At 42.3% G+C, this 124,142-nt stretch overlaps 1 protein-coding gene across 4 annotated transcripts; it reads right to left on the reverse strand.

Moving 5' to 3' along the window:
• Positions 1 to 2,700: 2,700 nt before the first annotated feature.
• On the reverse strand, positions 2,701 to 71,366 carry IRF2 (interferon regulatory factor 2). 4 transcript variants are annotated; one of them, XM_043513584.1, is made up of 9 exons: positions 71,075 to 71,366; positions 38,353 to 38,445; positions 28,856 to 28,955; positions 28,066 to 28,242; positions 24,831 to 24,877; positions 17,075 to 17,189; positions 11,836 to 11,994; positions 6,016 to 6,062; positions 2,701 to 4,031 (listed from the first exon to the last, which is right to left on the reverse strand). In XM_043513584.1, exons 2-9 carry the CDS (start codon positions 38,437 to 38,439, stop codon positions 3,717 to 3,719), a joined length of 1,047 nt encoding a protein of 348 aa, XP_043369519.1. In that variant the 5' UTR covers positions 38,440 to 38,445; positions 71,075 to 71,366; the 3' UTR covers positions 2,701 to 3,716. The 4 variants fall into 4 exon arrangements, with proteins under 4 accessions (XP_043369519.1, XP_038255311.1, XP_043369518.1 ...); XM_038399383.2 differs by having other exon boundaries at positions 11,836 to 12,000; positions 71,075 to 71,356; XM_043513583.1 differs by lacking the exon at positions 71,075 to 71,366 and adding an exon at positions 70,675 to 70,895 and having other exon boundaries at positions 11,836 to 12,000.
• Positions 71,367 to 124,142: the final 52,776 nt, after the last annotated feature.

Here is a 124,142-nt window from a genome sequence, read left to right on the forward strand (position 1 = left end):
AATTTCTATTCCCAGATGTGGCCCTTGGGCCAAAAAGTTTGCCCACCCCTGCCCTAGGGACCAGGCCTCGGTGGTTTTGCTGTGTCTGCCTGTAGCATGGGCAGCGTGTGAAGGGGAGGCTAGCTCCCATCCCTTCTGCCCAAAGTATCGCCCCCTCCTGCCATTGCCAGAGCCCTGAGCCGCAGCTGCTGGCCTCCTCACCCCAGCCCCAGGCCCCTCTGGCTGACCTGAGCATCGCCAACCCTGCAGCACCAGGTGGCCCCAGCACCAGGCAGCCCAAGCACTGGCCCCAGCCACCCCGAGTCCTGGGCCATAGGCTGGCCCACTCTAGCCCCAGCCCCGCCTGCTTCTGGGAAGAGGAGCAGCCTGGGCTGGGGCCACAGGGGAAAGAGTGGGAAGCAGGAAGGGGCCTTGGGGCAGCACATGGGTGCGGGGGAGACACGGAGCTTTTCGGGGAGACTTAGCTTCCCTTGGCCTGCAATACCCACTGCTCATGGCCTGGAGTCTACAATCCTGTGATTGGGACCATCAAGGTCAGGCCCAGCCAGAGTGCCTAGCTTTGCCCAGCACTGGTGGCCCTCGAGCCCTTTCCTCATTCTCGGGCAGGTGGGTGCCTGTGAGGCGTGCCAGGGTGGTGGGTGGGTGACTAGGGCAGGGCTACCAGGTGCAAGGCACTCAGTGAGCTGCTGAGGTGGAGGATGTTCGCAGGGCTTGGCTGTGACACCTACCTGGCCCCTTCACCCGCTCGCTGGCTCTGATCCCTGCTGAGGTGATGGGCTGTGCATGTCCCATGGGATCCCTCTCCCTGACAGATGTGTGTTGATAGTGGGCCATGGTGCCTATTGCAGCTGCAGAGGCGGGCCTGAGGGAAAAAATTTGGGACCTTCTGGGCTAGGGATTAGTGCAAAGGGCCGGGACTCAGCAGCATCTAGAGTTTGACCTGAATGACCTATAGACACACCTGGACATAGTGACAACCAGGTGGCACTGAGCTTAGCTGCCCTGGGTGAAGGTGACATATAAAACCCTGTTTATTACTCCATCTGTGGACAGTTAGCCTCCTCTCCCTCAGCTGGTTACTCTGTGCATTAGGTTTCCATACACGTTCTGCTTATTAGGAAATGTTATTTAATTTGAGAAATAGTTTTGCTGGCTAAAGTCAAGATGTTGCCATTGTTTTTTCCCTCCCCTAGTGCTCTGTGTTTGCAACCAGAGCAGCGGGGGAGTAGCATTACTCTAACAAGCAAGATCATAATGGTCCCTTCTGACCTTAAAGTCTATGATTCTATCACATATCTACCTTTTAAAAAACAAAATCTGGTTAATTGTCCCTTTTCCCACTTGCTAAAGAAACTTGGGTTTGGTGAGAGGGGGAAGTTGCCTCTGATTCAGGGTGGGGGTTCGTTTGTTTTTTTTGGTTATTCTTAATTTTTTGCAAAAATCAAAGAAACACAATCTCAGCTGCTTCACTTCAATGGGAATTTCCCCTGAGAAGTGACTGACTAAGGCCCAGAACCACAAAGGCAGTTGGGCATGCCTACTGAATCAGGTTTCTGCAGGTGGCATGGGCATTGTGGTGCCTGGCACCCCAATTTCAGGATTGTACTGCAGCTTAGGGCGGAGACAGGCATCTGGATGCCTAGCATAAGGCAGCAGCGTTCATGTCCACAGGCAGAACCGTAGGTACCTAAGGAACTTTTACAATGAAAATTTAGGCACCTACAGGGTGAGGTAGCAGCTGAACAGAGCTTTTTCTGGAGCACATGCCTAAAACGGATGTAGGTGACTAGATCCCAGATGTAAGTTCCTAAGCAGCTTTGTGCCTCTGGGCCTTAGTAAAAATGGAGACCCATGTCCATTGTCCTAGATCCATGCATGGAGGAGCCTTCGGGATTTGGATCTCCCCCAGTATTTACAGCACCATTGCCCTCTCTTCCTGGGACTCCAAAGAGCTCTTTTTCTGTGCTGCTGAGATCATGCAAGGGGAGGTCCCACAAAGCTATCTCAGAAAAGCCTTGAGCTGCATTATCTTTTCTATAACCCTCCTCCAGCTCCTCATCTGAGTTTACTGAGGCAAAATAAGTTCTTGCCCAAGAGCACTCATTAGAACATCAGCTGTCTTGTGCCATGGATTTGTAAGCAGCACTTCACACTGACAGAAGACTAAGAACTAAGTGCTAAGAACTGCGGGTGTGACGTGGCATTGAGTTACTGATATAGCAGAATCCTACAGATCAGAACCCCCACTGTCCAAACCTCCTTTTCGTAATGACCTGGATCAGAACTCAGCATGGCGTTTACATGGCTGCCAATCCTGTTTTCAGTCCACTAATAATATTTATTATTATTACTCAGAGGACTTAAAAAAATATCACTATCCCCATTTTATAGACAGGGAAAAAAAGAGAGAGACACGCACAACAGGTCAGTAGCAGAGTTGGGGACAGAGCCCTGGTCTCCTGATTACTAGTCTGGTGCCTGACCACATTGCCTTTAAGTCCTAGTTGCTCTTTCTATCTGTGCTGTGCTGCAGTTGTCCCACAGTACTTCCCATTTCATTCACAATGTACAGGATAGTTCTTGATTCTAAAGCAAAGGCTAATCCCAGTTTTCCATTATGAGATGTGACATCCTTCACCCTCTTCACCCCAAAGCCCAAGAAGTGTGGCTAAGATTAAAAAAGGACAAATAAGAGGATTATTAAAAATTTAACTATATCATATTTATTATCAATCCACAGGATAATTTGATTGCTACATGAGCTCATAAAAGCTATTTCACCTTTACAAAATTAAAAAAATGTGCCACAAGGATGTAATAACTGCTGATAACCCACCAAGAACTGAATCTTAAAATTATAAATTTGCTGTAGAAAAGATTTAAAAAAAAACAATTATATTCACTTTAGAATTTTACTTTGAATAAAATATTCCCCTGTATAAAAAATAAAAAAGCTTGCTCTGGTTAGAATTAGAGTATTTTTTTCCTTCTTGAAATCTGGGAATTTGCATAATATCTCTGTAATATTTTTCTTCCTATTGTACCACGCGGCATTCAAGCATAGCAGATTAGAAACAAACACGAGAAAAGCAGTCTTAATGTGTGAAATCCATATAGGAAGGTTCACCTTCCTTTTCTTTCCCATACTTCTCAAGACTTGTTAGAAAGAATAGCCTTGGAAAAGAATAAAGATGGGAGGGGGCTTTGAATGTGCCATTCATTAGAGCAAGGTAATAAAAGGCCTTTTCGTAAGTGCTTTTTAATAAGGTGCAGAAGCAGACTGCAATGTTGCTAGTACTGCACTATGTACATATTCACAATAGATTTTTTTTTATTTAAAAAAAATTCCAGCTAGTTCACATTTTCTCTTCCATTCTGAGGCTTTCAGTTCCATCACAGCCTTGACTGCAAGAAGTGCCGCAACACCACTTCCCTTGTGGTTGTTGGTCCTCTTATGAAGTACTGGAACTTATATAAGTGGGCCAAAGTTCTGTTTTTCCTATGCAGTAACCTTGGAAATCCATCTGGTTTCAGGTATACATACTGATGGCTGGAGTCCTGAGTTAAAAAGCTCCAGTACTGGAGTCGGACACAGCAATGTTCTATATTGTCAAGGCTTTCCCTTAGATTTGTCTAATGTGCGTCAGAGTTGCACCTCTTCTAGAGAGACATAAAATACAAAAACAAACCAAAACTAAACAGACACAGTCAAAGGCTTAGCAGCTCTTGACTCTCGACTGGGTGATGTCTGATGTTTTCTTGATGACACTAGCCCGTGTCTCATGGTCTGGCCTGCTGCTGCTGGCAGAAGCTGAAGACACTACTTGTGGGAGAGGGATAGCTGGGAAAGGGGGCCAGGAGCTGTTGTAAGGCAGTGGGGAGCTTTCTTCTTTGATAGTGACCTGGAGGTCAGGCTTGTTGGAAGTCACAAAAGTAGCCATACTGGGAAGAATATGAGAAGTGTTCCTCATACCCAGGTTGCTCAGATACTGTTTGCCTTCAATGTTTTTCTTTTGCCAATGAATCCGACCCTGAAAAGAAAAAGACTGTCAGTGAATGTGATTTTGTAAACTACTCCTACTAATACAACTGATACAGAGGCTGCTCTCTTCTCTCTTTCAGACTTGCCCTAAATTTCATTACGGTGTTGTAGCCAAATAAAGGACCATGTACTAAGGAATGGCCACTAAAATCTGTGCTTCTAGCCTTTTGTGTGTGACTTTGTGATTTCTTCTCCCTCCAATCCCACTCTCTGAAGTCTAGGTGTTCCTCTGCATAATTTACCCTGCTGATGGAACACAAAGGCCATACTCTCCAGTTATTCTGGAAAAATGGGTAGAGGGGCAAGGAACTCCGAGCTTCAAAGTTCAAAATTTCCCCCCATTGGTCTATCAGGGGATTCCCTCCTCCTTGGAATGGGCAAGGGTTTCAGTCCCTGAATTCAGAGGAAGTTTGGTCACCCACAGAAGTCAAGTGCCTAAACATAGATGATGTCTTTCCTTAGTCAGCACAGAACAGAATCCAGTGGCTGTTAACGCTGCTAGCATTATTCTTTCATGGGCTATCCACTCGGATATCCAAGCGGCCTGTAGGCGATCATGCCACAGAGATCTGCTCCATCCCCTAATGCATGTGGAACATCAGTGCACACCCAGGAGGGGAATTCTAATGAGACTGGGGAGCAAGGTAATCTTACTATAGAACTAGTGCTAAGCCCTGCACTGAGAAGCAAGTAGAGACGTTTCTCATCCCCAGCTTGTTCAGACTGTCCTAGGGGTGTCTGCTGAGTTTTGTTCTCCTCTTCCTGCAGCAGCAGGATGGAAAATATGGCCTACAGGATCAGCAATGTTTTAGGGTCACTTTCCTTATCCATGCCCTACTAAAGCCAACCCTCCTTCTGGCAGCAAGTAGCAGCTCAACCATACTCCAGCACACTACCCTGCAAGGTGCTATTTTTACATCCTTAGAGAATTTTCACTTCTTTTTATGGTATTAAATGTCATTAGCTTGGTAAGTGCTCCCCCCAAGCTCCCCTCCCCCTTCAGGAGGATGAGAGATGAAGAGCTTATTTAACGTTAAAGTATGTACACTGAGAGCAGAGTTAATGTTGCTGCTCATTTTTGACTTCATAACAGAATTCTCCCACCGAAAGGATTCCAACTTTTTTTTTTAGTTTTTTTTTTTTAAACAGAGCAAGGAAAGGGTCTTGCAGAGAAGTATTTCATGAATATGAAGCTGGAATCCTGAAGCCAAATTTCAGCCTTGTCTCTAATATACATATGTATTTTTATGTCCAATTATGTGATCTACACATATAAAGCTGAGATTTACATGCACAAATAGATGTGCATGCATCTATTCAGCACATGCAAAATTAGGGCTGCAAATGAAAAAATGTTCCATGGGTTCTGTTAGGTCACAAGCAATAGCTCCACACAATATTTGGTGGTTATATATTATTTCCTTTGTTTTTTTTTCATTCAAAGCATGAGGACAAACTTGTCAGGAAAGCTCACATGTACCACATTTGCAAAAGTCTCTCCATCATCAAGATCGCCATTTCCTGCTATTGTGTGAGCCCAGACAACATACAAGAAAATCCAAACAAGGCTGCTCGCAACCATGATAAAATACTAAGCTACCCAGAAATACTGAGCCATAACACACACGCATGCACAAAGCCCCTCCTGTATAAAGAAATTTGTTTCCACAGTTGACATCTCTCCAAAGCACATTTTTGATTTTCCTGTACAAATTAGTTTACTTCTAATTTTGAGAGATGAGGGTTTTTTTTTTTTTGGTGTGTGTGTGTGTGTTTTTTTTTTTAAAACAGGCATCAACTTCATTCTACAAGCATCTGAACATTCGTCTCCATACAGCCCTCCCTCCACTATTAAAATTAATAGTGTCTGAGTAGAAATGTATTTTGGTGGGGACAATAGGAAAGAACCTCCACAATGTGTCACTTTAGTACTTGAAGAATTTCTGCTGAGCACTATAAAAGCAAATGCTTACCTCTGCATTTTCTTCATCACTGGGAATACTGTCCGTCGTTTCACTTTCTGTTGGATGAAATGGAAGTAAAAATGAAAGTTGGCATCATTCTACCTGAAGTATCAAAATCCATCTAAACAGACAATATCCACTGCTTAGAAACAGGTCACTATAACCTCTTCTAGAGCTAGCAAAGATTAAAAGAAACACACAAATAAATAAATAAATAAAATTAAATATGCATGGATTGACTCCAGACTTGTAACATGAGGCCTACATAAAACTGCTTGCTGAACCTGTGAGCACCTGAACAGAGTAAAATAAAAAGGTTAACATGATAAACAAGCCTGTGCACTTAAAGCAGGAAAATAGACTACACTAGATGTAGGAAATGTTAAAGAGAAGCAGATGCACAAGGGGCTTATCTCTGCTTAACCTTACGGGCAAAAGGAGAGACTTTATTTTCCTTCACCACTGTATTTGCTATCTTTTTATGGTGTAGCTAAAATGTTGCAAAGTCCTTTCCTTTGCTTTATCACTGTTCATGACTGCACCCAAAGAGATAAAGATGCTTTCACTTGATAATTTCTATCTAAACTTTCAGCCTCAAGGTCTAATCTTCTGTAACATATTTTGTTACTGCTACAATAGAATTTGTTCTCATTTACTTTTGTTTCATCCTTCTCTTGCCCTTAATATCCCACCCCGAGCCCCTCCATCACTGAATCTCCACACACATCCCTTTTATGATCCCCAAAACTGCTGTACCTTCCTTGCCCCCCCACCTATAATCATCCTCTCCATCACTGCACCTCCACATACACACTCCTGCCATCAGCTCCCCAAGCACTGTACCTCTATTCACACACATGCACACACACCCTCTCCTCACCCCCTACCCACTGCACCTCCACACACACCCCCCTCTCCTCATCCCCCCACTGCACCTCCACCTCCACCTCCACACACACACACACACACACACACACACACACACACACACACGCACACACCCCATAATCCCACCAACCACTGCACCTTCACACACATATACCCCTCCCATACTTCCCCTGAGCACTGTACTTACACATGCCTCTTATCATCCCCCCCATACACACACAATGCCTCTACCTCCACACTTCTCATCACATCTGTGTTCCTGTCTCCTAACCCAAATGCACACACTGTAACTGGGGGTGAGTGGGCCACAGACACATACAGTGCTAAGCAAATAGATGGGATCATTGCATTCTGGAAAAGTCACTTTACTGCAGCATAACCTATCCACATGAGGAAGTTATATAAAAACAGCTGTAGCGGACTAGTTATTCTGATAAGGATTCGGACTTTGTACAACTTCACATGTGCTGACCTGGATAAACAAACAGAGTTGTCACAAGATGGTTTTTGCCAATTAAACCAAACTACAAGCTAGGATGGGAAAGGGAAGGCAGGAGAACAATCTGTATAGAAGACAAGGGGCACAATTTGGGAATGACATGGATAGAAAGAATTCATATGCAGACATGAAACAGATACTCCGATGTACAGAAATGTGTGGTAATAAAGAATTTTGTAATGCAAACAAGAAGGAATCTGTCCTCAATGTTTATATATTATCAAAAGTCTGAGCAAGAGAAGGTTCCAGCACTGGCAAGGGGAGAAGATCACTGGGATGCACAAAATTCTAAAGGAAAAAGAGGCTGCAAGACTATTTGAATTATTGTCAACAAGATGAGGTAAGCAAAGAATGAGGCTAGCAAATAAGGGAAATAGGTAGGTGTTAGCTTGAACAGCTTCAAAAAGGAGGAAGATGGGTTTTTGCAAGAAAACATTTTTGTGTACCTCAGACCACTTTTTGGTAGCAGTGATAAAATAATTGTTATCGTGGTAAGTCACTGCATAATGAGTGGCCTTCTCACACATGCAATATGTACATAGGATGCATCCGGCACATCCCTTGTGCATTACTCTGCCACACCATGCTATTGCAAGGTCCAAAAATAAACCTGGGACTCTTGAATGGTTGTACCATTTGGATTTGCACAGTGCAAAGTAGAGTCAGGAGAAGTGAGATTATCCTATGAATTTCAGGATTGGTGGCAGCCCCAACATAAAACGCACAGGGATTCCTATCCTGTGAATCATTTGTATGCTTAAAAAAAATCCTGGGCCAGATCCTTGTCTTCTGCCATGAAATGCACTCATGAAGTAGAAAGGTGGCATTAAGTCACCCAAGCCTGAACTAGCTGTGCACCATCCCCAAATATGGAGTTAGAACATCCTGAAGACTCCCACGATTCCAGTACAACAGCTGAGAATCAGCAATGCATAGGGACACCACAACTGTGCCTCATTTTCCCCATGCATGCCCCGTATGCTGGGCCAGGAAGTGAGGTAGCATAAAAGCCATTACACGAATACTGGAGGATATGCCTACTCTTGGGTGATCCTCCCATGGTCAGCTATGCTGGCTATAGGGCTGCTTCATGACAATAGAGTGGTGCAAAGCAGATGCTGCACATCCCAAGATCTAGTTCCACATATTTTCTATGTACTCAAATTATTTATTCAGATTCTTTGGCAGAGGTTAAGAGAAGCATTTTTGTCATGTTCAGTTATACTGGGAGAGTAGTGCAAGAAGCATTTGACAGACAGACAAATGTTTCTAAGGCCCGATCTTCTATTAGTAATACATTTTATAACATCCTCTTCCCAAAGCCCTGCTGAAGCTCGGGCCATTACAGACTAACCACAGTGGCCATGATGATCATATATCAGCATGTGACAGAGCAATGCTCGAGGTGATTCCAAGAGAACATGATGCTATTCACCCTGACATTAAGATAAAAATATTTTCTATAAAAATGTGTCGAACTAATTTGCCTAATGGTTGAAAGATAAAGCCACAGAGAGAGTAATGAGTCACACCCAGACCAATGTAGTATTAATGACCATTTAAAAGGATAAACATTTCTGTTTCTACCTATGCCCTCTGAAGGCTTGTAAGCTATTTGATAACAGTGCAAAAATGAAGGACATGTTGTGTCTCAGACTGTTGCCACCTTTCAAGTATGTTTAGATCAGTAACAGTCCAGCTTTGCCATTCTGCAGACCTCTGCAACAGAGACAGCCTCCTCTCTGAAACTCCCAGTTCCATACTTACACAGTGACATTATCATCAGCTGAAGTGCCTAGATGCCCCAATCCCTTTGTGCTAGACACTGTACAAACATATAGCAAAGAGACAGTCCCCACCCCAAAGAGTTTAGGCCCAGACCTTTAATGGGAGTTAAGTACCCAAATACCTTTGAGGATGTGGGCCTCCGTGTCAAAGTATCTATAGTGCTCAGTTCTGTGGCCCATCTCCTAATTCTCCACCATCTCTATCTGTTCTGAGGCTCCACAAACTATAACTTTAGAACCACTGAGCAAGAGCACTAGTGGAATGTTGGCAATGTATTTCCATCCACATCCAATGAGACTATGAAATACTCAATCTAGATTTCCTTAGTCTAGTATTTGCTTTAGGCACCTTAGAAACTAAAGCTTTCAAATGTGCCTTCAGATTTAACAAACTACATTTTGTAACGATTACGATCACTACATTTCAATATTTTGGTTGATTAAAAATAAGTAATAATGAAATGTAGTTTAGACTATTCAGGGATAGATTCTGCTAGCCCTTCTCATGTTAAAAAGCACCTTTCTCCAGGAATTGTTCCGTTCAAGCCACTTGTGGAACAAGCTTCTATTCACACGAATAAGGCTAGCAGTATCTGTGTCCTTGTTCCCTGTAATTATTACATGGGACAATTAGTAAATGTGAATTACATGAAAACAGTAAATGGACAAAATATACTGTACATACGACTCTTCTTGCTTTACAGTATGATAAATGTTAAAGAAAACTGGAGTGGATAGTGGGAGATACAATATGTAAAAATAAGGCTGTGCAGGGAGAGAAGGGGAAGAGAAAACAGGTCATTATGCTTCCCGGGCCTCTTAAAATAGGATTCATCTGTAATCCAATGATAGTGACTAATCAAGAGAAATCGTGGGATGAAGAGCAAATGTGATAACTCTAAAAACAACATCAGTTCTATAAGGCAGTAATAGTAAAATAACACTGTCAACTTAAATTTGGGCCAATGTTTACATGTTATAAAAACAAGCTTTTATAAAATGTAGAAATGTTTCCATATTGAAAATATCCAATGAAAACAGTTGTTTTTAAATAAACATTCTCCATCAGAATTTAAAGCCCCAAAACTGCAGCACTAAGAATCTGAAAGCGATACTAAAATGTCAAAGTTGATTTTCAGTTCAAGCTGAGAGAAATACAAAAGAAAAAAAACCAGTATAAATAGAGTCAGAAACACTGGATTTTTAACTGTCTTTCACCTTTTATAATCAAAGGTGTTATAGAGAAAGAAACTTGATTGCAGCATTAGGAGACAAGGTGAGTGAGGTAATATCTTTTATTGGACCAACTTTTGTTGGTGAGAAAGATAAGCTTTCAATCTACATCATTTTAAGTTAACACTGTCTTTCTAATAAAAGATGTGCATCCTTAACTGATTTTGCACCTACAAAGGTTTACTTTCCATTAGTTACTTAATTGCCATTAGTTTCAGAGTAGCAGCCGTGTTAGTCTGTATTTGCAAAAAGAAAAGGAGTACTTGTGGCACCTTAGAGACTAACAAATTTATTAGAGCATAAGCTTTCGTGAGCTACAGCTCACTTCATCGGATGCATTTAAATGCATCCGATGAAGTGAGCTGTAGCTCACGAAAGCTTATGCTCTAATAAATTTGTTAGTCTCTAAGGTGCCACAAGTACTCCTTTTCTTAATTGCCATTAGTTACTTATATTTCCCTCCTAAAATAGATGTTGCTTTCTGGCTTCCCAATGTGAAACTAGGGAAGATACTTGGAAGTATTCAGAGGTAAAAGTAAGCCAGTACGCCCCGGTATGGCGTACCTGTAAGAGCCGGTGCGCCATACCGGGACTGGCTTTCCCAGAGGGCAATTTAAAGCCCTGGGGTAGCAGCAGCGAGGCTCTGGCAGGGATTTAAACAGCCCTGGAGCTCTAGCCACCGCTACCGCCCCAGACCTTTAAATCCCCGCTGGAGCCCTGCAGCGGAAACCCTGGGTAGTGGTGGCAGGGCTCCGGAGTGGATTTAAAGGGCCGGGGCAGTAGTGGCGGCTGGAGCCCCGGGGCCCTTTAAATCCCTGACGGAGCCCGGCCGCCGCTACCCTAGGACTCGGGCAGCAGGGCTCAGGCGGGGATTTAAAGGGCTCGGGGCTCCGGCAGCTACTACCACGGTGGAGCCCCAGGCCCTTTAAAGCTCTGCCAGAGCCCAGAGCCCCGGGGTAGCGGTGGCAGCCAGGAGCCCCCAGGGCTCCTCAATGATTTAAAGGGTCCGGGGCTCTGCTGCAGTAGCGGCAGCTGGAGCCCTGGGCCCTTTAAATTGCCTCTGCAGCTGGTAGCTCAGGGGTGATTTAAAGGGCCCGGGGATTTAAGGCCCTGCCTCTTTCGGTTAAGGCCACGCCTCTTCTGGTTGAGACCACGCCCCCTGTTCAGGACTCTGGCATACCAGTAAGTCCGCTAACTTACTTTCACCCCTGGAAGTATTAGAACTCAGGTCGAAAAAAAATGACCAGCGAAGTATAAGTGTTTCAGAATCTCTGTCAACTACCCTAAGGTACAAAAAAAAGAAACCATCCACCACCTCCCCAACGGTGGTATCCGCCTAATTGCTTAGGCCTATGTAACATTCCAGCACTACCCGATGAGCTCTTCTGAATCTTGTGAAAGTTCTTTTGAGGAATGACTTACCTGCATAGGAGGAGACTGGGGAGATCTGCAGAGGGTATAGCTGACTCATGCTGAGGGGCTGCTCATCACACTCTGTTGTCACCTCTACTACTTGGCAAACATCAGGAGGATTGGCAACTATCACCTGCTCCTCAGTATTGCCATCAAGGTGGGGCTGTCCTACAACTCCATATCAGAAGGAAGAGATAGGTTATTGCAAGACTCCCTGATTTGTCAGACACATTGAACTGTTGCATTAGTACAGAGGTGGGCAAACTATGACCCACAGGCTGGATCCAGCCTGTGAGCCATTTTAAGCCGGCCCGTGAGCTCCTGCTGGGGAGCAGGGTCTGGGGGTTTGCCCCACTCCAGTGCTCTAGCCGCGAAGCAGGGTCGGGGGCCGCTCCACACAGCTCCTGGAAGCTGCAGCATGGCCCCACTCTGGCATAGCAACCGGGGAGCAGGGTCGGGGGCAGCTCCACATGGCTCCTGGAAGCCGCAGCATGCCCCCCACTCCACCCTGGCTCCTATGCGCGCCAGTGGCCCTCTCCAGTGCTTCAATTGGAGCTGCAGGGGCGGTGGCTGCAGAGGGGCAGTGTGCAGAGCCACCAGGCCGCGCCTCCACATAGGAGCCAAAGAAGGGACATGTCGCTGCTTCCGAGAGCTGCTTGAGGTAAGCGCTGCTTGAAGCCTGCGCCCCTGAGCCTCTCCCCATGCCCTGACCCCCTGACCCAGCCCTGATCCCCCTCCTGTCCTCCAAACCCCTCAAACCCAGCCTGGAGCACCCTTCTGTACCACAAACCCCTCATCCCCAGCCCCACCCAAGAGCCCATACCCCCAGCCAGAGCCTGTACCCCTGCTCCCACCCCAACCCCCTGCCCCAGCCCTGATCCCCTTTCTGCCCTTCAAACCCCTCGATCCCAGCCCAGAGCAACCTTCTACACCCCAAGCCCCTCATCCCAAGCCCCACCCCTAGCCGTAATCTGCACCCCTTCCCGCACATTACTCCCCCACCCCAGCCTGGAGCCTCCTCCCGCACCCTGAACACCTTATTTCTGGCCCCACCCCAGAGCCCTCACCCCCTCCTGCACCCCAACCCCAATTTTGTGAGCATCCATGGCCCACCATACAATTTCTATTCCCAGATGTGGCTCTTGGGCCAAACAGTTTACCCACCCCTGTATTAGTAGCTAAATTGTGGTCTTCTCACTACAGTTTCTGTGCTTTCCTCCATGCCTGACTGTTTTTAACAAGGCTTCCAAGGAAATTTTGATTGATGTTTTCAATCTCTAACACCTTCAAAGCTGCCACCTTCCTTTCCAGTTGTCACCACTGGAAATGCTTAAGCAGATGAGTAAGTGTGGCCCCTAGCCAGAGGTAGCCCACAGTTCCACAATGCAACCTGTAGCTGTGCTAATCTTTAATAGAGAAATCAGGGCTTACCAGAGTATACAGGTCTCATCTTTATCAGAACACTATTGCTAGAATCAGTGATTACTGTACGCTGCACTTCTGTATTAATGGTGATGGGTAGCTGCAATACATCCCTCTTAATGTCAGATGCTGAGCCTGGCAAGTTGCCAGTGCTTTGCGGACTTTGGATGCCCTGATACACATCAGGTACTGTAAGACACAGCGATTCAAAACTCATTTACAATGGCCCAAATTAATCCCTAGGTAATTCTACTGACTTCAGTGGTTTTAAACAGGGAATGAATCTGGCTGAGTTTCTCCAGAGACAGGAATGAGGCAAGGACTTCTTGCCATCCCCTGCAATACCAGCTATCGTATGTAAAAAGCAATGTTGAGCTTGTTAGCCTCTAAGCACCAGGGTCTGTGACTGAAATGTATTTCATAATCTCTGTGCTGCAATTTGGTTAAATATTAACAAAGGAGTTTCCCACTTTGGCAGGTAAATGCTGCTCCACACCTTGGTTAGAAAAAGCTCCATTTTTTTCCCTCTACGAAGTTGAGGCATCCTGTAATATTCTGCAAGTTCTTCATTCAAGGATCCCAAAACACTTTACAGACATTGGGTAAGCCACACAACACAGCTGTGAGACAACTAAATATTTTTACACCCGTTTTACAGATGAGTAAACTAAGGTACCCAGAGCTTAACTGACAGTGAAACAAAGGTAAAAGCCAGGAAGAAAACCCTGAACTTCCAGACATGTGTTCAACCCACAGACAAATACTTCCTCCTTGTACAACTTCTTTATCTCAACAATATCAACATAAAACAATTACACTAATAAAATGCATCCTCTGTCTAGTAAATGACTGGGGGGGGGCATTGTATCCATGGTATGCGGTCTGTCCCCCGCTCCACTAGGAAAAGTTTTTTAAATGAAATGGGATTCCAGCACGATGTGAAATACATTTGCTAAGCAGAAGTTGTGCACAGATATAAATCTAAAATAACCAGCAGGTGATAAAAAGCTCAGGATTAGACCTAGTCTCGTGAGTGTTCCTCAGAATTCACAATCAAAGACAAAAGAGAAAATTATGTTCTCCTTTCATTTGAACATAGCGGGTCAAAACTCCTTACTCAGACAAAAGTCTCACGATCTCAATGGGAGTTTTGTGGGAATATGTGCTGCGGGATTTGGTTCAGAGTGATTTGTGAGTAGTGATATACTGTTAGACTGAAGGATTATAAAATGATGGATTGCTTTGCCTATTTTAAGGAATAGGAATTGCCATACTGGATCTGATCAACAGTTCGTGTAGTCTGGTCTTTTGTCTCTGACAGTGGCCAATATTGGATGCTTCAAAACAAGCTAAAAAGTAACCAAAACACATGTAGAAAATTACACAATATTGTAACAGGAGGGTTGCAGGGGAGACATTTCTTCTAGCCCCAAACTGGTGCCAAGATTATACACTGATGTATGACAGATTTAGTAATTCTTCTCAGAGATGACATAACTGCAGATGCTATTCTTATTAACAAAAGTGTTAAACAAGCCTTTTTTCCCATTTAAATTAATTGCATATAATTTTGTTCTGTAAAATGACAAGTAGCTAATCTGGAAACCTCCCCAAACCAGTATTTTATGAAGCAATCCCAGCAAACATAACTTTAAACAGACATTGACTAGGCTCTTTAAAAGGAGCCTGATTTAGAATTCCTACCACTTTGCTCCAGATACTTATTTCCACTGTAAACAACATTCCTCCTGGTTCTGCAGCAAGCTCTCAATAAAAGCAAAGAGGGTGGAAAAAACATCCCATGTTCATTATCAGTGTGAAACCGCAGTGTTGTGCAATGCTGTCTTATTAAGAACACTGCCTTCATGGCCTTATCTTTCTCTTCAGTATCTGGAGAATTCTTACCCAACCCTGAGAGATAACGTCAGTGCTCATCCGCAAAAATACTGGTAGCTTGAACAAAATGCCATGGGCTTGGCATCAGCTGCACCATCTCCCCTCTTTCCCTTCCCCTCCCCAGCACACACATGATGAATCTATTCTGCATTTATTTTGGGTTTTTTTTTCCTGTTTGTGTTGAAAAGCTACTTGGAGTAGTAAATAAGGATTTTTCCCTGTTTAGTTCGGATAGACAGTGCACAGCCTAGATAATTAAACTAGAAAGCACGCTCACACAAAAGGATGCTCTCAATTACACACCAAATCCCAAATGCTTTATTCGTGAAATAAAGATTATTCACATGAGTGAAGGGAGCAGGATTTGGCCCTAGGTATTCCTGCTATGAATGATGTATACCTAGGAACAATGGCAAAAATAAAGCCCTACAACATTTGGATTCACTTCTGTTTGCCTAAGTAACTTTCCTTATTTTTATTATGGCACATAGACCGGACTGATAAATATTAGTGTCATCTACTGGTCTTTTCCTATGAACTACTGAGAACCTCTTATCAATGCAGAGTGCATTTAACTTCCAGTGAAGTTAAATGGAAGTTGAAAGCACTCAGTACCTCACAGAATTGAGTTCTATAAGCCTAGTCAAATCCATAGTTCATTGAAGTCAGTCTTTCTTTTGACTTAATTGGGATCAGGCTCAATATGCCCCCAAAAGGGTTTAAATTGTCCATTGTTTGACTTATACTTTGCTAAATAAAGCAAAAATGTATAAAGTTTCTTCCCACTGGCTCCACATCAACCTTTGGGTATTTTAGATTTCAATTTTGCACCTGGGTCTGACCTACTTGGGAAATATGTTTCACTACAGTGCTGGAATTCCTCCAAGGCTAATTTTAAGACCTTCTGTAATAGAAGGAGCAGAAATCTAAACATGCTCATAAAAACGCAGTGCAATTAAATATACTGCTCCCTGGAGAGCAAAAGCACCCATAAATTTTCCATCCAGAAAAGTCTCTCAGTGAAAAAGCTTACAACTTAGCCTGCAAAATAAACGTGACATAAAACAAGTCATTGCAACTAAAACCTATCATCTTTGCAAAGAAAAAGTTAACATATTTTCAAACACTTCACCTTGTACAGAAAAAAAGACATTCCAGGCCAAGTGGTGATTAAATTTCATTTCACTGTAACAATAACTACAGCCAAAGAGCTGTCAAAACATAACCTAACTTACTTTGCTAAGAACTAGTTTTTCACATTTTACTCTGTCAGCTAACTCCTAACGCACCAGTTTTAAATGCAGTTTTCACTCATCTTCGCTGTTAACACCGTGATGTTAACAGAACATTCTGTTACTGAGGTGCTGGTTAAAATTATCTGGGTCACATCACATTTAATCCTTTAATATATATATTTAAAATACCACCAAAATGGCAACCTGTCAAAAGCCCTTCAAGCCATCTTGGAATCATGAGAACTCTTTCAACTTCTACGCCCCAATTTTACTACCCAGAATGCACTGGATAAAATATCAACCTGGCTGTGGAACGCTGTCTGTGGTTCTCCCTGGAGCTGATTAATGTCAGGAAGGGCCACCAAAGTGATGAGAAGTACTTTTTTTTCCCCCTCAGAAGATGAGCTTGTTGCTCCCAACCCCTGCTAGTTTTGGAGCAAGGGATTGAGCTAGAGAACTGAACTCACATCCTGGGTTTATGGCAAACCTTTAGACTACAAACCTGATCCTGTGAACCATGTTTTATAAAACTTTAGCATACTCCAAAATGTAAAATACTGTTGCTAGGATCAGCTTCATGCAGGCATATGTGCTATTCTGATACCATCTATGTCATGAACTGGAGTTTAAAGTCTAAAGACACATGCATACTGGTTTACCTTTACATGTGAGAAGTATTCACTGGAAGCACTTACCTACAATGTTCACAGTACTGTCAACTTCACTTTTTATAGTGGAGGGTAGGAAGCAGTCAGAAGAGACCTCAGTTATTCCATTAGTCACTGCAAAAGATGACTCAACTGGTTCTTGCTAGAATGAAAACAGTGGAGTTGTGTCAGATTTAGTTTTGGTTTATTTTAGGAATCTTGACTTTATTCCCTATTCATCTCTTTGTACCAAGATCACAACATATCAAATCAGTTTCTGCCTGTCACATACCCACTGCCCCCAGGTAAAAGCAGGATGAAGATCAATACTTAAGTTCTCCAAAGGAGGCCAGATATAACTACATTTCCATTTAAACTGAAGTTAAAAGTCACTCTTTACATTGACAGCAAGCCTCCAAAGAACAATCAATGAATATATTATTTGTTACAAAAGATTAACATTGAAGGTAATGAAGTTGACACACTGCCTTAAAACAGCGTTTTATTAAATATTTATCCTCACTGCTTTCCAAACATACTGCAGCACTGAACTCGTTCTGAAATAACGTCTGATGTGTCTGTTCAGTAATTATTAAATTCTATCCTTAATTTTTCTCTATCACAACAGTCCAAAACAAAACAAAGCATTTATACTAAATCAAACCTTCTAGATCTTGTCACAGCTTTTGCCATAGGGCAATTCTGTTGGGAAAACAACCACCCCTGTTCTATACACAATATACCTCTATGCATTAGCTGTATGTCAGCTGGGGAATCTATATAACTCTCCTTTGACTATACTGTAGAAGTTATTACAAAAACTTGGGAGTTCTTTAACAGGCCATCATCATTTTTAAAACAAGGGATTAACTGCAAGATCAGCCCTCCTCCCTGCTGGATGCCTGACAAGGCCTACAAATCATACAGGATATAATCTGATTTTGGACTGACAATGCCAAGATTAATAATAAGGGCCTGATTCAATTTTGCCCTGAAACTTGTGTGATCATTTACATCTGAGCACACTGAGTGCAAAGTAGGTGTAAAATGATACCATTCTGATTTGGTAGCGTTTTATACTCACTTTGCATGTGTATAAAAGAACACACAAGGTGCAGGACAAAGGTGAACTGGGCTTCAAGTTTTCTGTTCCCAGCCATTCGCTCTGTAAATCCAATAAACTTTATGATCATGGTGGCAGAGAGACTGTAGGGACAGTGTGATGTCCCTTTTTTCATGAGCTTGCTCTAACTGGATAGTTTTTGCAGGCATAGCTGCAGTGCTACCAACCAAGTAGTTACCATTTTTGGTCCCGATTCTTGTTTACACCTCTCTTTACAATGAGGCCTTAAAGTGAGTGAAAATATAATTTAATCCCATCCGAAGGACCCTTTACTCTGCCAGAGTTGTGTAAAATGCCCTTAGCATAAATGAGAAACAAGCCCTTTATATGTGATGACCGTTGTGTCAGCCCCATAAATCAAAGCATCAGTGTCTTCAGTCCACAACTGGAAAGGATGAATTCTGATAAAGGATTCCATCATAAAGGATCCATGGACAGCAAAGAAAGATTAGGACTCCAAAAAATTTTAGGTTACTTGGGCCATGACTCTCTTCTGACATGCACTGGTTTAATACCGGAACAATTCCACTGAATTCAGTGAAGTTACTCCTGATTTAAATGAGAATTAGGCCTTTGGTCTATGCGCATGCACACACACACAAACTTAGGAACTCTGGAGAAGATGAAGCACATGGGGCTGTTACCTGGGGATTAGTGGATTCTGTGGACATGTCATCATGAGGCAAATATTTTTACTTATATCCTGTATATAACATGTACTACTTGTACTCAGACCATCTCAAAGCTTGGCTACCTTGTTGTAAGCTGTTATAAATCTCTCTGAATGGATAACTTACTATGTGTGCATGTGAGAACACGCACCGGTAGGTTATAATCTATTGATTTTGGGACTGTTTCCAGTGGGCCGTTTCTCTGCTACAGTTCCCATACGCTATACCTGACAAGTTATGAAACAAGTTATAAAACCACCATTTATTCTTACTACAGCAGGGCTGCAGCTGCTCCTGCTGAAATCAATGGCAAAATTGATTTCACTGAGGGCAGGTTAGGGCCTACTGTCTAAAAACCGAGTCAGATGAGCACAAGCAGGATGAATTTACATCCAGAGCTAAAGATCAAAATGGTCCCAAATTATCTGGGGACATGCACCAATTTTTTGTGATTTTTTTAAAAATCAGAATTGATTGTGGAAATTAAACTGAAAAACAAATTTTCTCTTGTTAGCAGTGGATGCTGAATAAAGTACCGTAAATTGAAAAATCTTAAACAGGAAAAGTCTAAAAGATTGAGACAACTTCATCCCTACTGTCAATCGGGAAGTAAATGGTGCTATGATGGGGGTTAATTTGGCCCATTGTTTGTTCAACTATATTAAAGAGCTTTTTAAAATGGATGTGACAGATATGGCAATTTCCTGAAATATCCTTGAAAACCCTTAGTGAATTAATTATCTTTGGAGTTCACTGTATTAAATGGAAAGGTTATGTATTATTGTGGGCCTGGATGATCAAACTACTATATTGAACAATATGGCAGACAAGAATGATCTTTTGGGACAATACATGTGAAGTGGAATTCCTGAGAAATAGCTAGAGGGAGGCGAACGCAAATTCCTTCCCCCTACTTATACAAAAACCCAGCCTTCTGAAGCTATGCACTCAGGAAGGCATCATGTCTACTGTTCCCAGAATCGGATTATCAAAGGCCACGCTATATATAAAGAAACAGGCTAATTTGCCCAGTGTGCGTGTGCTTGTTCTGAGCTAAAGCAGTTATGAACTTGTAACCACAGAAAAAAATCCTTGGTGGGGTCTGAAGGACTGACTCCTACCAAAGCCCTGCTGAAGAGAAAGGGGTGATTTCTGGTAAACTTATAAGCAAGTGTACAGGCTCTTTTATTGTTTTAATAGGTTTTTTTTCTGTAATGCTTCCACCTTAAGAATCAATGTGCTTGCTTAGAAAGGACTGCATGGTAACTTAAAATTGTGGGCAATTACCTGGTCATAGCCTCTGGAGACAGAGTGAAACAGACACTGGCCTGTTTAGGCAGTCTGGCTTTCTTGGGATATCACAGTATATGCAGGGAACCGTGCAGCCTAGAAAACCCTTGGACAGGAGGGAGAGTCACACTGGTCTCCACCCAGGATAGGTGATAGTTGGAGGCTGGAAACCTAGAATGGGTGCCCTTGGTGAACTCTGGAGGGGAAATGCAGGTGCAGTAGCCCTGAACTGTGATAATTCCACTCTCTCTTTCTCTCTGTCTCAAATTCTGCCTCCACTCAGCAAAAACTGATCCAAGCCAAAATCTTCAGAACAAACTGTGCAAGTGGTTACTATAAAAGTGGTACTTTTCTGCAATAGCAGATGCTTTTCTGCCTATCGCGTGTTTGTAAAAGTCAGGCAGTAGTTTTCCAAAGGAACCCAAACATTGCAGCCACAAAACAAACATTTGCATGTCTGTACAATGCCTAGCATAAAGGGGCTACCAATACTGAAGGGGCACCAGTGTACTATCAATATTAATACTAATAATCAGCAATAGAGAACACTGAAGTTAGAGCCAGATTCTTGGCCCTAAGTTCACTTTGCACTGCACCAGCACCTCATTGGTACAAAAAGGATCTTAAAGCCACTTCAAGGAAGCAGCTGGAGATTTTCAGCAGCGGTTTGTCAGGGGCAGGGATAGGAGGGGCATGCTGGGGGTAGGAAGGGAGCACACTGTGTCCCAGCTGGTATTTAGTCAGTGGAGCAATCCCTATGGGAATGCGGCAGACAGTGTAACTTGAAGCAGACTGAATTAGGTTGCTCTAAGTTACACGAGGGGCTGTTTCAGCCTTTGGCACTGTAGAACTATGGAGACAGAAAAAAGTGTCAGAGCTGGGGATCTAGGGCTGGATGCTCAAAAGGAATTAGGCATCTATGTCCCAGTTTTGGCTCCAATGTGATGCCTAACTCCTGACTAACCCCTGTAGATACCTAAACACACTCAAAGCCTACATTTTCAGGGTAAAAACTCCATCAGCAACAATGTCTCTGCCTTTGGGCATTCACACTGTTGGCTCACCCTAGGTGTCCGGATGCCTACCTCCCACCTGAGCCCCAGAGCAACTTTCAAACCAGGGGATACAGAGGTGTTGGGATGCTTAAATTGCATGTGGGAGTGACCAGTACACATACTCAGAGGCTGCCTACCAGACCAGGCCCCAACCAAAACCCACTTGGAGGAGGAGCCCTGTGGTTAGAGAAGTTACCTGGGATGCAGAAGACCCTGGTTCAATTTCCCCCTTATGCGGGGGGAAGAGGATGGATTTGAACTGGGGTCTCCTACCTCTCATGAGAGTGCACTAGCCACTGCACTATGGGATATTCTGATGTAGGGGGGGCTCACTCAGCCTCTCCTGCGGAAGCTGTTCCAGTGTGGATAAATAATGAAACTGTGATTGGAGCAGGAGGCCCAATCTCATTGCCCAGTGACTATTTAAAGTATTTATCCACAGTCATTGGGCCAGAGAGAGAGAGAGAGACAGAATGGCTCTACAGTCCAGCAGTTAGGGCACTCACCTGGGACATGGGAGACCCTGGGTCCAGTCCCCCTACTCCAATCTCTCTTTCATAGTTTTCCTCAGTTGGACAGATTCAGCAGGAGAGACTGAGGGAACCCTCACATCAGAATATTCTTCGGAGAGGTAGGAGACCCCTGTTCAATTCCTCTCTCCCCCTCTGCCTGAGGGAGAAAATGAACCTGGGTTTCCCACATTCCAGGTGAGCACTTTACCACAGGGCCAAAAGTTATAAGATGAGCATCAGCAACAAAGATCAGCACGTCCTTGCACCCTTGTGCACCTATCTCTGTAAAAGGGACAGTGCTTAGTATTCAGTTCTCTTGTCAGCCTCTCCCATTGGCTAGCTTAGGTGTCTCCCTGTCTCACATACTGGCTTGTGAGAATACCATTCTAAGGTGCCTATCTCTTCCTATTCATTGTATAGGGAGCGTAGGTGTCTAACTCAGGCTTTTCAAATTGCAGCATTGCCCTTGATTTTCTGAGCATCTAAAAAGTTATGCAGTGTGTCAGAACACCCAACTCCTTTTGAGCACTCAGCTTCCAGTCCTTAGTCTTCTCCGCCTGTATAGTACAGACCACGGGATTATTTCAGGCACTTTAACAGGCATCAGGTCATGGAAAAGTTTCCCAGTAATCTTCATGAGAATGAAGCACTGTTTTAAAGGTGAAGTGCAAAGCTTTAATTTAAAAAAAAAAGAATCCAAATCAATAAAACACCTTTGTAGACTTGAAAATTATAAGTGTGTTTCAATTTTCAAACAACATTTTTGTAAATTAGTTCATCCTTTACCTATCGCGCAGGATCTGAGTTAAGGATCACTATTACTCCTGCAATAATCAATAGCATTCTAATAGTTATTGAGTACAGAGACTGCAATCATTTTCAAACAAAACAAACAAACAATCTAGAATCGGCACATGCACAGTTGTTCAAATAAACCAGAATACTCTGGGATAGCATCCTGGTTCCAGCTCATAGAGGCTGGTGAGTTCTAAGCTCATTGGTGTATGGGAGAGCGGGCTGGAAGCACGGACAAACAGCTTACACATTCAAGTGTTACAGAATACAATATCTGGAAGATGCTGCTTCCAACACTTGGGGCCTACTTCTAAGAACACTTATTACCAGGCAAAATGCCATGAGTAATAATCCCACTGACTTCACTTGAACTACTCTGGTAATGAGTGCTCAGAGGACTGGACCCATGTGAGTAGGAGAGGGGCAGCGTTTCTCATTAATGGACACAGTGCTACCGCTTTTATTTATTTAATGTTTTGACTGTAAAGGAAGTGTGTGGGGGAGGGGTTAAGATAGTGTATAACTGCAGCCAATTAGCTAGTAGTTGGCCTTTAAGGACACCAGCTGCTGCTCCAATCAGACAGAGAAAGGTATGAGTAGAGAATTGTTTCTTTGCTGGCAATTTACATCCCTCTGTCTGCTAATTATGATTGGCACTTATATTAAAATGAATACTGGTGGGTATGTAATCTGGATACCAGGGTTAAATAGTGTTATCTTAAAACAATCTTAAAATCAATAAAAATACAATAAAGTAATATCTTGAAATATTAAGTATACTTATGTATTAAATGAGACAAATGCCAGCACAGGTTTGTTTGCCACCCCCCTCCAGTGAAAACCAATGTCCAACTGTAATTTGACTCTGTGATGCATGAGGAGAATTTTTCCCTGAATTTAATTTTAAGAAGGGTGCATTTCAAAAAGGGTCTTAGAGTTCACCATCCATAAAATCCTTTCCATGCCCTTAAGGAGGGCCATGGCATGCAGAGCCTGCCAAGTGGAACAGCTCACACATATAGAAGAACTACAGTTTCTTCTCCTCAAAAATTTCAATTTAATTAGGGGAAATATAAGGCCAGACCCTGCCATACATACTCAGGCAGAATTCCCACTGACTTCACAACAGCTGGGGCCAAATTGTCCTCTGGTGTAAGCAAACAAAATTCCCACTGACCACAGGGATAGCTGAACCTGCGAATGTCAGGCCTGAATTTGGTCTCTCTTTAATAGGGAGTGGCAGGAAAGTCAGGGGTTGCTCATTACTGCACACTGCTACCACTCATACACTACAAAGGAGCTGCTACTGTGGCCACTGATTTCATGAAAGCTTTGTCTGAGAAAAGGTTGCAGGATTTGTCCAGTGTTCTGCTAATGATTTGAGATGGTAAACTTTGTTTTTAGTTGCATCTTCTGAACAAGATTTCTGATTTATTTCTGGCTTACGGCCCAGTACTGCTAACATTTACTCTGGAACATGTGTCAGTCTCTCTCTAATGACTTCAATGGAACTACTCCAGCTAGGAAGCACAACATTTGCTAGTGAGGATTAGCAAGTTCAGGCCCACATACATTTTGGCAGGAGCTCTGCGATCAGTTCCGGGATGTGCAAAGGAGTCGTGAACACGGACTGCAACCCTATTAGAGCTACTGTTCTTACCTAAATACAAACTAATTTCCATCACAACTGCATCATAAATTAATTACACAGGGTATTGTTGTTGCCTATGACCATTCCCTATATAGTTATTTTATTTCTATCAGCACAAATGTACATTTGCTAAATATATGCACAAGCTGCCTGTTTTCCAATATCCAGCTGCAACACAAAAGCTAGTGCTACTTTGATCACATTAGCCACAGTTGCAACAAGCTTCATGTTAAAGAAATGCAATCTGTGCCATTCTAAAGACATAAGGCGAGAAACCACAGGCAAAGAAAGATGGTGGAATGGACTACAAGTGGCTCGGATATTATTTTAGCCCTGGTCTACACTGGCGAGGGGGAACCTAAGATACGCAACTTCAGCTATGCAAATAGCATAGCTGAAGTCGGCGTACATCTTAGGTCAACTTACCTGGCCGTGAGGATGGCAGCGAGTCGACCGCTGCCGCTCCTCTGTCGACTCCGCTTCCGCCTCTCGCAAGCTGGAGTTCCGGCATTGATGGGGAGCGCATTCGGGGATTGATTTATCACGTCTAGATGAGACGTGATAAATTGATCCCCGAAAGATCAGTCACTACCCGCCAATCCGGCGGGTAGTGAAGACCTGCCCTTAGAATGGGTATAAGAAAAGTTATAAACAGAATTATTGACACAAGCTAGAGTGTCACTCACTGTGAAACAGCCAACTCTTACCTTTATTTGTTTGGATTTGTCATCCTTCTCAGTCTTTGGTTTCTTTCCTGGAGCAATAGAAGGAGGAAGGTTTGTTACAACCAGTTGTGAGATGAACAACCAATCAACCCCTACCTATCCCCGGTGGAAAAAAAAAATACTAACTAGGAAATATCATGAGGTGCCTCAAAACATCAGAACCTAGTAGGGATGGGAGGACACATTATGCTTAATTTTGAACACACTTCAGCACTGAAGGGCCAAAAAGTTCAGTTTGAATATTTTGGGTACATGCTCTGCTTTGGAAGGACTGTAAAAAAGGAGCATTGATGGGGCAGAGAGGAAAAAAAATCCAGTGGAAAAACAGAAAAAAAGGAACACAGAGAGGACAGATTGAAAAACAGGGACTGAAAAAAGGAGCAGAGGGGAGAAAGCACACTCCTAATTAAAAATAAATGCAGTCTATGCAAAAAGAAAAGGAATACTAGTGGCACCTTAGAGACTAACAAATTTATTTGAGCATAAGCTTTCATGAGCTGCTCAAATAAATTTGTTAGTCTCTAAGGTGCCACTAGTACTCTTTTTCTTTTTGTGAATACAGACTAACACAGCTGCCTGTGTTACTCTGAAAACAGTCTATGCATTACACCATACATAGATCACCCACTCATTCAGCCTAGCTTGGAGGTGGAAGCCACTAAATGGCGCCGGGGTGCTGGGAAAATTTGTATAGTGGGGCTGCTGAAAGCCATTGAACCAAATTGTAAGCCTTGTATGTGATGGAAACCACTTCAAGCCACGGGATGCAGCAGCACCCCCAGCATCCCTAGTCCCAGCACCCATGAATGGCCTTTCTTTTCTTGATATGCAGTACAAGGTTCCCTTTAGTTAGAAAAACATGTTTATTTGAATGTAATCACCCTTGGAAAAAAAACACATTTCAATTAGAATGAGAACGGATTGTGAAATCACACTTGTTTTGAGAATCCAAATAGTTTACTATATTCACAAAACCTTGAACTCCATGAGATTCACCAATCTCTTGTACTGGGACACTGAGCATCACTGTGAATTAAAAATTCTAGCAGCCAATTTCTTTTGCCCCTACTTGTGCCTCAATTTATTTAAGAGACAGAGCAGGAAACTGGCAACACATTATGCAATTACAGAGAAGGCCCTGTGTATTCCAGAATCAACCCTTATTGCAGCCCTGCACTCCAGAAACTCAGCTGTCATTTTGAAGACAAATTATGTTTCTAGCTTTTATGGCTATGAAGAGAACCTTACAAATTTGAATGGAGTATAACTCACTGCAGCAAGGTATGCCAGAGTCCATAAAATACATCAAAGGCAGGTGACACCCAGGAACTTTAAAACCAATTATCTGCTGTGCCCAATCTGCCACATAGCTCAGTCTAGTCCTTCCCTGTAAGTGCCAGGTTCCCTGTCTTTCTCCTCCAGTCACATTCACCTTACCAAGTACAGCATCACCTCAGCCACTCCTTGCCTTTCAACCACCACTGGGAGTGTTTGGCTGCAGGTAGCACGAGAAATGGAAAAAGGGGGAGGGCTTGCGCTTGATAGTAGTGGAAGGAGTGTTTGGGCATGGGAATCTCTGATTGGGTGGAAAAGAAGAGAGGGGGAAGAGTGGCCAATAGGAGCTGTACGTGCCTAGTGGCATATAGGAGTAGAGGACTCAGGCACGGAACCTGTCATCTGGGGCAGGAATGGGACTGAACGTGTAGGATGTGAAGCAGACTGCAGAGGAGCAGTAGGTCTAACGGTTGTAGTTTCTGTTTTCTTTGAGATTCCTAACCACAATCTATTTATGAAGAAAACATAACTTAAAAAAACAACACAGAAACAACAAAAAAAAGTCCACACAGACCCTAGCTAATTTAACATTCTGGATGTACCCTATTTCTGCCACCGAATCCAACCAAGAGTGGGGTTTTTTCCCAACCTAATTATCCAGCAGGCAGCAAGATGTCTGCCTCCTAATTCTGAATGAGTTCTGTTAACTATAATCATCTCCACTATTTCCCTAATCTCCTTCCAAGAAAGGAGGATACCCGGATCAAACAGAAATCTCCCAGGAGGCCTAAAGAGAGAGTGGAGATGCTTCTATGCGATCTTCTCCCCTATGGACACACTATGGCGATTGGGCTATGGGAGCCTTTAGAAGGTGGAACAATGAGTGAGAAAGGAAGGCGCCATTCTCCATGGCTTTCCCACCTCCTATAAGGTGGGTAGATACCTGTGCCTAAGTTAATGCTTCTTGACTAATCCGCATCTGCGCCTCTTTCAGAAAGAGTTTTTTGTACAAGCAGAAGGGGGGGAAGGGAAGGATCTGCTACAAAGCACAGATCTCCAATGTATGCATGTATACCTGTTCCAGTACTAAGTGCCACCCAATAGGACACTAAGGCTATGTCTTCACTATCCACCGGATCAGTGGGTAGTGATCGATCTGTCGGGGATCGATTTATCTCATCTAGACTGGATAAATTGATCCCTGAATCAACGCCTGTACTCCACCTCAGCAGGAGGAGTAAGCGGAGTCGATAGGGGAGCCGCCACAGTCGACTCACTGCCATGAGGACAGCCAGGTAAGTCGAACTAAGATACGCAACTTCAGCTACGCTATTCATGTAGCTGAAGTCGAAGTATCTTAGTTGGAAAACCGCCCCCCTACCCCACCCCAGGTGTAGCCCAGGCCTTAGTCAGACACTTGATAGGATGGGGAAAATATCAATTTGTTTCTCTTTGGGAGTAGAAATGAAATGATTGTAACATTGTAGAAGTAGACAGGTTTTTCCCTTTAAAAATGTAGCAAAAATCAGAACTTCCATGTCCCGCCTTGACCATAACATGTTTCCTTATTGCTCCAAATATGAAACAGACTAGATATCTGGGGTCAGAGCCTCAGCTGCTAATTGATATGGCCCCATTGTCTTCAATTAAACTAAACCAATTTATACTAGACACTTGATCTTCAGACATCACGTCCTGTGTATCCTCTCTCTTTCAAAAAAAAGTATATTATCCCTTTAAATGAATGCAGTCTGTCTATTGTTCATGGAAAGTTCCTAGATTCAGAGGATATTTTGGATAAATACATGTGACTTCACAGAAGCCAAGGTACAACGGCCATATTTTGCAGGTCTCAGATTCTGGAGTAGAAGTCTCCATCATCAAATTAATATCCAGCTAGGTACCTAACACTGATTTCATGTTCATGGGTCCCTTTGTCTACCTTTTTTGGAAGGCCTTTCGGATAAGGGTAGCATCCTGTAAACCCTGAAGGCATTGTTTCCTTTCTTTATACTTTTGTCTTTGACTTCTTCTATATCAGGCAAGGAGTTCATAGCGCATCGGAAGTTTGCCTTCCATGTCTTTGGATCAGGTTTATCTACTCCTGGTTGAAATTTTCCTAACAAGCAAGAAAATAAAGAAAATTAGGTACATATTAAACATGTTTTCAAAGCCCAGGGAGAGCTAGTAGCACCATGAATTAGTGTCAGTGCACTCCTTTTGATTCTGGAAACAAATTCAGCTACAGTTTAGGTTGCAAGACAAGGCTCATTTGGTGATCTCATTTTCATGCATATCTCTAGAATTTATGATTGGCAGCTTCTTCTCAAGAAAGGCTGGAATAGTATGGGTGTTGCAGATCAGATCAATGCTACAGCAGTGCAAGTAAGCTTTTACAGCACTTACCTTTATTAAGCCTGGTTCAAACCTGTATTAAAATTTAAGAGCATAAGGGCTGCTGAGCCATCTCTACTCCCACTGATTTTGAACCAATTTTGTTTCCATTTCGGTCAATGAAGTTTCATTCTTGTCTTCAATGGAAGCAAGTTACGGCCCCTTGATAAAGTTAGGAGAGTACCAAGGATGTTGCAAGAGGTACTCAGCATCTCACAGATTCAGGTCCTTAAATTCATTCACCGCATTTGCAAAAGCAAACAAAATTAAAGGGAAAATTTCCAGGAGACACACAAAGGCAAACAAAATCTGGTCTGCAGAAATGAGAGTTCCAGTACCTGTGTGAATTGCCCAGTTTCTAAATAAAGGAGCATCTTTTTCAACATCCCACCCATGTCGTGCAGCGTGCATCCAGGGAATCTGAAAAATCTTCTTCTCCTGGAAAGAAAAACAAATAGGATATGTCAACACTAATTGACTCACAGATTTTCTGAGGACTTTAATCCACTCATTTAAAAACACATCTACAGTTCCAGCATCTGCAAGTGTTTCATTTCATTTGCTCCCTTACGGTCCAATCCTGCTATTGCTAAAGTCAATAGCAAAACATCCACTGGCCTCAGAGGGAGCAGGATAGAGCCCTAAATCTGTGAAACCTTCAGATTCCACTTCATGGACTAAAAACTGGGCAGGTTTCCAAGATGACACACATATAATACATGCTGCACCACACATTTATAAATATTCAAATCAAGGCACTTTTGGCAGTACAGAATTTTTTCTTTTTATGATTAGAAATTGGTATGAAGATAAACATACATAGGAGCAAAGCTAATGATGTTGTTGTTGAGGGTAGGGGGATGAGGGGCTTAACATTTAGCTTCTGAGGCACCAGCATAGTGGGAGATGACGACATCTAAAATTGGGTGAAGCAAGCAAATCAGACACAATAACACAGTGAAACGTACAAGACTCCATCACAGCAGGAATCAAAGATCATTAAGGAAGCAGGATGCAAAAGGGGAGGGACTAAGGATAATTTTAGTATCTCAATATAGAACAGAAAAATGTTTGTTTGTTTACTGCTCTGAAGGTTACATCTAAGAACATTGTGACCAATGCATTATATGCATTTCTATGAAATAATCTAAAAAATAAACTGTAGCTCGTGTGTGCTCTTCTCTTCTTCTTTCAACACCACTTTTTTCCCCTTCTCTATCTGGCTCTCCTCCTAGTCTACGTCCCATATGTATTCTCTCTCAGACTAATATTTCTATAAAAGTAAAATTTTACTTTTTTTCCTTTTCTCATCTCTCACTGATATTTTCTTTTTCTGATTCTGCCTTTTACTTCAACCTCTGATTCCATTCAAACGTTTCTCTCTCGTTTGTTAGGATCATATAATTATGTTCATTTTTATTCTTCTATTCTCTTTTTTTTCTCTCTTCCCTTTAATTTGGTAAAATATGTTTGACATGTGATGTCCATTTCTCTCTCATCATTCTTCCCACTCATTCTCCATACATAGGCAATGTCCTTTCATTTACTCCCTTTGTCTTCTTATTTTCTCCCCTGCAAAACAGTGATCAGTCTGAAAAGAAGCTCTCCTCCTTCCCTAGCTATAACTGATCATATCTAGGGTGAAAGCTCTTTGCCCACCACTGCTGTGCTTGGGTCCAAAGCATCACTGCATCCAAACCCAGCAAGGACAGGCCCAAAGCCTTAATACATGTCAGTAATATCAGTGCTCCCAACCAGCACCATCCCTGGTAGGAAGCACAAACAGCACTGAAACACAAGACACAGCAGTAATGGTTCAAGTTAATGATTTTGCAATCCCTAGCTCCAGCTCAGTGCTTTTCAGCCCTGAAGCTTTTCTCCAAGCACATTCCCTGGGATAATACACAATGTGGGTGTCATGAACTAAGAGGAGTATCAAAGGGAGAGTAGGTCATGCAGCAAGGGGGAATATACTCCAGTGAATCAACAAAGCAATACTGAAACCAAAAGAACAGATGGAGAACAAAACACGGCAAAAACACTATAAAAGTTTGGGGCCAGATGTGTTTTCTAAACATCATTTCAAAATTGTTGTGAAAATTTATCAGCCCTAGCACAAAATTCCACTTGCCTACATATAACTTAACAACAATGAAGATACTAATAATATATTTCTTGCTCGTTAACAAAATACTTGTCCTAGATGAGTGAGTGGATTTTTGCAAGGCTGGTTTAAATATATAATTATCCTCTTCTTTTCTTTGCGTAATATTTACTGTGCACCTTGTGCTTTAATAAAAGATGAGTTTGAGCCTGAGAGATGTTTGAGCATGTTGAAGATGGCAGTAAGTACACATTATGGAAATGTCTTATACAATCTAACAAGGATGAAACAAATGGTGTACTACAGAAATTTAATATAAAAACCTAGAGAACTCGATTAACTTCTATAGAATTTAAGAGAGCTCATATTCAAAGATTCATAGACGTTTAAGGCCAAAAGGGACCATTAGATCATATAGTCTGCAGGGGTGCTGGAACAATTTGTATAGTGGGGGTGCTGAGAGCCATTGAACCAAACTATAAACTCTGTATATGATAGAAACCACTTCAAGCCTGTGGATGCTGCCACACCCCCAGCACCCCTAGTTCCAGCACCTACGCTAGTCTGACTTCCTGCATAACACAGGTCCTTACATTTCATGCAGTTACTCCTGCATTGCACCCAATAATCGTGTTTCATTAAAGTATATCTTCCACAAAGGCATTCAGTCTTGATCTAAAGACATCAAGAGATGATGGTTAATCACCGTCATTGCTGAAAATGTTTGTCTTATTTCCAATTTTAATTCCTCTGACCGTGTAGAGTGGCAAAACTACCTCCCTATTCCTGCTTACTACTCCCCTGTTTATACATTCATGGATTGCATTATCCCTTTGTGCCACATCATCTCACAGGGAGATCATGTTGAGTTGCTTGTCTACTAGGACTAGAGCCCCTGGTTTTGAATAATTCAAAAGGACATGAAAATCTATGTATAAGAAGAAAAACCAAAATACTCCCCTGCAGCAGCGGCTCCCGTCCTCAGGACTGGGCCCAGCTCCCTGCTCTGGGCATTGCAACCTGGCACATGGGGTCGCAGCATCTCTCAGTTTTGGTGAGTGGTGTTGCGACTTGGCACATGGGGTTGCAGCACGACTCAGGATTGGCCCAGCCACCTCGCTGTCATAATGGAGGCCCAGCTGGCCAAACCTGAGTGGCTCTGCCACCCCATACAGCTGGTTGCAATGCTTGGTATGGGAAGGTCTGGGCCCAGCTCCACAGGACAGGAGCTTCTGCTACAGGATGAGTGCAGGATGGGCTCGCTCTGCCACCTCTCATCAGGTCATGACGCAGAGAGTGAGAAGCCAGGCCTAGCCTCATGTCTGTAGGAGCCGTCACTGCAGGGTGAGAGCAGGACAGGCTCGCTCTGCAACCCCCCTCCAAGTCTCACCACCCCCACTCCTCACAGTTAGGACCTGACCCCATCCAAAGCACCTCCCACTTCCACACCACCAACCCCTCCCAGAGCAGGACCCAATCCTGCAAAGACCTCCGACCCTTGGGGCAAGACCCACTCCCACGGAAGAAATGAAATAAAACAAAATCCTCCCCCGTCTACCCCCCCTCCAAGATATAAAGAGCAAGTAGAATTTCACAGGGCTCTAACTCTGATCCCTGAATCCTTTCCACAGTCACTGCTTTGCAAGACACAGCCCCCATGATACAGCCCGCATTCCTTGTTCCCAGGTGTCTGACTTTCCATTTGGCTGTATCAATACACATTTTGTTTGAACAGTTCCAGCTACCTTACCAAATGATCCAGATTGCTCTGTTTGACTACTCTGTCCTCCTCATTATTTACCATATCATCAATCTTTGCATCATCAGCAAAGTTTATGAGCAGTGATTTTACATTTACTTCCATACTTACTTCTATAGGATGGTTCATAAAAGCCCTATAGGGATTGTCATGCTGACTAAGATCACTGCTCCATTTGTCCAGGATCTTGTTGCTAACAGCAGTCAGTACCTAATGCTTCAAACTTCAAAGGAAGGTGCAAGAAAACTTTTAGTTGTCAGTTATGTAACAGTCTGCCTGCAGGGGAAGGTTCTTCCTAACTCCAGTCAGTTTGTGGCCTGAAGCATAAGGATTTATATCATGTAAAATAAAAATCAATCCAATCCAATATAACCATAGATGGTCTCATTCGTCATAGAATCTTCTAATCTTTTCTTGAACCCTACTAAACTCCTTACTATAGTGAAATCAGTGGCCATAAGTTCCACATGTTAAATATGGGTTGGATACCAGAAATAACCCTTTTTCAATATGAAACATGTTTCTTTTCAGTTTCATTGAATGCCCTTGTGAACAGGTGGCTGCATCCATCTGTTCTAAAGCAAAATCCACATTGGGTGGATTCAAAAACTCACTTTATCCCTTTCCTGGAGTTCGCTTTATTAACGAAGACATAAAACATAAACAATGACAAGCTTTTTTCTTAGGCTTGGCTGCACCTAGAGGTCCTACTGGAGACCTACTCAGCCAAGACTCTATCTTCTCTTTTGCTGGACAGCCACTTTCACAGCCCTCAGAGATGCCTAGGGGAGAGGTAATGAGCCACCTGCCTCAACGAATCAGCAGAACCTACTTAAACCTTGCCCATCAGGATCAACGGCTAGTAAAAAGGCGGTATCTTCAGCAAACACTGTCACCCTGGGACAGTCCCCTTGTTCTTGCAATATGAAAAAGTTTATGTTCTCTATTCTCTTTGTTATATTGTACACATCTATGATCCCTCTTACCAATCACTTCTCTTGACAGCCGCAGTCTTCTCTCTGTCTTTTCACATGGAAATCTCCCTTGCATCTAATAATTATCACTACCCAAATCTGAATCACTTGTATTTCTGCTTCATATTTTTTAAGACCAGAACTGAACACAATATTTCTGGTGACAGCATACCATTGATTTATATAATAGCATTATATCATCAATGTTGTTTTCCATCATAATCCTTATAAATCCTGCCATTGTCTTCTGTTTTGACAGATGCTGAATAGGCTTTCATTGAGCTTTCCAAAATGATACCCTGAATGACTGCAGTTAATTTAGAACCCTGCAATTTCTATTAAAATTAAATGCAACTCTTCCATGGAAAAGGTGATGATCTTTCATTTGTGTTGAAAATTCCAAAGATTATTGGCCCTGCTCAGTCATGTACTGTACACATAGTATTTTGTTCTTTCAGGCATTTATGCAGGATGCTGCATCTCACTGGGAATAAATAAATCAGGCTCAGTGTGACCTTTAAAAATGTAGAACAAATATGTGAATCATAAACTAACTAACTACAGTAGAACCTCAGAGTTATGAGCACCAGAGTTACGAACTGACCGGTCAACCACACACACACCACATTTTGAATTGGAAGTACGCAATCAGGCAGCAGCAGAGACCAAAAAAATAAAATAAAAACAAATACAGTACAGTACTGTGTTAAATATGAATTACTAAAAAAAAAAAATAAAAATAAAGGGAAAGTTTTTAAAAAAAAAAGATTTGACACGGTAAGGAAACAGTTTCTGTGCTTGTTTCATTTAAATCAAGATGGTTAAAAGCAGCATTTTTCTTCTGCATAGTAAAGTTTCAAAGCTGCATTAAATCAATGTCCAGTTGTAAACTTTTGAAAGAACAACCATAACATTCAGAGTTACGAACATTTCAGAGTTATGAACTGCCTCCATTCCCAAACTGTTCGTAACTCTGAGGTTCTACTGTAAAGCAGGGTAATAAAAATTGCAAACACCACATTCAGTTGGAGACATCAAAGGAAAAGTAGAGACAGTACTTGCAATCTGGCAACAAACTAGAAAAGGAAAACAACTTTGAAGACTTACTGCTCTCTTGCTATGCAGCAAAACTCTCACAACAGGTAACAGAGCATGAGGTCAGCTCTTTCCTAACTAGAGAGTTGCAGGGCGAGTTTTAAATAGGCTGTGTCTGTCTTCCCACACACATGTGAAGAGCCAAAGTGCTTCAATTCCTGCTCTTGTTACAGATCTTCTCATTGCTCCCAGCCCCATGCCTGTCATTGCAGCCCTTCTCTCCAGCTGCATGAGGAACACTACCCCACCCTCAGCTCTGCATGTCTCACCCCCCAACTTTGTCTCAACAAAAGGGTGAACCACCACTGCCCTTCCGCCACTCACGCTGACAAAATTTCTGCTTGCCCTGGCTAAGCCGGCAAATGGATTTTTCAAGTCCAGTACACAGGAGTCATTTCATCTACCACTGAACTGTGGCCACTTCTAGAGAGTGGAACACAGTAACTATTTAACAGTGCACAGTAACCTTATGCAGCAGGACAGGACAGGAAGTGAAGAAATAAATGCTCCATACATTTTCAAATGGAGAAGTTAGGTAAGTAAAATGTAACTTCTTGAGATGCCATTTAGCCAACATAATATTGTGTATGAAAACTGACAATATTCCCCATGAAAATGAACTATGAAAGTCCCAATACTGAACTTTTAAGGCTTTACATTTAATACAACTTAAAAGCTGTGTATTGTAATAGCAGGTATACTGTTTATTCTACCCAGGTTCTTTTCTTTACCATGAACCATTGTGGAACTATGGTGAACAAAAACAGCACCTAAACCCTACAACTTCTACAATTGGCAAACCATAGGTGTAGTGTATAAACAAAGCTGTGGGTGCAAATAATACCTTATCACTAAGGCTACAAGTCTGTCACAGATTCCGTGATTTTACGAGACCTCTTTGACCTCCTGAAAATTCCAGTAATTCAGCCCCAGACAGGAGGGCTGGGACTCTAGCCCCTCTATCATGGAGCTGGGACTTCCATGATGTATTGTTTATTGCCTGTGTTCTGTCCATTATTTCTAATAAAAATACCCGTGCCAAAATCTTTGCCTTATGAATCATAGATTACACGTGCTGCCTTGTTTATCGTCAGGATTTACACTTAAATATAGAAATTATTTTTGGTTTAATGACTCATTGCTTGAGTGATCAGTTGCAATTAGAAACACTTTGAAGTGGATTCAGGAAGCCATTTCACATTGTAAGAGGCAACTATGAAGGTATGAGAATTTTTGGGGAAAGATCAGATGCTATATACAAGTATAAGACTGTAAGAACAGGCATACTGGATCAGACCAATGGTCTATCTAGCCCAGTATCCTGCCTTCTGACAGTGGCCAGTGCCAGGTGCTTCAGAGGGAATGAACACAACAGGGAAATTTCGAGTCTTTAGGGACACCCGAAGCATGGGGTCACATCTCTGATCATCTTGGCTAATAGCAATTGATGGACCTATCCTCCACGAACTTAAGTAATTCTTTTTTGAACCCAGTTACTCTTCTGGCCTTCACAACACTCCCTGGCAATGAGTTCCACAGGTTGACTGTGCATTGTGTGAAGAAGTACTTCCTTTTATTTGTTTTAACGTGCTGCCTATTAATTTCAACAGGTGATCCTTAGTTCTTGTGTTATGTGAAGGAGTAAATAATATTTTCCAAGTCACTTTCTCCATACCATGTATGATTTTATAGATCTCTATAGTCGTCCTTTTCCAAGCTGAAAAGGACCATCTTTTTAATCTCTCCCTATATGGAAGCTGTTCCATACCCCTAATAATTTTTGTTGCCCTTGTCTGTACCTTTTTAAATTCTAAGATATCTTTTTTGCGATGTGGTGACCAGAACTGAATGCAGTATTCAAGGTCTGAGCCTACCCTGAATTTATATAGTAACATTATATTTTGTCTTATTATCTATCCCTTTCCTAATAGTTCCTAACATTGTTAGCTTTTTTGACTGCCGCTGCACATTGAGCAGATGTGTTCAGAGAACTATCTGCTATGACTCCAACTACTACTTTCTTGAGTGAGTAGTAACAGCTAATTTAAATCCAACATTGTGTATGTATAATTGGGATTATTTTTTCTAGTGTGTGTCACTTTGCACTGAACATTGGCCATATGGCTGGTCATTTAATCTGGTATTCTGCTCCTGGTAGCAGCCAGTCTTCTGCTTTAAAAAAAAAAAAAAAATCCAAATTCAAAATAATTTATTAGCACAACGTGGCCTGGCCAGTTGTGTAATATGATATAATGGAACAAAGAATACATTATGGCTCATCTGTGCAAACAGCTTACACCCAGAAGCGCAAGGGCAGATAACCATTGTAACACCTTGATCTAGACAGAGTAGTTGCAAATATTAAACAACCCAACAGTCTTACAGTCTACCTTGATGTGTTTATGGGCTCTGAATTCACAGGATTGTCCGAACAAACACACTAAGGAGTCCACTGCTCAATGGAGAGATCTTCTCAGTGCAGAGCAAACAAAGCAAATAGGGTTTTTTTGGTGTATTAAAGAAGGGTGTGAAACAAAATATAGAAAATGCTACAATAGCACTGTGTCGAACAGTGGTATGCCTGCATCTGGAGTACTGTGCCCTGTATGGACAGCTTTGCTTTAAGAAAGATTCAGTGGAAAATGAACATTTCCAGAAATGGGCAATGAAGATGATCCAAGTATGGAAGAAATGATATATTACTGACTACAGACAGCAAAGGAGAAGATTCAGTAGGGACCTGAATGTAGTATTCAAATTACAAAGGGAACTTTCAAAACTGATCAGTCCCTCCATTTTACTGTGGTCCATAATACAAGAACTAGCATACTCAAGATTAGGAGGCAGCTAATTTGGGGACAGATAAAAGAAAATATTTATTTACCCAGCATAAAGTCACAGCATGTGAAATTCGATGCTGCAAGAGGTTATTGAGACAGAATATTATGGATGAATTTTAAAAAGTACCCGATAATTTTGTGACCGCTAGTATTCATAGTTATGCACACTAAGGTAAAAATAATAGAAGCTAAATATCATGCATCAGTTCAAAAGCAGATCACATAAGCAACAAGTTACTACTGGAAACAGGGTACCAAACCAACTGGATCACTGTCTGACTTTGAATGGCAAATTTGACATTTCTATACATCAAACATGCCTTAATATCATTTCCCATGCCTGTACATGATAAATTAGCACACTATGGCTGAAAATAACTGACTCATGCTTTTATGTGTGATAAATTAATATTTTCCATAGTAAAAATACATGTGATTTTACTTGGATTTTTTTAGGCCTTACATTTATTTTGAACTTTTTAAAAATTAGCTCAAGAAAACCATTTGCTTTGATGTTCTGGGGCTTGATCCTATATTCTCTGAACATCTTAATCTCCCACTGAGAGTTCTGGGTAAGTACAGAATGCTGATTGGGATTTATATGGAAAAAGACACCCATTACCCTTCTAAGTTCTACCATACAGCCTGTAGCAATGAAATCAAGTAAGTATCCATGCTCCAAGCAGGGATCAGCATATCAGCTCAGGGGTTAATGCAGAGTAGACTGTTACAGTTCAGAAGAGCATTCTGTTCAAGTCCTACTGCAGCCATTTGGCTCTGCACTTTGTTCCCAGCGTAAAGCAGTGGAGTTTCCATAGCACCTGCTCCCACAAAAGAAGGCAGAAGAAGAAAAATGGTTTTTAAAAGAGTCACTGATCCGATAAGGAAAAACAGCTCCTCAAATCCTGAACACAGAGCTAGAAGAACAGGTTCAGCAAGAACAGCTCAAATCTGCCTATCCTCATTGCTTTACCTCACAGGAAGCCATGAGAATTAGATCTAAGCAACCAAGCTTCAGACCCTGTGACAATTGATCTGTTTATCAAATACGTACAAATCTTACCTTATTTAGCCATTTTAACCCTGGTATTGTGTTTGAATTTATTTGGTCTTCCAGCCATGGACGCATCCGCATTCTTTCCACAGGCATTGTTACCTTTAGCAGAAGAAGAAGAAGAAAACAAGGGACAGTGTTACGGTTACTTAACTGTGTCCTAGGCAGAAAAATAGATTTTTCTTTCTTAGCGATAACAGGCAAATTTGAATTGTTTATTTTAAAAGTGTGTGAACACAGGGCTGGTAAACAGCATCTGACTGACAGTCCTTGAGACTGATGTTCTGCTTATCCACCCATCAGGTCCAGCACAGACAGCAGGAGTGAAGCTTTCCCATGCCTCAACTTTGACCTTGTAGCGGTAGCACCACTAAACTGAATGAACAATTCAAACTCTTATCCAGTGAGTCCTCTGTCCCTCTGGGAGGGCTGTTTCTGTAGTCTGGATACCTGTCCACCTGGAACTTGCCTGAGCCTCCCAATGTATTTTACAGTGTAGTACAGCATACTCCCGATTATCCAACTAGCATGGGAGATATGGATTTCATTTGGATAATTGGGAGTTCAGATAATCAAGAGGGAAGGAGCCATTCAGCTGCAGGGTGGCCTCCCCCACGGGAGGGGGCTCTTCCCCCACAGTCCTGGCTGGGGATGTCTGGTATACCCTACTCACTCACTCCTGTGACAGCGGGATTGCGGAGGGCTTCCAGCGCTGCTGCAGGGCTAGTGAACCCGATCCCCACAGGCGCAAGGTGCAGGGAAAGGCTGTGATCTTGGCAGGACAGAGCAGAGACATCTGGCCAGGATTCTGTTCTGTCCAGCCAGGACCACAGCCTTCCCTGTACTTTGTGCTTGCAGGGATCAGATGTCACCAGCCTTGCAGCCACACAGGTGCCATTAAGCAGCAGGGTGGCATCCTCCACTGCTGGTTTCTGCTCTATTATCCAAACCTCTGCATTATCCAAATCCTTCCCTTGTACCCCTGCATGAGATACATGCTGCAAGAGAGCGTGCATCTCAAGTATCTCATGATGGAGGACAAGGATTTGAATAACAGAGTTTTGGATAAATGGGAGTATACTGTAATTCACTGGGCAACCATCTGGTAGCAATTGTCACTCTACCTGAGGGCAAGCTGGGTCTCCCTGTCCCATTACCAACCCCTTGAGCCATCTAGTCCCTGATTTCTTTAGCAACCATTTTACAGTTTAAAATACATAGGAATCAGTGCTCTTCAAGCCTCTTGCCTGTATCTCAGTGTAGCTAGTTTAGACCCAAACTTGCTTCTCTCACATACCACACAAACTTGATGTTGTTTCATTGTTTGTACCTGTAAATTATTCACACCGGAGTACAAAGTCTTGAACCTGTTAAAGAAAACTTTAACTTATCCCAGGCATTTCTAAGGTGCCAATGACCACGAGATCTAGAGATACTAGATATAGATTTAAGAGTCACATTAAAACTGTTGAGAAGCCTGCAATCACTTCCATGTTCAAAGACTTTTACTTGGGTTTTTTCACCCCAAATTCCTCCTGTTTCTCTGTTTGTTCTTTATGTCAAAAGGGAAGGAACTTTGCATTACTTCCAGCTTCCCCATTCTGCAATTGTTCTGTACTTCACCACACTTTTAAAGGGGCCAGAGCCATATATTTGAAAGTGGATAGCAATGAGATTAGTGTAAATGGGTTTGTTCTTTTTCCTATGGGATTACAAATATCAGGCTGACTAACAATTAAGGTTTCCTCTCACTGCCCAAAGGAGATATGTTTACTGAAGCCACTGGGGAATTATGTTTAAAATCTGAGGGCAAAATATGGCAAACAGAAAGGCAAAATTATAACAAGCAGGATCACCACCAGCTCTTAGCAAACATACTGCCTCGCGTTATCTTGGAAGGGCTGTGTAGAGCAAGCCACAAAATGTTTCAACTTCAGCCTTCTTTACAGTCACTAACTAAAATGACTACGAACTTCAAAAATAACATAGAAAATTATTAACTGCTTAGCCCCACCACCTTCAGATATGAAGAAAATAACCAAATCTCCAGAAACTGACCATAGCTGAATCCATGTACAAAGTTTCAGTCTCCGTGTGAGAGGCCTGCTAACAAAGCTGTCATGTGAGTCACAGCAAAGCAGGCTTGCCTGTTTACATGGTATGGTGCTTTGAGAAATGTCTGCGGAACAGGAACAGTATCTATGAGTTTATATAGAATTCAGACACAGGAAACACTATGTACGTATCTTAAGCTGTGCTCAGGGCTGATTCACTGAATCCTCTGTGACAGAAATGACAGAAATGTTTGGACTGAACCCTAAATACAATATCTAGCTTTCCCGCAAGTCAACTGCATGTTTTGTTTATACATCAGGGACAAGATGCAGCCCAGGAGAGCCTTAAAAGTTTCCCCCTTACAGATACCATCTCCTCAAAACTGCAGCAGGACAAAAGTTGAGCAACTGAAAATTTCTGTGGCTGGTGAACTCAACCAACCGCATTTTCTATTAATCTGTCAAGGAACATACAAGCACACGCAAATATCGTGGTTGGGTGCATTTCTTCATGTAAACTATGTAAATATATCCTGGCAAGGTGCAATGCAGCCCTCACTGTTCCAAGCGCGGGCACTGAAGCTCAGCAAGAGGACATATTGTATATATTTGTGTAGAAGCCAAAATATCCAGGACAAAAATTGAAGGCCTACTTTTGGGGAACTAATTAGTTAAGAGGCAAAGAGGAGGGAGCCCATCAGCATCTTCAAGGGAGCAGCAGCTAATTTAACTTGAAGTGCCAGCCCTCAGCCTGGTAATACAGTGAGCTCCGCCTTGGGTCCAGCCAGGAGAAGAGATGCAGCTGCCAACACCACTGCTCAAGAGAAGCTGGTCTTGCGGAGGATGGAAATGCGGAGTTGTGTGGCTCTCTCTTTTCTCCCAGGGAGACGGATGCCTCCAGAGGGGTCTCCCTGCTTTTCCCCTGCTGGTGCAGTTCTCTCTTCTCCAGACTAGGGATCTTCCAAGGCAGAACTCTATCTGCCGTTGGTAGCATATATCAAGTATATTAGGCCATCCCCACTCAGTCTGATCAAAGATCTTTAGGAGAGAGGGTTTAAGGCCTATTTATTTCAAAACAAAAACCAAAATACCAAAACCCTCTAAATAATGACCAGTTGGAGGAGAATGTGGGCACTGTCTGGAATACACTTCCACAGAGGAGCAAGCACAGACACTATTAAAGTTCTGTTAAACGAAGTATATACAAGCCCAGGCAACGCTCCTCAGAGGCAATGTTCAGAGTTCTGCTATAGAAAACAAAGCTGTAACATTTTCAGAAGCATCTCCAGGCAGTTCTTTCTCAGAATGAGAACACTGACCACACCTGATATGACAGAATATTGTGGTTTCTAAAACAGCTGCATGTCCACCACTCCTTTACACAAAAGTACAGTATTAACACAGGATTAATTTAGCTCAGGTAACAAATAATTTAAAAATAGAAAAATTACACTAAGGCATTGGTACTGGTGCATAGTTAGAGTGGAAAACAAAATAAGGAAATGTAAAAGTTAAGTTTCTACTGTAATGTTAACTTGGCTATAAAATATCATTTTGTGTTCCTATTTTTCTTGTTAAATGTATAGTTTGAAATAATTCTGTTTATGTTATGTGCATACCATAAAATATACAGGATGTGCAACTCAGCTAAATTAACAATGCAGTAAAAAACTTGATCTTAACCAGTAAGTAATTAATCTATAGTAGGAATTTGTGGAAAATCCCTAATATAAATTCTGTATCCCAGAAATTACAGAACACTAGACACATCCTCCTCTTCCAACAGGTAACTCTCTTTGTGATGACAAAGTAACTTCATGGCATCTCATGGAGGGAGGCAGGGTGTTTTTAGAGAAGGGTCCATAACTCTGCAATTTGCTTCCCCCATAAGTGCCGGAGCCTGTATTTGGGGGCCTTCAATTCACGCTGCAAAGCTTCATCTTTTCTCCAAGGCTCTCGCTGTATGTTTATTTATTTTTTTCTTTTTTTGTGTACATGCAGCTAGAGCCTCCGATGGAAGTGCTTTAAAGCCAATCAATCAATAAAGAATGGGAAAGCCACTGTGTGCCATTTAGGTAATTAAAGCGTGCAAAGAACTTTGAAATCCTCCAATGAAAGTAGCAAAGAAGTGGGAAGTACTATTGGCTGTCATATAACTCCAGCCTGGACTCACCTCTCATTGGAATATATCTATTTCAAAACAAAGAAATGAAAACCAGGAACTAACATGAGGCCTATGTAATACTAAGCCTGGCAAGTTCTTTCACTCTAGCCTTTCCCATACCATCCCCCCCACCCAGCCTTTGTTTAGCATTTGCACTATAAATAGAGCAGCTGTGCCTCTTCCGCACACCTCTCCATTCCTCCGTAGCATTAATAGCTATGTGCCATAGAGCCATAGGGCTACAAGGGATCTGTTTCCCACTTTACCCTAAATTTAAGAACTCCGGGCCAAATTTACAAAGGTATTTAGGCACCTAGAAATAAAGAAAGAAAAGGAGGACTTGTGGCACCTTAGAGACTAAAATTTATTTGAGCATAAGCTTTCGTGAGCTACAGCTCACTTCATCGGATGCATTCAGTGGAAAATACAGTAGGGAGATGAAGAGGGGTTACAAAAGCACCTACATACCTAACTCCCAATGATTTCAAGTCCCATTGATTCCACTTCAAGTCAGGGGGACTTCGGCATCTAACTTACTTGGGTGCTTTTGAAAATCCTTCTAGGTGCCTATCTGCATCCTTAGGCACTTAAATACCTTTGTACATCTGGCCCCTCAGAGCTCAAGCCACCTGCAAGAAAAAACTTCCAGCCAATTTCTTGGTACCACCTGGTACTGCTATGGGGGAGACAAGTTGGAGTACAATCTTGTTCTTAACATGCTCAGGTTGACAACTGGAAGCAGAAATGTTAGACACATGATGCTCTCAAAGTCAGCCTATATTGACCTTTAGCATCCCATTGCAACAGGATAGAGCAGGGGTGTCCAACCTATGACTCCGGAGCCACATGCAGCTCCTTGTACAGGTACTGACTCTGGGGCTGGAGCTACAGGTACCAACTTTCCAATGTGCTGGGGGGTGACGGGGACTCACTGCTCAACCCCTGGCTCTGCCACAGGCCCTGCCCCCTCTCCACCCCTTCCTACCCCATCCCCTGAGCCTGCGTGCCCTTGCTCCTCCACCGCCCCCCGCCTGCCACGAAACAGCTGATCAGGAGGTGCGGGGAGGGAGGGGGAGGTGCTGATCGCTGGGGCTGCCAGGGGGCGGGAGGCATTGGGAGCAGGGGAGGGAGCTGATGGGGGGCTGCTGATGTATTACTGTGGCTCTTTGGCAATGTACATTGGTAAATTCTGTCTCCTTCTCAGGCTCAGGTTTGCCACTCCTGGGATAAGGAAATGCTGTATACATTCACATGGCCCCATGTTTCAACCAAACTTTTTGAAATGGTGTTGAAAACATTGTTTGTTTTCTGGTTTACACCTACAATGGGGAGGCCGTTGCACGGTCAGCAACAGGTCAGCTTCCTAGTGTACATGGGGCCCAACGCTGCAGTTTTTTTACCCAGACCCCAGTGGGATAGCCCATGTATAAGTGAAAGAAGAAATTTGGCCCATCCTCTGGGGTCTTAAATTTTATAAAAGTGCTTCCCCTTTCTAACCAATCCATCCAAGAATTTTTGTTTTAAAGAATCAGAATTCTGAACCATATCTCACTTCTTCTAAAGTATATTAAAGCTGCTGGTTCTGAAAATAAAATTCTCTCTTTTCGCTCCTCCCTCTCTCTCACCCAATTCTACCCTAAAGGGACTCAGTTATAGGTTAATCTTTTGTCTTCTCAGTGGTAAGATTCCAGAATTGAATACATTTATGAGTATTAATAAAATACAGACGACATTTAACCTCATTTAAAATGATTAGCCATAGCAGCAGCCCATGACATACAATGAGCAACAGAGTGTGAGACCTCCTACTTTATAAACTGATTATAAACTGATTATTTTGACTGTTGCTTGAAGGCTCATATAGTTTCTACTATACTGCTAGATCTTTAATCTATTTGGTCTTTCAAACAACTATCAAATAAAGTTACAGCTAGACACAACTGTAACACACACACACACACACACACGTGTCCACACTTGACACAGCCAATCCTGCATGCCTAACTCGGACAAAACTGCCAAAGAAGTCTGTAATTTTGCTTGAGTCAGGCCTGTGGGATCAGGTTGTTTGTTGATAGGAGGCCAGTCTATAGCACAGTTTCTGCTAGCACAGATTATTTTTAAAAAAGAAATCCCCGTCCATACTGATATCATAATAGCAACAACTGGTGGCTGGTTAAACATAACAGCCGAGTCAATTTTTTAACATAGACGGGGCTTAAGAAAACAGTTTTTTCTGGTGATCACAAAGTGGCTTCAAAGGTGTAAGTGAGAGCAGGTGTAAAGGTGAGTGCTGTATTTGCCTGCATGGTCATGTTAAGATCATTAAGAACATGGTTATCTCTAGACAGTTCTGGGGACAGTCGTACCTATGATTTTATTGAAAAAGTGCAGCTCTGTTGACAACAGCATTGTACTCATTTTGCCTGGTATATTTCTGTGCAAGGCCGGTCTTTCTGCAAGGCCTTAACAGATGATAGAAAATAAAACTGTGATGGGACTCTTTCTTGTGAGAAAATCTCCCTCTTTAAAGACAAACTAAACAATAAAAAGGTAAGATGGCTGGGATCTCTTCAATATATGTTTTCACATCTCCTCTCAGGCCAAATGAGAGCTTGTTGTCTTCCCTTCATTTTTGATTAGAACCTTGGTGGAAAATCGAGAGACCAACCTGTTGACCAACACATACTCAATAATATTAGCACCATACAGAAAGTCTGATCTCTATGGTTGAAGATCTCCACACCTGAACTAAAGCAGATGTAGAAAGAAAGTGAAACTAACATACAGCATACATTAGGTCAGAACAATCTAAAATATTCCAATCCCATCAGTTTCATTTTTTGTTCGGTAGCAACTGGATAAGATGAATTTAACTGGAAACACTGTAACAATAATTGAAAGGCACAATTGATTCACCTCTTCTCTTTTGTCGTCCCAGGTTAACTTATTCATGACAACAGTTTTCAAGTACATAAAAGGTGGTACAAAGAGGAGGGAGAAGAATTTTTTCTCCTTAACCTCTGAGGATAGGACAAGAAGCAATGGGCTTAAATTGCAGAAATGGAGGGCTAGGTTGGACATTAGGAAAAACTTGCTAACCGTCAGAGTGTTTAAGCACTGGAATAAATTGCCTAGAGAGGTTGCGGAATCTCCATCATTGGAGATTTTAAAGAACAGGTTAGATGACACCTGTCAGGGATGATCTACATAATATTTAGTCCTGCCATGAGTGCAGGGGACTGGACGAGATGACCTCTCCCAGCCCCTTCTAGTCCTTTGAGTCTATGATTAAGTTGCTGCATTTCTCTAAAGGTAAAAATTTTGCAAGTTTCCTACCTACTCCTCTCAGTGCAAAATTTAGCTGATTTAGGCCTCGTCTATACAACCAACTTATGTTGATATAACTATGTCACTCAGGGATGTGGAAAATCCACACTCCAAATGATGCAGTTATACTGAGCAAACTCACGATGTGGACAGCATTATATCGACAAGAAGGCTCCTCCTGTTGACATAGCTACCATCTCTCGGGACGGTGGAGTACCTATACCAGCAAGAGAAGCTACCCCGTTTGCACAGGTAGCGTCTTCACTAAGCACTGCAGCTGCGCTACTGCAGCGCTGTAAGTGTAGACAAGCCTTAGGAAGCTTGTTGATATCTGAAAAAATTGTAAATGCTTCTGGAGAGGTAATTAAGGAGGGACACCCTCAAGAGTCCCACAGCTTTGAAAAAACCCTACTCTTCAGGGAAGATGTATAGAGCTTTGTGGGAGAAATATTTTTCTATCACAGATTCCACACTTACAAAAAACTAAATATATTAAAAAAAGAGTGAGATTATTTTATAAGGTTATTAGCTGATATTCTTTTTAGTGCTTTCCTCATTTTAAATTGTAGATTCACTTCATAAGCATATAAACCACCCTGTGTGACCAGACAGATATGCTGAGATAATTGTTAATTACAGGATTCAGGGAATTTGAGTCTCTGTTTGTCCATGTTCTGGGACTGTTCCAAGGTGCAAAGGAGCACCAATCCTATTTTAAGGAACAGCACTTGGATGAAAATTCTGCCCCTTGATCACAGACTTGATCCTGCTTAGATATAGAAACGTGTCACCAAACATCTTTTAAAACAGTCTACTGAGAAGGCCCCAGTCCTGCAAAGATTTATATACATACTAAACTTTATGTACTGCAAGTAGTCCCATCAATGGGGCTCTCAAACCAGAGGGGAACTGTCCAAATGTTTGAAAATTAAGAATTCAGGAAGGATGGATGTGGGGAGCCTCATGACTGGAAGGGTTGTTGGGGACACCCTGCAAAGAGTAACTGGGCTGGTGAGAGTCAGGGTGAGATCTTATGCTTCCAGGCCCAGCAGCGACAAACGGCAGTGACCAAAGCAGAAGAGAGCGCACACAAGCAGCAAATGGAGACACAAGAAATGCAGCCCAGAGTACTGGAGCAGCAAAAAGGTATTTCACAACCAATGGGTAATCCTTACCGGAACCCACTCAGCTGGGACAGACTGTGTCCATGTTTTAAGGACTCAAACTGCATAGAATATTTTACTGTTTTTGAAATATATGCCAGGCCAATGGCATCCCTATTGGGAAACAAATGTCTGTACTGGTTTCCAAAATTTCAGGTTTCAGAGTAGCAGCCGTGTTAGTCTGTATTCGCAAAAAGAAAAGGAGTACCCGTGGCACCTTAGAGGCTAACAAATTTATTAGAGCATAAGCTTTCATGAGCTACAGCTCACGTATAGGTTTCCAAGTCTTTACTGGCATAGGCCATGAACTATGATAAATATAAGAAAACTATACTGTCAAGGTTTCAACTTACTCCAGAATCATACCATGTTTACCAACCTAAAGTTGCATGATAATATCAGTCATAAGGAGTTTATGCATAAAATGTGTGATTATACAAAAAAATGGGTAAAATGTAAAGGGGCAGAAGAGGATTATGGGAAATAGTTTGATATGTTTACCCAAAGAACATTTCTTTAATGCCTGCTCAGATGAAATCAGAGCTGCCATACGGGAAAAGTCTCCCAATACAATCCATGTGGCTGCTTGGGCTGTTGATTTGCATGTACAGGATCAGAATGGGTATTGAACAAAAGTCTCAATGGGAAGGGCAAAGGCCCCCTGCAAAAGTGGGTCCCCAAATTGTTCATGAAAGCAAGGAGTGGGGAAGTGAAGCCAAATATATCCCAACAGGCACCCATCTAGTAATCCCAAACCCAAACCCATCCTGCCCAAGTGAACAAAGCTCTGGTGAGCTCAAGACATACAGAGGACACTGAGGGGGGTGTACGGTCTGAACCTATGAAGGTACACGGGATGTTCATCCATTTTGGCCACTGGACATCTAGGATTAGAGAGGATATTTGAAAGGCTTCAGGAAAATTTTTATTAGCCTGGTATAAACCTAGAAGAAATACTGTCAGTCTTATGACTTGTATCAAAAGTGGAAAAAGACTCTAGGTCTCCGCAAAGCCTCACTGCAACCATCACCTGTAATAGGAGAAGCATTCTATCGGGTTGGCATGGACATTACTGGTCCACTCCATAAGCCAGTGGCTGTCAGCCTTTCCAGACTATTATACCCCTTTCAGGAGTCTGATTTGTTTCACGTACCCCCAAGTTTCACCTCACTTAAAAACAACTCACTTACAAAATCAGACATAAAGATACTAAAAAGTGTCACAGCCACACTATTACTGAAATATTGCTCAGATTCTCATTTTTACCATAGAATTATAAATCAGTTGGAATATAAATATTGTACTTACATTTCAGTGTATAGTATATAGAGCAGTATAAACAAGTTGTTGTTTGTATGAAATTTTAGTTTGTACTGACTTCACTAGTGCTTTTTATGCAGAGTGTTCTAAAAGTAGGTGAAATATCTAGATGAGTTGATGTACCCCCTGGAAAACCTCTGTATACCCTCAGGGGTTCACGTACCTCTGGTTGAGAAACACTGCCCTGAACCATCCAAAAATGGGAATAAATATATATTGGTGGTAGACGACTTCACTGGCAGATATTCAGAGGCAGTGGCCCTAGCTAATATAGATGCAGAAACTGGCAAGTGCTCTCGTTTCCATAATCAGTAGGGTGCATTTTCAAATAGAACAGCGGTGGGCAAACTTTTTGGCCTGAGGGTCACATCTGGGTGGGGAAATTGCATGCAGGGCCATGAATTTAGGTCTGGGGCTGAGGGTTGGGGTGCGGGAGGGGGTGTGATGTGCAGGAAGGGGCTCAGGGCAAAGGATTGGAGCGGAGGAGGGATGCAGGGTATAAAAGGGGGTTCAGGGAAGGAGGTTGTGGTGCAGGGAAACGTGCGGAGTGCAGGAGGGGTTTGCAGTGGTTTGCAGTGCAGGAGGGTGCGGGGTGTGGCGGGGGCTCACGTGTAGGTGCAGGAAGGGTTCAGGGTGCTGGCTCTGGCCCGGCGCCGCTTACCTAGAGCGGCTCCGGGGTGGCAGTGGTGCATACCAGGGCTAAGGCAAGCTCCCTGCCATATTCTCTGAACTGTGGAAAATTAAAGTCTGCCTCATATCACCCAGAAACAAATGGGTTAGTTGAAAGATTTCATGGGACATTTAAATCCATGCTAACAATGTATGTAGACAAGAAGGCAAGGGACTGGGGTACACTACTGCCTTTCCTATGGTTTGCTTACAGAAAAGTATCCCAAGAATTGACAGGGTTTTCCCCATTCAACCTCCTATATGGAAGGAAGGCCACAGGCCGCCTACACCTGGTCAGAAATTTGTGGGAACACTGACTCAGAAGGGGAATAAGTGAATGAACTGGTATCTAAATTCAGGGCAGAGCTACAAACCAGTATGGAGCTGGTACTGCATAATGTTGAAAAAAGCCAAGCTGTACATAAAGGGTGGCATGACAAAACAGCAAGTAAAAGAGCCTTTGATACAGGTGATTTGGTTCTGGTATTAGCCCCTGTATAGAACATAAAATTCAGAACTCCCAGGAGGGCCCTCTGAGGTGACAGAGAGACTAAGTGAAATCACTTGCAATGTACAGAATCCCTATAGTCAGAACCACTAACCCAGGAACCTATCCTTGCAACAAAGCCCGTTGCCAACTCTGTCCACATATCTATTCAGGGGATACCATCATAGGGCCTAATCACATCAGCCACACTATCAGAGGCTCGTTCACCTGCGCATCTACCAATGTGATATATGCCATCATGTGCCAGCAATGCCCCTCTGCCATGTACATTGGCCAAACTGGACAGTCTCTACGTAAAAGAATGAATGGACACAAATCAGACGTCAAGAATTATAACATTCAAAAACCAGTTGGAGAACACTTCAATCTCTCTGGTCACTCGATCACAGACCTAAGAGTGGCTATCTTTCAACAAAAAAGCTTCAAAAACAGACTCCAACGAGAGATTGCTGAATTGGAATTAATTTGCAAACTGGATACAATTAACTTAGGCTTGAATAGAGACTGGGAATGGATGAGTCATTACACAAAGTAAAACTATTTCCCCATGGTATTTCTCCCCCCCACCCCACCCCCACTGTTCCTCTGATATTCTTGTTAACTGCTGGAATTAGCCTACCTTGCTTGTCACCATGAAAGGTTTTCCTCCTTTCCCCCCTCTGCTGCTGGTGATGGCTTATCTTAAGTGATCACTCTCCTTACAGTGTGTATGATAAACCCATTGTTTCATGTTCTCTGTGTGTGTATATAAATCTCTCCTCTGTTTTTTTCACCAAATGCATCCGATGAAGTGAGCTGTAGCTCACGAAAGCTTATGCTCTAATAAATTTGTTAGTCTCTAAGGTGCCACAAGTATTCCTTTTCTTTTTGCGAATACAGACTAACACGGCTGCTACTCTGAAATATAGTCAGAGTGTACCCCTAACTGTACATATTAACTGACAACATTTACTATATACAGAGATGCTTATAGCAAATGTAATATGCTACGCAGATGAGGACCACAGGGTATTGCCTCTCCTACATGTAATGTCTGAGAGTCAGGGGAAGACCCCTAAGAGTATGTCTATGCAGCAAATAAAAACTCATGGCTGGCCCATGCCAGTCAACTCGGACTGGAACTGCGGGGCTGTTTCATTGCTGTGTAGACTTCCAGGCTTGGGTTGGAGCCCAGGCTCTAGGACCCTAGCATACTGCATTTGTTACCAATTTTGGATTTTCTGAGTTTAAGGTACTACCCTTCAGATTAATTAAATGCAGGAGGCACATTCCAGAAGCTTACCAAGCAGGTGCTACATGGGTTCCAGGAGTTTGCACTCCACTGTAGATGATATTGCTATATTTACCACCACATGGGAGGAACACACATGGCAAGGATGTTGAAAAGCCTCAGGGATGCAGGTCTCACAATCAAGGTGTCAAAGTGTACAGTTGGGCAGCAAATCTCTTTTTTCTGGGTCATTGGATAGGTGGAGGCCAAATCCAACAAGATCCCCTGAGATAGGAAACTACTGTGAATTGGCCTGTCCACAAAACTAAGAAACAGGTTAAATCATTTTATAGGTCTGGTTAACTATTATCGAAAATCAGTGGGCGGTTTCAGTGACATCGCTGCTCCTATCACAAGACTATACCAGAAAACAAAACCAGAAAAAGTTGCTTTGTCAGATGCCTGTCAAAAGGGTTTTGATTAAGAGCAAAAGAAGTTGTATCAAAGACGCACATTTTGGCCAGCCCAGGTTTTTTTTAAAAAAATATTTTACTTGTGTACTGAGGTGTCCAACACAGGTCTCAGAGCTGTGTTAATGGAAATGGGAAGACAACAAGAAACACCCATTGCATTTCTAAGCAAAAACACTCTCCCACTGAATAGAATTACTCAAATAGAAAAGTAGTGTTATGCTATTGTATGTGTATGTAAAACAACCCAGACCCTACCTCTTCAATAGGCAGATCATAGTGTTAAAAAAATCATTCACTGTAAATATGGCTCCACAGAACAAAAACTCCAGATTGCTATGATGGAGTATAGTTTTGCAGGCATATGATATAGAGATTAAATATATTGAGGGGTTGGAAAACGAAGTGTGATACCCTATCCAGAAAAGAGGGTGTAGTAGAAGTGAAGCTTACATCATGGTCAGCGACCAAAACTTCAGCATCAGACTCACAAGGAGGGGTGCAACAATCAACTCCAGACACGCCAAAGGGAAAACATGTTTAAACCCCAAAAATGAGTAGTTAAATCAACTGATTGCATAGCTTACTATATTATTGTTATACCACGTAAGGTCTTCTATGAAAGCTTGTAATGTTCTGAACTTGATTAGTCATTATGAGATATGTATACAGACTGAGTTTATGAATCCATGTATAGGTGTATATAGAAAATAAAATTGTACTCAGAATTTATACTCCAAAATCCACTACACCTCACAGCATGGGGTAGAGGCACCTCCCAAGACAGGGATTTATACAAAGCTTGCTTTAAGTAACAATCCATTGTCCAGCCCAGGAAGACAATGATGGACCACTAGAGTTAATAGGAAGACACTGAGACATCCAGGCTATCAAGTCAAGAGGGAATTTCCCTACTCCACATAAACATAAGTCACCACAGACTGAAAGAAAAGGGCGAAAAAAAGAAAAAAGGACAGTCTTTCAAAAACAGGTTCAGGACTTAGGCTTGGTCTACACTAGAATTAGGTTGAAAGGCATAGCACTTAGGTCAATGTAGTTCGGTCAACCTAGTGTCAGTGGAGTCCCACCACCGGGGGCTCCGGCTTTCAGTGCCCCACAATACCCCATACTGACAGCTGGTGCGAGCACTCCTGGTGAGGATGTGCACCGCTTACAGAAGGAGCTAGTGGGGAAGTACAAAAGAGATTTAATTACTGTGATGGCCATATGTCCACATAACTTAAGTTGCCTTAATTTTGTACTGTAGACTTGCCCTGAAGTTTTTTTATCTACACCCTGAGGGACAGTCTTAAGGCAAATGACTGTTCATGAATGCTGGATCCCTCCTGTAGCCAGAGGGTATGCTGAGAAACTACCTCAAGGCAATAGGTAACTTTAATACAATCCCTTTTCTAATTTAAGTATAAAAGCTGAGATTGCGTTTTTACATTTGTCTGTGTAACTTGTGTCCTTCGCTCACTATTTTATCTTTAAAAAGAAAAGGAGTACTTGTGGCACCTTAGAGACTAACAAATTTATTAGAGCATAAGTACTCCTTTTCTTTTTGCGAATACAGACTAACACGGCTGCTACTCTGAAACCTATTTTATCTTTGAATCTGTGGTTTTTCTATTAAATAAACTTTGTTTATTTTTACCCCCAAGGTCTCAGATGTGCAAACTGTGTGGAGTGTGCCGAAGTAAGCTGGTATCTGGGAGGTGGTTTCACACCTTGGGGGCTGTGACCAACCAGAGGGGGAACATTCTGGTAATTAAGAACTTGGGGGGGGGGAATGTATTTGGGAGGGACCTGGAACTGGAAGGCTGTTGGCATCACCCTGTAGTGGAGTAATTAGACGGGTGAAAGACATCTTGTGGGCTGGCTACTGGTGTCAGGGAATTGAACCACTGCCAAAGCCCCCAAGGTTACAGGGCAGGCAGTGACAGGACCCCTTACTAGTCAGGAGGAGGGGGGGAGGAGGTCCCTAAAACATCACATCACAGATTTGATCCTGCTTAGATAGGGAAATATGTATCACGAGGCATGTATCCTGCAAAGATTTATACACATGCTTAATTTTATATACAGCACGTAGTCCCACTGAAGTCAATGGGGCATTCATAGTGCATAACATTAAGTACATGCACAAGTCCTTTAAGGATCAGGGCCTAAGATCATTGCATCAATAACATATGATTGTATGTGGTATTTGCAAATACTTTCAAAACAAACTCTAGCCCATGAAATTTTGATTTTTCACAGGTAATATGACCCACTAATATGACCTGGATTAGAGGTATTTTAAAGATATAAATCAGTATTTTGTTACATACATTGTCATTTAACTTCACTTTTCAATTACACTGGCTTAAGACACTTGAATCTTCCTGACCCTAAAAGCCTCTAATAAAGGGAGCCCCCACCTCCCCTGTATAACTAGTGCTCGAGCAAAGAACATAGAAGTTGCATCTTGAGAAATAGTCAAGTTACATACTTTTTCTTGAATAAACAAAAGAGATGAAAATATACATAGACCAACTTTAGGTATAAGCCTGTGCTCCCATTCTGACCTGCCTCCCCTCTACTACCAATTCTTGACCTGTTCTTCGGAAGGAAAGAAAATCATCCAAGAAGGTCAAACTGACGACACTCTGCTTCCTTCCCCAGACCCAAAAAACAGCTCTGTGTAGCTTGAAAAGTTGTACGTTCCACCAAAAGAAGTTGTTCTAATAAAAGATATTACCTCGTCCACCTTGTCTTGCTTATATCCTGGGACCAACACGGCTACAACACTGCAAACAGACTGAAAGAAACTCTACCATGGAACCAGCAGCATGGGACAAATAAGTGGCAGCAAAATCTGGTATTCACATGGGTGTACTCATTGTCAGTGTTGCAGGGGTTAAGATTTCTAATGAAGTTGCCCGAAGTTCCTGAGACTGTCAAACTGGAGATAAGATTAAGGAGAGTAAACAATCTACGCAAAAGACTTTGGATTGTTGGACAACAGAGGTCAAGATGAAGGCAGGAGCTATGCTACCTGGCCTGTTAATCTCAACCATTGCTGGTGCCTCTCTTGTGTTATTGAGGAATATTATTGATATATCAAAAAGGCACTGAGGAAACTTCATTAATTCCTTGGTGATTTTCTTATAACTCCTGGTGGAAGGAACCCTCACTTGGGTTCTTTTTAGTTTGAAGTCCAATTTAACCCTGACAAGTGGCATCTTCTCATTCTACAGAGCCACTCCCAGAGTGTAGTCAGTGTTCTAGCTCCTCACTGCAGTGATGCAAATATATATTTTCCTGCTTCTTCCTCTTGTTAGTACTGCAGATGCAGCAACACGAAGCAGGATTATATTTCCTTGTATGCATCACCAACAAAAATCATTCACTGCAGCCCAGAAAACGGCACATCTTAATTCCTCATTTATCTGCCCCTTCTCTGCTTTCCCTGGTCCTAAGTTAAATACTAACAAAAGTACTCCAACAGAATTGTCATTGATCAAGGGAAAAAGCACTGCAGAGGTACAGGCTGATTTAGAACAGCACAGTGATGGCCCCAAGACTAAGTCAGTCAGTCAGTCTCTCTCTCTCTCTCTCTCACACACACACACACAGGTAGCTTGAAAATGCTCTCCCCTTCTTGAAGAAAAAAAAAAAAAAAAAACTACTAACCCCCAAACCCTCCCATTCCCTCAAAAAAAAAAAACAAACACTGAAGGGGCAAAGAAGGACATATCCCATGCACCCATGCATATACTGAAACACACACATTACAGATTGCATGATAGACAGGTCCTAGAAACTGTACAATTTCAACCAACAGACTCCCCTTACATACAGAGGCTATTTTGTCAGTCCAATAGCATCCCTGCTCCACCTAAAGAATGTTAACACTCCCTAGCTGGGATACAGACATTAAACATCAAAACAAACTATCATTTGGTTTCCATGCAAAGCCTCATTTTCCCTCAGCAGAAAAGACAGAGCTGTTATTTTACAGTGATCTCAGGCATTACTAGAGAGCACCCTTGGATTGACAGGTTTCAGACTGGTAGCTGTGTTAGTCTGTATCGGGGGGGGGAACCCCACAAGGAGTACTTTTCACTTGGGGCACCTTAGAAACTAACAAATTTATTTGGGCATAAGCTTTCGTAGGCTAAAACCCATTTCATCAGATGCATGCAGTGGAAAATACAGTAGGAACATATATATACACATAGAGAACATGAAAAAATGGATGTTGCCATACCAACTGTAACGAGACCAGTTAATTAAGGTGAGCTGTTATCTGCAGGAGAAAAAACCCCTTTTATAGTGATAATCAGGATGGCTCATTTCAAACAGTTGACAAGAAGGTGTGAGTAACTGTGGGAGGGGAAGAATGCATGGGGAAATAGTTTTTATTTTGTATAATGACCCATCCACTCCCAGTTCAAGCCTAATTTAAACGGTGTCCAGTTTGCCAATTAATTCCAATTCTGCAGTTTCTCGTTGGAGTCTGTTTTTGAAGTTTTTTTGTTGTAGAATTGCGACTTTTAGGACTGAAATTGAGTGATCAGGGAGGTTGAAGTGTTCTCTGACTGATTTTTGAATGTTATAATTCTTGATGTCTGATATGTGTCCATTTATTCTTTTGCCTAGAGATTGTCCTGTTTGGCCAATGTACATGGCAGAGGGGCATTGTTGGCACATGATGGCATATATCGCATTGGTAGATGTGAGGTGAAGGAGCCTCTTATGGTGTGGCTGATGTGATTAGGTCCTATAATGGTGTCCCTATTCTATCTATTCAGGGGGCACCATCATAGGACCTAATCACATCAGCCACACCATAGAGGCTCGTTCACCTGCACATCTACCAATGTGATACAGTAACTCCTCACTTAACGTTGTAGTTATATTCCTGAAAAATGCAACTTTAAGTGAAACGATGTTAAACTAATCCAATTTTCCCATAAGATTTAATGTAAATGTGGGGGTTAGGTTCCAAGGAAATTTTTGGGGGGCAGACAAAAGGCATGATATACTGTACTGTACTGTGGTTGGGAAGTGCCCCTGTCTTACCCCACACAGGCACAGCCCACTGCAGGGAAGGACGTTAGGAAGCACCTTCGTGCAGCAGTGGAATCTTACCCAGAGAAGAATGGGCGCCAACTTTGCTGGGGGATGCTCCAGGCCTGCCTATTCCCGTCCGCGCTCCACCTCCTCTCCGGAGCACACTGCATCCCCACCCCCCAGAAAGTCCTAAGCACCGCCAAATAGGACTTTCTGGGAGGTGGGGAAAGAGCGGAGACACAGCGCATGTAAGATTTTGTGGAAGAGCAGCGACTTTTCAAGGGAGCATTGCACAAGTTCCTCTTCTCTGCCTCCTCCCACCCAAGAGGGAGAAGGCAGAGAAGAGGAACTTGTGCAATGCTCCCTTGTAAAGTCGCTGCTCTTCCACAAAATCTTACATGCAGTGTGTAGAGCAGGCAGCCAAATGATGTTATAAGGGAGAACTGCACAACTTTAAACGAGCACGTTCCCTAATTGAGCAGTGACATAACTTTGAAACAACGTTAAGTGGGAGGACGTTAAGTGAGGAGTTACTGTATATGCCATCATGTGCCAACAATGTCCATCTGCCATGTACATTGGCCAAACCAGACAATCTCTACGCAAAAGAATAAATGGACACAAATCAGACATCAAGAATTATAACATTCAAAAACCAGTCGGAGAACAGTTCAACCTCCCTGGTCACTCAATTTCAGACCTAAAAGTCGCAATTCTACAACAAAAAAACTTCAAAAACAGACTCCAATGAGAAACTGCAGAATTGGAATTAATTGGCAAACTGGACACCATTAAATTAGGCTTGAATAAAGACTGGGAGTGGATGGGTCATTACGCAAAGTAAAAACTATTTCCCCATGCTAATGTCCCCCCCCCACCGTTACTCACACCCTCTTGTCAACTGTTTGAAATGGGCCTCCTGATTATCACTACAAAAGGGTTTTTTTCTCCTGCTGATAATAGCCCACCTTAATTAATTGGTCTTGTTGGTATGGCAACACCCATTTTTTCATGTTCTCTGTGAATATATATGTTCTTACTGTATTTTCCACTGCATGCATCTGCTGAAGTGTGTTTTAGCCCACGAAAGCTTATGCCCAAATAAATCTGTTAGTCTCTCAAGTGTCACAAGTACTCCTTGGATTGACAGAGTTTAGATTTGTCTTAAAGAAAACCCACACTATGTGAATACAGTACACCTACCCCTCATTCACATAATTAAATTTATCAATTTTAAAATACACAGCGTACCTCATCTTCTCCCAATTATCTAAACAAATATCTCACTTGCATTAAATCATATGTAATACAGAAACAGCAACTCAAATGACTTCAACAGACCTACACCAATTTATAGCTGCTGAAGACCTGGCTCAATACACATTTAAATGCATTGTTAAAATGTTAAATTATTTAGGCTGAAATCTTGGCCCCATCCAAGTCAATGGTAAAACTCCCGCTGACTTCAACGGAATCAGGATTTCACCCTTAATACTTACACTATATTCATAGATCATATCAGTCTCAACGTGATTTGTGATATAAATTGTAATGAAAAATGAAGGAATGTAACTTGTAGAAATGTAGTTTACTAAACTTTTGAGGGAATAAAATCAATACCATGGCACAATATAGGTTTTAAAGATATACTAACAAAGAAAATAGTAGCCTGGAACAACAAGGACTCCACTTGCATAAAGCCCTTGTCATTGGACTCCATGCAGGTGAGATGCAGAGGATTTGGTGAACTCCATCTCCCTGAATTGGGATAGCATTCACAACCCCTGCACAGCAGTTGCAGATCTCCAAGCTCATCCCCATTTCAGCCTTCTGTGCCAGCCTATACATGGCTGACAAGAATATCCTTCCTGTGGTGCATTCCAATGCAGCAGCATTCCCAACCCTTCTCTGGCCATAATCCTGCAAAGCACATAAGCACATGCTTGAAGTTAAAGTACATGCCTAAATATTTTGGCAGATTGGGCCCTCTTTGTGCAGCCTGTACACACTGTTTCTTGCCCTGGCCCTCAGCACCACAGGTAAATTTCACCACTGTTGCCCAAAGGATCATAAGTTCAGGATCAAAGGATCAGGTATGTTGGCAACAAGAAGAAAGCCAAGGAAAGTGTGGGCCCCTTACTGAATGAGGGAGGCAAGCTAGTGACAGAGGATGTGGAAAAAGCTAATGTACTCAATGCTTTTTTTGCCTCTGTTTTCACTAACAAGGTCAGCTCCCAGACTGCTGTGCTGGGCATCACAAAATGGGGAAGAGATGGCCAGCCCTCTGTAGAGATAGAGGTGGTTAGGGACTATTTAGAAAAGCTGGACGTGCACAAGTCCATGGGGCCGGACGAATTGCATCCGAGAGTGCTGAGGGAATTGGCGGCTGTGATTGCAGAGCCCTTGGCCATTATCTTTGAAAACTCGTGGCGAACGGGGGAAGTCCCGGATGACTGGAAAAAGGCTAATGTAGTGCCCATCTTTAAAAAAGGGAAGAAGGAGGATCCTGGGAACTACAGGCCGGTCAGCCTCACCTCAGTCCCTGGAAAAATCATGGAGCAGGTCCTCAAAGAATCAATCCTGAAACACTTAGAGGAGAGGAAAGTGATCAGGAACAGTCAGCATGGATTCACCAAGGGAAGGTCATGCCTGACTAATCTAATCGCCTTTTATGATGAGATTACTGGTTCTGTGGATGAAGGGAAAGCAGTGGATGTATTGTTTCTTGACTTTAGCAAAGCTTTTGACACGGTCTCCCACAGCATTCTTGTCAGCAAGTTAAGGAAGTATGGGCTGGATGAATGCACTATAAGGTGGGTAGAAAGCTGGCTAGATTGTCGGGCTCAACGGGTAGTGATCAATGGCTCCATGTCTAGTTGGCAGCCGGTGTCAAGTGGAGTGCCCCAGGGGTCGGTCCTGGGGCCCGTTTTGTTCAATATCTTCATAAATGATCTGGAGGATGGTGTGGATTGCACTCTCAGCAAATTTGCGGATGATACTAAACTGGGAGGAGTGGTAGATACGCTGGAGGGGAGGGATAGGATACAGAAGGACCTAGACAAATTGGAAGATTGGGCCAAAAGAAATCTAATGAGGTTCAATAAGGATAAGTGCAGGGTCCTGCACTTAGGATGGAAGAATCCAATGCACCGCTACAGACTAGGGACCGAATGGCTCGGCAGCAGTTCTGCGGAAAAGGACCTAGGGGTGACAGTGGACGAGAAGCTGGATATGAGTCAGCAGTGTGCCCTTGTTGCCAAGAAGGCCAATGGCATTTTGGGATGTATAAGTAGGGGCATAGCGAGCAGATCGAGGGACGTGATCGTTCCCCTCTATTCGACACTGGTGAGGCCTCATCTGGAGTACTGTGTCCAGTTTTGGGCTCCACACTACAAGAAGGATGTGGATAAATTGGAAAGAGTACAGCGAAGGGCAACAAAAATGATTAGGGGTCTAGAGCACATGACTTATGAGGAGAGGCTGAGGGAGCTGGGATTGTTTAGTCTGCAGAAGAGAAGAATGAGGGGGGATTTGATAGCTGCTTTCAACTACCTGAAAGGGGGTTTCAAAGAGGATGGCTCTAGACTGTTCTCAATGGTAGCAGATGACAGAACGAGGAGTAATGGTCTCAAGTTGCAATGGGGGAGGTTTAGATTGGATATTAGGAAAAACTTTTTCACTAAGAGGGTGGTGAAACACTGGAATGCGTTACCTAGGGAGGTGGTAGAATCTCCTTCCTTAGAGGTTTTTAAGGTCAGGCTTGACAAAGCCCTGGCTAGGATGATTTAACTGGGACTTGGTCCTGCTTTGAGCAGGGGGTTGGACTAGATGACCTTCTGGGGTCCCTTCCAACCCTGATATTCTATGATTCTATGATTCTAAGTTCTGGGAAAATAGATTCATAGCATAAAACAAGACCTCCATCCTTTCCTTTTGACTGGAACCCAAAGAAAGTCCCTGGGAATTTATATCCAGGCAAGGCACAAAGAAGAGAATTCTTAAAGTCCTTGATCCTCAGTTTTACCTGGGTTAAGAGAGTATAGATTATTTTCCACTGGTAAGAATATGCAAAACCAATTTCTTTCATCCCTGACATGGAGAAACCAAGGAGAAAAATTTGTTCAATCAAGAGGAAAATCTCAAGCTTTTCAATTTCCCAAAAGAGAGGTTTAATGACTGACATTACTGGAAGTAGAAGCAGGTCCCAAAAAGAAAGAACCATATTACTAAAATTACGTAAAAATATTAAGGCAGCTTTCTTTCCAACATTATGTTACATCCCTCACTCTGTGTAAGCTCAAAACTTGTCTCTGACCAATGGAAGCTGGCCCAATAAAAGATATCACCTCACCCACCTTATCCCTCAATCTCTAGGCATTTTAGAAAATGGTGTTTCAAAGTTATTGCCTGATCCTTCTAGTTAAATGCAATTTGAGTTGCACGTGCTCAGCACCTCTCAAGATGCTAAAGCTATGCCAGTCAATTTCATTGTGTAGCTATACCCTAAGGAAAAATATTCTTAGAATGGCGAGACATTTGGAGAACACAGTATTTTATGGCTGTTGTGCAAGAATTTTCCCAGACCGATGAAAATTAGAAAGTACTTTGTTATCGCTCAAATCCCTTTAAAGAATCACTTCTTTTGTCTTGCCCACAAGAACTGAATTAATAAAAAAAATTTTAATTATGCCCTTGTCCTGGTATCCCAGTACATCCGGTCTTCTCTGTGACTGGCTTTTCAGGCCCTTTTCCAGAAACGATGCATCTGCTTAACTTTATACACCTGAATAGGCCCCCTGAAGTCGTTGGGACTAATCACATGCATAAGCACCTGCAGGATCCCAGCTTTAGACTGGTTTCAGAGTAGCAGCCGTGTTAGTCTGTATCAGCAAAAAGAAAAGGAGTACTTGTTGCACCTTAGAGACTAACAAATTTATTTGAGCATAACCTTTTGTGAGCTACAGTTCACTTCACTGGATGCATTCAGTGGAAAATACAGTGGGGAGATTTTATATACACAGAGAACATGAAACAGTGGGTGTTACCATACACACTGTAACAAGAGTGATCAGGTATGGTGAGCTATTACCACCAGCAGGAGAGGAAAAAAAAAACCTTTTGTAGTGATAAACAAGGTGGGCCATTTCCAGCAGTTGACAAGAACATGTGAGGAACAGTAGGGGGGGAAATAAACATGGGGAAATAGTTTTACTTTGGGAGTGGATGTGTCAAAGACTGGGAGTGAATGTGTCATTACACAAAAAGAAAAGGAGTACTTGTGGCACCTTAGAGACTAACAAATTTATTAGAGCATAAGCTTTCGTGAGCTACAGCTCACTTCATCGGATGAAGTGAGCTGTAGCTCACGAAAGCTTATGCTCTAATAAATTTGTTAGTCTCTAAGGTGCCACAAGTACTCCTTTTCTTTTTGCGAATACAGACTAACACGGCTGCTACTCTGAAACCTGTCATTACACAGTCTTTATTCAAACCTAATGTAGTAGGGACTGTTTCTGTCTTGGTCTCCTGTCCAGCACCAACCACACAATCAATGTTTAATACACTATCAACGATAAAAATAGGGTTTAAACCAAATATCAAAAACAAAAAAAACCCATGATCTCAGTCTCCCCTTAGTAGTGTTGTAGCAGCTCAGAGGGAATTAGTAAGGCTATGTTTACATTTCTGAAGATACCCAAGAAGAGAAAAGGCCAGTTTCAGTGGAAGCAATCTATGGAGTGTGTTGAAGGAGGACTTTTCAGGTAATTTAGCCATGGACTGAACCTGAGGTAATAATATAACTCATTCAAACAGTACTTGCTTCTCATGATTTGCTTTGTTTTCATAACGTATCTTTTTCTGCAATACACAGCAAAGACTGTTTGCACCCTATACTAAAGTACAATCTAATGTTTGCTTAAAGGTTTCGTTCTATTGTCTGGGTGTGGGCTGTTTCTACAATTCTAGTTAATAACTAACCTGTATTTATACTACTGTCAAAGGTAAGCATTCCTATCTTTAGGCCACCAATACCTAGCCACCTGGGGGGCATCAAACACAATCCGCTCATGAGATTGGGGTTCACTTCACTTAACTGAAAAGCACTGTTATTTTCCTGACACCTGTCTGGAAGTTTCATTATTAACAATAAGAATATGTTTATTCTTGCTCATTGAGTTCCACCTCTAAACTTAGCATTCTAACTAAGCAGTAAAAATGAACACAGAATCATACCATAATTGGGGCCTGGAATGTATTGAATCACCCAGACTGCATACTGAAAATGTTTCTGATGCATGGACTTATTTATGATTGCAAAAACAGCATATGAAAGAAGCAGATGTGTACACAAAAGACTGATTGAACCAGTGCAGTTATTACAAAGCTACCAGTTAAATCAAAATACTGAGAAATTTATAAGAAAACTGCTTCTTTTCATGACTGTAGTTAAAGATTTGCACTAAAAGAAGCACCAAATATGAAATACTCAATATTGTCTCTTACACAGATCACATGATTTAATCCTCCTTGTTGTAACAATGGCTCTTTCCACCGATACAGAATGTAGGAGGATGTTCTCTATTTTTTAAATGTGGGTTTTTTGTTTTTTGTTTTGTTTTTTTTTTAGCAAATTTGGTGTTCTTCAGAGACTAACAGCAATAGAGAGAGCCTAACTTGTAACATGAAAAGGAGTACTTGTGGCACCTTAGAGACTAACTTGTAACATGACAGCTATTTCTATCCTGAGACTTTCCTAAGTAGAGACTGTCTGTAAGTGGCAAATATTCACTTAGATAGAGACCACCAAACTTATTTCACTTATGATCTAATAAGGAAAAAAAATATATATCTAACTAAAAAGATTTTCATCCACCTTTCTTCCAAATTTCAGCTCTCCAGAACATTCTTTGCATGCTAAGAATTTTGGTGTGTTTGAATTTAGTGCATCTCACAGACATCAGTCTGAAATCCCTGAAAATAGAAGTCTCCTGACTATCCATAGAACAGCTCCAACATAGTCTGTGTAAGCTTCCCTGTACTGTCCTTCAACATAGACCTGAAAGGTTCATCTCTAGAGAGGAGACTAAGTCAGGCTTCATGTCTGTTCAGCACTTTGCTCCTTTATTGAGATCCTAGCTAGCATGTGGTGGTGAGTTTTCTATTGTGAACACCTGTCCACAGGGAACTGAGTGAAATTCATTTCACATTATCACCCAAGCAGCCATCATCAGATGTAAAAATGTCATTTGTTACTACTGACCTGGCCTGAATTGGTGACCACACGTGAAAAATTCTATATCCTGTTACCAATCCTATTAACTATTCCATTCTCAACATGCCAATAATTTTGAATAAATTTTAGTTACATAAAACAGCTGAATGGCTCACTGTCGTCAGACTGACATGACTACTATCATTTTACTCAGTAAACATTTGTCACAGAATTTCAAAAAATTACCTCCACAAGTGAATAATACATATGGTATTGGTACATACACCTCAAAAACTTCTTTTAGTATTGTAGAGTCACTACATATACCTTCAGGTGAGAGAGAACTTGTCCTGGCCAAACTATTCAGATGACAACTTCTCTAATTCTTTTAACATGTATTCGGGTAAAGGGACATTGTCATGTAAAAATCATGTGCAAACACTCAGTTATTCACCTAATATGATTTTAAATGACAATTTTTAAACTCAATTTTCTTTGTGCTACTTATGCTCTGTGTTTTCTTTTTTCATTTCTGTCAGCTGGAAAATAAAAGCCAATGGAGTTGGTTTCAGTTTTATTTATAGTTAGTTTCAATTTTGTTTATAGTCAGTTTTGTTTTCCGGTTTTTAATGTTGCAATGTTTGGATTTCTGACACTGCAGGGAAAGTTTATTTTAAAAATATGTTTTCATTTTCTCTTCTCTCTCGCCTGGGCTCTTTTTTTAAACAAAAGTGGAAACATTTTTATTGGACACGGTTTTTATAAAAAACTTAATTTCATGTCAAATTTAAGTCACCAATGTCCCTTTAAGAGGTACTTGAATTCACATCTGCTCAAAGAAACGTTCATTCTGACAATTTAACATGTGATCTTGAAACTAAGACCTGCCAGCCTACACAATGCAGGCAAAGTTTGCAGCAGGAAGGGAAAATTTTAAAGGCCATGTCTACATGTACAGCACTGCAGCTGCACCGATGCAGCATGTCTGGTGAAGACGCTCTATGCTCACGAGAGAGAGAGCTCTCCTGTCGGCATAATAAAACCACCTCTGCAAATGGCAGAAGCTATGTCGATGGGACAATCTCTCTCACCGACCTAGCGCTGTGCATACAAACACTTATGTCGCTATAACTTACATTGCTCAAGGGAATGGTATATTCACGTCCATGAGTGACATAAATTATGCTCGCATAAGCTGTAGTGTAGCCATAGCCAAGCTCTGTAAACTAGCGGGACACCTAATTTCTCCCCGGCCGCATGGTACTACTTGTGAAGTAAAGTGTTACACAGCATGAATACAGGTATCAGAACTGGGCCTACAATGTCTGCAATTAATGTACAACACCAATATGAATACAATGGGGTAAAATCTGCCCTTGCATGCACACACAAACTCCTTTCAAGGTCATGGAAAGCCAGCGTACATATCCACAGAACAGAGTTTGGCCAATATCTTTGAATTGCAACTTTCTTTGGACATCCCCTAAGAAATTACTGATCCTTTTGTCGTACATGAACTTTAATACATCTGAAAATGTAAAGACACCTATGATTCTAATTTACTAGCAAAAGGAAGGTAGGTGGTTGTTTACAGTAGTCTACATCCGATGAAGTGAGCTGTAGCTCACGAAAGCTTATGCTCTAATAAATTTGTTAGTCTCTAAGGTGCCACGGGTACTCCTTTTCTTTTTGCAGTTAAAAGTAACATTTAAAACTTCACGTCTCTTCTAAAATTTAACTCCATCCCTGACATCAGGATTCATTGATATCCACAAACTAACCTTTGAAGGTTACTTGAAAACAGATGCGCTAGTTGTAACTCTCCAATCTGCTCTTCTCATGTGGCAAGAAATAACCTATGTTTATAGTGAATTAGCTCTTCTAATTGCACCACAAAATCAGGTGAAGTATGCTGCAACAACTGAATTTAAACAGTATGTACGATTAGAGTTTAGTTTTGTATAATGTTACATTGAGTGAAACAATGTCACACGCAAGAGATTTTTTTTAAATGCATGAATTCAAACCACTCCAAGTTAAAATGTCTAAATAATGAGTGTTGTGTTTGCTGCAAGCCACCCCCGAGAGAACAAACTAATACATCACTAGATCACTAATTTAAACAAAATTGACTATCATTATGTTTAAAAAAAACATATTTCTTTAAAGTTCAAAATTTCTGTAATACTTTCTCTTTAGATCATTAAGAGAACTAGAATACTTCAATCATTTACAAGAGGCTACATCTGAAAAGTCCCATCCTGTTTTTAAAGGTTACAGGAATTAAAAGTGTTTTGAGCTCTATGAAAGAAAAGTGCTATGTAAATGCTAAATGTATAATTGTTATGTGTAAATCATTAACTGGCGTTTAAAGTCAATTCCTGTTTTTCTAATATTCTAGTGCTGTTGTAGCTGTCTTGATCCCAGGATATGAAAGAGACAAGGCGGGTGAGGTAATATCTGTTATTGCTCCAACTTCCGTTGGTGAGAGACAAGCTTTTGAGCTCTAGAGAGCTCTTCTTGGGTGACCTCACCCACTTTGTTCTCCTAATAGATATTTTTACCCTAATCAATGATTCTGCATAGCAACTTAGTAGGGATCCTAATTAATAATTCAATAAAACTTTTGAAACAGTGGGGTAAATTCACTAATCTGATGATTCATTTGTCCTATGATCTTATGCATGTGTAATTAACACACAATTTAACAAAGACCAATACTTGTTTATTACTCCCACTTTATTTATTTTCACTTGTAAATTTCCCAAAACATACTAGAAGGGATTTTTAAGTTATCAACAGTCTTTCCATAACTGCTTCGTCCAATATAAACTTCTAATGCACTGAACAGCTGGCAAGTGTGGGGTTTTTTTAAATGAAAATTCTATACAATGTATAGTTTGTTACCTGATGGTCTTGTCAGCATGATTCAGACCCAGATTCTGCAAGCATTTACACACATGCTTAATGTTAGGTATGTGTATATAGTCCCACTGAAGTCAAGTTCACGAGTGGTTGCAGGAGTGGGGCTTCAGTATGTATATCTTCAATACTGCATGGTCAGGTTACCTTAAATAACTCTTATGTCCTTAAATCTACAGTCATCACAGGACTCTGAAGAACTGAGTTTTTATTATGCTAATCTGTACTTAAATCCCTAACTTCAACTTCACTGTTACAGTCAGAGGAACCAAATAAAAGCCATATGCCTGTTCATTTACTATACTAAAGTTGGACAAGGAACTGGTAATGAATAATTATCTTTTTCTTCTTTTTCTGCACAGGAATTGTCTACAAATAGACCAAGATTTTCTTGTAGTTATTTGTTATCAGAAATTCTTGGTCAGTGGCTTGTTCACAATAAGTTCACTGTGAATATCCAGTATTCAAAATTTTAAATTGAACTGTTCTGAATGGACACATAAGTCACATAGTAAGTTTCTCCTCTCTGACTAGATAAGCATAACTCAGAATTAGGCCACCACTGTGGACACACACAACTGCAAATTCAAAATGTGCTTTCATCAAATATTCTGCAATATTTGATAAAAAGAATACAGTATGGGTCAGATTCACCAATATGGCTTGACTGTTTATGACATTCAAGCAACACAAAGCAGTCATAAACCGGATTTAACTGATCAATGATCAGTTAATCTGGGTTAACAGCAGCTTTACATAACTGAAGTAGTGCAAAGCAGCTAGAATGTACTAGTGAATCTGGCCCCTTGTACCTACCGCCAGCAATTTGTAACATTTATATCAAAGCAGGCACATGCTTTTATAGTTCTAATTTAAAACTCTGCGTTAAAGGTCTGAACAGCTCAAGAGCAGGGAAACACTTGGAAACACTTAAAACACACACACACACACACACACACACACTTACTTTTATACATGAGTAGTTCCATGCCATTGATAGGACTACTGGTTTGCTTAAAGCTATGTATATGCATGTTTAAAGGATATGGATACAGATTAGCAGAGAAGGAAAAGGAAAATAAACAGTGTATTATTACCTATGTTGTGAGTTTGTTTCCTGGTGACAAAATTGCAGTACACAGTACAACATATTCATTGCTAGTGCAAGTAAACACTGTATCAAGAAAACCATTGCTCTCAGACTGAACACTCAGCTCTTCTGCTGTTTTATACCAGTATAAATGAATGATAATGTAGACAGGGCTAATCAAAAGAATACTGGTTTCAGAGTAGCAGCCGTGTTAGTCTGTATTCGCAAAAAGAAAAGGAGTACTTGTGGCACCTTAGAGACTAACAAATTTATTAGAGCATAAGCTTTCGTGAGCTACAGCTCACTTCATCGGATGCAAAAGAATACTATCATTGAAGATTACTTAGAAGGCAAACTTATGGTACTTAACACATAGAGGACATGCAAAGAGCAGCCCAGGATAGACAGGCCTTGTTCATGCTCTAAGCAACATCTGACAGCAGGGGAAAGATTCAGACTCATTCAGAATGTTGATCTGTCTCACAGAAACTTTGAATCTTAACTGTGCTGCTTTCATAATTATGTCACCATTTTCCAGTTACAGTGAATTTAAATGTTGGTGCAGTAGTGAATTCTCTTGTCACAGTACTAGGTAAAGCATTTACTGCAAGAGGTAAACTATGCAAGACTATTAAAATAATTATTTTAAATGTATGTTTAAATTTAGAAGTTGATACTTCATCTCAACAAACTGGAGTGCTAGTTTACAATTCCTGCTATATCTAAGTGACTGCAATCTAAAAATCTCCGCACATCAAATTGTGTTATAAATTATAATCATATAATAATTAAGCACAAAGACTTTGACACTGAAAACAGTAAAACTCTTCTGAGTGAGAATTTGATCCTGCATGTTGTACATATACAAAACCCTATTATTTTCATAGGGAATTTTGTTTGGGAAAAGTGCCCAGGACATGGCCCCTTAGCCTGATGGTGTTCACTTTGATTAATAATCAGATCCCAAGTACATCACCCAGAATGTGCTTAGTGAAACCAATATAAATAACACATTTCAAACATCAATACCAACTGAAAGATGAAACTTCAAGTAGTGCAAAAGTGTGGAATATATTTTTTTAAAATACAAGACTCCAATCCTGCAAGCTGATCCATGCGGGTGGTACTCTGTGCCTATGCACTGACTTCAATAAGGTGCCGTGCAGATATTAGGGATCTGCCTGGGTGGATCAACTTGGTAGCTTCGTGCACGAAGGGCACAAGACAGAAATACTTTTTCAGTCATGTTTTACAGGACATCGCTATCCCATTTAGATCACAATTCCAACACACACAACAGAAACACAAACAAACAAACAAAAAAACCCAAACCCAGTGTTATTATCTAGAGCTGCTTTTACAAGCATTTAATACCACAGTAATAGCCGTTATAGAAAAATCTTAGATTCAAAGTGTGTACTACTGTCATATAAAATCTTATAAGGCAATTGGCCACATCTACAGACCCATGTCTCAAGGACATTTTGCTTCTGCTAGGAAAATTTCCCATACTTGTCAATGAGCATCTTAGAATGTAAACTTGCTGGGAATGCCTCTGTGTTCTGCATATTTTTGTACCCAATGCATAATGCAGGTTCCCCAAGGTCTTCCTTGATGGGACTTCCTACAACTATAGCTGTTAGCAGTGATGCCTTGAAGGGCATTTTTCACAGCTTTCCCACGAGACATAACGTTGGGAGCCCTAGTATAGGCACCCACCATCTGCCACAGGTGTTTTAAGCACCGTATCACCTAACTGGCGCAAGGCAAGTCTACTGACAACCATGCTTAGGTAGGAAATGGCAGTTTAGATACTCCAAGCAGGGCTGTTATAGGCCCAAGTTATAGACCAACAGTCACAAGAGGTCTCTCAACACTGCTAACACCAGGGGAACTGAGCCAGCAAATATCTGGATCATTTTCCCTAGTACAGCCCGGGCTATTCAAGGGTAAAGGTTGTTTGGCGGCTAGCACAGACAGGGCCAAACTGTGCTCTAGGCCCGTGCACATGGGTGCGCTTCTAACAGGGACGGGAGGGGACTCTCCCCCTATGCTTTTGGGCCGCGCCAGGAGGAGGAAGGAAGCCCTGATCCTGATCACGTGCCGCTGGAAGACAAGCGGCAGCCCTCAGGCCAGGGCTGCAGCGAGTCAGGAAGGGGGCTGGGCCCTAGCTACACGGACTAGCAGTGCCACAAGCTCTGTCCCTCTCCCCGGCTGGCGGGAAGGGGACACCCAGGGTCAGCAGCTCCGCAGCAGAGTCAGGGCCTGGCCTCCCGCTGCGGAAGGGGGAAAAGACCCAGGCAGCCGCTGCGAACCCCGCCCCGGGAGCTGCGCCGGCCCGCGCGCGCGCCGCCCGCCAGAGCCCGAACGCCGGCGGCAGCCAGTGGCTCGCGGCAGGCCCCCGGGCTCGGCCCCGCCATTGGGCGCGAGACGCGGCTGCGTCACCGCCCGCCGCGGGAGGGGGAGGGGGAAGGACGGGAAAGGAGGAAGTGCTGGGGCTTGTATAACAACACCGGGGGGGGGGGGGAGTGAGTGACACCCTGCGGCCCCGGCCCCACCCCCACCCGGCGGCTCCCGCCTGCAGGCCCGGCCGGGAGCTCTGCCCTTGCGCCCCCAGCCCGGGCCTGCAGCCGCCGCCAGGCCTCCGCAGGGAGCAGCGGCCCCGCGGGACTCACTTCGCCCCCGTCCCCCTCCAAGGCCCCGGGGCCGCAACAAGTGCCGCGGCCGAGCCCCGCACATCCGGGGATCCGCGCCCGCCCCCAAGCCAGGCCCGGCCCGCCGCTCGCTCCCTGGGCCGGGCGGGGAAGGGGTTACTCGGCCTCCCCTGCCGCGCCCGACGCGCACAGCCCAGGGGGGCCGCCGCTGCCCTGCGCCCTTGCTGTGACTCCCGCTCCCTCCCCCGCGGCTGCTGAGCAGCACTTGCTCCCGCGCGGTACATCTCTCACCCCGGCTCCCCTGCCGCCAGCATCGGCCCCGAACCCAGCGGGCCCCCCGCGGCCGGGGTGCCGATCGCCCGCGGCCCCCACCCCCGCTCAGCTCCGCCACTCCATTCGCTTGCCGGGTGCCGCAGTGACGGGCGGCCAGCCTCGCGCCGCGGGGGTGGAAGTTGCTGCTTTTATGTCCCTCCGTGTCGTTTGGCGTCTTTTTCTCCTCTTGCCTTTTTCTTTTCCCCGTCCAACTCTCTCTCGCTCGCTTCCCCATCCGTCACAGCGGGAGAATTAAATGCTTCCCTCCTTTGTTTCCGTTGTTGACCATCTCCCCCGCATTAGACTCAAAATAAATTCAAAGCCCAAACCCCGCTGATCTGGACACACGGTCGGTCTCGCCGCGGTCCGAGACAAACACATCTCCTTCCTTCCAGTCGATCACCTTCTCAAATGCAAAAGTGAAATTAACCTTCCTTTCCCTAGCAGCAGCTTCACCTAAAATCATATGATCCATAACACCGCTGACCTTTTATTTTTAAATCAATATTAATTATTTGAGAGCAGGCACTTCCTGTTTGCCAAACATTTGTGTAAATCCACATACAGAGAGAGTAGTAGTTAAAAAATTACCTTGTTTAATGTGTTATTCGCGGTATTTATATAATTCCTCAAGGTTAACGCTGTTGCCAGGGGATGCAAAATGGAAATGAAAACACTCAGCTGAATAATCGCAGGAGCAAAACTAAAAGTTACTCCCTCTGCTTTGGCTGAGAAGAGTCCAGATCGAAAGCAAAACAAGGAGAGGAAACTGCGAGGAGCTGAGGCTTGGAAATCCCCCCCACCTCTCCCCGGCCTGTTTGTGCGGGGGGAGGGGGGAGCTGAGATGGGAGAGGTGCGGAAGTTTACCCCAGCCTTTCATTGGCAGACACAGCCGCTTTCATCATTTCTCGGAAAAGTCGATTTCATTTTCACTTCCCTCCAGCCGCGGCAGCGAGCAGCAGCATGTTAGTGTGTTAAAGGCAGAGAGAGAGAGACAGAAAGAGCTTTCAGTTCCAGGGCACACAAAACTAAAGACACAAGACCGCATTTTCCCCTCCTCCAAACAATCCACAAATAAGTGACTGGCAGATAGTTCTCTTCTAGGGTGGAGTGGGATTTTGGGGGGAAATGTCCCAGCCTCCAGATCTCTATGGAAATACAGATTTAAAGGGAAATAAACTTATGTGCTGAAATTGGGCATGCACAAGCCTGCACTTAAAATGATATGGAAAACAAACCTAGTGTCTGAAGTATATAAGAAATGGGCCAGAATTAAAAGCCAAGTGAATATGGTTGGTTGAACCTAAAATAGGTCCACAAATTCAGTATGCTTAACAAGCACAATGCAGGTCTGTGCTACCACTAATAGAATATGTGCAAATTCAGCAGTTGGCCAGGGTATTCATGGCCAGCACATACTCAATTTCTCCACAGAAAGATCTATCTTATGTGCACTTTGACCATGGCATCTGAAAACCTTACATTTAATTCTCAAGCCTTCCTTTAGTCTTTATTCAAAGCTCCAGTTGTCACTGAAATAATAAATATTTCTCATCTAGGGTCCCAGTCCCACATGTCTTTGCTCAAATGGAGTATGATAGTAATCCCATCAATATGCATGCATCTTTGCATGATTGGGCCTCAAGTAAGATTGCCAGGTGTGGTTTGAATTTGTAAACCACATTCATTTTTTGTTTAAAGCACTGTATTTTAAATTTTAAAATAACAATAAGACAAAATGTGAATGACTGCAGCTCATCCATGACATGAAAATTCCCAGCACACTAGTTCAAACAACTCATTCTGGAAAAGGTTTCAGAGTAGCAGCCGTGTTAGTCTATATTCGCAAAAAAGAAAAGGAGTACTTGTGGCACCTTAGAGACTAACAAATTTATTTGAGCATAAGCTTTCGTGAGCTACAGCTCACTTCATCGGATGGAGAAGGAGAACAGTGACAAGGGTGAGCTTATGCAATATTTGGTGACTCTTATAATTTCCAGTTACAGGTTTCAGAGTAGCAGCCGTGTTAGTCTGTATTCGCAAAAAGAAAAGGAGTACTTGTGGCACCTTAGAGACTAACAAATTTATTAGAGCATAAGCTTTCGTGAGCTACAGCTCACTTCATCGGATGCATTTGGTGGAAAAAACAGAGGAGAGATTTATATACACACACACAGAGAACATGAAACAATGGGTTTATCATACACACTGTAAGGAGAGTGATCACTTAAGATAAGCCATCACCAGCAGCAGGGGGGGGAAAGGAGGAAAACCTTTCATGGTGACAAGCAAGGTAGGCTAATTCCAGCAGTTAACAAGAATATCAGAGGAACAGTGGGGGGTGGGGTGGGAGGGAGAAATACCATGGGGAAATAGTTTTACTTTGTGTAATGACTCATCCATTCCCAGTCTCTATTCAAGCCTAAGTTAATTGTATCCAGTTTGCAAATTAATTCCAATTCAGCAGTCTCTCATTGGAGTCTGTTTTTGAAGCTTTTTTGTTGAAGGATAGCCACTCTTAGGTCTGTGATCGAGTGACCAGAGAGATTGAAGTGTTCTCCAACTGCTTTTTGAATGTTATAATTCTTGACGTCTGATTTGTGTCCATTCATTCTTTTACGTAGAGACTGTCCAGTTTGGCCAATGTACATGGCAGAGGGGCATTGCTGGCACATGATGGCATATATCACATTGGTAGATGCGCAGGTGAACGAGCCTCTGATAGTGTGGCTGATGTGATTAGGCCCTATGATGGTATCCCCTGAATAGATATGTGGAAAGAGTTGGCAACGGGCTTTGTTGCAAGGATAGGTTCCTGGGTTAGTGGTTCTGTTGTGTGGTGTGTGGTTGCTGGTGAGTATTTGCTTCAGATTGGGGGGCTGTCTGTAAGCAAGGACTGGTCTGTCTCCCAAGATCTGTGAGAGTGATGGCTCGTCCTTCAGGATAGGTTGTAGATCCTTGATGATGCGTTGGAGAGGTTTTAGTTGGGGGCTGAAGGTGATGGCTAGTGGCGTTCTGTTGTTTTCTTTGTTGGGCTTGTCCTGTAGTAGGTGACTTCTGGGTACTCTTCTGGCTCTGTCAATCTGTTTCTTCACTTCAGCAGGTGGGTATTGTAGTTGTAGGAATGCATGATAGAGATCTTGTAGGTGTTTGTCTCTGTCTGAGGGGTTGGAGCAAATGCGGATATATCGTAGCGCTTGGCTGTAGACAATGGATCGAGTGGTATGATCTGGATGAAAGCTAGAGGCATGTAGGTAGGAATAGCGGTCAGTAGGTTTCCGATATAGGGTGGTGTTTATGTGACCATCTCTTATTAGCACCGTAGTGTCCAGGAAGTGGATCTCTTGTGTGGACTGGTCCAGGCTGAGGTTGATGGTGGGATGGAAATTGTTGAAATCATGGTGGAATTCCTCAAGAGCTTCTTTTCCATGGGTCCAGATGATGAAGATGTCATCAATGTAGCGCAAGTAGAGTAGGGGCATTAGGGGACGAGAGCTGAGGAAGCGTTGTTCTGAGTCAGCCATAAAAATGTTGGCATACTGTGGGGCCATGCGGGTACCCATCGCAGTGCCGCTGATTTGAAGGTATACATTGTCACCAAATGTGAAATAGTTATGGGTCAGGACAAAGTCACAAAGTTCAGCCACCAGGTTAGCCGTGACAATATCGGGAATACTGTTCCTGACGGCTTGTAGTCCATCTTTGTGTGGAATGTTGGTGTAGAGGGCTTCTACATCCATAGTGGCTAGGATGGTGTTTTTAGGAAGATCACCAATGGACTGTAGTTTCCTCAGGAAGTCAGTGGTGTCTCGAAGATAGCTGGGAGTGCTGGTAACGAAGGGCCTGAGGAGGGAGTCTACATAGCCAGACAATCCTGCTGTCAGGGTGCCAATGCCTGAGATGATGGGGCGTCCAGGATTTCCAGGTTTATGGATCTTGGGTAGCAGATAGAATACCCCAGGTCGGGGCTCCAGGGGTGTGTCTGTGCGGATTTGTTCTTGTGCTTTTTCAGGGAGTTTCTTGAGCAAATGCTGTACTTTCTTTTGGTAACTCTCAGTGGGATCAGAGGGTAATGGCTTGTAGAAAGTGGTGTTGGAGAGCTGCCTAGTAGCCTCTTGTTCATACTCCGACCTATTCATGATGACGACAGCACCTCCTTTGTCAGCCTTTTTGATTATGATGTCAGAGTTGTTTCTGAGGCTGTGGATGGCACTGTGTTCTGCATGGCTGAGGTTATGGGGTAAGCGATGCTGCTTTTCCACAATTTCAGCTCGTGCACGTCGGCGGAAGCACTCTATGTAGAAATCCAGGCTGCTGTTTCGACCTTCAGGAGGAGTCCACCCAGAATCCTTCTTTTTGTAGTGTTGGCAGGAAGGTCTCTGTGGGTTAATATGTTGGTCAGAGGTGTTTTGGAAATATTCCTTGAGTCTGAGACGTCGAAAATAGGATTCTAGGTCACCACAGAACTGTATCATGTTCGTGGGGGTGGAGGGGCAAAAGGAGAGGCCCCGAGATAGGACAGATTCTTCTGCTGGGCTAAGAGTATAGTTGGATACAGAATGATCTATCTTTAAAAGATTTTTGTTTCTTTTTCACACGATTTGCTGACATTTAAAATATTATAATATTGTTGTATTTAAAAATATACCTGCAAGGAAATCCTATATTTTTACAAAGAACCAACAGTGTCAATGACAATTGATATTTTAAAAAAATCATTTGGCCCATCCAATGAAAACAAAAATCAAGTTGTTTTAGTATATTTATTCCTCTTTCCATATCTTATTTGTAGGGTTGTCAATTAGGGAACATCAGTCCACCATCTCTTCTATCCATGTGTGAGGCTCCCTTTTTAAAAGTGAGAGGGACTATCTCTGTTCCTCCAAATATCTTCCAGACCGTTGTCTCCTTTTCCCATCAGGTGTCCTGTTCTCCAGTTGGCCACAAACAGAGAAACATCTCAATTTATAGACTATATTGGGAATGCAAAACTGCTTAACTAAGGCCCAACCAGTGGACATGGAGAGAAGGTGGATGACTGCTAGAGTCAAAAAAGTTACCTCTTCCCAAATCTCCCAGCAAAGACAGGTCATCTTGTCTCCCATTTTTGCTGCTGTTAGAGAGAGTCAGAAATTGTCTGCTGGATGTCTATGCATCATACAGGGTTGTGTTCTCTCTTTGCAGCAGTACAGAAATCGAAATTAAAAAAAAGACCGGATGGCACAGAATTTGGTAATTCCAGAGTATACAGCACCCTTCATTTTTAGCACACTGTTTCAAATCCAATCCAGGTCAATAATGACTGAAAGGTATCACCATCTGAAGCCTGCTTGGTGAACTGTGCAAAATGATTCAGTCCAGCTTCTCGTGACCACATGAGAACAACCATCACACTTGACATCCATTTTGGACAGTTTGAGCTGACAGGCCAAGAACTAAATGAGCAATGATTGAGCATGGCAACCAAGTATTCTTTGCTGATAGTCTATAAATACAATTCATAAAATAAAAAGAAGGATCTCTGTAAATTATCCTCCTCCCCAGGGAAAAAAATTGTATTTGTCCAGTTCTTCAATTCTCATCTCCTTCCCCAAACCCCAAAGGTCAAAAGCTGCAAGATATTCAGTGTTCCTTTCATCACTTATTTCATCACCTTAAGACTTCTACAGCCATTGATATTACTGATAATATCTTACAGACTTAAGATATCTACATCCTGTTTCTGAAGAAACTTTAATACTGATAGCAGGAAGAACAGAGCCTGAGGAGTGTCTAATGTTTGTGAAAAAAATAACTAAATAGCTTAATCCCCAATTCATAGATTTCACAGATTCCAAGGCCAGAAGGGACCATTACAGTCACTTAGTCTGATGTCCTGTAAAACAGGCCATAGAATGTCTCAAAATATTCCTAGACCAGATCTTTTAGAAAAACAGTGACTTTTTAAAAATGTCAGTGATGGAGAAATCACCACAACCCTTGGTAAACTGTTCTAGTGGTTAAAAATTTATACCTTATTTCCAGTCTGAATTTGTCTAGTTTCAATTTCCAGCCATTGGATCATGTTATACCTTTCTCTGCTAGATTGAAGAGCCCATTATTAAATATTTGGTGTTGTAGCCATGTTGATCCCAGGATATTAGAGACACAAGATGTGTGAAGTAATATCTTTTGCTGGACCAACTTCTGTTGATGAGAGAGACAAACTTTTAAGCTCTTCTTCTGATCTGTGAAATGGAGTGTCACAGCTAAATACAAGGTGGAACAGCCTGTTTAGCATAAGTAGTTAATATATATTTCAAGGGGACATTCAAGGTTAAGTGGTCCATTAACACCTCTCCAGTCATTCAGAGTGGGATGTGGGGGGGAGAGGGCAGTTTAGTGCATTACAGATTGTTGTAATAAGCCATAAACCCAGTGTCTCTACTCAGTCCATGCTTTTTGGTATGTAGCAAAGTTATTAATTTAAACTCCCAGGCTCATCTTTTGAAGATATTATGCAGGTTTCCTTTCAGGATGAGGACTGAGGGGTCAGATATAGAGTGATCGCTTTCTGAAAAGTTTTCATCCACAGGTGATATAGTGTCTTTTATCATTTTTCTGTGAGAGTTCATTTGAGAATGTAGTGATTGCCTGGTTTCACCCACATAATTGTTGGGGCTCTGGATGCGGTACTCCACATGTTCTGACATGCATGTGTAGGACCCATGGATTCTGAAAGGTGTGTTGTGGGGTATTAATTGCTGTAACAGTGCAGAAACCTGCACAACACCTTCAATAGACAAGCCTGAGAGTTTAAATTCATAACTTTGCTAGATACTAAAAATCATGGACTGAATAGAGACACTGGATTTACAGCTTATGACAACAATCTGTAACCCACTAAACCATCTTCTCAGCCTTGCTCCCCCATGGCTGGAAGGGTGTTAATAGGCCACTTCACCTTGAATGGTCCCTTGAAATACATGTTAACTACTTATACTAAACAATCTGTTCCACCTTTTATTTAGCAGTGACACTCTGAATACATTTCTCAGACCTGAAGAAGAATCTGTGTAAACTTGAAAGATTGTTTCAGAGTAGCAGCCGTGTTAGTCTGTATTCACAAAAAGAAAAGGAGAACTTGTGGCACATTAGAGACTAACAAATTTATTTGAGCATAAGCTTTCGTGAGCTACAGCTCACTTCATCGGATGCATTTGGTGGAAAATACAGTGGGGAGATTTATATACACACACAGAGAACATGAAACAATGGGTTTTATCATACACACTGTAAGGAAAAAGAAAAGGAGTACTTGTGGCACCTTAGAGACTAACAAATTTATTAGAGCATAAGCATCCGATGAAGTGAGCTGTAGCTCACGAAAGCTTATGCTCTAATAAATTTGTTAGTCTCTAAGGTGCCACAAGTACTCCTTTTCTTTTTGCGAATACAGACTAACATGGCTGCTACTCTGAAACTGTAAGGAAAGTGATCACTTAAGATGAGCCATCACCAGCAGCGGGGGGGGGGGGTGAGGAGGAAAACCTTTCATGTGACAAGCAAGGTAGGCTATTTCCAGTAATTAACAAGAACATCTGAGGAACAGTGGGGGGTGGCGTGGGGGGGAGAAATAACATGGGGAAATAGTTTTACTTTGTGTAATGACTCATCCATTCCCAGTCTCTATTCAAGCCTAAGTTAATTGCATCCAGTTTGCAAATTAATTCCAATTCAGCAGTCTCTCCTTGGAGTCTGTTTTTGAAGTTTTTTTGTTGAAGGATAGCCATCCTCAGGTCTGTAATCAAGTGACCGGAGAGATTGAAGTGTTCTCCGACTGGTTTTTGAATGTTATAATTCTTGACATCTGATTTGTGTCCATTTATTCTTTTACATAGAGACTGTCCAGTTTGACCAATGTACATGGCAGAGGGGCATTGCTGGCACATGGTGGCATATATCACATTGGTAGATTGGTAGGTGAACGAGTCTCTGATAGTGTGGCTGATGTGATTAGGCCGTATGATGGTGTCCCCTGAATAGATTTGTTAGTCTCTAAGGTGCCACAAGTTCTCCTTTTCTTTTTTTGAAAGTTTGTCTCTCTCACCAGCAGAAGTTGGTCCAATAAAAGATATTACCTCACCTACCTTGTCTCTCTAATGTTCCCCACATAGGTATGCAGGGCTTGTTGTCAGATACAGCACAGCTGAGCCGCTGTAGCATTTTAGGACATGGCTACACTGGAAACTTCAAAGCACTGACGCAGGAGCACTCCCACAGCAGCGCTTTGAAGTACGAGTGTGGTCGCGTATGAGTGCTGGGAGACAGCTCTCCCAGTGCTCCTGGTAATCCACCTCCACAAGGGGATTAGCTCCGAATGCTGGGAGCGCAGCATTTTTACACTAACGCTTTAAAGCACTCAGACTTGCTGCGCTCATGGGGTGATTTTTCACTCCCCCTGAGCCAGCAAGTTAGAGCGCTATAAAATGTAAGTATAGCCAAGCCCTTAGTGAAGACGCTACTATGCTGACAGAAGAGCTTCTCTCATCAGCATAGTTAATCCACCTCCCCGAGAGCCAGTAGCTGTGTTGGTGGGAGAAGTTCTCCCATTGATAGAGTACTATCTACACTGGGGGTTAGGTCAGTAAACTATGTCACTCAGGGGTGGAGATTTTTCACATCTCTGAACCATGTAGTTGTACCAATATAAGTCTGTAGTGTAGACCTGGCCTCATAGACTGTAGTGAAGTTACCCCTAAATGTAAGCAAGGTATTTATTAAGTACATGCCTAACTTTAAGCACATGATCAGTCCCATCAGAGTCAGTGAAATCAACCATATGATTAAAGTTAGGCATGTGGATAAGTACATTACCTGAAATGGGGCCAAAAGAAGTAGAGAGTCCAACTTTCAAATTCTAGCTTACAGAATCCTGGCTCTCCCCTCCATTCTGCCTCAGTAACTGCGTTCACCTTTGGTGGTCTTTTTGTTTCTCATGCCTCCCACTCTAAAAGACACAGAGCATCACTCGAGCCTGCTCCTGCCGTTTCCATCCTCTTCTTCCTCGGTGGAGTCACCTTCTACTCCTTTGAAATGGATATTGTTATTTACATTCCCCCCATGCTTAGCATCCTCTTTCCTGTTTGACTTCAATGTCTGGTTCTCCTTCCTCCTCTCCTCCTAATCCTACTCTACACTTTCCTCATAGTTGCAACTTCCATATAGATAATCCCTCTGATCTTGCTGGCTCTCATTTGCCCTCCCTCATCTCCTCCTTTGTTCTTCATGTCTGGATTGATTCCCCTACGCACCGTCCTGGCAACCCTTTTGAGCTAATCTTCACCTTTTCTCTGTCTCCAGGTTCTCTTTCTCACTCTCTACTGCACTGGTGTATGATTTATACAGTGGCGGCTTAGCGGCCCCACTCTGCCCACCCAGGGCTCCTGCTGGGGAGCAGGAGAAGCCACTCTACCCCGATCCTGCTCCCCAGCAGGAGTGCTGGGCAGGGTGGCGTGGCAGGGCAACCCGCACGACCCGACCCCATTTCCCAGGCAGGGAGACTACAGGCAGAAAGGGTGGGGACGGACCCATTTGCTCTGGCCCAGGGCCCCACAAAACCATAATCCACCTCTGGATTTATATCATGTCTGCCAGTTTGCGGCGTTGGTTGCTGTGTTACTGGAGTTCGTAAAGCACAAGGCTCTACCTTCAGACATTTTCCACAAACAGATGTTATTTCCACAAATCTAGATGGAAATCACCTTCATCTGTAACTCTTTCATTCAGTGAAAAGAACAGATTATGCAATTAATTAATATTAGTGATCCCCTGAAATGATTATCATAGCATCATAGTATTATTATGGCAGGTGTCACCAGGTGACACTGATACACATAGGCCAGGTCTACACTACAGACTTATATTGGTATAACTACATTGCTCAGACGTGTGAAAAATTCACACCCTTGGGCAAGGTAGTTTTACTGAGGCAATCCCCAGCTTCTCCTGTCAACATAGCTACCTCTCAGGGAGGTGGCTTAACTATCCCAACGAAAGAACTTCTCCCATTGGTGAAGGAGCATCTTCACTTAAGCAGTACAGCAGCACAGCTGCATAGGTGAAATTGCGCTGACACAGCATTTTAAATGTAGACTTGCCCTTAGTCTTTCAAGTCCTTTTTCTTAGTGTGCCAGCAAATATTCAGAATTTAGAAGACACGCTGTGCTGTTAGGTTTTGTTATGAAAGGGTCTGTGTAGAGCTTGAGGTTCTTGGAGAGAGCACTGTAAGAGCAGTGGGAGAGTTTGGTGTCTGCCTGAGGCCTCGCTCAACAACACAAAGTTAGGTCAACATAAAACGATGCAGTCCAGTCAGTCCCAGCAGTTGAGCCTGGGCGAGCCTGATGCAGGGGAAGGAACCTGGGGTAAGTGTGTAAATGTATTTCCCATTACAATAAGGTACTGATGGCACCCCAACTTAGCCAGGCACAACCATTGACTTTTCATTAATTTACTCTGTCTAGACGGAGCCAAAGGTTTCTAGGGATGGCAGCCTTATTTCTTCCTTCATAGTAGAACACTTTCCCATGCCAGTCGGTGGTAACTTCAGCAGGCACCATTGCAATAAATATGCTAGCAGCATACAGGTCTGGGCAGCTCCAGGACACCAGCCGTGCTCTGTTTGCCAGTAGGTCCACAAGAGTCCGCAGCATCTGTTTGCTGCCAGAGAAGCCCCATTATGTCATGATGCTCTTCTTTTCCTGCTGGGTCTACTGGGCCTGTCACCTGTTTGCTCTTTCCTTCTCCATACAGCCTGCCATACTCACCCTCCAGGCCCTCTGCTCACAGACTGATGCAACACTGGCTTGCAGGATCTTGCTGAACATGTCATCCCAAGTCCTCTTCTTTCTCATCCTCACTTCCATCACTGCAGGGGGGCCAAACTCATCATGGCTGGAAAACCGAGAAGTCTGCTGCTTGCCAGGAGCTAGGATTCACGATGTGATGGAGAGACTGCCAAGACTTATCAAGCCCTCGGATCACTACCCCTTCCTGCTTCTCCACGTGGGCACCAATGATACTCCAAGAATGACCTTGAGCGGATCACTGCAGACTACTTGGCTCTGGGAAGAAGGATAAAGGAGTTTGAGGGGCAAGTGGTGTTCTCGTCCATCCTCCCCATGGAAGGAAAAGGCCTGAGTAGAGACTGTCGAATCATAGAAGTCAACAAATGGCTACACAGGTGGTGTGGGAGAGAAGGCTTTGGATTCTTTGACCATGGGATGGTGTTCCAAGAAGGAGGAGTACTAGGCAGAGACGGGCTCCACCTAACGAAGAGAGGGAAGAGCATCTTCGCAAGCTGGCTGGCTAACCTAGTGAGGAGGGCTTTAAACTAGGTTCACTGGGGGAAGGAGACCAAAGCCCTGAGGTAAGTGGGATACTGGGAGGAAGCACGAGCAGCAGAGCGCGAGAGGGGAGGGCTCCTGCCTCATACTGAGAAAGAGGGACGATCAGCAAGTTATCTCAAGTGCCTATACACAAATGCAAGAAGCCTGGGAAACAAGCAGGAAGAACTGGAAGTCCTGGCACAGTCAAGGAATCATGATGTGTTTGGAATAACAGAGACTTGGTGGGATAACTCACATGACTAGAGTACTATCATGGATGGATATAAACTGTTCAGGAAGGACAGGCAGGGCAGAAAAGGTGGGGGAGTTGTGTTGTATGTAAGGGAGCAGTATGACTGCTCAGAGCTTGGGTATGAAACTGCAGAAAAACCTGAGAGTCTCTAAGTTAAGTTTAGAAGTGTGAGCAACAAGGGTGATGTTGTGGTGGGAGTCTGCTATAGACCACCAGACTAAGAAGATGAGGTGGATGAGGCTTTCTTCTGGCAACTAACGGAAGTTACTAGATGGCAGGCCCTGGTTCTCATGGGAGACTTCACTCACCCTGATATCTGCTGGGAGAGCAATACAGCAGTGCACAGACAATCCAGGAAGTTTTTGGAAAGTGTAGGGGACAATTTCCTGGTGCAAGTTCTGGAGGAATCAACTAGGGGCAGAGCTCTTCTTGACCTGCTGCTCACAAACAGGGAAGAATTAGTAGGGGAAGCAAAAGTGGATGGGAACCTGGGAGGCAGTGACCATGAGATGGTTGAGTTCAGGATCCTGACACAGGGAAGAAAGGAGAGCAGCAGAATACGGACCCTGGACTTCAGAAAAGCAGACTTTGACTCCCTCAGGGAGCTGATGGGCAGGATCCCCTGGGAGAATAACATGAGGGGGAAAGGAATCCAGGAGAGCTGGCTATATTTTAGAGAATCCTTATTGAGGTTACAGGGACAAACCATCCTGATGTGTAGAAAGAATAGTAAATATGGCAGGTGACCAGCTTGGCTTAACAGGGAAATCCTTGCCGATCTTAAACACAAAAAAGAAGCTTACAAGAAGTGGAAGATTGGACAAATGACCAGGGAAGAATATAAAAATATTGCTCGGGCATGCAGGAGTGAAATCAGGAAGGCCAAATCACACCTGGAGTTGCAGCTAGCAAGAGATGTTAAGAGTAACAAGAAGGGTTTCTTCAGGTATGTTAGCAACAAGAAGAAAGTCAAGGAAAGTGTGGACCCCTTACTGAATGAGGGAGGCAACCTAGTGACAGAGGATGTGGAAAAAGCTAATGTACTCAATGCTTTTTTTGTCTCTGTCTTCAGGAACAAGGTCAGCTCCCAGACTTCTGCACTGGGCAGCACAGCATGGGGAGGAGGTGACCAGCCCTCTGTGGAGAAAGAAGTGGCTCGGGACTATTTAGAAAAGCTGGATGAGCACAAGTCCATGGGGCCAGATGCGCTGCATCTGAGAGTGCTAAAAGAGTTGGCAGATGTGATTGCAGAGCCATTGGCCATTATCTTTGAAAACTCATGGCAATCGGAGGAGGTCCCGGATGACTGGAAAAAGGCTAATGTAGTGCCCATCTTTAAAAAAGGGAAGGAGGAGGATCCTGGGAACTACAGGCCAGTCAGCCTCACCTCAGTCCCTGGAAAAATCATGGAGCAGGTCCTCAAGGAATCAATTCTGAAGCACTTAGAGGAGAGAGGAAAGTGATCAGGAACAGCCAGCATGAATTCACCAAGGGCACGTCATGCCTGACTAATCTAATTGCCTTCTAGGACAAGGTAACTGGCCCTGTGGATGAGGGGAAAGCAGTGGACATGTTGTTCCTTGACTTTAGCAAAGCCTTTGATACGGTCTCCCACAGTATTCTTGCCAGCAAGTTAAAGAAGTATGGGCTGGATGAACGGACTATAAGGTGGATAGAAAGTTGGCTAGATTGTTGGGCTCAACGGGTAGTGATCAATGGCTCCATATCTAGTTCGCAGCCGGTATCAAATGGTGTGCCCCAAGGGTTGGTTCTCGGGCTGATTTTGTTCAATATCTTCATTAATGATCTGGAGGATGGAGTGAATTGCACCCTCAGCAAGTTTGCAGATGACACTAAACTGGGAGGAGAGGTAGATACGCTAGAGAGTAGGGATAGGATACAGAGGGACCTAGACAAATTAGAGGATTGGGCCAAAAGAAATCTGATGAGGTTCAAGAAGGACAAGTGCAGAGTCCTGAACTTAGGACGGAAGAATCCCATGCACCACTACAGACTAGGGACCGAATGGCTAGGCAACAGTTCTGCAGAAAAGGACCTAGGGGTTACAATGGATGAGAAGCTGGATATGAGTCAACAGTGTGCTGTTGTTGCCAAGAAGGCCAATGACATTTTGGGATGTATAAGTAGGGGCATTGCCAGCAGATCGAGGGATGTGATCGTTTCCCTCTATTTGACATTGGGGAGGCCTCATCTGGAGTACTGTGTCCAATTTTGGGCCCCACACTACAAGAAGAATGTGGAAAAATTGGAAAAAGTCCAGCGGAGGGCAACAAAAATGATTAGGGGATTGTAACACATGATTTATGAGGAGAGGCTGAGGGCACTGGGATTGTTTAGTCTGCGGAAGAGAAGAATGAGGGGGGATTTGATAGCTGCTTTCAACTACCTGAAAGGGGGTTCCAAAGAGGATGGATCTAGACTGTTCTCAGTGGTAGCAGATGACAGAACCAGGAGTAATTGTCTCAAGTTGCAGTGTGGGAGATTTAGGTTGGATATTAGGAAAAACTTTTTCACTAGGAGGGTGGTGAAACACTGGAATGTGTTACCTAGGGAGGTGGTGGAATCTCCTTCCTTAGCAGTTTTTAAAGTCAGGCTTGACAAAGCCCTGGCTGGGATGATTTAGTTGGGGATTGGTTCTGCTTTGAGCAGGGGGTTGGACTAGATGACCTCCTGAGGTCCCTTCCAACCCTGATATTCTATGATTGAGCTCTAACAGTACCTGACTGTTCAAACTCAGCAGAATGCCCCTCTATCCCAGCAGCAACTTTTGCCTCACAGATATTATCCAGGACCCAGCAGAAAACTATAGCCATTGGGATATTTTTCTCACAGAGCTCCAATCTTGCGAGTAAACAACACCATGCTCCCTTCAATCCACCAAAAGCACATTCAACATCATTCTGCACCTACTGAGCTGATAATTGATTCTTTCCTTGGTGCTGTCAAGGTGTTTGTTGAACAGCTTCAAAAGCCAGCGAAGCAAGGGGTAGGCTGAGTCCCCCAGGATCAATATTAGCATTTTATCATCATCAGTGGTAATCTGCTAGTCGTGGAAAAAAAGTCCCAACTTTCTGTGGGACTTAAAGTCCTGTGTTCTTAAAGATCCAAACGTCATGCACCTTCCCAGACCAGCCAACATCGATGGTGAAGCATCCTGGTGTTCCACCAATGCTTGTATAGCCATAGAAAATTAGCCCTTTCTGTTGATATTCTCTGGGGCACGGTCGTCTGGTGCCAAAATAGGGATATGTGTGCTGTCTATTGTTCCACCATGGGTCGGGAACTCTGTAGCTGCAAATCCATCCACTGTGTCCTGCACATTCCCAAGAGTCACAGTCTTGCTGGCAGAACATGATTAATGTCCCTACACACTTCAGTGACAATGACCCCTCAACACAGATTTTTCCAACTCCAAAATGATTTCCCACTGACCAATACCAGTCCGGCATTGCAAGTTTCCACAGTACAATTGGCATTTGCTTCTCCACTGTCAGAGCAGATCTCATTTTGGTGTCCCTGCGCTGGAGAGCTGGGACAAGCTCAGTGCACAGATCCAGGAATGTGGTTTTGCAGATCCAAATTTTCTGCAGACACTGCTCATTGTCCCCAACTTCCATTATGATGTAATCCTACCAGTCAGTGCTCATTTCTCAGGCCCAGAAGCAGCATTTGCAGCTGCTCCATGAATGCCACCAACAGCTTTGAACTGACTTTGACTATGTCCCACAGCAATCTGTCCTCTAATAAATTGTCTTGTTCCTGGCTGATTCAGTTCTTGAAGCTCTGCAAATACCGGCAGAGGAGAATGCATCCTGTGTTTGCAATGCTTATGACAATAGTGCAGAGCTGTGCAGGTTACATATATCGACCAGAGATGGCGAACGGTGAAAAGGACTACATGCCTGCCTGGGATTTTTAAAAAAGGCATGAAAATTATGGGATATGGATGAAATTATGGGATGGAGAAAGTTGCATGCTGGGAAGTTGACCCCTTACTCCCAGTCACATCTGTGCAACTTGTTTCTGCCCCACTATGCATTGCCAAAATGTCCTAAAAGACATGGTGCTGGACAGTGGTCTGTTGCACACTGCGATACCTATCAATGGTGCACCACACTGTGCATCAATACAAGCACAGCGCAGACTCAAGGAGCCAAGTGGGTATGTGCATGAGCGATATATTTACGGCGGTAGCTGTATGCCAGGGTAACCTGCGTTGGCCAAAGTATGTAGTGTAGACATGGCCTGAGGTCTCTGAATATAATCAGTTTTGGATGCAGAGCTGCTCCCTGCGTTGAGTTGAGATTCCTGAAAGAAGGGATTGCCCTGCATGGTGTTTGATCACCTTTTGTTTCAGGGTTGGTGTATATTGTAACTAAAACAAGTTATATTTATAATATAGAATTTGTGTCATTGATTTCTCCTCCACTGGGAGGCACCTGCAAGGCCCTGGACTTTAGCCACTTCTTGACAAAAGTGTGTCAGAACAGGACACTGGGGTTGGAGGATGGGGCAACAGTATTTATAGAAGGAACCTGAAATGTCTCTGACAGTTTTAGATGCTAAGCATTTTTTAAACGGTTTTAGCCTTTGTGATGCAAGAGCCTGATCCTGCAACCCTTATTTACACATGTAATCCCACAGAAGACAACTGGATTACACACGTAAGTAAGGGTTTACTCTAGGCTCATGTTGTTTAGCTTCAGGCCTGCACTCATGATGAGAGGGGCTATTGACTTCAATGGGAGTAGGATCAGATTTTTAATGAGTGTCTATATTAATGTCGGGTATTGTACATGGGCTAAATCCTGTTCACACAAGTCAGCCACTGAGCTCAGCAGGACTAATCCTGTGCACAAAATTAAGCTTTTGCATATGTGATTGCACAACTGAGGTGTTAAATGGAAGCAGGAACAAGGCTAGCATTGCCAATTTTGGTTGGACGTATTCCTGGAGGTTTCATCCCATAACATACTCTTTAATTAAAGATTAATCTTTAATGCCTGGAGACTCCAGGACAGTCCTGGAGGGCTGGCAACCCTAAACAGGACTCATTGACTGCTATGGGACTACTCACAAAAGACAAGTAGGATTTTTGCTCCATATAACTTAACTCCTTTCAAATGCCAGAGTGGCTGAGAGGCAAATAAAGCCTAAACTTTTTTTTGAGAGGGACACATTGACTCCCATATGTAAAATAAACTAACTAGTGATAACATAGGAAATTGCCCTAGAAGCACCTATTTAGAATGAGGTTATAGAAAATAAATATTATTCGAACAATCCTACAGCAGAAGTGGTTTGTACTGATTTCAGCATTTCTAAGGTAATTAACAGCAGGAGCCATTTCTTTTAAACAGTATAGGTCAAATTCAGCCTGGCATAACTCCTTTGTTTTCAGTGAGGTTATACAGAGGAGGAAAGTTCTCCCGAAAAGTTTTATGAGTGCTCCAAAGTGTGGGGATTTTGATCATGGTACATAATGTTCCGGTTCATACTAACATTCGGCTACTTTGCCTCCTGATTGCTAGGAGTTTGTTTTTTAATAATTCTTTTATTTTAATAATTATTACAGAGAACTGCTTCAGGGCAGAACAATCTAAGAAGGTTGCTATTTTAATATTAAGAGAGGGTTAATTCAGTATCTGAATTAATACTAAAATGTTCAGCATTGCAGAAAATGTTCTGGATGGGAATTTTTTTTAATTACCAGTTTTTACATCCATATAAAAATACTTCTCTGAACAGCATCTCTCCTTGCCAATATTCAGATTATTATTTATATCATCGTAGCACCTAAGAGCCCTAGTCCTGGGCCAGGACCCCATTGTGCCAAACACTGTACAAACACAGGACAAGATGGTCCCTGCCCCTAAAGAGTTGCAGTTCTTTACAGTTCTCCAGCAACTAATGGTGTTCAGGGAAACACCTGTGGAAGGTAGTTGATGAGCTGTCAAATGCAAGGGCTGGTCTGTTCACTTAAAACCTAAGACACGTCCCCTACCCGCACTCCCACCCCTCATAACAAAAATAAGATACATCATTAGTGGCACTTCATCAAGCTGCTGAAGAAATGCAGGCCAGGAAGACATAAATAATAGCTAATGTCACACACAATTGGTATTAAGCGAGCTATATTGCAGTGATGTCATTTTTTATTTAATGTGTACATTATCAGCCTGAATATGCCCTGCTATGTTGGCTGAACAGTAGGGTAGAGGAGTGGGAAGAGATCAGCATGCACTTAAGCCAACAATGTAGCAATGAAATTTAAAAGTATAACTGAAGTCTAGCCTCTCTTTTCTCTTCATTGTATTGGTCATGTTCTTGGCTTTGCTGCAGTACATAAGCTCCATCTTTCTATCAATCAATCAATCTATCTTTATGCATTTTTATATTATTTTCTTTAGGGGATGAGGGGAGCAGAAATAATGAGTTGACTTCATACCAACAATGTGATTTTGCTTGTTATTTGTGTCTCTTGGCACTTTGACAATTGTGTTTTGAATGGTTTAAAAGAGGAGAAATCAATCCCTTTTAAAACCTTGAAATTTCAGGGCTGAAGTAGTTCTTGGTGTAAGGAACATGGAATAGAGCCAAACAGCGTCAATACACTTTAGCTAAAATTAATCTCAAAAGCTTCTGCACTTTACTAGACAATTTCATTCTAAATGGATGCATCTAGGGCAATTTTTTTCCCAACTAAATTGAGTGAAGTATAAAAGGGATAAGTGATACATCTTCACTTACTTTGCTGAAGCAAAGCAAATTTTATCTTCCAGAAACAATGAATTATTAAGATCTTTACCTCTAATTTTAGATTTAAATGAAGATTTTGATTTAACCAGTTCAGAAGTGCTGTCTGTGCATAAATCAGGTATTCTCTCTTCTTTTTGACATTTTTCTAACACCACTAGACTTTTGGGGGTTTTTTATAATTAAATTCTGTGACAGGGCATCATCGCTGTCCTATCTCTTTTCTAGCCACAACCCACAACCTTGGGAGACAGGCCAGTCTTTGCTTGGCAGCCCCCCAACCTGAAGCAAATACTCACCAGCACCTACACACCACACAACAAAAACACTACAAACCCCGCTGCCAACTCTGTCCGCATATCTATTCAAGGGACACCACCATAGGACCTAACCACATCAGCCACACTATCAGGGGCTTGTTCACCTGCACATCTACCACTGTGATATATGCCATCATGTGCCAGTAATGCCCCTCTGCCATGTACCTTGGCCAAACCAGACCATCTCTACGCAAAAGAATAAATGGACACAAATCAGACATCAAGAATTGTAACATTCAAAAACCAGTAGGAGAGCACTTCAATCTCTCCGGTCACTCGATTACAGACCTGACTGTGGCCATTCTTCAACAAAAAAACTTCAAAAACAGACTTCAACGAGAAACTGCAGAACTGGAATTAATTTGCAAACTTGACACCATCAAATTAGGCCTGAATAAAGACTGGGAGTGGCTGGATCACTACACAAAGTAATTTTCCCTCTGTTGATACTCACACCTTCTTGTCAACTGTTGGGAATGGGCCACCGTGATAGAATTGGCCCACCACTTGGTAAGGCAACTCCCATCTTTTCACGTGCTGCATATTTATACCTGCCTACTGTATTTTTCATGCATCTGATGAAGTGGGTTATAGCCACAAAAGCTTATGCCCAAATAAATTTGTTAGTCTCTAAGGTGCCACAAGGTCTCCTCGTTGTTTTAACCCACTAGAAGACCTTCTTCTGGTCAAACACCTTGTGCAACTTATTCACAGTGTTCTTTCCCAACATCTTAACAAACTTGTGCAGCACTGTGTTTCCAATTGCATACAATCCTTAGCTCACTGATCCAAGGAGGGGAAAGACTGATGGTAGCTTCTCCTGAGAGATGCAATGGCAACACCAAGGCCGTGGTAAGCCTGCCACTCTCTTACTACCCCCACCCCCTCCACAGCACTTCATTCCTGTGCCTCTTCTACCCTGTGAGTAAAGGGTTAATTAACCTTTGGGGCTCCTCTCAGCCCAATTCACTGAGTAGGCACAGCTCCTGCTAATCAGGTCTCTTCCTGAGCAACTACCTGTAGTTGCAAAAAGAAAAGGAGTACTTGTGGCACCTTAGAGACTAACAAATTTATTAGAGCATAAGCTTTCGTGAGCTACAGCTCACTTCATCGGATGTATTTGGTGGAAAAGACAGAGGGGAGATTGATATACACACACAGAGAACATGAAACAATGGGTTTTATCATACACACTGTAAGGAGAGTGATCAATTAAGATAAGCCATCACCAGCAGCACGGGGGGGGGGGGACGAGGAAAACCTTTCATGGTGACAAGCAAGGTAGGCTATTTCCAGCAGTTAACAAGAATATCTGAGGAACAGTGGGGGGTGGGGTGGGGGGGAGAAATAACATGGGGAAATAGTTTTACTTTGTGTAATGACTCATCCATTCCCAGTCTCTATTCAAGCCTAAATTAATTGCGTCCAGTTTGCAAATTAATTCCAATTCAGCAGTCTCTCATTGGAATCTGTTTTTGAAGCTTTTTTGTTGAAGGATAGCCACTCTTAGGTCTGTAATTGAGTGACCAGAGAGATTAAAGTCCAACTGGTTTTTGAATGTTATAATTCTTGACGTCTGATTTGTGTCCATTCATTCTTTTACGTAGAGACTGTCCAGTTTGACCAATGTACATGGTAGAGAGGCATTGCTGGCACATGATGGCATATATCACATTGGTAGATGCGCAGGTGAACGAGCCTCTGATAGTGTGGCTGATGTGATTAGGCCCTATGATGGTGTCCCCTGAATAGATATGTGGACAGAGTTGTCAACGGGCTTTGTTGCAAGGATAGGTTCCTGGGTTAGTGGTTCTGTTGTGTGGTGTGTGGTTGCTAGTGAGTATTTGCTTCAGATTGGGGGGCTGTCTGTAAGCAAGGACTGGCCTGTCTCCCAAGATCTGTGAGAGTGATGGCTCGTCCTTCAGGATACGTTGTAGATCCTTGATGATGCGTTGGAGAGGTTTTAGTTGGGGGCTGAAGGTGATGGCTAGTGGCGTTCTGTTATTTTCTTTGTTGGGCCTGTCCTGTAGTAGGTGACTTCTGGGTACTCTTCTGGCTCTGTCAATCTGTTTCTTCACTTCAGTAGGTGGGTATTGTAGTTGTAGGAATGAATGATAGAGATCTTGTAGGTGTTTGTCTCTGTCTGAGGGGTTGGAGCAAATGCGGTTATATCGTAGAGCTTGGTGCATCAGTTGCTGTTTCCCAGAACTCTGTCACAGATTCCCTGATGTGAAAAAACTCTTTTCAATGACACAGATCAGTGGTACCACTAACTGAGAGTGAGTTTCTGTCCCTGAATATACCATACCTCATGTGGAATGCCATTGAAATGAATGGGACTATTTGTGAAGTAAAGTAGAACTCAGTGTTTCCTCCTTTCCTGCCTTGTATGGTGGAAAAGAAGTGGGGGCAAAGGTGGCTTTAAGCTACCTTTGTGCCTCCTTATTCTCGTTGTGTGTGTGTGTATCACTGGATATGTCTACACTGCAGCTAGAGAGATAAGGTGGATGAGGTAATATCAATCACTACACTCTCGAATTAACTCACACAGGAAAGTGATGAAAGACAAAAGAACCCCATCACCAGCTGCAGGTGAACACTTGTCAGAAAGCGATCACTCTCTATCATTCTTACCTCTCAGTCCTTATCCTCAAAGGAAACCTGCACAATGCTTTCAAAAGATGAGCCTGGGAGCTTAAATTCATTACTCTGCTAGACACTGAAACTCATGGACTGAGCAGACATACTGGATATATGGCTTATTATAACAATCTGTTACCCACTAACTCCCTCTCCCCCTTTTTGTCCTATGACTGCGGAAGTGTTAATAGGCCACTCTACCTTGAATGTCCCTTACAATATATGCTAACTACTTATACTAAACAGTCTGTTCCACCTTGTGTTTTGCTGTGATCCTGTGAGTTCCTTTCCCAGACCTGAAGAAGAGCTCTGCAGGGCATGGCTACACTGGAAATGCCACAAGGGGATTAGCTCCGAGAACGCTCGGAGCCTGTTTACACTAGCGCTTTAAAGTGCTCTGACTTACTGTGCTCAGGGGGCTAATTTTTCACACCCCTGAGTCAGCATGTTAGAGCACTATAAAATGTAAGTGTAGCCAAGTTCTTAGCTCCATAGCTTGTTTCCCTCACCAACAGAAGTTGGTCCAGTCAGGGGTGTGTGCAGGCATTTTAATTTGACCCCCGTCTGGGGTTCCCGGAGGAGCTCAATCTTCCCTCCCTCCACCCTGCCCGGCCCCAGCAGGAGCTCAATCTTCCCTGCCTCTGTGGCTCTGGGGCCAGAGAAGTTCTGTGCCCCTGACGATTATTGGGGGGCCTGGTGCCCCTGCTTACCCCCTCTTGTGCATGCCCCTGGGTCCAATAAAAGATATACCTCACCCAGCTTGTCTTTCTTATATCTTGGGACCAACACAGCTACAACTACACTGCATACACTGCAATATGACACCTGCGGCTGGACTGTGCCTGCTGGCTCTTTAATTGTGGTTTAGACACTTGAGTTCAGGCTGGAGCCCAGGCTCTGGGACCCTGTGTCTGGCATGGACCAGCTGCAGGTATCTAATTGCCATGTAAACATGCCTATAGAGTGTGCCAAGGGATGCTCTAAATTGTGCCATTTTGTAATGACCCTCTATAGCAGTGATTCTCAACCTTTCCAGACAAGTGTACCCCTTTAAAGAGTCTGATTTGTCTTGTGTACCCCCCAAGTTTCACCTCACTTAAAAACTACTTGCTTACAAAATCAGACATAAAAAAGTGTCACAGCACACTATTACTGAAAAATTGCTTATGTTCGCATTTTTACCACAGAATTATAAAATAAATCAGTTGGAATATATATATTGTACTTAAATTTCAGTGTATAATATATAGAGCACTATGAACAAGTTCCCAGCCAATGGGAGCTGTGGAGCTGGTGCTCGGGGCAGGGGCAGCACCCGGAGCTCCCCTGGCCATGCCTCACCTAGGATCCGAGGGACATGTGGCCGCTTTCAGGGAGCCACGTGGAGCCAGGTAGGGAGCCTGCAGGGGTCCCCCCCTGAGTGCCCCCCGCACTCCAGGGTTCCCCCCCACGAGCACCCACAGCACTCCTGGGCTGCCCCTGCCCCAGAGCACCCAAAATTAAGTTAGGGGTATATAGTACAAGTCATGGACAGGTCACGGGCCATGAATTTTTGTTTACTGCCTGTGACCTGTCCATGACTTTTACTAAAAATACCCATGACTAAAACATAGCCTTATCTATAGACTATTATGTTGACTTAGAACAGCCAGAGTTCAGTGCTTTCTGACCATGCTGCCACTCACCTCTGCCTCCTTCAACCTACCCCCGATATGCCCCCCCCATGTTGGGGACTCAGAGGGGGCAGCATAAAGCCATTATGCCAACTCTATGTCAGCACCTACAATTGAGGGTGTTCTGTGAGGGCAATTTAAGCATCCTTTACAGACCTTTTATAACATTCTGGGGGCATCAAAGGGCCATTTTGTAATGCAGAGTCTGTCCAATGTGAGCAAAGGTGGTAGAAATGGGTCCTAAATTTCTAAGAGGTTACTTAGGTGTTGTTCTTTCTTTTGGGAGATCCATCTCCCTGACTGCAACAGAGCTGGACTACTTGGTAGTTTGTCACTTAAAGTTCTCTAAATAGAAAGGTTTTTTTAAAAAGCCCTTCTGCCTTATGTTAAAATAGGTATTAAATACTACCAATCCATGTGCAAGCACCTTTACAATTTCAGCTGCTTTAAGCATCATAGTCAGCACTTAATAATTAAAAGAAGAAAAATCTTTAAAAATACACAGGGGCAATATTTCTGTTGATTGTCCCTGTGTATTTTTACAGAGCACATTGATCTGCCAGATGTGTCCGTGAGTCTGTCTATTTGTGAGAGATAGAAACCCTAGGAAAGGAGCTAGGGAATAGATTTGTAGCTCCTTGCATACAAAACTGCCCATCTTTCAGTGACCCACCTTTTCATATGAAGGGGACCAAATTCAGCCCTGACAAAAGCAGGGACAGCTCCTCCCACTGAAGTCAATGTCGTAACTGCAGTCATTTAAATGCATTTTGTGCCCATGTACTCCAGGGCAATACTTTGCACAGGAAGTACAGTACACTCATTTTCTGAAATGATACAATATAGCGATGTAAAACAGCTGGCCAGGGTGAGCTGTTTCTGGAATACAGACCACTGATGATTCATCCTTCTCTTAGCCCATCTCTGTGCACTTCTCTTTATGACAAGTCATTTCTGTCATTCTGACTGTTGCCCATTTTCAGATCTGCTAAACTGATATAACAAAGGCAAGACATATTTCATACACAGGATACTAGAAAAGTATAGACAATCAGTGGCAAGGGCTTGGACAACTATATCTTCACTGAGCAGTATAAATGCCAAAATTAATTTTAATTCATCCGTTCCCAGAACTTGCCTTGCTTATTGAACTCTGAATTAATCATGGGGCAAGTTTACAGGGAGTTCGCTTGGTAAAATACTACTTTAATGCTGCCGGGATTCTTTTATATCATGAATTATATGCTAGGACGTCTTTCTACTATTCGACATCTAAGCAAAAATATGCTTTCATTCTCTCACAAATGGAGTGTGCATGAAGGTAAACTTGTTGGTTCAGCAAGCATTGGTCACAGAAATCAATGGACACCATTCTCTGCTGCTCTATATTGGGGGAATTCTACTGCAGTCAATGTGTTGGAGCCCATTTGCACCTGAAGAGAATTTGGCCCATTAAAAAAAGAATCCAGCAAAGTTCTTTTATAGGTCCCAATTCAGCAATGTCCTTAAGTATCATTGACTTCATTGGGAGTTAAACATGTACTTCAGTGCTATGCTGACTCAGGGCAGTAATGGTTTATTGATTACCGTAGGGAAAAAAAGACTAGAGTAAGGAATTTGTGCAAAGCGATTCTCCTTATGATTTATGTCTGAAATATGGGGCAAACATCAAATAAATCAAAGCAAGATCATATACATTGATTTAAATACTAGGATCTTAATCCTGCTCCCAGGAAAGTCTGTGGTGTTTTGCCATTGATTTCAATGAAAGCAAGATCAGGCCTCTGTATATTAATTTTGGATTGTGTCATAAAAGTATTTTTTTATTTATAACTAAATGCATTACAAAGACTTAATGTAACAATGCTCTTTATGATGACACAACTTGTTTAGCATAAAACACAGGGTTCATTTCTCCATTAAATTATTAGGAAAATAGTATTTAATGAAATATTCATTATACAAAGTGATGCATACCAAAAGTGCTTACAAAAACTAAGCATCGCTAAGACAAGTTACACCAGGCAATATGAAACAAACAAAAGAAAAGAAAGCTACACGGACCCTGTCCATATTAGAAAATTGTATGAGTTTGTGTTGGATTGAAATATTTATTTTCTACCAGTGAAGTTCCCATTATAAGAGCCATCTGCTAAAAAGAGCTGTTTGTGCACCTCTACATTTGGTAATCTAGAATGAAGCTATGTCCTTCTCTGGTTTTGTTTGAAAAAGACACAGTCCATTTTGTTAACCCTTAGAACTAGTTACCTTAAAAATTATGTTTCTCAGGAAATGGAGGTGTTCAATATTGATGGAAAGTTGTCACTGTTTGGTTGTCACTCTGATGGCTATTTGGTGGCCTACATGATTTGTTCATAGAAGACAAAAGAGCCACCAAGTTTGGATCTGGAGCTGAACTTCCCCCAAGGTTTGGAGGGATTTGGATTTAGGACTATCTGAAATAGATGAGTCCACATCATAAAAAACACTATAAAACTGGCACTAAATGGCTTTTTTCTGTCACTCTCAGCAGAGATACCAGGGTGTCCTTGCCTCTGTTGCACAGAAGATTTCCCTGCTGTCAGACTGGCAGCTTTCACCAGTGATGCCAAGGTCTGAATGAAGCTGGAATCTAAACTACCTCTTACCCTTAGAAGAGATTTCAGGCACATTGGCAGAACAATATGGGGCCCACAAATGGGCTGGACTGCGGATAAAAAGATAACTTCAGTCTCAAGTGCTGCCAATCCAGCACTTTTCAAGAGCAATGAATTTACTTTAAATTGAAAGTAACATCCCCTTCCAAAATAACCCCCCACTTCCCAAAAAGCTGTGTGTTATCATAGGCTGTGAACCATGAATTCCCCCTTCTTTATAAATAATTCTTTCAGCAATGCCCCCTCCCAAAGCCCCCATAAACAAAACCAAACAATCCCCAAACCAAAACAAAAACATAAAATCACAACTTCTTGTGTAATCCCTGATCCAGCAAAGCACTTAGGCATAAGATGAACTTCAGGCACGTGAGGTGAATAGAGTCATTTAAGTCAATTAAAGGTAAGCAGGTGTTCCAAGTGCTTAGCTAGATCTAGATCAGGGCCGTAGTCATTTTCTGACATTGTTTCTAGAGCAGCTAGTCTGCAAGAGGTTAGATTGTGCGGCCATTGATTTTATTCACATATTCTTCCTATCATTAAATTGAAGCTAGTTCAGCTATTGTAAACATCCCAACAATGCTTTCAGTGGAGATGGCACAGAGTCCAAAAACTGAGGCATGGGTATCCAGAAAACCTGAATATGACTATCCAGGCTTGGATCACATAATAGACTCTCACCAACATTCAGTAATTATCATAGAAGCTCCCAGGAACATGACTGGACACTGAGCAGTAAATTATCCAGCAATGTGGATGTACAAGAAGTTACACCTTTTAACAAAACTTCTGCCTGCCACAAGGACTGATTTTAAAACAATCCTTGTTAGTGAATTTAAAGTTTAATCCCTGGCAGTAGGAAACAATTCTTAGGACCAAATTCAGCACGGGTGCAAGTGAACACATCTCCATTGACTTTGATTCCATGTACTGTTCAACAGATGTTGATGAGACTTGATCCAACTATAGATAGTTCAGGCGCTGTGGAGACGCATTGACTTCTACTTAGAGCAGAATTGAATTTGGCCTTTACAGTGTGATTATACTTTGAGAGGTGACTCAATTAGCATTGTGGGAATATATATTTATTCCCTTTCAAGGACTTCCACAATGAATTCATTCAGTTTACAAGTCAAAGGACAATTTTTCTAATTGCCTATTTTGCAAACTATTCCTATTCATACTCATTTACTACATTTAGTCAAATTTTGCTGTTAAATTAATTCTATCTATGCAATTACAGTAGAAGACTTTAGTTTCACATCTGTTTCTGCACTTGATAGCACAAATAAAAAAAAAGAGTACAATATTAACAGAAAAAAAAATCAAGCTGTGTTGTTGTTATCTCTTACTTCCCCACCAGTAATAAAGAACACAGACCATGTTCTTGCTCTTGTGCAGGGCTGCTGTTTGAGGAAAAGTCACAAGGGTCATGGTGAAAAGAACAAAAGCTATGGAATTATTTTGAAATGTCCATTACTGGGACATTGTTTTGAACCTCAGACAGCCTTTATTTCCCCATATTAGTGCAAATAACCCCTTGAGCTGAGATAACACTAGAAAGATATGAGTAGAATCATCACTGTAACAGAGCCAACCTTTGGAACCCTAATGGAAATCTCTACAGGATATTTGTTCATATATTTTTGTTTTGTTACCTTGGGGAAGGGAACACGTCTCTGAAAGTTCCCTACTCTAGCCAGTGTGCTGTTGTTCCAGAACTCTTGCTCTCTGTTAGCTGGCCAGGCTCTCAAGGTTCTTGGTGAAAACGGTATAACTATTTCCCATCCCATATGCATGGATGCACCCTCCTCCCATAAAAAAGGTCAAAAGTCAAGAATATCTAAAAACAAAAAACAAAACAAAACAAACCCCACAGAGACCATGACTGCTTTCCCAGCTCTGACAAACATGCAGCCCTAATGATATGCACTATGGAGCAGAATCTATTTTGCTCTTCCATAGCTAGCCTTGCTAACCAGGGTACAGAGTTAGTTTGAAGCACATCCTTGGCCAAAATCCTTTTGATTTTAATATGAGTTTTGTCTCAGCAAGTACTGAATGAGCACTGTAGGATCAGGTCCCTTGTCAACACAGTTAGCAGGTGTGACTCAAGGACACAAAGGGCCAGATCCTCAACTGGTGTAAATTGGGATAGTTCCATTGACTTCAATGCATCTAAACCAACTTATACCTGCTGAAGATCAGGCCCATTGGTTGAAATTCACCCCGATTGAAGCTTATGGACTGCCCTCTGTCCTTAGGTCTATTTCACTCATGAGTACTATGGTGAATAACACCTAGGAACAAATCCTGCTTGCCTTAGTTATATGAGCCACCTTGCAGAAGTGAAAAAGAAAAAGGAGTACTTGTGGCACCTTAGAGACTAACAAATTTATTTGAGCATAAGCTTTCGTGAGCTACAGCTCACTTCATCGGATGCATTTGGTGGAAAATACAGAGGGGAGATTTATATACACACACAGAGAACATGAAACAATGGGTTTTATCATACACACTGTAAGGAGAGGTTTCAGAGTAGCAGCCGTGTTAGTCTGTATTCGCATCCACCAAATGCATCCGATGAAGTGAGCTATAGCTCACGAAAGCTTATGCTCAAATAAATTTGTTAGTCTCTAAGGTGCCACAAGTACTCCTTTCCTTTTCTTACTGTAAGGAGAGTGATCACTTAAGATGAGCCATAACCAGCAGCAGGGGGGGGAAAGGAGGAAAACCTTTCATGGTGACAAGCAAGGTAGGCTATTTCCAGCAGTTAACAAGAACATCTGAGGAACAGTGGGGGGTGGGGTGGGGGGGAGAAATAACATGGGGAAATAGTTTTACTTTGTGTAATGACTCATCCATTCCCAGTCTCTATTCAAGCCTAAGTTAATTGTATCCAGTTTGCAAATTAATTCCAATTCAGCAGTCTCTCTTTGGAGTCTGTTTTTGAAGTTTTTTTGTTGAAGGATAGCCACCCTCAGGTCTGTAATCGAGTGACCGGAGAGATTGAAGTGTTCTCCAACTGGTTTTTGAATGTTATAATTCTTGACGTCTGATTTGTGTTCATTTATTCTTTTACGTAGAGACTGTCCAGTTTGACCAATGTACATGGCAGAGGGGCATTGCTGGCACATGATGGCATATATCACATTGGTAGATGCGCAGGTGAACGAGCCTCTGATAGTGTGGCTGATGTGATTTGGCCCTGTTCCTCAGATGTTCTTGTTAACTGCTGGAAATAGCCTACCTTGCTTGTCACCATGAAAGGTTTTCCTCCTTCCCCCCGCTCCCCGCTGCTGGTGATGGCTCATCTTAAGTGATCACTCTCCTTACAGTGTGTATGATAAAACCCATTGTTTCATGTTCTGTGTGTGTGTATATAAATCTCCCCTCTGTATTTTCCACCAAATGCATCCGATGAAGTGAGCTGTAGCTCACGAAAGCTTATGCTCAAATAAATTTGTTAGTCTCTAAGGTGCCACAAGTACTCCTTTTCTTTTTGCGAATACAGACTAACACGGCTGCTACTCTGAAACCTTGCAGAAGTCAATGGAACTAATTGCACGAATAAGGCAAGCAGGATCTGGCTCATGTAATTTTAACATAGATACTTCTCTAGCCCAATCACAGTTTAAGGTAATCAGATTTGAATCCAAGTGTCAATTTCCCTGTTAAATTCACTGCTGAGTGTCAACAAATGCTGATAGGTGTGCAACAGATATCTGTGTTACCAAATTGCTATAATTTATAAGAGCCATGAGTAATCAAGCATTAAAGTAAAAGGGGCCTGTTTGTTATAGGCTATATTGGCTGCATCTGTGATAAAGTGAACTTATCTCTGCAACTGGCATTTTAATCCTTTTGCAGTATTTTGTAACCTGGTGAAACAAATAATCCTGTGTTTTAGAAAGTAGGTAAATGGTGAGCCATACTGCAGATATGTTATCTCTTCCAGTTATTCAGCAATGAGGACATGAGTCAGAAGGAGAAATTCATAACAGAAAAAATTTACCAGTCCTGCCTCTTTATTTTCACACCTTTTCAAATCACAGGCCTAGAGTTGGTATTTCTGACATAACCTGATGAGTTTTGTACCACATCTCTTGCAGTCTCCTTGTTTTGTAGCAAGCTGTTGTCCAATGCTAATATCTCCCAAATAAATCCATGGTGTCTTATAATATCATCTAAAAATATAAGGAGTACTTGTGGCACTTTAGAGACTAACAAATTTATTAGAGCGTAAGCTTTCGTGAGCTACAGCTCACTTCATCAGATGCATTAGAGCTTATGCTCTAATAAATTTGTTAGTCTCTAAGGTGCCACAAGTACTCCTTTTCTTTTTGCGAATACAGACTAACACGGCTGCTACTCTGAAACCTATCTAAAAATATGTGTTTCATGACAGAGACTTATTTCAGTACCAAAATGTTTTTATTTCTATGCAAATATGATTCCATTGCAAGTATAATTAAAACAACTGATCCAGAGCCGTATTCTGATCTCAGTTACTCAGAGTGACTCCACTTAACTGACTGAGATCCTCATTCTGACTCCTCAGAATTAATTTTTTCCTTTCATTGCACATAAAATATGTTATATAATACATGCCAAGCATAGAAAAGAAAAATAGGGTTTATTTGGGGGCCTTATGATTAATGTAGTTATCTCTCTCTCTCTCTCTCTCTCTATCTCTTTACCTGAGGCATCAACAGCAGCTTAGTTTGTTAAAACAGAATAAATCCTAGCAACCTGATTTTACTTTTCCCATTAAAGCTGATTGCATTCCTTTTTGCACTGCATGCAGCTTGATAACAGTTGCTTTGTTTTCTATGCAGTTTAGTTATCGAATTTAGGTCTCTGAAATAGCAACTGCACAACATGACATCTACAACCTGAGCAAATGCAAGAAACAAAACATCAAAACACAAAACAAAAAACTCCCAGAGGTCCGCACCTTGCATTTTGCTGTGATTCTGGGAGTTCCTTTCCCAAACCTGAAGAAAGAAAAGGAGTACTTGTGGCACCTTAGAGACTAACAAATTTATTAGAGCATAAGCTTTCGTGAGCTACAGCTCACTTCATCGGATGCATTTGGTGGAAAAGACAGAGGGGAGATTGATATACACACACAGAGAACATGAAACAATAGGTTTATCATACACACTGTAAAGAGAGTGATCACTTAAGATAAGCCAGCAGCAGCAGCAGGGCGGGGGAAAGGAGGAAAACCTTTCAATGTGACAAGGAAGGTAGGCTATTTCCAGCAGTTAAGAAGAATATCTGAGGAACAGTGGGGGGTGGGGTGGGGGGGAGAAATAACATGGGGACTGTTCCTCAGATATTCTTAAAAAGAAAAGGAGTACTTGTGGCACCTTAGAGACTAACAAATTTATTAGAGCATAAGCTTTCGTGAGCTACAGCTCACTTCATCGGATGCATTTGGTGGAAAAAACAGAGGAGAGATTTATATACACACACAAAGAGAACATGAAACAATGGGTTTATCATACACACTGTAAGGAGAGTGATCACTTAAGATAAGCCATCACTAGCAGCGGGGGGGGGGGGGGTAAGGAGGAAAACCTTTCATGGTGACAAGCAAGGTAGGCTAATTCCAGCAGTTAACAAGAATATCAGAGGAACAGTGGGGGGTGGGGTGGGGGGAGAAATACCATGGGGAAATAGTTTTACTTTGTGTAATGACTCATCCATTCCCAGTCTCTGTTCAAGCCTAAGTTAATTGTATCCAGTTTGCAAATTAATTCCAATTCAGCAGTCTCTCGTTGGAGTCTGTTTTTGAAGTTTTTTTGTTGAAGGATAGCCACCCTCAGGTCTGTAATCGAGTGACCGGAGAGATTGAAGTGTTCTCCAACTGGTTTTTGAATGTTATAATTCTTGACGTCTGATTTGTGTCCATTCATTCTTTTATGTAGAGACTGTCCAGTTTGGCCAATGTACATGGCAGAGGGGCATTGCTGGCACATGGTGGCATATATCACATTGGTAGATTGGTAGTTGAACGAGTCTCTGATAGTGTGGCTGATGTGATTAGGCCCTATGATGGTATCCCCTGAATAGATATGTGGACAGAGTTGGCAACGGGCTTTGTTGCAAGGATAGGTTCCTGGGTTAGTGGTTCTGTTGTGTGGTGTGTGGTTGCTGGTGAGTATTTGCTTCAGATTGGGGGGCTGTCTGTAAGCAAGGACTGGTCTGTCTCCCAAGATCTGTGAGAGTGATGGGTCGTCCTTCAGGATAGGTTGTAGATCCTTGATGATGTGTTGGAGAGGTTGGAGAGGTCCCGTAACCCACCCAGCAATATTGTTAATCTATCCAACTATACTCTTAGCCCAGCAGAAGAATCTGTCCTATCTCGGGGCCTCTCCTTTTGCCCCTCCACCCCCATGAACATGATACAGTTCTGTGGTGACCTAGAATCCTATTTTCGACGTCTCCGACTCAAGGAATATTTCCAACACACCTCTGACCAACATATTAACCTACAGAGACCTTCCTGCCAACACTACAAAAAGAAGGATTCTGGGTGGACTCCTCCTGAAGGTCGAAACAGCAGCCTGGATTTCTACATAGAGTGCTTCCGCCGACGTGCACGAGCTGAAATTGTGGAAAAGCAGCATCGCTTACCCCATAACCTCAGCCATGCAGAACACAATGCCATCCACAGCCTCAGAAACAACTCTGACATCATAATCAAAAAGGCTGACAAAGGAGGTGCTGTCGTCATCATGAATAGGTCGGAGTATGAACAAGAGGCTACTAGGCAGCTCTCCAACACCACTTTCTACAAGCCATTACCCTCTGATCCCACTGAGAGTTACCAAAAGAAACTACAGCATTTGCTCAAGAAACTCCCTGAAAAAGCACAAGAACAAATCCGCACAGACACACCCCTGGAGCCCCGACCTGGGGTATTCTATCTGCTACCCAAGATCCATAAACCTGGAAATCCTGGACGCCCCATCATCTCAGGCATTGGCACCCTGACAGCAGGATTGTCTGGCTATGTAGACTCCCTCCTCAGGCCCTTCGTTACCAGCACTCCCAGCTATCTTCGAGACACCACTGACTTCCTGAGGAAACTACAGTCCATTGGTGATCTTCCTAAAAACACCATCCTAGCCACTATGGATGTAGAAGCCCTCTACACCAACATTCCACACAAAGATGGACTACAAGCCGTCAGGAACAGTATCCCCGATAGTGTCACGGCTAACCTGGTGGCTGAACTTTGTGACTTTGTCCTCACCCATAACTATTTCACATTTGGGGACAATGTATACCTTCAAATCAGCGGCACTGCGATGGGTACCCGCATGGCCCCACAGTATGCCAATATTTTTATGGCTGACTTAGAACAACGCTTCCTCAGCTCTCGTCCCCTAATGCCCCTACTCTACTTGCACTACATTGATGACATCTTCATCATCTGGACCCATGGAAAAGAAGCTCTTGAGGAATTCCACCATGATTTCAACAATTTCCATCCCACCATCAACCTCAGCCTGGACCAGTCCATACAAGAGATCCACTTCCTGGACACTACAGTGCTAATAAGCGATGGTCACATAAACACCACCCTATATCGGAAACCTACTGACCGCTATTCCTACCTACATGCCTCTAGCTTTCATCCAGATCATACCACTCGATCCATTGTCTACAGCCAAGCGCTACGTTATAACCGCATTTGCTCCAACCCCTCAGACAGAGACAAACACCTACAAGATCTCTATCATGCATTCCTACAACTACAATACCCACCTGCTGAAGTGAAGAAACAGATTGACAGAGCCAGAAGAGTACCCAGAAGTCACTTACTACTGGACAGGCCCAACAAAGAAAACAACAGAACGCCACTAGCCATCACCTTCAGCCCCCAACTAAAACCTCTCCAACGCATCATCAAGGATCTACAACCTATCCTGAAGGACGAGCCATCACTCTCACAGATCTTGGGAGACAGACCAGTCCTTGCTTACAGACAGCCCCCCAATCTGAAGCAAATACTCACCAGCAACCACACACCACACAACAGAACCACTAACCCAGGAACCTATCCTTGCAACAAAGCCCGTTGCCAACTCTGTCCACATATCTATTCAGGGGATACCATCATAGGGCCTAATCACATCAGCCACACTATCAGAGGCTCGTTCACCTTCGCATCTACCAATGTGATATATGCCATCATGTGCCAGCAATGCCCCTCTGCCATGTACATGGGCCAAACTGGACAGTCTCTACGTAAAAGAATGAATGGACACAAATCAGACGTCAAGAATTATAACATTCAAAAACCAGTTGGAGAACACTTCAATCTCTCTGGTCACTCGATCACAGACCTAAGAGTGGCTATACTTCAACAAAAAAGCTTCAAAAACAGACTCCAACGAGAGACTGCTGAATTGGAATTAATTTGCAAACTGGATACAATTAACTTAGGCTTGAATAGAGACTGGGAATGGATGAGTCATTACACAAAGTAAAACTATTTCCCCATGGTATTTCTCCCTCCCACCCCACCCCCCACTGTTCCTCTGATATTCTTGTTAACTGCTGGAATTAGCCTACCTTGCTTGTCACCATGAAAGGTTTTCCTCCTTCCCCCCACTGCTGCTGGTGATGGCTTATCTTAAGTGATCACTCTCCTTACAGTGTGTATGATAAACCCATTGTTTCATGTTCTCTGTGTGTGTGTATATAAATCTCTCCTCCTTTTTTTCCACCAAATGCATCTGATGAAGTGAGCTGTAGCTCACGAAAGCTTATGCTCTAATAAATTTGTTAGTCTCTAAGGTGCCACAAGTACTCCTTTTCTTTTTGTGAATACAGACTAACACGGCTGCTACTCTGAAACCTCAGATATTCTTGTTAACTGCTGGAAATAGCCTACCTTGCTTGTCACCATGAAAGGTTTTCTTCCTTCCCCCCCCCCCCCCCCGCTGCTGGTGATGGCTTATCTTAAGTGATCACTCTCCTTACAGTGTGTATGATAAACCCATTGTTTCATGTTCTCTGTGTGTGTATATCAATCTCTCCTCTGTATTTTCCACCAAATGCATCCGATGAAGTGAGCTGTAGCTCACGAAAGCTTATGCTCTAATAAATTTGTTAGTCTCTAAGGTGCCACAAGTACTCCTTTTCTTTTTGTGAATACAGACTAACACGGCTGCTACTCTGAGACCTGAAGAAAGATTCTGTGTGGCTCGAAAGCTTCTCTCTCTCATCAACAGAAGTTGGTCCAATAAAAGATATTACCTCATCCACCTCCTCTCTTTGGTTTCTATTCTGGCTCACTTTTGGGTTCTGACAGGCTAGCACAGTTTGACAATGTTCAGGTTGCAAATACTACTGCATGGGAATGAAAATATACAAACAACAACAGCAAACAGTTACATTTAATTTCTCAAGAGTAACTCTATGGAAACATTATTATTGATCTAGAGTTTTGTACAACCTGGCAGCTATGAAGTTTTCTGTGTCTGTTGTAAATTCAATAAAACCATCTATAAAACAATATGGCAATCTCTGGATCATCTCTGAACAAAGTATCACAACATCAATACTATAATACAGATAACTAAGATCCCACTATATCCCCTACAGTCCAGGTGAAGAGCACGATGATTTTAAAAACAAAAACGACTCCTATGACACTTCAGAATAGGTGAATACCATTTGGCACAAAGAGAGTCTTCAACAGGAATTCAGGGTACTCTGCAATTTGCATGATTGGGCCTTTGTTTGCAGTTATACGTAAAAATAAGGTTCTCACATTCCAGACAACAAGCTTCTTTCTCTCTTTTTCTTAAATTTCTTTTCATTACAGAATAATATTTCAAATAAAAGGAGCTAAGAAAAATACTGGGAAAGATACAAGAGAAAAAAAGAATCTAGAAAAAGATAAGAAAGCAAAGAATAGCCACCTGAGGAAAGAGAAGAGTTAAAGAAAAGAATAACCAGAGAGGAAATAAAAGCTGGCCAGGAGGATCACATGAAGATAATGCAAAAGATTAAATTGTTCACAGTGGTTCATGCTCAAAGAGCATATGAGAATGACACAAGGCACTGCTGGCTTTTTTATTATAACCCAGAAAATCAAAAAATAAAGCCCAAATAATTTCTAAATTCTGTAGCTCCTGTAATCTTCTATAGCCTGCTCTCCTCCTAGATGCCAGATCACACCAGTTCTTCACTTGTGCTGCCATATCATTGGAGACTCCCATCACTGCAGGAATATACAGGCAGTCCTTGACTTTACAACGTTCGACTGAAGACAAATGGCACTTATGATGTTTCTGAATCTACACCCTGATTCGACTTACAACCGTTGGTTTCTACTTTACAATGCTTGGTCCGCAATGGAGTGTATTGCAGTTCCAAGTTACAACGTTCTGACTTATGTTGGAATTTTCAGGAACCAATTGTGTCGAAGTCCGAGGACTGCTTGTATTCTTATCCAGCAAACGGGCCCATTACAAGCACCTCTCTGGTGAGTCACACAGCCTTTGTGATCTGGGGAGCATAAGCTAGAGTTAGCTGGTCCTGCCACTTTCATGGTCATGCTAATTCTACAATACCCCACTAGTTTTCAAAGTCTCATCACGATCGGACATTCACATAGAATATTAGGGAGAGATCACCCTGGGGCCTTAAACTTTCAGCAGTAATGTCTCAATACCTATTTAACACATACTCTGTGGGTTCCAGTCAACCCACGAGGAAACGGTTTTCTGTTTTAAAACAAGCGAGCTAAGAAAGTGCATTTTCCCTTCTTTTCCTCAAGAACTACAGTATGGACAGAAGCACAGAGAAATATTTTTCCTAATCTAAATAGCTTTAATCTTAAATTCCTGTATTTACTTTGTTGTTCCCTACAGACATTTCATGCACATTGAGCAAGTAGCATTTATTTGGAACAGAGAGAGAGAGAGAGAGAGAGAGAGAGAGAGTGTGTGTGTGTGTAAACATTCAAAAATACTATGCTCAAAGAAAGAAACTCACAAAGTCAAGTACTCAAGAAATTAGGATATGCCAAAGATTACCTGTGCAACATTAATTCAGCTCCCTTGTGCATATACATTATGATATAATCGTTAATCAGATGATCACTTACTATTTTTCCATCGTATCCCTGCCTCATTCATTGAATGAATATTTCATTTTTTTTAAATTCTCCTCATTCAATATGAGGCTCCAGGCCTTGTTAACCACATCCAAAGTTTGCACTGAGTACAGACTTCTTAATTTCCTCTAGGGCATTTCTATGGTGCTTCACAAACATTAATTAATTTGTCTTCACAAAACCCCTGCGAGACTAGCTGTTATCATCCCAATTTTACAGCTAGGGACTGAGCACAGAAATTAAGGCCAAAATTGTCAATATATCCACCAATTTTAGGTGCCCAATTTGAGACACCTATGGTGTGATTTTCCAGAGTACATAGCATTTTTATATTATTTTATATGTTCAAAGCTTAGTACCAATCACCTTCAGTTGCTATTGCAAGCACTCAGTACCAGGGCCATCCCTAGCTATTCTGGGGCTATGCGGCCCCTCCGTGGGGGGGGCTGTGGAGAGCCCCAGGCCTCTGGGGGGGGGCTGGCTGGCTTGGGGGAGGACAGGGGGGAACCACCCCCCAGCACTCACCAGCGGTGTGGCTGCGGCTGGGTTGCTGCACTTCCTGCCATCGGTGAGTGCAGGCCCGGCCCTGCTGCAGTCCTCAGTGGTGGTGCCCCAAATTTCCTGGTGCCCTATGCAGCTGCATACTTTGCATATGGGTAAGGATGGCCCTGCTGAGTACTGCTGCAAATCTTACCCAGGGTATCTAATGTTTGGCCCCAGAAAATGAGGAACACACAATTAGTGATCAGCTCTTAAAAGTTTGGTTTAAGTGACTTGTCTGGCATTACATTGGACCTCTGCGGCAGAGACAAGGATATAATTCAATTCTCCAGGGTGGGACTCAATTGCCTTAACCATGAGACCATCCTTTCTCTTCTTGCAAGCTCCTGCCTCAATCACTGCACATTGGAGTGTTCAGTGATTATTTAGTCTTTAAAGTATTGGAAGGGCTCTACTTCATTCTATGTCTGGTACTAACTGGCTATGCATAGAGCTTCATAGTACCCCACACAGACACTGTCTGAGAAGCTTGGCCCTTAACACCACACAGACTTCTGCAACAAAAGAAGCAGAAGTCCTATAGACAACAGCCTAATTCACTACATAACTATGGTGGCCACTCAAGACATTCCCAGAACACCAGACATTTCAGTACTTCCAGCAATGGTGTGGGCCCACCCCCCCCAGTGTGACCTCTCATGCACCGCAGGCTGGGACAAGCGGTGTGTTCTTCAAAATGGAATCCTCCATGTGATACTGGACAAAACCATGTCCAGTTTTGTCTCAGTACCAAGCAGTGGACAAATTATCCAAAAAGGGGACGGTCTGGTTTAAAACCAGACGAATGGCCTGCCTGTATCTTAATCTGATCATTCCCAAAGTACCATGTATCCTGTACATTGAATTAGGCTGGGGTCCTGCTGTCCTGTCTTCCTTCCCCCTAGGCTACTAACCTCACTTCTTCCCTGCTCCTCCCTATCCTCAGCCTCCTGCAAATCCATATCCTCCCTCACTCCTTTGAATTCTAAGGCTGCTCCCTCCTCCTTCACTGCTTGGGTCTGTTGAGCGTTTTTTTCAGTCACTCCTCATTTTAGGCCAGTCACACAGCTGTCCATTGACGAGCATACAGTATCTGAGGCACATTCCTCTATACTGGGATAGCCTTCTTGTTTAACTGGCTGCTATACTGGGATAGCCTTCTTGTTTAACTGGCTGCTATAGCACATTTTAATCCCATCAGCAACTGCACAAACTATTTATAATCAGCTCTCTGATTACAGAGAGGTCAATGTCCAAGTTAAAAGACTGTAAAAGTAGGTGAGGTACTGTATTATTCCCCTGTACAGCCCCTAGCTCTCAAAGGGAGCTGTCCTGGGTGCACATAAAAGTGACTATTTATAACTTCATTGCTAACAATCTAGTAAATATTAGTAACTATCCAGTACATTCATACAGTCTCTCTCCTAAGTGTATGTAAGTCAGTGGGAGAGGTGAGTGCTCAATACATTTTAAAACTGAGCCACTTATTTAGGAGCCTACATATGGACAAGGTGCCTAACTACAGGCATGCAGATTTGAACATTTTGGTCTTAACCTCTTGTGCCTTTGTTTCCATATTTGTGAAATGGTGATAACAGTATTTACCTACCTCAAAGGAGAGCTGAGAAGCTAAATTAACTCCTGTTTGGCTCCTACACACTACAGAGATAAGTCCACTGGAAATAACTATTATAAAGAGACCTACAACAAAGAGAACAGTGCCCCTCCACAGCACACAGGAGTGTGCTGGAAGGAACATACACCTATTGGGACAGGCATGCATTCCATCCCCAAACCAAAGGGGAATGGCCTGCACAAGAAGGTCCATCCACCTGCCTGGCAAGCTGTGTACTGTGAGCTGGCAGATATTAGGAAGCATAACTGCTCCTGAGAGGAGTCTTTGCAGCAGCATATTCTGTAGGTTCTCTGGGGGCTGCCATCCTGCCATGCACTAGTAGAGCGTCACTGCTACTTCTCCCCTCATAGGTGTTCATTTCTAGGGCAAGTCAATAGAACCCCATTTATCCAAACCCTCTGTTATCCGAACAACCAATGTACACAGGTCCTGAAGCAGGCAATTCCTTCTGTGGCTGTTGGATCCTCACATTTTCCCATTCTCCAGATTATCTGAATTTTTTATTATCCAATCTGGCTCTGGTCCTAATTAGACCAGATAAACAGGGCTCTACTGTATGTCATTTTAATGATTTATTTCAGAACCTATAGAACAGGGTCATGTTCACATTGGTGAATCCTCAGCAGCCCACAGATATAGATCCAAATTTTAAAGATATTTAGGCATGGCTGCGCTCAGAAGTGACTCAGGCAGCTCTGAGGGCCCAGCACCTGAAAGGTACCATGATGCCTACCTCCCAGTGAAATCAATGGGAGTTAGGCATTTATATATCTTTGAGGATCTCAGTCTCAGTGCCTACTTCACCTTTGAAAATGGGACTTAGGCTGTGCAATGCTGTGCAGAACAATGCCTAAATACCTTCACTAAACTAGGCCATAACTGGAGCTGCGCAAATAATGGATTTTTTTTAGTTCTCTGGCAATTGTGAAATTTTTTTAAAGAAATCATTTGGGTCAAACTGAAAACAAAATTTTTCAGAATTTTTGACACATGTAGCAGTGGAAAAGAAAACAAGCCTTTCCAGTTGAACCATATTTCATTTCAATTTTGAGCAATTTTTAACATTTTTGGGGAAAAAATTCTAAATAAGTTGTTTTGAACTGAAAATGTCAGATTTTTTTCCCCAACATGAACAATTTGGCAAAACCAACATGAATTCATGAAACATTTTGGCATTGCATTTTTGGGATCTGAAAAATTTCATCCTGCTCTAGCCATTATGTTCACGTGTAGCAGGATACCAAAATGATATATTTGTGGCACCTTAGAGACTAACAAATTTATTTGAGCATAAGCTTTCGTGAGCTACAGCTCAGTTCATCGGATGCATTCTGTAGCTGTAGCTCACGAAAGCTAAATTTGTTAGTCTCTAAGGTGGCACAAGTACTCCTTTTCTTTTTTGCGAATACAGACTAACATGGCTGCTACCCTGAAAAATGATATATGTTACAGCATATATAGTATACCATTTTAGAGGTTAGTTTGTGGGTTTCAGACCATAACAACAAACATAAAATAAACTAGTGAAAAGAGCAGTTGTTCCTGGTTTTTGTGTTATAGCTGGATGCTTTTCTCTAATTTAGTTCAGTAGTCATCATATCAACCCCCTTTACACTTAGAGCAGACACTGTACTGGCTGTTCATGTATGGCCTATTGTTTCTTGCAACTAGAGGTTCTATGAAGTTTCTGAATTCTCTTCTCATCCCCATGCCTCCCATTTTAAAATTAAAAATATACATCAGAGGTTATTTTATTATTATTATACCACCCAGTCAGGATCAGGACCCCATTGGGCTGGGAACTGTACAGACATAACATGAAAGACAATCGCCTCAGAGAATTTACTATCTCAGTAGGGACAACATGGCAGGCGAGTGTCGAAAACAAATGAGGGGGCGGAGGCAAAAAGGGTGGCCTATGGCTTCACAGTTCAGAGGCTTTATGAAGGGGTGTCTTTTTACAAAAATAAGACAAGTGAATGTGAATCACTAACAGGCCAAGGATGCATCTTTCATTTGTTGGCCTTTCTGCATTAGGTTGTGCAGGTTAGGTGTGGAGGGGGTGCAGGGAGGGGGGTTGAGAAAGCTACTTCCAGCTGAGCTGGATAAAGTGGAACCTGTGTTCTTATTTTAAGACTAAAACTTGAAGCAAGGACAGGGAGAAAAAGAGGAAACTCTGACTTTTACTTTGAGAACATCTCAAAAAGAAACTCCAAGGTAGATTTCAAAGAGTAGCATTAATTATATCTTCTTAAGGAAGATTATAAGGTGCTGAGTGTTAAGTTTCCACCACTCTCATTAAAGGTGTCATGGTTAAATAAGTAGCAGTGATAATGTTTAATTAATATCAAGTGCTTATACTGTGATTTTCATCCATATATCTCAAACAGCATAGTATATGTTAACAGATCTTCATGCATGCCACAATACTGGAAAACTTGTCTGTCTGTCTTTACAGGTAACAGGACACTTCAGAATGGCCTCCACTGCATGCTTTGGGTTTATTTATTGTTAGTCACCAACATGTATCTGGCTCCATACCAGTGCTTTGAAGTTTGGGGTAGAGGTACTGAAATCTGAACTTGATTCTGAATTTTGCATGTGGCCCCCTCTCTTTGAGCTGAGCCAAATCCCCAACTCTCCAAATCCTTGAAATATGGGGAGGTTAAAACCCCAACCTGAATGCTGAGACAGGGCTTCATTCCTAATTATGTTTGATAAGGTGTGATTATGAACCGTAGTCCGGCTCCCAGAGGACAAGTGTCTCCACCCCAAAAAAGCCACCACTTCAGCTGGTGGTCTCAGCAGAGAAACAAGGATTGACTAGGCATGAAGCTGGAACTCCTAGAGGAGATCATCCCTTATGGCCAAGGTTAAAACAGTGGTTAGAGCACTGTACATTGACACAAGCTTTAACAACAAGTATGACTGTGGTTGGAAAAAGACACCTGCAGATGTTGCTCCTGAGACATTGGTACTACTGTTTTTATTGCAGAGTGTTGCAGGCACCATCAACAGAACTGCCCACTGAATTCTGATTTTTTTGAGTCTATTTTTTTTTTATTAATATACATGACAATCCCAGCTTGATTCTTTAGCAGCTCCAGAGTTACCTTTGTAGGCCTGACAGGCATAAAGATCAAAATTTAGAACATGTGAGGCAAAATTCTTCTCTCTGCCCTATACTGTATGTTTTTAATAATATTTATTCTGCTTGCAAATCCGGTTACCGTACTGTGTTCTTCTCTAAAATAGCACTAACACAGACACCGCAAAGGATTTTGAGCACAACATTTCTATAATAGCTGGATAATTCAATATTATTTATTATAACAGTAGCACCAAAATCAGGGCACCATTGTGCCAGGTACTGTCCAAACACATAGTAAGAGACAGATGCTGCCCTGGAGCTCTTACAATCTAAACAGGCAAAGCAGACAAAGAAAGTCTTATCTTCATTTTAAAATGGGGAACTAAGACACAGAAAGAGTAGACGACTGGCTCGGGGTCATAGTCTCTGACAGAGCTGGAACTAAATCCAGATGTCCTTAAACCCAGTCCCACACCCAACCACAAGAGTATCTTTTCTGTACAATGAAACAAATGTTCAGTATGACAAAGGCGAAGGAGCAGCATGACTTATTCAGCATCTGTTGAGATGTATTGACATTGGTAACAATTACATTCTTTCCCTTTAAATATTCCATATTATAATGCTAATATGACACTCTAAGGTGATGCTTGCTTTAATCTGCAACCCTACATCAACAATAAATAAATAGGCCCCACAATACAAAATAGGGGTGTGGTTGCCAGGAAGGATGGCACAAGCAAATTTGGGCCCCACTGTGAAGATTGTTGATTGGGATCCCCAGGTGCAAAGCCCAGGAGCCAGTGTGCAGTCTTTCTTCTCCTCCTGAAACTCCTGTAGAGCTTCTCAATGTGCAGCAGCAGTCAAAAAAGCTAACAATGTTCAGAACCATTAGGAAAGGAAGAGTTAATAAGACAGAAAATATAATCTCCTATAAATCCATGGTACCCCCACATCTTGAATACTGCATGCAATTCTAGTTGCCCCATCTCAAAAAAGATATATTAGAATTGGAAAAAGTACAGAGAAGGGCAACAAAACTGATTGGAGTACGGAACAGCTTCCATAGGAGGAGAGATGAAAAAGACTGGGACTGTTCAGTGTAGAAAAGAGATGACTAATAGCGGATCTGATAGAGGTCTATCAAATCATGACTGGTGTGGAGAAAGTGAATAGGGAAGTGTTATTTACCCCTTCACATTAACAAAAGAACCAGCAGTCACCAGATGAAATTAATAGGCAGCAGGTTTAAAACAAATAAAAGGAAGTACTTTTTCACACAATGCACATATGAAACTCGTTGCCAGGGGATGTTGTGAAAGCCAAAAGTATAATCGGGCTTGAAAAAGAATTAGATAAATTCATGGAAGATATGTCCATCAATGGCTATTATCCAAGATCGTCAGGGACAACCCCATGCTCTGGGTGTCCCTAAACCTCTGACTGCCAGAAGGTGGGATTGGATGACAAGGGAGGAATCACTCCAAATTGCCCTGCTCTGTCCATCTCCCCTGAAGCATCTGGCACTGTCCACTGTCAGATGCCAGGATACTGGGCTAGATGGACCATTGGTCTGACCAAGTATGACTGTTCTTATGTCAGCTTGAGGGGATGAATCCCACGGGAGCAAGTCAGGTGAACATTAGATGATGGTTCTTGGTGAGTAGGGTTGGGAAACCTGTGACATTCTCCAACAAGGGCCACAATAAAGGGTGGGCATATCTTAATTCATAAGAGGCCCAAGTTGTTATAATCTCAGAGCTCTCAATCAGCATGGATATGCTTGTACTTCATACCATACAGTATAGGCGCTGGAGCAATCACACTAGCCTTTCAACCTGTCACTGGTAAGATGGGGCTCAACAATGTAGGAGCCTGAAAATTTGGTAGTGTTGTCTGAATTCAAAGTCTAAGTTCCCCTGAGCCAATTGCTCATCAGGCCTGTCTGAACTGGACCTGGTACTAGAGAAAACCATTTCTCCCTTGGAACTCATTGATTCATTTTTGCCATGCTATGTAGTGAGAAGAGAAAAAAAAATAATCACATAGAAACCATTTCAAAATCCAACAGTCTGATATTAAGCACTTTTAGATGCAGGCCCACAAAAGGCAATGCACTCACAGGCTGACTGAAATCACAAAACATTAATATGCTAATGTTAGCCTGTGTGGGTTATTCTATTATCTACAGTGACACCCAGTGGTAATGAAATAATGGTTCACATGCTGCTCTGTGATCTGCAGAAGAGCTCTCTCTCTCTCTCTCTCTCTCTCTCTCTGTAGCTTTAAAGTTTGTCTCTTTTGCCAAGAGAAGTTGATCCAGAAAAAGATATTGCCTCATCCACCTTGTCTCTGTGATCTGAAAGACAGACAGGGTAATCTGACAAGACAATTGTACAACCTATAATTATTAGTAGCAAAAAAATATAGAACTGAAAATGATTGTTACTGTGTGACATACCATGTTCCCAAACGAATGACATGATGCAACAAAATGTATGGTGTGATTAAAAGGAAAAACACCTTATTGTTAGTGTTTCACTGATTTTTGAATAATTTGTTAAAATTATGATGATGATTTGTTAAACCTGGACAATGTGCTCAGCATTGTACCAAACAAAAAATCAAGAGATGAAGAGCTGACAGTGCAAAGGAGCAAACCTACCCATCAGCCTGTGTGCTGAGCAGCTAAATATATAATTTTATGGTTGGACTTTTTATTTATAGCATGTTTTGTCTAAATTACCTAATTTTTAAAATAGTCACACTAAATTAATAAGAGAGGGGGAAAGGATGGCTGTGGGAACATCAGGTAACATAACAGAGCAAGTTTTCAAAAGTGGCGTCAAAGTGTGCCTGCAATTTTAATTTTCTTACTTGGGAGGTAAAGGGGTAGTTTAAGAGAAAAGAAAACCATTAAAATGTGAAGGTAATGGCACAAAGGAACATTCACAGGGGAATGGAATGTTAATGGCCAAGGAAGATGTCTTGAAATCTATGGGGCTTGGAAAATTGGACCTGTACAAAGTGTGAATTACTAACATATGGTATTACCAAGGGATCTGGCTATAACTGTAACCATCATATATAAGAAAGAAATATATGGTTTATGAGAGCTTATATAAGCATATAAGGCTAAAGCTGGGGTCACTGGGCCAATTCTCCTCTCAGTTACATCTGTATGACACTATTGACTTGAATGGTGTTGGGCAGATATGACTGAGAGCAGAATGTTGCCCTTTATTTAAAGATTAACCTAAATTATCTTGGTAGCTGAGAATGAACCTTGAAACAGACAGTATGTTTAGGGCCCTGCACTGTCATTGAACACAGTTAAACAATGATAATATTATAGAATAATCTTGGTAGCTTTCCATTTTTTAAACATTTGCTGTACCTCCCCCCATAGAGCAAATATAACTTTCTTTCACCATTCTAAATCTCATGAGGAGGTTTACCTTTACTTTGATTTTCTTTGGGTTTATTTCATAAGATTTGAAAGGGGCATAGAGTCATTTTCCTTCTCCCCTTTCTTTTAGAAGAATAATAATCCAATTTCATTATTTATCTGTAGTTAGGACTCCAGTGTGACAACTCCTATGAATGAAGGTTGCAGGATGCTATTGTAACAACACTAATAAATATAATTAATATTTACAAAGTGCTTTTCATCCAAAATATTAAAGCACTGTACCATAAAGAGCATTATCCTGCCATTTTACAGATGATGATACTGAGGCACAAAGCAGTAACGTGATTTGCCCTGGATCACACCACGTTAGTGGCAGGAACAGAGCTCAGACTTCCCGACTCCCCGCTTTAGCCTTTAAACCCAAACCTTTGATCCCAGTGTCAAGCCCAAGTTGCTGGGCTATGTGCACTGGTAATGTGTGCAGGGCTGGAAAGGAAGGAATCCTCCCTCCAGCACAGGGAGCCATTTTGTGACCACTGTAACTGGATGGCTGCAATTCTCCTGCAGTCAGAGTGCATGAAAAATTGCTGGTGGGTCCATGTAACTGCAGATCCACTGGGGTCCTCTCTCAGTCCCTCCTCCACTACTTTTCATCATTGGAACTTCACTGGTTCTGCTGGGTCAGGACCTTCCACAGCTGAATATGGCCCTTATTTTATATAGCACTTTGAAAATGTAAAGCATTATAAGTGCTAAGTCTTATTGCTGTTTATTGGCTAATAAAGCAGATTTATAAGGCTGCCATTTCTATTTTTTTCCATCTTTGACACTTCTAGATTCTCACTGCTGCTAAAAACAGCTCAGGAAGTTAAGATTTTAGAAGTACGATACAGGAAATGCACTTTTATAAATCCAGGAGTATAACTGTACAGTCACTCCTCTTCACTTTGGAATGTTGCAAAGTAGGTCCTGATTCTCACTTACACCACTACAAGATCAGAATTGGGTCCATAAGATGAGGGTCTTCTTTATTATAAAAACTTGGGGTCCTGTACAATAAGAACCATCTATTTGTACTTCTAAATTTAAGAAATACATTATAGAATACTGAAGTAATTCTGAAACCAGTTTTTTTCCCCTTCCTCAGTGTCTAAAGCACATAACTATTACAGATCATGTCGTTTGTATTTTAGTGCTCTGTATGAAGAAAGTGAATCCCATGCTGCCTGTGGTTCAACACTTACCTGCCTCTCCTGGGACCCACCTCTCCTTTTCCTCTATGTAAACCAGACGATACATCTAACAAAGGCTATGCTTGCTAGATACGTTAAAGACGAATATATCTGCAGTACAGTTATGCTTCTGCTTCAGTTTGGATTTATGCTTTAATAGGTTATGCTATGGTTTAAAAAATAAAAGATGCTTTCAAGATTGGAACATCAATTGGTACCACACTAGCCGAAAGCATATTTTACTTGTTCTCCTCCCTTTCCTTTAAAAGCGATTCCTTTGGCGATGACACCAGTAGCAAGAGCTGAATTATCTGTACTCTCCAAGGGATTGACCTTCTGCCCCACCACGGAACTTGACACCACACTAATATGTGGAGAACTAGAATTATTTCACCAACTCCATCTCAAAGAATTATTTCACAAAAGTTATACCACCAACCACAACTACCACATTCGCACCGACAGTCATAACAGAAGGTTACTTACCTTTAACTGGAGGGTCTTTGAGATGTGGGCTCCCTATCTGTATTCCAGATGAGGGTGCACATGCCGCCATATGCCTGAGTCCGGAAAGTATTTTTTTTAGCAGTGTCTGTTGACCCGTACATGCATAGTGAGACTCCTTGTGCTCGCAGCCAAGGGTATAAGAGGAAGTGCGGATCACATCTCTCCAGTCTCCCTCTTACCATAAAGGAATTCAGTCTGAAGCAGAGGGGGTGAAGAGTGGGAAGCGAAATACCGATAGGGACCACACACCTCGAAGAATCTCCAGTTACAGGTAAGTAAGTAACCTCCTCCTCCTCTTCAAGTGTTGGTCCCTTTTTGTATTCCGCATGTGGGTGACTTGCAAGCAGTGATCAGCATAGAAGTGAATGCGAGGATGCCAATGGAAGTGAGGTCTGCAGTATGGCCTGGCCCCCCATAGCATCTATAGCTGCTGCTTGTGTGCTAACATAGTGTGTCATGAACCAGTGCTCTTCCTCCAGAAACTCTGCAATATTAACAACCTCCCTTGGAACAGCATCTGTCCCACCATGAACGTCACCTCTCTAAATGCCAACATCCATCACAATGATGGCATCGCTGTCTGCCTCAAATATCTACAAGACAATGGACAACACTCAGATATCTACCCCAAACACATTGCTAAACTCATCCATTGAATCCTCATTCATAACAATTTTACATTCAACAAACACACACTTTGTCCAAATATAGGAACAACCATGGCAGTAGGTTGGTTCCCAATATGCCAACCTCTTCATGGGCCCCCTCGAGGAAGAATTTCTGGACAAATGCACCATGAAACTAATGATATGTCTCAGATACATCGATGATATTTTCATCCTCTGGACAGGATGACCTAAACTCCCTGACAAATTTACACTATGACTTCAACCATCTACCCATTAAACTCTCTCTAGAATACTTCTGCACCAGCATCAATTTCCTGGACACCAAAATCAGTGTCAACAATGGACCTTTACAGACAACTATGTACAAGAAGCCCATTGATCACCACACTTATCTTCACAAATCCAGTAAATCAATCCAAACACACCAAGAAATCAGTTATCTACATCCAGGCACTCAAACAAAAGTATATGCTTTGAGAAGAAAATCTGTGATAAACATTTTAACACACTTAAAACCACCTTCATCAAACAGAGACATGCCATCACAGAAATAGATAGCATCATGGAATGGACCAACCAAATACCTCCGAGAGAACCTGCTTCAATATAGACAAAAACAACCCTTTGACGGCACACCCGAAGTTGTCATCAACCACCCCACACTGGAGCCCATACAGAGTATTATTAAACAATAGGGTGGATAAAAATCAATGAATTTTTTTTAAAAAATGCATTTTTTATTTAAATCAGATTTTTTTGATAAAATGCTTTTTGAGGAAAAAAGCAATCTAAAGATAGTTTTAATTAAGATACATTATAGCTCAAAGATATCTCATCATGGAATAGGGATTATGAATTCTAATTCTATAGTATGAGACAATATATTCATGTAATGTTTAAGAAAAGTTTTGTGAGTTCCAATAGTTCATGGATTAGGGACCCAATTTTATCGGATTTCAGGGGCTTCTGTATAGATTATTTTATCTTTCCATCTACCCAATGGGACTTAGTGCTCAATCTAGAAGATACCATCAGAGATGCTTAGTTTTTCAGTTCTCAAACTGTCAATTTGCATCTCCAGAGATAACATGCTTGTTAATAGCAAAAATGTTTTAAAATAAACAAACATATAGAGATGAGAAATAACAGACCTCAACCCTATTGTCCCTCTGCAAATTTGTGTATACAGAGTCAATCCTTTATCTCTCTCTAAAAGTGCAAAGTTTCAAAAAGTTCAATGAATAGAAAATTGTTGGGGGTGGAATAGATCTGGACAAGGAGAAGAAGTCTGGAGATAAATGTGAGAAGGAAGAGACAGGCAGTAGAAACAAAAGTGAAACTGTCTGAGCAGTATATTCCAGAAGTCTTGAGGTCTTTCTGAGTGTAGCCTTCATTGATTTGAGATCTACCATACCATTCTCTCACTAGAAGGGAAAACCTATAATGCTAGCAGGCCATAAGAGAGACCCAGTTTGGGAATATTTTAATGAAGTTCCTCTACCTGTGTGTATCACAGGCCTGCGTGCAAAATGCAAGCAGCACAACAAAGAAATGCAAGGCCTGGTTGCCAGAAAGAAACAACATCATGAGAAGTGTTCCTCCTCAGGAGGACGCTGCGTTGAAGATGATGAAAGGAACATGTCTGAACATGCAGGATCTTCAGGTTGGTAAACTTTTTTATTTCATACTTCTTTCTTAAGGACTGCCAGTCTTCCTTCTGGACTATTCTTGAATTCTCATGCTTGAGCAAAAAATAGAGTTGTTACTCTATGATACTATCATTTCAGTTGCAGTTGTGATAAAAAATAAATAGCTGAAATAGGCAGATCTTCCTTTTACAATTTCCCCTTTAAAGTAGTACTGAGTGTCAGTGAATGCAATGAGCAATACTAAATGAGCAGTATGGTAATAATAATTAAACAACTGCACTGAATTATTTTGTTTAGGAGAATCCATCCTCAACATACAGGATTCTGAAGACTATCCGTCTTCAAGAGCACCATCATTTTCTACAGTTTTGGAGTTATCTGCCAATGATAGTGTTTCAGTCACATCATATATGCCACATAGCCACAGTATATCACCAATAGCAAAAAGAAAAATAAAATCTCCATTATCCATAAACAACCATAGATAAGTGTGTGATAAGAACCAGCAGATTACAAAAAGAGGTAACTGATGAAAAAATCGCCTGGTTTGTTTATGCAACAAACTCTCCTTTCCATATGATTGAGAACCCACACTTCATTAACTTGGTTCAGTCATTAACACCAGGATACAGTCCACCCAACAGTGCAGATGTCGCAGGCAAATTGCTGGATAAAGTGTATGAAAGAGAAATTGAGCAGTGTGCAAAAGGTCTAGACGGCGAAATTGTTAACCTGAGTCCTTATGGGTGGAGCAATGTCCACAATGATCCTGTTGTATGTGCTTGTCTGACAACCGAAGAAGGGAATGTCTTCCTTACAGAAACAATTGATACATCAGGAAATGCACACACAGCAAAACACTTAGAAGAAGTAGCAGTAAAAGCTGTAACAAACTGAAAAAAATTTCAAATGTCTAGTAAACAGCTTGGTCACAGACAATGCTGCAAATGTATCCAAGCTGAGAAGAAATTATTTAGAAGAGAGTCCCAAGCTAACAACATATAGTTCAGTGCTCATTTGATGCACCTCCTAGCTAAAGACTTCAGTGTTCCATAAATAAAAGCTAATGTTGAAATTGCAAAATACTTCCGTAACAACCACTTTGCAGCAGCTGATCTGAAAAAAGTGGGAGGAACCAAGCTAACTCTCCCACAAGACATGCGATGGAACTCAGTAGTGGACTGTTTTCAGCACTAGATCAAGAACTGGCCTAATCTGATGACAGTTTGTGAACAAAAAGATGGCACTGTCACCGCCAAAGTTCTCAACATTGGGCTTAAGAGAAATGTTGAACACATGCTGAGTACCTTGAAGCCTATTTCTGTAGCCTTGAACAAAATGCAGGGAAATAGCTGTTTTATTGCTGACACTGTTGAAATTGGAAGGAACTGAGTGAGATCTTAAAAAGAGAAATATGCAATGACAGTTAAATTACAAGCATTAAAAAACTGAATGGGACAAGCACCATCTCCAGCTCATTTTCTTGCAAATATTCTCAATACTCAGTACCAGGGTCAAACCTTAACTGCTGCAAAAGAGGAGTTGGCTATGACATGAACATCCAGCAATCATCCCTCCAGAATGTCAACTATAATTAACTTCTGAGCTAAGGGTGAACCATTCAAGAAATATACGTTTGCTGATGATGTTTTAAAGGAAGTCACACCAGTGAACTGGTGGAAGTCACTTAAGCACTTGGATTCAGAGACCGTTGAAGTGAGAATCTCATTTTAACAGCAGTAGCTTCTTTCTGCTGGTGTAGAAAGAATATTTTCTTCCTTTGGACTAATTCATTCCAAATTGAGAAATCGTTTGGGACCTGAAAAAGCAGGAAAGCTTGTTTTTCTTTTCCTGATTATGAACAAACAGGACAATAAAGGTGAAGACGACTGAGTTAGCTGCAGAAGCCAATATTTTAAGTTTCTCATGTTGACCTGGCTGATATAGTCGATTTAATTTTTGTTTTTAAAAATATATATATTTCATTTAACTATTTTAGTTTAAACAATTTTAACAAAAACAAACCTGATTTTAAAAAACTTGAATGTTTAAATTCAAAAATTCATATGCTTGTTTTGTTAAAATATTATATGTTTGCCTGTTGAAGAAAAAAATCCAGAATACCTAACATCGTTGTCTTAGTTAAATAAAACAATTTAAATGTCTGTCTGGTGATGTTCTCCTAATACAACATGGCAAGAAAATCCTCTAAATATTAATGATTAACCTGTTGAACTGGAGGTTAATTAACCTCCCAATGACTTCATAAATATCTGCTTCAATTACCTTTGGTAAATGAAATAACCAATCAATCATTCATTTTCTGATATAGCTGTAAAACTAATCTGAAAAGTTTTCAAAATAAATCACTTTAAAAATGTATAGTGTGCACCTTCTAAAAATGAAACCTACATCTATCTGTGAGTTGTGAAGAATATGTATTAAGGTTATAACAACCAACAAGAATGCACTTTTATGTAGAAATCCATGATTAAATAGTCTTCCTGACTAGTGATTTAAATCAATTTGATTTAAATCAAATCTACTCTGTTAAACAATTATAACTCCTACTCCATAAAGACCACAGCCTGAAAGAAATCTTTCCCAAATCCCCTCTGCTAGCCTTCAGATAACCCCCTAACCTCTCCAAGCTTATCATCCAGAAGCAAGCTTCCCATGGACCAGGACACACCAATTCAAAGTAGCACTAGACCTTGCCAGAACAACAGACATGTCTCCACTGCTGACAATCAAAACCCCATACAACAAACCTTTCAAGATCTATGGGCCCTAAACATGTCTGTCACAACATGTACCTCAGTGGACTAAATGCCACAATAACAACTATTTAAGTTTCAGAGTAGCAGCCGTGTTAGTCTGTATTCGCAAAAAGAAAAGGAGTACCCGTGGCACCTTAGAGACTAACAAATTTATTTGAGCATAAGCTTTCGTGAGCTACATGCATCTGATGAAGTGAGCTGTAGCTCACGAAAGCTTATGCTCAAATAAATTTGTTAGTCTCTAAGGTGCCACAAGTACTCCTTTTCTTTTTACTATTTAAGTGAAAAGAGATCCTGTCCCTGTCTCTCAAATGAACTCACATAGGAAAATGATAAAACACAAAAATATCAAGTGAATACTTTTCACAAAACACTCATCCTATATCTGACCTCTCATCTTCAAAGGAAGCCTGGCAACACCTTCACAAGACGAACCTGAGAGCTTAAATTCATAACTGTGCTAGACACTAAATCTCACTGGATTTATGGCTTATTATAGCAATCTGTAATGCATCTCCCCTTTTTGTCTTATGATTGAGGAGGTGTTAATGGGCCACTTTACCTTGAATAGTCTCTTAGAATATGTGTTAATTACTTATGCTAAACAATCTATTCCACCCTGTATGTAGTTGTGACACTCCGAGTACCTTTCCCAGACCTGAAGAACGCTTTGTAGCTCGAAAACTTGTCTCTTTCACAACACAAGTTGGTTCAGTAAAAGATATTGGGCTTGGCTACACTTGCAGATGTAGAATGCTGGGAGTTAAACCAGCCTTTGGAGACAGCAGGAGGGAAAGCGCTGTTGTGTGTTTACACTGTCAGCTGCAAGCGCAGTGGGGTGGCCACATTAGCAGCTCTTGCAACGCCACAGAGAGCAATGCATTGTGGTAGCTATCCCAAAGTGCAAGTGACTGCAGTATGCTTTTCAAATGGGGGGTGGGGTGGGGTGTGTTGTGTGTATGTGGGGGGAGAGACGGTGTGTTTTGGAGGGCAGAGAGCGTGTCAGCATGCTGTCTTGTAAGTTCAGACAGCAGCAGGGGTAAACCCCGACATCAGCCCCTCCCCCTCCACACACACGCACACATGCACACAAACACTTGCCTCCACAGCAGCAGCATTCCACAGTAATGGTTTGCTTTGTGTCCCAGAGCAGATATGCAGCCGGATGTCAGAAACGGAGCTTTGAAAGGGAATATCCGCATGCCTGCAGCTGAGTTCAAAACAATGACCAGAGTGGCCACTTGACTTCAGGGGATTAGGGGACGTTTTCGGAGGCCAATCACAGCGCAGTAATGCAACACATTGTCCACACTGACACCCAGGTGTTTCAGCCAGAGATCAGCAAGCTTTATGC

The sequence above is a fragment of the Dermochelys coriacea genome, chromosome 4 (genome assembly GCF_009764565.3).
Source record: "Dermochelys coriacea isolate rDerCor1 chromosome 4, rDerCor1.pri.v4, whole genome shotgun sequence".
In the NCBI taxonomy this organism is placed as follows: Eukaryota; Metazoa; Chordata; order Testudines; family Dermochelyidae; genus Dermochelys; species Dermochelys coriacea.

Coding starts and splice junctions, on each gene's coding strand:
- IRF2 (XM_038399383.2), bottom strand. CDS start 38,439: ATGCCTGTGGAAAGAATGCGGATGCGTCCATGGCTGGAAGACCAAATA. Junction 28,243..28,855: donor AAACTGGGCAATTCACACAG/GTACTGGAACTC, acceptor CTTGCTTGTTAG/GAAAATTTCAACCAGGAGTA. Junction 17,190..24,830: donor ACAAATCCAAACAAATAAAG/GTAAGAGTTGGC, acceptor TTTTCATTCTAG/CAAGAACCAGTTGAGTCATC.